At 42.8% G+C, this 144,179-nt stretch overlaps 1 protein-coding gene across 4 annotated transcripts; it reads right to left on the bottom strand.

Moving 5' to 3' along the window:
* Positions 1-49,557: 49,557 nt before the first annotated feature.
* Positions 49,558-143,748, bottom strand: txndc16 (thioredoxin domain containing 16). 4 transcript variants are annotated; one of them, XM_033027286.1, is made up of 21 exons: positions 143,688-143,748; positions 132,968-133,062; positions 132,265-132,510; positions 129,110-129,192; positions 127,463-127,536; positions 124,521-124,595; positions 116,477-116,598; positions 112,126-112,216; positions 108,498-108,654; positions 108,082-108,248; positions 104,265-104,325; positions 101,032-101,161; positions 98,808-98,954; positions 88,273-88,332; positions 82,737-82,905; positions 70,387-70,523; positions 62,642-62,726; positions 60,984-61,119; positions 59,924-60,087; positions 56,455-56,645; positions 49,558-51,163 (listed from the first exon to the last, which is right to left on the bottom strand). In XM_033027286.1, exons 3-21 carry the CDS (start codon positions 132,419-132,421, stop codon positions 50,877-50,879), a joined length of 2,493 nt encoding a protein of 830 aa, XP_032883177.1. In that variant the 5' UTR covers positions 132,422-132,510; positions 132,968-133,062; positions 143,688-143,748; the 3' UTR covers positions 49,558-50,876. The 4 variants fall into 4 exon arrangements, with proteins under 4 accessions (XP_032883177.1, XP_032883175.1, XP_032883178.1 ...); XM_033027284.1 differs by having other exon boundaries at positions 132,972-133,062; XM_033027287.1 differs by having other exon boundaries at positions 132,976-133,062.
* Positions 143,749-144,179: the final 431 nt, after the last annotated feature.

The raw sequence follows: 144,179 nt of genomic DNA, 5'->3' as shown, positions 1-144,179 counted from the left end.
ATCGCGGATTTGAAGATATCTAAAAAGATTGCTTGCTTTCAAATGATATTTCTCCTGTAGTTCTTGAAAAGAGAGGAAAGTCCCCCTTCTTATAGAGGTCTCCCACATTTTTAATTCCTAGGTTTTTCCATTGCGCAAACGCCTTATCTAAAGTAGACGGTTTAAATGAGGGATTGTTAGCAATAGGCAGAAGGAGAGACAAATTTCTCAGTTTAAGACTTAATTTCAACTGTTTCCAGATATGTAGGGTACTCATACGTTGATTTATTCAGATGTATTGGAGATAGAAGAATCGAGCATATGTTAAAAGGCAAACAATCTTCCCTCTCCATTTTTAACCAATTTACCTGTTGACATTTATCGTCCATCCAGAAAATTATATTTTTGATGTTAGTCGCCCAGTAGTAGAAAAGAAAGTTAGGAAGAGCTAATCCTCCATTTTCTTTCGATTTACACTAATGTCTTTTGTGCATTCTGTGGGTTTTGTAGTCCCAAATGAAGTTTGTAATAATAGTCAAATTTTTTTAAACTTTTGTGGAGATATATCAGTATTGATTGAAATAAATATATGAGTTGTGGAAGGAAGATCATCTTTATGGCATTTACTCTACCTATAAGGGAAATAGGGAGTGTTTTCCAGAATTGAATGTAGGCATTTAGTTTAGTAATTAGTGGTGGGAAATTTGTTTTAAATAGAGAGGTGTATTTTCTAGTCACGTAAACTCCGAAACATCAAAAAATTTCGGAAACAATTCTGAAGGGAAATTTTTGAAGTTGATAAGGATCTTGAGCTTTTATTGGCGTAATTTCACTTTTATTTCAATTTATTCTACAACCTGAAAAGGCACCAAATTGTTCTATAACGTTTAATACATTTGGGATACTAACTTGGGAGTTAGTAATGTATAAAAGTCATCGTCTGCATATAACGAAATCTTATTGCTGGTATATTTAGTGTTATATCCATGAATGCCCGAATGTAATCTAATACTCTCTGCTATGGGTTCTATGGGTAAAGCAAATAACATTGGTGAAAGGAATTGTCTGTTACCCCTGGATGAGTGAAATTTAGGTGAAAGAATTAGGTTTGTCAGTATTCTGGCTGTCGGATTATTATATAACAGCTTCACCCATGAAATGAAGTTCTCTACTAATTGGAATTTTTCCAACTGTGAAAAGATAAGCCCATTCCACTTGGTCGAAAGCTTTTTCTGCATCTAGAGAGATAATTGTTAAATCTTCGTTTGTCGTTCTGTGCGAGTATATTATATTAAACAAACGTCTCAAATTATAAAACGAATGTCGATTAGGTATAAACCCAGTTTGATCTGGATGTATTAATTTACTAATAAACAGGCTTAATCTGAGAGCCAAAGTCTTGGCTAATATCTTCTGGTCTGTATTTAAAAGAGCTATTGCCCTATATGATCCAGGCTCTTCAAGGTTTTTAATCTTTCTTTGGGATCAGTGTAACAGTTGATTCGGCAAGGGTTTGTGGTGGTCTGTTCTTTAAAAGCTTGAATATAAAGGGCTCGTATGCCTGGGTAAATTGATTTTTTTTTTGTAAAATTCATTACTAAACCCGTCCGGACCTGGCGTTTTTCCACTTTTCAGTGATTTAATAGTCTCTACGATGTATTTTGTTGTTATCTCAGCACCTAATTCATCCCGTTCCTCCTCATTAAGGGATGGGAGGTTGCAATTTTCAAGAAAACTTTTCATCTTTGCAGGGTCGGCTGTTGTTTTTCCACAGCTAAAATTCATCCCAATGTCAATAGATATTGAAGATTAGATCAGCAAATGATATTTACTTTACTCCCTGAACTATTTGTGTGTCATATGCTTGGTTCGATGCCTCCGTTGTTTGTACATGGAGCGATTTAACTTTAGTGAACTTTCATGGAAGAGACATCTCTCTGATAATTTCTAAATATAGCATGCCAGAAACTCCTACTGTTGCTAAGCTGCCCATGCCCACTACTGATCTAAAGAAAAGCTACAGACTTAGTTTTGGAGATACCTTCGTAATGATTCACAGGTGGTGTAAAATTATGCAATGAGCAGGCCAGAACAAACTCTGCCCACAGGCAGGTTGACAAGATGTTGCAGTTGGCAAAGTCAGCTTTGAATTCCTAGCATTTAAAACTATTGAAAAGCAATTTAGAAAAATAAACCCTTAAAAATACTTCTAATTGAGCAAACAATTCAAAAAGATAAATTATCTTAATATTTCCCAAAAAACATCTAGTATGTAGCTTGGTGACGCCTGTTTATCTGTTTATGTCAACAACTCTCCATATGTCAAGCTTGAGCAATACAATTAGTGCTGGAGAAACTCAACGGGTCAGGCAGTGTCATGATGCTGTGGAGTCGCTGAGTTCCTCCACGATTCGTTTTGTGCCCAAGATTCCAGCATCTACAATTTCTTGTGTCCCTAGTGAAAAGGCTTAGTCATTCCCAGAACATGCTGAGTTGCAGTCTCCCCAGTGTAACTGCTGGGGAATTCATAAATCTGCTGAATTGCACTTAGTCCCATTTTGTAGTACAGAAAGGCCTGAATCCTCAGGGAAGCCCAAGCAATCACTTCCCTGTGATTCCAGCACTGCACTGTACTGACTATACAATGGTGACAGGTGACGGGACATTATCACCTTGTTCAAGTATATTACATGGAAACAGGTCTCTGTGTGGAAAAAGAAAACAGCATTTTTCCATTGAATCTGCTTATATTGTGTTACCCAATGTCTCTCCTTGTCCATCTCCCTATCCCCCTTCTCCACCTGGGTTTCCCAGCCAAGTTAATTTCCAGCATCATGTTCCTTGCATTCCCTCACTCCCTGCATTTGCATTTGTGGTCCATTAAAAGAAGCACTAATCAATTTAGTTTTGGTTTAAACGCAGAGCAAAATACAAAGTGCAGGGGTAATGGCCAGGTCGCACGGTGCGACCTGAAGCAAGATGTCACCCGAGTGAAGTGATCGTGGTCCAGCACGAGTTCCGCACGATAAAGAGTTCCCACGATAAAGAGTTCCCACGGTACTCGGCATTTCTGTTATTTGTGCGAGTGACGTCTGTCTCCCGATCTTTCCTGTTAATCTTGAATGAACATCGTGGACTGTAGTGTTGTTAATCACGTGGCACAAATGATGTTACTTTTTTTCACACACTATATTGGTTTTTTTCACCCGAGCTCTTTAATGAGCTGAAGAATAATCTGTTTTTTTTTAGACAAATGTTGTTTGGTGTGATGCATCTTCTCTCAATATGTGCAAGAAGTCGTCTTTGTATTTTGTCAAATAGGAATAAAGACTGTGTCTCACATTGACCGTGATGATTGTCTTATTTTATTATCTACTGAGACGTGAAACTTTCAGTCTGAAGAAGGCTCTCGACCCGAAACGCCACCCGTTCCTTCTCTCCAGAGATGCTGCCTGTCCCGCTGAGTTGCTCCAAGCAACTGGTGTCTATCTTCAAAGGACTGACCACCGGGCTGGATGTCGGGGCTGGCGTGTTGCGTTTCACAGATCGAACTGTCCAATTAATAGTAACAGATGGGCACTCCCTCTCAACCACATTCTCTTGCCTTCTCCCCATAATCTCCTGACAGCCGCACTAATCAGGAATGTATCTATCTCTGCCCCTATTCTTCACCCTTTTGACAGTAGTTTTGTTTTATTGGAGACGCGGGAGACAGCGAATGCTGGAATACTGAGCAAAACACGAAGTGCTGGAGGAACTCGGTGCATTTGTGTTTAAGAAGGAACTGCAGATGCTGGAAAATCGAAGGTACACAATAATGCTGGAGAAACTCAGCGGGTGCAGCAGCATCTATGGAACGAAGGAAATAGGCAACGTTCCTAGTTAGCCGGCGCCTGAGACTGAGCCAAGCAATGTCCAGACCTGACTTCAACACAAAGTGATGGAGGAACTCAAAGGGTCAGGCTCGTCCAACGCTCTGTGTTTTGCTCGTGATTCCTCCATCTGCAGTTCCTCGTGTCTACAGACCAGAGTTGCCACTTGACTCCGAGATGACCATCACAGAGCATACGGAAGATAGACACGAAATGCTGGAGTAACACAGCGGGACGGGCAGCATCTGGATAAAAGGAATGGGTGACGTTTCGGTTCGAGACCCTTCTTCAGAGTCTCGTCCCGAAACGTCACCCATTCCTTTTATCCAGATGCTGCCCGTCCATGATGTTATGTCTGTCTCCAGTATTACTGTGTCTATCATCGGCGCAAACCAACATCTACAGTTCTTTCCGACACATTATGATTAGAGGATACCGTCTCGCCATCACTCGGATCACCCGCTTCATTTCCAAAACGTTGCCACCTCTCTTTACTTTGCTTACTGAAGCCTGATCCTTGTCAGACCCAGTGCTCTATCGCCCAGCCTCTCATCTTTCAATCGGGTTCGGCCAGGAAGGAACTGCAGATGCTGGATTAAAACGAAGATAGACACAACATGTAGATCAGCGGGACAAGCAGCATTTCAGAAGGGTCTCGACCCGAAATGTCACCCATTCCTTCTCCCCAGAGATGCTACCTGCCGTCGAGTTACTCCAGCATTCTCTTTAAACCGGCATCAGCTGTTCCTTCCGACACATGCACAAGAAATAGGCAACTTTTAGGGCCGAAACGTTGCCTATTTCTTTCGTTCCATAGATGCTGCTGCACCCGCTGAGTTTCTCCAGCATTTGTGTGTGGGGGTGGGAGTTGGGGGGAGGAGGGGGGGGGGAGAGATAAGGCAGCCTGAAGAAAGGGTCGCATGTCCATTTCCCTCCGTAGATGCTGCCTGGCCCGCGGAGTTCCTCCAGTCTTAGAAACTGCTTTAGACAAAAAGAGACACAAACTGCTGGAGTAAAATAGCTCAGCAAGTGAGGTACCTGAACACTCAAAAATGAAAAAGAATGAAAATGTGATTATTTCACCTCCCTTCAACTATTTTGTGTTTCAGCATGAGAGGGATTATAACATTAGAGACATTCATCTTGTAGTGATGTGTTAATGAAGAATTGCAGACATCAATCTGATAGTAAAAAATATATTTATTTAACAATGAGGTAAAACAAGCACTGACAATCAAACTGCTCAGTTACTCACCGTTCGCAGGAGTTCCCACGGTACCCGCAAGAGTTATTACGGATATCGCACGGGCCACTGCGTTCATACAATGTTGCAACGCTCACCAAAAAGTGCTCAAGGCACTCTTGGAGAAATTCAAAAATGTTTGAATTTTCTCCCGACCTTACCAAGTCACACGACTACCTGCGTTAGCGCCACGGAGGTCCTCGGTGGTCCACGAATGCCGTACTGCTATCGCAGAAGGTTCCCACGATGTTAAATCTTGTTAAGTCTTGCTTCAGGTCGTACAGTGAGAAAGCCCTTTAAGGCAGCATCTGTGGAGGGAATGAATAGGTGATGTTTTGGGCCAGGACCCTTCTTCAGACTGATTGTGTCTCCTTTCCACCACCCCACTCCGTCACCTTAAGGGGGATGAAATGTGGGGAGGGTGGGGGGGGGGGGGGGAGAGCTGGAAAACAGGTGGGAGCGGGACAAAGCCTCACAAGTGACAGATGGATACAGGTGAGGGGGGAGACACAAGATGCTGAAATTTTGAGCAACACAGTGGGTCAGGCAGTGACTATAGAGAGAGTGGATAGGCAAGTACCCAACCTGAGGAGGAGGTAAATAATTTGAAAATAGCAGCTAGACAACTGGGTTCAGTGTAAGAGTGGTGAAGGATAGCAATTAGTCAAGATACAATATGAGTAATGGAGTTTGGCGGCGCGACTCACCCGTTGCAGCGGCCCCTACAGCCTGTCTGTCTTTTTTAATTTTTTGTCTAGTTAAATGTAGTGTTGGTGTTTTTTAATACTGGTTTTAAATGTGTATATGTGGGGGGCGGGCGGGGGGGAGGAGGAAACTGTTTAAAATCTCTTCCCTGTCCGGGATACCCGACCTTTTCCCTGTCGGGTCTCCGTTGTCGTTGGGGCCTAGCACCGTGGAGCGGCCTCCAACCTAAACGACCTGGGGGCTCGGGAGACTGCGGAGCTGCGGACTACTCACCATCGTGGGGCTGGCCGGCCTCGGAGCGTGGGGAGGGGTGGTGACTCGCTGCTGCGACTCGACTCCTGGGGCTCGGAGGCTCCAGCAACGCAGCCGCAGGTCCGGTGGACTGGGACATCGGGAGCTCGCGGGTCCGGGTGGAGAGAGAGACCGCTTCCCGGAGCTCCCGCAACGCGACTTCTCCAGCCCATGTTGCGGGGTTGGAACGACCCAGCCCGAGGCCGTACATCGCCCGGCGCGGCTTCATGGCCGTGGGACATTACAGCGCCCGCCGGGGGCTCCAACAGTGTAACTTTTAGACCTTAAATCGCCCGGCACGGCCTAAAATGGCCGTGGGACTTATCATCGCCCGCCTGGGGCTTGGACATCGAGAGAGAAATGGAGAACAGGGGAGAGAAAAGACTTTGCCTTCCATCACAGTGGGTTCACTGTGATGGATTTTTGTGTGAATTAAATTGTGTGTATGTCTGTAGAAAATTGTCTTTGTTTGTATGGCTGTGGAAACGGAATTTCGTTTGAGCCTCACTGAGGCTCAAATGACAATAAATATTGTATTGTATTGTATTGTATTGTATTGTATTGTATTGTATAAAAGAAAAATTCAGTGAGACATCTAGCTCCAACTATCTGTGTGTAAATGTCAATAATTATGTAAAAGTACCAATAGGAATGTCCTGCCACAAAGCAAAGATGAAATAAAATGAACACATTACAAATGAAATTGTAATGGGTGCATCAGATAACAGGGTTTTCTATAAATATATTAAGAGCAAAGGAAATAAGACGAAGGCATTACTTTTCCCACAAAATATATTTGGAGACATTCTTACTTCTAACTTGTTTTTGTAAAGCAATATATAGAATCAGAAATTGTGGAGCAATTGACTCTGAGTCAATATAAACTGGACGCTATTGGCTACGAAGAGAAGTAAGATATTTCAGGATTATGTCCACTAGGTACAGGAAAGTCCATGTCTTCTCGTCAAAAATCAGGAGTCATCACTTTACAGCTGTATCAAGGTGAAAAGTGAAGTGTGATTTATGGTGCAATGAGCAAAGGTCGGCACAGAAACGACAGACACTAATGCCGCATGTTTCAGGAGAAAATTATCACAGAGGAACAAAATGTGGAAGGAAAGCTTGGGAAAGAATTTAGGATTATATTTAGAAATCATTGACAGCACAAAAGCAGCAGAAGCTTCAGCCATTCCATTGGCTGAAAATACATAAATTGTGTAGTTTAGAGATTCAGCATGGAAACAGGCCCTTCATCCCATCGTATCCACGGCTAATATTGATCACCTTTCACACTAGCTCTTAGTTAACATAGAAACATAGAAAATAGGTGCAGGAGTAGGCCATTCAGCCCTTCGAGCCTACACCGCCATTCAATATGATCATGGCTGATCATCCAACTCAGTATCCTGTACCTGCCTTCTCTCCATACCCCCTGATCATAGAAACATAGAAACATAGAAATTAGGTGCAGGAGTAGGCCATTCGGCCCTTCGAGCCTGCACCGCCATTCAATATGATCATGGCTGATCATCCAACTCAGTATCCCGTACCTGCCTTCTCTCCATACCCTCTGATCCCCTTAGCCACAAGGGCCACATCTAACTCCCTCTTAAATATAGCCAATGAACTGGCCTCGACTACCCTCTGTGGCAGGGAGTTCCAGAGATTCACCACTCTCTGTGTGAAAAAAGTTCTTCTCATCTCGGTTCTAAAGGACTTCCCCCTTATCCTCAAGCTGTGACCCCTTGTCCTGGACTTCCCCAACATCGGGAGCAATCTTCCTGCATCTAGCCTGTCCAACCCCTTAAGAATTTTGTAAGTTTCTATAAGATCCCCTCTCAATCTCCTAAATTCTAGAGAGTATAAACCAAGTCTATCCAGTCTTTCTTCATAAGACAGTCCTGACATCCCAGGAATCAGTCTGGTGAACCTTCTCTGCACTCCCTCTATGGCAATAATGTCCTTCCTCAGATTTGGAGACCAAAACTGTACGCAATACTCCAGGTGTGGTCTCACCAAGACCCTGTACAACTGCAGTAGAACCTCCCTGCTCCTATACTCAAATCCTTTTGCTATGAAAGCTAACATACCATTCGCTTTCTTCACTGCCTGCTGCACCTGCATGCCCACTTTCAATGACTGGTGTACCATGACACCCAGGTCTCGCTGCATCTCCCCTTTTCCTAGTCGGCCACCATTTAGATAATAGTCTGCTTTCCTGTTTTTGCCACCAAAATGGATAACCTCACATTTATCCACATTATACTGCATCTGCCAAACATTTGCCCACTCACCCAGCCTATCCAAGTCACCTTGCAGTCTCCTAGCATCCTCCTCACAGCTAACACTGCCCCCCAGCTTAGTGTCATCCGCAAACTTGGAGATATTGCCTTCAATTCCCTCATCCAGATCATTAATATATATTGTAAATAGCTGGGGTCCCAGCACTGAGCCTTGCGGTACCCCACTAGTCACTGCCTGCCATTGTGAAAAGGACCCGTTTTCTCCTACTCTTTGCTTCCTGTTTGCCAGCCAGTTCTCTATCCACATCAATACTGAACCCCCAATGCCGTGTGCTTTAAGTTTGTAAACTAATCTCTTATGTGGGACCTTGTCGAAAGCCTTCTGGAAGTCCAGATACACAACATCCACTGGTTCTCCCCTATCCACGCTACTAGTTACATCCTCGAAAAATTCTATAAGATTCGTCAGACATGATTTACCTTTTGTAAATCCATGCTGACTTTGTCCAATGATTTCACCACTTTCCAAATGTGCTGCTATCCCATCTTTAATAACTGACTCTAGCAGTTTCCCCACTACCAATGTTAGACTAACTGGTCTGTAATTCCCCGTTTTCTCTCTCCCTCCCTTCTTAAAAAGTGGGGTTACGTTTGCTACCCGCCAATCCTCAGGAACTACATCCTTTTAGCCACAAGGGCTACATCTAATTCCCTCTTAAATATAGCCAATTAACTGGCCTCAACTATCTTCTGCGGCAGAGAGTTCCAGAGATTCACCACTCTCTGTGTGAAAAATGTTTTTCTCATCTCGGTCCTAAAGGATTTCCCCTTTATCCTAAACTGTGACCCCTTGTCCTGGACTTCCCCAACATCGGGAACAATCTTCCTGCATCTAGCCTGTCCAACCCCTTAAGAATTTTGTAAGTTTCTATAAGATCCCCCCTCAATCTCCTAAATTCTAGCGAGTACAAGCCGAGTCTATCCAGTCTTTCTTCATATGAAAGTCCTGACATCCCAGGAATCAGTCTGGTTAACCTTCTCTGTACTCCCTCTATGGCAAGAATGTCTTTCCTCAGATTTGGAGACCAAAACTGTACGCAATGCTCCAGGTGTGGTCTCACCAAGACCCTGTACAACTGAAGTAGAACCTCCCTGCTCTTATACTCAAATCCTAGGAGCTAGCATTCTTTCACATCCCTACACACTGCACACTAGGGGCAAATTACGCAGGAGATTAACCCACAAACCCGCATGTCTTTCGGATGCGGGAGGAAACTGGAGGAAACCCATGCGGTCACAGGGAGAACATGCGAACTCTACAAGACATCATCCGATCGAACCTGGGCCTCTCGCACTGTGAGGCAGCAGCTCTAACAGCTGCACCACTGATTGGTATCTTTATAATCATCTGAGCGTTGCTTTGTACACAGTTTGCAAGCTGTTACGGTCTGACAGTGGATTCATTGCAAAACTACAGTATAAGCTACCAGAAGCTTAACTTCAAAACAAATAAGGCTTTAACCTTTCAACACATTTGCCTTTAGACCACATAGCAAAGATAAAAGATTTGTTGGCACGCCGGAAACTCCAGTGGAAACACAAATAATCACTGATCAGCCAACGACGGGCATGTCAACGCATTCAAGTTTATATTGAAGTTAATTAAACCTGTCAAGTATATTAAGGTTTCAAGAAGCAATCAAGCTTGAAGGATTATGCAATGCCAGTGATATATGCTATGCACATGGATTTTCCATTGTAATGTTCCAAGGAGCATGAGGTCCATGGCACAATGTGCAATAGAATGGTCCTGCATAACTATATGCACACAGAAGCCTTTCCTCCACTTAAGATAGACACAAAATGCTGGAGTAACTCAGGGGGACCGGCAGCATCTCTGGAGAAAAGGAATGGGTGACGTTTCGGGTCGAGATCCTTCTGCTGTGTCACTGGAAGCCTTAGTAGTACAAAGGAGAGAGGAAGGAGAACAGAGTCAAGGCATCAGTGATAAGCGACCCAAAATAAGCTGTCAGAGGCAGAAGGGTTGGTGACAGGAGAGATAATTAAATACTAAATAGAACAAGTACATGAGTCAAACTCCATGGTGAATGATTGATTAAGCCAGCCCTCTATGCTAACCGAGTAATGAAATGTGGAGAGGATGTTTGCACTAGTGGGAGAGTCTAGGACTAAAGGGCACATCCTATCGAAAAGACAGACAGGTGGGCAGAGGGGGTGGGGTAACTCTGTTGGTGGGGAATGAAATTCAGTCCCTTGCAAGGGGTGACATTGAAACAGGAGATGTGTAGTCAGTATGGATAGAACTAAGGAATTGTAAGGGTAAAAATACCCTAATGGGACTTATCTACAGGCCCCCAAACAGTAACCTGGACATAGGGTGCAAGTTGCATCAGGAGATAAGCTTAGCATGTAGCAAAATTAATGCTGTGGTTGTTATGGGTGATTTCAACATGCAGGTAGACTGGGAAAATCAGGTTGGTACGGAAACCCAAGAAAGGGACTTTGTAGAGTTCCTTTGTGATGGATTCTTAGAGCAGCTTGTATTGGAGCCTACCAGGGAGAAGGCAATTCTGGATTTAATGTTATGTAATGAACTGGATTTGATAAAGGAACTTGAGGTTAATGAGCCATTAGCAGGTAGTGACCATAATATGGTCAGGTTTAATCTACAATTGGAGAGGGAGAAGGGTAGATCGGAGGTATTCAGTGTTGCAGTTGAATAAAGGGGACTATGGGGCCATGAGGGAGGAGCTGGCCAAAGTTGACTGGAAAGATACCCTAGCAGGGATGACAGTGGAACAACAATGGCAGGTATTTCTAGGAATAATACAGAAGGTGCAGGGTCAGTTCATTCCTAGGTGGAAGAAAGATTCAAAGGGGAGTAAGGGGCGATCGTGGCTGACAAGGGACGTCAGGGACAGTATAAAAATAAAAGAGAAGTACAACGTAGAAAAGATGAGCGGGAAGCAAGAGGATTAGGTAATGTTTAAAGAGCAACAGAAGATAACTAAAAAGACAATACGGGGAGAACAGATGAGGTACGAAGGTAAGCTAGCCAAGAATATAAAGGAGGATAGTAAAAGCTTCTTTAGGTATGTGAAGAGGAAAAAAATAGTTAAGACCAAATTTGGACACTTGAAGACCGAAAAAGGTGAATTTATTATGGGGAACAAGGAAATGGCAAATGAGTTGAACAGATACTTTGCATCCATCTTCACTAAGGAGGACACAAACAATCTTCCTGAAGTAGCAGTGGCCAGAGGATCTGGGGTGACAGAGGAACTGAAGTAAATCCACATTAGGTAGGAAATGGTGTTGGGTAGACTGATAGGATTGAAGGCTGATAAATCCCCAGGGCCTGATGATCTGCATCCCAGGGTACTTAAGGAAGTGACTCTACATAGATACATAGATACATAGAAAATAGGTGCAGGAGTAGGCCATTCGGCCGTTCGAGCCTGCACCGCCATTCAATATGATCATGGCTGATCATCCAACTCAGTATCCCGTACCTGCCTTCTCTCCATACCCCCTGATCCCTTTCTCCCTGATCCCTTTCTCTCCATACCCCCTGATCCCTTTAGCCACCCTCTAGAAATTGTGGATGCATTGGTGATAATTTTCCAATGTTCTATAGACTCGGGATCAGTTCCTGTGGATTGGAGGGTAGCTAATGTTATCCCACCTTTTAAGAAAGGCGGGAGAGAGAAAACAGGGAATTATAGACCAGTTGGCCTGACATCGGTAGTGGGAAAGATCATCATCATCATCCTTTATTGTCATCTTGCAAAGCAACAGTTGTACAGTGCAAAATGAGAAGACGTTTCCCAGGGAATACCGGAGCATTGCACATAAAACTTAAACATTTCACGCATAAAAATAAAAAACAATAAAAAAACAATCCAGTTCCTGATAAAACAGTACGAATAGTTTAAAAAAGTGCAGGTAAAAACAGCAACATTAAAATACAAGTAAAAACAGTCATAAAATGTCCAGGGCATCTGATTTAAATGGCCAGTGCCAGAGTTATTACTCGGTGCCAGTTATTAAATTGTCAGTGCAAAGCAGCAGAATCAGGTGGAGCGACTGTTTAGCAGCCTCACAGCCCGTGGAAGGAAGTTGTTTAGCTGTCTGGTTGCCTGGACTTTGATGCTGCAGTATCTCTTTCCTGATGGCAGGAGATCTAGATGTGCGAGGAGGGGGTGCAGCCTTTCCTTTGCTATGCTCAGTGCTTTTTTCAGGCAGCGGCTCTGGAACAGTTCTTGTACTGAGGGTAGGGAGACGCCAATGATCCTCTCTGCTCCCCTCTGCAGAGACTTCCTGTCTGAGCAGTTACAGTTGGAGTACCACGTGTTCATGCAGTATGTGTGTACAGACTCCACCGTGCTGGAGTCAATTATAAAAGATCAAATAGCCGTACATTTGGATAGCAGTAACAGTATCGGCCCGAGTCAGCATGGATTTAAAAGGGGAAATCATACTTGACTAATCTTCTGGAATTTTTTGAGGATGTAACTAGGAAAATGGACAAGGGAGAGCCAGTGGATGTAGTGTACCTGGACTTTCAGAAAGCATTTGATAAGTAAGTAAGTAAGTTTATTGACCAAGTATTCACATACAAGGAATTTGCCTTGGTGCTCCGCCCACAAGCAACAACATGACATACAGTGACAGTAACGAATGACTCAGAAAACACTAAACATTAATAATAATAAAACATTAATGATAAAACACCATTGATCAAGCATGTGAACCAACAAAATACCAGATAAAAGGGAGGCTACAGATTTTTGGCTGTTGAGTAGAGCAACTATTCGTGGATAAAAACTGTTTTTATGTCTGGCTGTGGCAGCTTTGACAGTCCAGAGCCGCCTTCCAGAGGGTCCCACAAAGGAGATTAGTGGGCAAACTTAGGGCACATAGTATTGGGGGTAGAGTGCTGACATATATAGAAAATTGGTTGGCTGGCAGGAAACAAAGAGTAGGGATTAACGGGTCCCTTTCAGAATAGCAGGCAGTGACTAGTGGGGTACTGCAAGGCTCGGTGCTGGGACCGCAGCTATTTACAATATACATCAATGATTTGGATGAAGGGATTCAAAGTAACATTAGCAAATTTGAAAATGGCACAAAGCTGGGTGGCAGTGTGAACTGTGACGAGGATGCTATGAGAATACAGGGTGACTTGGACTGGTTGGGGGAGTGGGCAGATGCATGGCAGATGAAGTTTAATGTGGATAAATGTGAGGTTATCCGCTTTGGTATCATAAACAGGAAGGCAGATTACTATCTAAATGGCGTTGTTGGGAAAAGGGGAAGTACAACGGGATCTAGGGGTTCTTGTTCATCAGTCTATGAAAGTAAGCATGCAGGTACAGCAGGCAGTGAAGAAAGCAAATGGCATGTTGGCCTTCATAACAAGAGGAGTCGAGTATAGGAGCAAAGAGGTCCTTCTGCAGTTGTACAGGGCCCTAGTGAGACCACACCTGGAGTATTGTGTGCAGTTTTGGTCCCCTAATTTGAGGAAGGACATTCTTGCTATCGAGGGAGTGCAGTGTAGGTTTACAAGGTTAATACCCGGGTTGGCGGGACTGTCATATGCTGAGAGAATGGAGCGGCTGGGCTTGTACACTCTGGAGTTTAGAAGGATGAGAGGAGATCTTATTGAAACATATAAGATTGTTAAGGGTTTGGACACGCTAGAGGCAGGAAACATGTTCCCAATGTTGGGGGAGTCCAGAACCAGGGGCTACAGTTTAAGAATAAGGGGTAAGCCATTTAGAACGGAGACGAGGAAACACTTTTTCTCACAGAGAGTTGTGAGTCTGTGGAATTCTCTGCCTCAGAGGGCGGTGTTAGCGGGTTCTCTGGATACTTTCAAGAGAGAGCTAGATAAGGCTCTTAAAGATAGCGTAGTCAGGGAATATGGGGAGAAGGCAGGAACGGGGTATTGATTGGGGATGATCAGCCATGATCACATTGAATGGCGGTGCTGGCTCGATGGACGAATGGCCTACTCCTGCACCTATTGTCTATTGTCTATTATCTATCCTTAGAATAAAATAACTTTACAAAGAAGATGAGGAGGAATTTATTTGATCAGAGGGTGGTGAATTTGTGGAATGTATTACAATAGACGGCTGTAGGTTCTTGATAAGTAAGGGTGTCAAAGGTCGAGGGAGAAGGCAGAAGAATTGGGTTGAAAGAAAAAGATCAATCAGCCATAATTAAAAGGCGTAGCAGGCTCAATGAGCCGACTGGACTAATTCTGCTGCTGTGTTGTGGAGTGTTAGTGAGACAATCATGTGGGAGAGCATTTTAAGGGAATATTATTTTTTATTTCCCCAGAGAAACATGGCAAGAAGAATGAATGCAGGCAATACTCCAGTGTAAAAATGTTACAGTGGGTTGAAGGGAGAAGAGTGGATAGTATTAGTAGAATTCCACCCTCCTCATGTGAAGGTCGTATCCCAGAGTCATAGTCGCAGAGCTGTAAAGCTCGGAAACAGGCCCTTCAGCCTAACTTGTTTCTGCCAAACATTAGCATACTGGGCTAGTCCCATATGCCTATATTTGGCCCTTAGCCCTCCAAACCTTTCCTATCCATATATGTGTCCAAATGTCTTTTAAAAGACATAATTGGACAAGGTAGCAAGCAGCAGAAGTAGATAGGGTGGTAAAGAAGGCAAATGGTATACTTGCCTTCATTGCTTGGGGAAATTCATTATGAGAGTCAGGAAGTCATGATATAGGACTTTGATTAGGTCGCATTCGCAGTATTGCTGGTTGCCCATTGCAGGAAAGATGTGCAAGCTTTGGAGAGCGTGCAGAGGAGGTTTAGCAGAATGCTGCCTGGGTTCGAGGGTTTCAGCTACAGGAAACGTCACCCATTCCTGCTCTCCAGAGATGCTACCTGTCCCGCTGAGTTACTCCAACATTTTGTGTCTACCTTGGAGAGACCTGAATTGTTTTCTCTGGAATGTCAGAGGTTGAGGGGAGACTTGATAGAAAGCATAGATAGGGTAGACAGTTAGAACCTTTTTCCCAGGGTGGAAATGTCACACATTAAAGGCCATAGCTTTAAGGTGAGGGGGGGGGGGAAGGTTTAATGGAGGCAAGTCTTTTATTCAGAGTGGTGGGGGCCTGGAATGCATTGCTTGTGGTAATAGAGGCAGATATGATGGTGGTGTTCAAGAGGCTTTTAGATAGAAGTGCAGGAAATAGAATGATATGAACATTGAAGTGCAGGAAATAAAATGATATGGATCATGTACAGGCAGATGAGACCAGTTTAGCTACGCATCATGTTCGGCAAAATCATTGGGCCCGTGTTGTACTGTTATATGTTCTATGATATATGTATCTGCTTTTACAGCTTCCTCTGGTATCCATTGTATATGCGCACGACCCTCTGTGTGAAAACATTGCCCCTGATGTCCCTTTTAAATCTCTCCCCTCTCATCTAAAGCCCATGGCCTTGAGTTTTACAATCCACTACTCTGGGAACCCTCTGCCCCACTCTACTCTGGGGAAAAGACTGCGAGCATTTATTTTCTCCATGCCCCTCAAGATCTTGTGCACCTCAATAAGGTCACCTCTCAGCCTCCTTCGCTCCAAAGAAAAAAAGTCCCAGCCCATCCAATCGCTCTCTATAAGTCGTCCACAAGCCCAGGTTACATTCTTCAGTGCTTTTTCCAACTTGCTGATGTATCTTCCTCATCAAGGTACAATTCTGTACGTGCCTTTGGCCAAGTCACTGGTAGTCATGTGCAAATCATGACAATGAGGTTAGAGTTTTCCTGAAAAAAGGTGCAGACCCAGTGCACACAGGTCTGGGGAAGATGGCCGACCCATGGATAAGGTCATGTTATAGGGTCATAAGTGATAGGAGTAGAATTAGGCCATTCGGCCCATCGGAGACCCAAGTTCAATCTGACCTAAGGTGTGGTCTGTATGTAGTTTGAACATATTTCCCGGTGACCATGTGGGATTTCTCCCGGTGCTCTGGTTTCCTCCCGCATTTCAAAGATGTGCAAGTTTGTTGGTTAATTGTCCCTCGTTGGGTGTGGGTGTGGGTAATATAGAACCTGTGCAAATACGTGATCGATAGCTGGCATGGACAGTGCGGGTTCACAGTGCCTGTTTCAGTGCTGTATCTCTAAAATAAATGGAACTAAGTAAAATGGAAACCTGTCCCACAAAATAGCCATATGCATGTCCTGGGCTTCTTTTGCCCATGATCCAGCACTTGAATGGTTTTCCCAACAGGAGGCCATCACTGCTGCCCAGACCCAAGTTGGGTGGCAGACACTCTGTCGCAGTGAGATAAGTCCAGTGACACGGTATTGTTGCATCAATCCCAGACCCAATGTTCTTTCTGAATGTTAGTCAGTGGAAAAACGAGCGGGAATAGTTTCCTAATGCTTCCCCCCCCCACCACCCTCCAAGGAATATCTGGGTGGATTTGCCTGCAATCTTACTGGCAATCGTACAACATTCCCTGCACTTTCAAATGTGTCTTATGCTCCTTGGCTTGTCTAATCGGACATTGGTTTGATTCATTCTGGCAGTGGCTTCGGTCCACGCGGAGGAGTTGGGGAATGATCATGTCTAGATGGAGGAGTCACACAGCCATTGGGCATGGATTTTTTATTTCCACTGCACCCAATGCAAAATAGAAAAATTCTAGTGACTACAAGGGGCAGCACAGTGGCACAATAGTAGAGTTGCTGCCCTACAGCGCCAGAGACCTGGTTCAATCCAGACTACCGGTCCTCGTCTGTACGGAGCTTGTACTTTCTTCCCGTGACCGCGTGGGTTTTCCCCGGGTGCTCCAGTTTCCTCTCACACTTCGAAGACGTACAGGTTTGTAGGTTAATTGGCATGGGTAAAGATTGTAAATTGTCCCTAGTGTGTAGATAGTGTTAGTATACCAGAATCGATGGTCGATGCGGACTCGGTGTGCCGACAGTCCTATTTCTGCGCTGTATCTCTAAAGTAAACTAAGGTAAATTTCCCCACACCTGTGAAATTACATTATTAAGGGGCTGTCCCACTTGGGCGACCAAATCTGCGAGTTAAGAAAAGTGTCTTCGACCTACAAGCTCGAGGGCACTCGCCTGGAAAGCCTCGAGCTGGATCGACCGTCCACGTTGAAACCGCGAGCTGGATTGATCGAACCGTGTGCTGGATCAACCGACCGCACACACACACAAGCACATCGCGAAGGCGGGGGCCAGGGAAAGCGGGGGAGCGCTGTCTGAAATTCACACCCGCGATGAAGAGGAAGGTAAAATGGCTGCACTGTAACGGTAAGTTCTTTAGATAGCGCAAAGTGGGGGAGGGAGAGAAGGGGAGAGGAGGGGAGAGAAGGGGAGAGAAGGGGAGAGAAGGGGAGAGAAGGGGAGAGAAGGGGAGAGAAGGGGAGAGAAGGGGAGAGAAGGGGGGAGAAGGGGGGAGGGAGAAGGGGGGAAAGGGGGGGGGAGAAGGAGTGGAGACACTTTTAAGATGTTTAATAAAGTTTAGCGGGCATTTTACCTACCGGTTTGTTTTCCTTGGTCCTGAATACTCCAATGAGCCAACCAAAATGCCCGGTCAGCAAAGGAGATTGCCTACGGCTGCCCCCGACTGCCTGTAACTAAATAGCGACCCCACCCCACTGCACTACGAGTTAAAAAGAGCCATGCCGAGCAAATTTTACTTGCGGAAAATTTTTCAACATGCTGAACATTTTTCCGCGACCTAGCTGAGGCCACGAGTATTCGGGAACTTCACTCGAGCATGAAGGAGAGTTCCAGCAAACTCATAGGACCTCCTAGGACCACGTGTCGACCATGCTGCGAGTTTGAAGGTCGAAGACACTCTTCTAAACTCACAGATTAGGTCGCCCAAGTGGGTCAGCCCCTTTACACTCTCTCTCATTTGAGACTACTTATAGGATGACAGACTAAGACAATTTTTAACAGAGACACTTCTGTGAGGAAGCAAGTAGCAAAAAAGTCTCAAAGAGATTGGACTAAAATATAAATTCAACCCAGGCTTGATGTTGGATCCTGTACAAATCTTGTTATATCCCCCTATGACCAACATGTATTATTTGTGGGAAAAAGTCCTGATGTTTTCTTGTGCTTTTATCATTTCACTGCCGATGCAGTCTCTCTTCCTCTCAACAGCCCCTCTTTTTCTCTCTCTTTTTCCCTCTTCTGCCAGAATATAGATGCTATTTTACATGTTTCCATCACCAGTCAATATTTTTTTAACCTATGCTGCAGCCTTTGATGAGAGATATTCTCGAGCGAGTGCTCAAGAGCATATTCAGCTCTTTACTTCTCCGAATAGCTTAATTATTCAGCTTAGTGGATACTTGGGAAAAGTTAACAGCGGAGGAGTAAACATGAGAAATTACATTTCAATCAAGCAGCCAGCAGGAAATAGAAACACAATTAGAATTGTGGTTCATTACACACACACCAGCTGGTAAATTATTGATATCTATTACAGAGGAAGCATGTTTTAATTTGATATGATGTACTGCTGATGGTATGTCTTAGTAAATACTACATTATGTGGCCAAAACTAAATGGAAAGGATCGTGGCTTAATACACACTTGAAACATTATATTCTATTAATATACTTATATTGAGTTTTAGTGATTAATATCATTCTCTTTGGTAATTTTAAATGAATCAACACAATCAGAAAAAAAAATACAGAACACACTTGGTCCCATCATGTCTGTTCTAGCTCTCAGAAAGGTTCATTCATTTGGTCAGAGTGCTACAGAACAGAAACATGCCCTTTGACCCAACATGTCCATGCCAAACAAGATGCCCCATCAAAGCTAGTCCCATTTGTCCATGTTTGCCCCATTTCCCTCAAAACCTTTCCTATGCATGTACCTCCCCATAATTATTTTAAATGGTGTTTTGTACCTGCCTCAGCTACTTTCTCTGGCAGCGTGCTCCATATGCCCATCACCCTCTGTGAAAATGTTGTCCCTCAGGTTTGCTATTAAATCTTTCCCCTCTCACCTAAAGCCTATGTCCTATGGTTCTAGATTCCCCTACTCTGGGTAAAATAGTCTATGCATTCACCCTGTTTAGTCCCCTCACGATTTAGTACATCTCTTTAACTACACCCCTCAGCCCCCTGTGCTCCGAGGAATAAAGTCCATTAATCTTTTTTCATACATTAAATATTCATTCATTTCCCTTTCAGGAAATTGCTAATTAACTAATGAAAAGTAACCTTCACATTCCAATCACAATATGGAGTCATGTGGTTATGCAGATGCATTTCCTTTCCTGAAGATTCCCTGAAGTTAAAAACTTAAGACACTCAGTAAAGGACAACTGATTCCAAGAACAGGTCTCTGAAACAACAGAATGATACTACACATAATGGGATTCAATTTTCAAACCTTCAGTCACAACTTCTAATTGAACTAATTGAATACATTTTATTAGCCAAGTGTGTATATATACAAGTGATATGCCTTGGTGCTTTGCTCGCAAGTAACAACACGAAATACAGTAGACAATTAACAATAAAACATTATAATTTAAACAAGTGAAGAAGTAAAATACCAGAGCACAAGGAGGCTACAGACTTTTGGTTATTGAGTAAAGCTACTGCTCATGGAAAAAAGCTGTTTTTATGTCTGGCTGTGGCGGCTTTGACAGTCCGGAGTCGCCTTCCAGAGGGAATTGATTCAAAGAGTTTGTGGCCAGGGTGAGAGGGGTCAGAGATTATCTTACCTGCTCGCCTCCAGGCCCTTGCAGTGTACAGTTCATCGATGGGGGGAAGGTTGCAGCCAATAACCTTCTCGGCTGATTGAATCCGAGTGCTCACTACATTATTCAACCTCTCCCTGGACAAGTCCGTGGTCCCTGCCTGCTTCAAAAAATCCATCATTTTACCGGTACCAAAAAATGCCTCCCCAGCCTGTCTGCATGACTACCGTCCGGTGGCCCTTACCTCGGTAGTAATGAAATGCTTTGAGAGGCTGGTGAAGAAACTCATCTGCGCCTTCCTCCCTCGGAACATGGACCCGTTGCAGTTCGCATACCGTCCGAACAGATCCACGGACGATGCGGTCTCCCAGGTCTTGCACACCGCTCTCTCCCATCTGGACAGCCAGAAGGGGGGCTACGTGAGGATGCTGTTCATAGACTACAGTTCAGCCTTCAACACGATAGTCACCACCAGACTGGCCGGGAAGCTAATGGAATTGGGACTCAACACCTCCCTGTGTGCCTGGGTCCTGGACTTTCTCACCGCCAGGCCCCAGGTAGTCAAGATGGGAGGGAATACATCGAAGTCCCTCACCCTGAGCACAGGATCGCCCCAGGGTTGCGTCCTCAGCCCCCTATTGTACTCCCTGTACACACATGACTGTGTGGCTAGGTTCAGCTCCAACTCAATAATTAAGTTTGCTGATGACACTGGTGGTGGTGGGCCTGATCTCAGACAACGACGAGAAGGTCTACCCGGAGGAGGTGGCTGATCTAGCACTCTGGTGCCAGGATAACAGCCTCCTCTTGAACATCAAAAAAACGAAAGAGCTGATCATGGACTTTAGGAGGGCACATCATCCGAGGACGTACACTCCATTGAGGATAAATGGGGATCCTGTGGATAGGGTGAACTGTTTTAAATATCTGGGAGTCCACATCTCCGAGGATATGACATGGGCATCACACGCCTCAGCACTCGTGAGTAAGGCAAGGCAGCGCCTTTACCACCTCAGGCAATTGAGGAAATTCAGAGTGTCTCCGAGGATCCTCCAGTGCTTCTACGCAGCGGCGGTGGAAAGCATCTTGTCCGGGAACATTACCATCTGGTTTGGGAATTGCTCTACCAAGGACAAGAAGGCTCTGCAGAGAGTAGTGCGTTCGGCCGAACGCACTATGGGAACTTCACTTGCCCCCCTGCAGGAACTATACATCAGGAGGTGCAACTCCAGAGCCAACAATATCATGAGAGACCCCTTCCACCCCTGCAACGGACTGTTCCAGCTGCTACGGTCAGGCAAACGTCTCTGTTGCCATGCGGTGAGAACAGAGAGGTTGAGAAGGAGTTTCTTCCCAGAGGCCATTCGGACTGTAAACGCCTATCTCACCAGGGACTAACTCTACTGAACGTTTTTCCTTCCATTATTTATTATGTAAAGGTATATGTGTGTTATGATTGTATTTATAGTTTGTTTGGTTGTTTGGTTGTTTGTCTTTTTGCGCAAAAGTCCGCGAGCATTGCCACTTTCATTTCACTGCACATCTCGTATGTGTATGCGGCAAATAAACTTGACTTGACTTGACTTAATAATAATAATAATAATAATAATTTTATTTATAGAGCACTTTAAAAACAAACATAGTTGCAACAAAGTGCTGTACATCACTAATCATTGACAACAAAGTTAATACACACCAATAATAACAGTTCAAAGATGGAGTAAGTAAAGATATTCAAAATAAAGAAATATTAAAAACACTACAAGCAGGAGCAAAGTCTCATGCATGGTCAAAAGCCAGGGAGTATAAATGTGTTTTAATACTGGATTTAAGACTTGACTTGAATGATGCACTGCAGCCTCCAGATGTCATGTTTGGTGGCTGAGCCAAACCAGACCATGATGAAGAAGGTAAGGACAGACTATGATGGCAGTATAAAACTGCACCATCATAGCCTGTGGTAGATTGTGCTTCCTCAGCTGCCACAGGAAGTACATCCTCTGTTGGGTCTTTTTGACTGGAGTCAATGGTGGCCCCAATTTAAAGTCCCTGGAGATGATGGTTCCAAGGAACTTAAATGACTCCATGGATGTAACTGTGGTGTTGTTGATGGTGAGTGGGGGGAGGGGAGGGGGAGCGGGAGCCCATGAAACTGCCCATGACCGTACTACTTCTTTTTCGTCGAGTGATCTATCTTGCTTGCTATAGGATCTTTGGTCTTAAGAGCATTGAGCTCCAGGTTGTTGCAATGGCACCAGGACGCCAGCTGTGTCACTTCCTGTCTGTAGGCAGATTCCTCCCCATCCTGGATCAGTCCAATCAGGGTTGTGTCATCCACAAACTTGAGAAGCTTAACAGAGGAGTCTGTGGAGGTGCAGTCATTGGTGTAGAGAGAGTAAAGGAGAGGGGAGAGTATGCAGCCTTGCGGTGCTCCTATGCTGAGGGTCTGTGGTTCCGAGATGTGCTTTCCCAGCCAAACATGCTGCTTCCTGTCTGTCAGGAAGTTGATGATCCACTGACAGAGAGGTTCAGGCACAGTCAACTGGGAGAGTTTGGAGTGTAGTAGCTCTGGCACAATGGTGTTGAATGCAGAGCTAAAATCCACAAACAAAATCCTTGCATAGGTCCGTTGGCGGTCTAGGTGCTGGAGGATGAAGTGCAGACCTGGGGAAACTGCGTCATCCACTGATCTATTTGCCTGGTATGCAAACTGCAGGAGGTTCAGCAGGGGGTTTGTGATGTAAGGCTGTAAGTGGGTGTGAAGTGGTGATTGGGGAGGAGTGGGTGGGGGAGGGAGGGAGGGAGGGTTGTGTTTCTGTCTATCGAACCTGCAGTAGAACTCCTTCAGATCGTTGATCTCCTGACGATTGTCCAAGGAGCGGGGAGGTTTCCTCTTGTAGCTGGTGATTTCTTGCAAGCCCTTCCACACTAAAGAAGAATCATTAGCTGAGAACTTGCTCCTCAACTTCTCAGAGTACCTTTCCTTGGCAGCTCTGATTCCTCTTCTCGGCTTGTACTTGGGCTGCCTGTAGAGGTCTGCATCCCTGCTCCTGTAGGCCTCATCTTTAGACTGTCAGAGCTGTCTGAGTTCTGCTGTAAACCAGGGCTTGGCATTTGAACCTGTGGGAATGCAACTATCCTCCCCAAAGCTGACATTTGATGTCACAGTGTCTGTGTATTCATTGAGGCTTGTGGCTGCTTCTAATGGTCTGAATTTGTTACGGGTGTTGAATTGTCATAGGTACTGACAACAGAACAATGAAATTCTTACCTGCTGTAGCTTAACAGACCCGTAAACAATATATACACAGATGATATATAATAAACAAAAAAATGTGGTGTTATTAACCACAATAATCATGCAACAAAAAAATCGTAGTCCTTAGGGAGACCAAAAACCATCTATAGAAGTTCATAGTTGATCCTTCAGAAATTTACCCTATTCCACTTTGAATAGTACAGTTGCCCCAGTCCAACTACCCGTAAGAGTACTCCAGGACCAATCTACTTGCTATATAAAAATGATTCCCCTATCATTAATTCTGATTCTTTCTTGAATCATCTTTGTTTTATCCCAAAGATAGGCACAAAATGCTGGAGCAGCTCAGCGGGTCAGGCAGCATCTCTGGAGAAAAGGAATCTGTTCTATCCCTCCAATTCTTGAACCTTCCACCAATGGTAACAGTTTCACTCTATCTACCTTGTACAGGCACTTCATGATGTTAAATATTTCTTCCAGGTGCCCTGTTCCAACCCCAGCTTCCCCGCATGTTCAGGCACCTCGTATTCCGCGTGGGTACATTGAATATTGAATTCTTTGATTTCAAATAAAACATCCTACCCTCTGCCTCTTTTCCTCGTCACCTCCCCCCACCTGCGCTTTTTTAAAACCACTTTCCCAACCACTTTCAATAAAACAAGCACAGAAACCTCTAGATCTCTAAACGTTGGCTGTGCTGCAGCCTCACAGCACCAGAGACACAGTTTCAATCCTGATCTCAGGTGCAGTCTGTATGGAGTTTGTACATTCCTCCGGGTGCTCCGGTTTCATTCCACAACCCAAAGACATGCGGGATTGTAGGTTAATTGGCCTCTGCAAACTGCCCTGAGTGTGCAGGGAGTGGATGAGAAAGTGGGATAACATTAGAAGTTGTGTGTACAGGTGATCGATGGTCAGTGTGGACTTGGTGAGTGGAACGGCCTGTTTCCATGTGTGTTGGTTGTTAATCAATCCATCAATGTTACAAGACTGTAAATGTTTAAAGAATTGTTCAGAGGTTATTTTCTAAATCCCATAGAGCAACCAAAGAGAGTCCATAGAAGTTCATAGTTGATCCTTCAGAAATTTACCCTACATTCCCCTTTGAATACCACATTTGCCCCAGCCCAACAACTTGTGAGAGTACTCCAGAGACAACCAACTTGCTATGTAAAAATTATTCTCCCCCAGTCACATCTGGTTCTGAACCAGAGAGGGGGGAAAAGAGTTGAAATCAGGCAAGAATACAGCGTCAGTGTTTTTGTTGCCTTACCTCCAGAGCCAAATGACCTCCAGTAAAATATGTATGAATTGCACTGGCTCTCTTCCATGTCATGGTTGCCAAGATGAAAAGATAAACAAATGATCAACATAACTCATATTAACTGTGCTCCCTAATGATCCCTAATCAGATTTACATTGCCTCAGCACTCGTACTCCATTGGGACCGACCCCACCCCCGATTAAAAATCGTATTTAATCTAAAAGTGCAGGCTGTGCAGATTCAGATAATTAGTTCAATTTATACCCGGGCTATGTTGAACAAATGAAAGTTAGATTAAATTAAAATGTCAGCACGTCATATTCCCAACAAGGTGATTGAGCTGGAATCTGCAGTGGAGATATATAAAGTTTGGATTAACTGAAAAGAGTTGGTGATGTTGCTTTGTAGAGTCTCCTTGCAGGATCTAACTTATCCGATACCGTTTATTATTTAGAGACACGAGGAACTGCGGATGCTGTTATACAAAAAAAGCCACAAAGTGCTGGAGTAACTCAGTGGATCACAAGCAGCATCTCTGGAGAACACTGATGTGATGTATCAGGTTGAGACCGTTCTTCAGTCTGATTGTGGTTGGGGGGTGGGAAGGATAAAGCACGGCAAGTGATAGGTGGATACAGGTGAGGGCAGATGATTGGACAAAGGCAAGAGATAAAAGGACAAAGAGTGCGAGATAATGACAGAACAGTGTGAATTGTGAATCCAGAGGAAAGATCCTCGGTGGAAGGTGACAGGGGAAAGGGAGAAATCGGTACCAATCTAGACATATAAATTCCAGCAGAAATAATCATCTGTATCATTATGAGTTACATATCACGTTCTTTTTAAAAAAATTATGCAGTATGTGGAATGACCTAACAATGACTTGTACAAAGGCAGAGAAAATTCATTTTCCAGCTGGATCTAAGAGCAATGGTTCAGTCATTCAGCATGCACTGATTAATGGGTCAGGGTGTAGGGCGGATATTACTGTTTAACAGGCCATTTTCTCACGTTTCATTATCCAGCAATGATAACATTGCATCAAATATTTAAACTCCAAGAATTGTTGGAGCTCAAAGAATTTACATCTGTTTTTTTTGATAAGTAAATATTTTAATATTCAGAAAATTCTGTTGCAATGCAAGGTTGAAATTTTCATTATATTCGCTGACTAAATTCAACATCTTGACGGACTTAACTACATTGCTGGTATTTTATTTAATGGTATATTCTACACAGGTCTAAATAAAGATCAAACCTGAAAACCATCTCATCAGTCATAAGATCATGTGATAGGAGCAGAATTAGGCCATTCTTCCCTTCAAGTCAACTCTGCCATTCAATCATGGCTGATCTATCTCTCCCTCCTAACCTCATTCTCTTGCCTTCTCCCCATAATCACTCACACCCATACTAATCAAGAATCTATTTATCTCTGCTGATTTGGCCTCCAGAGCCTTCTGTGGCAAAGAATTCCACAGATTCACCACCCTCTGACTGAAGAAATTACTCGGCATCTCCTTCCTAAAGGAACGCCCTATAATTCTGAGGCTGACCTCCAGAGAGTCCTAGACTCTCCCACTAATGGAAACATTCTCTCCACATCTCTGTTTTCGTTCATTCCTGTTGACATCTCCTCCAGAATAATAATAATAATAATAATATCTTTTATTGTCATTGCACATAAGCGCAACGAGATTTGGTATGCAGCTTCCATCCGACATCATAACTTAAGTAACTACTAAAATTTAGGTTTAGATACCCCGAGAACATGGATTGTAAAAAGAACAGTAAAACAGTCAAAACAGTTCAACAGACTAAAGTGCAGATGTGTCTGTGCGACGTGACCATCCGAGGGAGACAGTCCAGGGGGGATGGGGGGCACTCAGCAGGGCCGGTTCAGATCCGCTATAGCTCTGGGAATGAAGCTGTTCCTGAGTCTGGAGGTTTGGGCGTAGAAGGCCTTGTAACGTCTGCCGGAGGGAAGTAGTTTGAACAGTCCATTACAAGGGTGTGAGGAGTCTTTATGGATGCTGACGGCCTTCCTGAGGCACCGTGTGTGGTAGATGCCCTCCAAGGCTGGTAGCTGTGTCCCAATAATCCTCTGCGCTCTGTGGACGACGCGCTGAAGAGCTCTCCTCTCCGCCTCTGTGCAGCTGAGATGCCATACATTAATATGCTCTCTGTGGTGCAGCGGTAGAAGGTTGTCAGCAGCTGTTGGGGCAGACCAGTTTTTTATACACTGCAGATAAGAAGCCTTCATCAGTCCCAGTTGGGACTACGACTTGGCCCCCCACCTATCACGGAAAGCCCCTTGTCCTCTCCAGCTCCTCCTTCTTTGCAACTAAAAGCCCATTTCCAGCTCAGGTGAACAGTCTTTGACTTGAAACTTTAACTCTGCATTTCTCTCTATCCATGAATGTTGCCTGGACTGTTGAATGTTTCTGCATTTTCCACTTTCTTGCTGTAAAGTAGATCAGATGACACCAGGAAGATTTGGCACCATGGCACACTGGTACTGCTGGCTCATTGTGCCAGAGACATGGGTTCGATCCTGACCTCAGGTGCTGTCTGTGTGAAGTTTGCACATTTTCCCGGTAACCACGTTGGTTTGTAGTGTCCTCCCCATCCCAAAGACGTGCGGGTTTGTAGGTTAACTGCCTTCTGTAAATTGCCCCCAGTGTGCAAGGAGTGGATGTGAAAGTGGGATAAAACAGAACTAGTGTGAACTAATGATCGGCTTGGATTCGGTGGGCCGATGTGCCTGTTTCGGTCTTTCAATCAAACGTTAGTACTTCATTGCTATTTCATAAGCTCGTCAATTACCTTCCATGTCCGTTAATTGGCCCAAAACATCACCTATCCATTCCCTCCACAGATGTTGCTTGACCCACTGAGTTACTCCAGCACATTGTGTTTCTAGTTGTGAATCAGCCTCTGCAGTTCCTTGTCTCTCCATGGAAATTCTTATTGTTCAGTACTGCAAACCCATGCCACTAAAAGTTGTTCCAAGGTGTTCCCTGTTCTAACGCAGTTACTGTACCTCACACAAGCCATCTCTCACAGAAGGTAGAAAAAAAATGCTGGAGAAACTCAGTGGCTGAGGCGGCCTCTATGGCGAGAAGGAATTGGCGACATTTCGGGTCGAGACCCTTCTTCAGACTGATGTCAGGGGGGTGGGAAAAAGAAAGGAAGTGGGCGGAGACAGTGGGATGCGGGAGAACAGGGAAAGGGGATGAGAAGGAGGGAGAAAGCAAGGGCTATCTAAAATTAGAGGTCAATGTTCATACCGCTGGGGTGTAAACTACCCAAGCGGAATATGAAGTGCTGTTCCTCCAATTTGCGCTGGGTCTCACTCTGGCAATGGAGGAGCCTAGGACAGAAAGGTCAGATTGGGAATGGGATGGGGAATTAAAGTGCTGAGCCACCGGGTGATCAGGTTGGTTAAGACGGACTGAGCGGAGGTGTTCAGCGAAGCGATCGCCGAGCCTACGTTTATTCCCGCCAAGCTCTCACTGAGTCAGCTTCATTTGACTTAATAGTGGTGACTAATGTTATTTCCCCTCCTACGTGTCCACAAGAACCTGCTTTCACCTTCTCCAGATCAGCATAACTCCTGCCTGACCTCTGGACTCTGTGCCATCTCAAAAGCCACAGCATCAATTTCAGAACTGACCGCCACAAGTGTACAGAGGAACCTGCCTATGTCCAGGAAACACAGAATTAGAAGAAACTGAAAGATAAACTCCACAATATGTTGCGACCGCTGAAAACGGCTTTCTGGAGTACTGCTGATAGTAGCTTTCAAACAGCAATTGGATAAACATAGAGTAGAAGATAGAACACTACAGCACAGGGACAGGCCCTTTGATCCACAATGTCTGTGACGAACATGATGCTAAATTATACTTCTGTCTGCATGTGATCATTATCCCTCCATTCCCTTTACAATCATGTCCCAAACTAAAAGCCTCTTAAATGCCACGATCATATCTACTTCCACTACCACCTCTGCCAGCACGATCCCAGCATTTACCACTCCTGTGTGAGGGAAAACTTGCCATAAACATCTTCTTTAAACTTTCCCCTTCTGCCCTTAAAGGTAAGCCTCTTGGTATTTCCACCCTGGAAAAAAAAGGTTCTGACTGTCTACCCTATCTATAATATCAATTAATACTAAAATTACAAGTCAGTGGAAAGAAAGCAAAGTGAGGGACTAACTTTCAGTGAGCCAGCATGTAGGACCAAATGGCCTCATTCTGTGCTGTGCAGTTTTACGATTTTTATTAACAACTAAAAAAAACGAAAGGATTTCACACAGAGTGGTGAATCTCTGGAATTCTCTGCCACAGAAGGTAGTTGAGGCCAGTTCATTGGCTATATTTAAGAGGGAGTTAGATGTGGCCCTTGTGTCTAAAGGTATCAGGGGATATGGAGAGAAGGCAGGTACAGGATACTGAGTTGGATGATCAGCCATGATCATATTGAATGATTTTCCCTGTCTACTGCAGGGAAAATCATCCCAAGGACTATCCTCAGCTGAGTAACCCTTGTAGCTAAAGAGTTCCTCCCACAACTGCACTGTGGGTGTCTCCCATGAAGAGATACAACAGACATGGTACTCATCACAAACCAAATCTGGGAAAATGCAGAGAGCAGGCTTGTCACTGAGCATGAGCTTTCGCAAACTCACAGACATCTGACTCCAGTAATCAAGAGGGATTATGGAAAACTCTTCACATATTTGGCACTGCTCAGAAATTCATTACTGTAGTATGTTTACCACAGGCTGACATGCATGGCAGGATCATAATGAATGGGTCCACCGCAAGGGCAATCAGTGTGCACACTGTGATTGAGCAGAACAATGCCATCACTCCAGACAGCTTCTCAATGATTCTCACTTGAACATTGCACCTCACCTCCCACAAGCTTTATGTTGAAGTGGAGTTCGTCTGCACATGAAACAGCAAACTCCTTCAGTCTGAAGCATCACTCTAAAGAAGGATCCCTGACACAAAATGCTGCCTGACCTGCTGAGTTCCTCCAGCGCCTTGTGTTGAGCAGCAACCTTTATCGTTTACACTCCAGTACTAAGACCATCCTAATCTCAGTCACTAAGTTCTTTGCCACAGAAGGCTGTGGAGGTGAGGTCAATGGAGCACATGATGGAGGGAGTTAGATGTGGCCCTTGTGGCTAAAGGGATCAGGGGGTATGGAGAGAAGGCAGGGATGGGATACTGAGTTGGATGATCAGCCATGATCATATTGAATGGCGGTGCAGGCTTGAAGGGCTGAATGGCCTACTCCTGCACCTATTGTCTATGTTTCTATGATCATCATCAACTCGTTCACTGGAGTATGTCAGAGTAAAGGTTTTAATTCAAACACCTGGAAAGCTGAGGCTATCTCCAAACTATACCTGGCAATTAAAATTGATAATGAGGCGCTCCGTTTGTTGAAAGCAATTTCTCAGGGCAGATCATTCTTGGAACTTTATAGCATTATTTGAATTGAATTGAATTGAATTGAATACCTTTATTGTCATTCAGACCTTACGGGTTTATAACTGGGTCAATTTCTGTGTAAATTTAGAGGCAAATGAGAATCAATCAGAACATGTGAATCTTATGTTGCCTGGAGGCTAGAACAATTAGTGGTGGCGGTTTCATTCCTTGAAGGACATTTGTAAACAATTGGGTGTTTCGGATTTTTCATGGTGCGTTTTGGGATATCAGCCTGTAAATTTGGCATGCTCGCCTTCATCGGGAGGGTATTGTGTATATTATTTGCCATTGTTGTAGTTCAACATGATCTCGGGTTTGTAGTCCAGTATCCAGTGACAAGGCCACAGGCATAAACTCTGCATCATACTTCCCAATGGAAAGACTTGGTATTCTGGTGAATGAACAGGGAATGGAAGGGGGCCAAGGTAATGTATTCAGTAAACATCGATTAGTGAGCATTGACAGCGACCTCCTGCTGTATATCACCCAGTAAAGTGGGCCATTGTATACGTGGATCCTTTCAATAGTGTTTCCCATTACTCTATTAATTTTACCACTCGTGTGAATTTTATTTCCATGCTCTGATTGGCAGCAGTTCTGTCAGTAAAGTAAATTCCCTCGAGTTAAATAAACTAAGTAATATCAGAAACAGCCTTAAGTTAGACTTTTCCAAAGAGCTTGACTATCCTTGTCAAAACATTATAAATGAAAAACAGAAGGACATCATTTTCACATTTAATTTCAAAAGAATATCAAAGAATCAATTAAGTTCTGCAAGATCTCAGCAAAGAATGCGCAATGGGGAATTTGGTTTTGCTATCTGAAGGCTAAATCAAGTTTATAAACGTATTTTATAAACAAAGGGTATAGGTTATCTTCAAATGATTAATTGGTAAAGAAACACAAACTGGACTCCAGCAGCTTGTAAACCAATGCCATTTTGGTGTTGGATCAGTTTTCATCAACTTCATTGTGATAACTCAGTTAAGCACTTCTTCCAATCTGGTCAGGAGTCAAGAGTAGAAACAAGGAACTGCAGTTTCTGGTTTACAAATAAAAGACACAAAGTGCTGGAGTAACTCAGCCGGTCAGGCAGCATCCCTGGAAAACGTGGACAGGTGACATTTTGAGTCGGTACCCTTCTTTGGACTGATCCTTCATCAGTCTGAAGAAGGGCCCCGACCCGAAACGTTACCTTTCCATCATGTCTGTGGATGGTGCTTGATCAGCTGAGTTACTCCAGCAATTTGCTTCCTTTTTTCAAAAGTCAAGAGTGTTTAATCGTCACATGTATCGACAACGGAACGAAGACATTCTTATTGCAGCAGCAGAGTAACCTTGTAAACACAATGCACATTGATAATATACAATAAACAAAAAATCAATAAATTAATCATCTCAACAGTGGTGTACTGCCCTCATATATTCATAATATGGCCGCCTCTCCATTAGATAAACCAAACACAGATTGGGTGATTGCTCTGTTCAGTCCACAGGAGACTGAACTTTTTGTTGCCTGCCACTTTAATTCATTACCCTCATCCCATTCTGATCCTTCTGTCTGTGGAGGGAAATGGATAGGCAACATTTTGGATTAGGACCCCTTCATCAGTCTCCATCTGTTCCATTCCCTCTACAAATGCTGCCTGACCCGCTGAGTTCCTCCAGCATTTTGTGTGTTGCTCTGGATTCCACCATCTGGTCTCCTGCACTGTTACAATGACGTTTAACACAAACTTGAGGAACAACACCTCATCTTCCGCCTGGGCACATTGCAGCCTCCACCACTCAAATACAAGTTTTCCAGTGCTAGATAACCCTTTCTTTCCATCAGAACTGGCCATTTTTTTCTGCCATCATTCATTTCTTTCTTTTGTTTTCTTGCTGGGCATGCCTTGCAGCCTAGCCATTAGCAACACATCGTGCAGATAACAAAATGCTTAATCTGACTTTAGATAGACACGAAAATGCTGGAGTAACTCAGTGGATCAAACAGCGTCTCTGAAGAAAAAAAATAGGTGATGTTTTGGGTCGGATCCCTCCTTCAGACTGAAAGTAGAAGTTGGTGGGGGGGAAATAAACTGGAGGGTGAGGAGGCCAGAACAAATCAGGGCCGGCAACAAATAACCTCAGTAAGGGTGGAGTCCATTATGGCCCATTAACTCAGAGCTTCCGTGGATTCTGAAGAAACAGCAGCAAAGAGAAGCAAGAAAAAGCACTGATTGGCTTTAGCCCGAGTGGGAGGAGAGTTAGAAGAGAGTTAGAAGGAGGCTGAGGAGAGGAGGCTACGCATAAAGCTCGAGAGGACAGAACGAGGTGAACACATGTCGGGGCAGATGAGATAGTGTGAGGCTTGCAGAATGTAGGAGCCCAGGGACCCGGATGGAGCCTCTGGCTGCTACAACTGTGGCAAGTACATCCAGCTTCAGCTCCTAAAGGACCGTGTTGGGGCACTGGAGAAGCAGCTGGATGACCTCAGGGCCATCCGGGAAAACGAGAGTTTCCTGGATAGGACCTACAGTGAGGTAGTCACGCCGAGGATACGGGAAGAACCAAGGTGTGTGACGGAGAGAAAGAGTGGAAATCGTGGAATGCAGAAGACCCAAGTGGCTGTGCCTAATGAAAACAGGTACGCCCTCTTGGGAACTGTCTGGGGAGACGATGTTTCCAGTCCAAGCGGCGAACAGGTCAGTGGCTCCAATCCTAGAGATGGGACTCGACCGGCGAGACCGACGTTGGACAGAGCCCTAGTGGTGGGTGACTCCATTGTCCGAGGAGCGGACAGGAGATTCTGTGGCGGCAGACGAGACGCGAGGATGGTCTATTGCCTCCCTGGTGCCAGGGTTCAGGATGTCACGAGCCGACTTCTGAACATCCTCGAGAGAGAGAGAAGGTGAACAGCCGGCAGTAGTTGTGCGCGTAGGGACAAACGAGATCGGGAAGAAGAGGAAGGAGGTTCTGCAACATGAGTTCAGAGAGTTGGGAAGAAGACTGAAATGCCAGACTTCTAGGGTGGTTATCTCTGGATTGCTTCCAGTGCCTCATGCTAGTGAGGACAGATTCAGATTCAGATTCAGATTCAGATTCAACTTTAATTGTCATTGTCCGTGTACAGTACAGAGACAACGAAATGCATTTAGCATCTCCCTGGAAGAGCGACATAGCATATGATTTGAATAAATATTTACATTAGCATATATACAGACATAGTGTTTTTCCTGTGGGAGGAGTGTCCGGGGGGGGGGGGTGATTGGCAGTCACCGAGGTACGTTGTTGAGTAGAGTGACAGCCGCCGGGAAGAAGCTGTTCCTGGACCTGCTGGTCCGGCAACGGAGAGACCTGTAGCGTCTCCCGGATGGTAGGAGGGTAAACAGTCCATGGTTGGGGTGAGAGCAGTCCTTGGCGATGCTGAGCGCCCTCCGCAGACAACGTTTGCTTTGGACAGACTCAATGAAGGAGAGCGAGGAACTGGTGATGCGTTGGGCAATTTTCACCACCCTCTGCAATGCCTTCCGGTCGGAGACAGAGCAGTTGCCATACCATACTGTGATACAGTTGGTAAGGATGCTCTCGATGGTGCAGCGGTAGAAGTTCACCAGGATCTGAGGAGACAGATGGAACAGGGAGATAGGGGATCTGAATGTGTGGCTGGGGGGCTGGAGCAGGGAGCAAGGATTTAGATTTATAAACCACTGGGATCTCTTCTGGGGTAGGGGTGACCTGTATAAAAAAGGGACGGGTTACACCTTAACCAGAGGGGGACCGACATTCTGGCAGGCAGGTTTGCTAGGGCTACACGTGTGGGCTTAAACTAAATAGTGGGGGGGAGGGATTGACAAATTCGGAGTATAAAGAAGGAGTTGAAGGGGAAATGGCTACAGGAAAAATTACAAAAGATTCTCGAATTAATGGAAAGGAAAGCTCGAGAACGGACAACAGAGTACGGTCTGTGGGACTTATCTACAGGCCCCAAACAGTAACCTGGACATAGGGCGCAAGTTGCATCAGAAGTTAAAATTGGCATGTAGCAAAAGTAATGCTGTGGTTGTTATGGGGGATTTCAACAGGTAGACAGAGAAAATCAGGTTGGTACTGGACCCCAAGAAAGGGACTTTGTAGAGTGCCTTTGTGATGGATTCTTAGAGCAGCTTGTATTGGAGCCTACCAGGGAGAAGGCAATTCTGGATTTAGTGTTATGTAATGAACCGGATTTGATAAAGGACCTCGAGGTTAATGAGCCATTAGGAGGCAGTGACCATAACATGGTCAGGTTTAATCTACAATTGGAGAGGGAGAAGAGTAGATCGGAGGTGTCAGTGTTGCAGTTGAATAAAGGGGACTATGGGGCCATGAGGGAGGAGCTGGCCAAAGTTGACTGGAAAGATACACTAGCAGGGATGACAGTGGAACAAAAATGGCAGGTATTTCTAGGAATAATACAGAAGGTGCAGGATCAGTTTATTCCTAGGAGGAAGAAAGATTCCAAGGGGAGAAAGGGGCGACCATGGCTGACATGTAATTTGGACATCAGGGACAGTATAAAAATTAAAGCGAAGAAGTACAACATAGCAAAGATGAGCGGGAAGCAAGAGGATTGGGTAATGTTTAAAGAACAACAGAAGATAACCAAAAAGACAATACGGGAAGAAAAGATGAGGTACGACGGTAAGCTAGCCAAGAATATAAAGCAGGATAGTAAAAGCTTCTTTAGGTATGTGAAGAGGAGAAAATTAGTTAAGACCAAAGTTGGACCCTTGAAAACCGAAAAATGTGAAATTATTATGGGGAACAAGGAAATGGCAGATGAGTTGAACAGATACTTTGGATCTGTCTTCACTAAGGAGGGCACAAACAATCTTCCTGATATAGTAGTGGCCAGAGGATCTGGGGTGACGGAGGAAGTGAAGGAAATCCACATCAGGCAGGAAATGGGGTTGGATAGACTGATGGAACTGAAGGCTGATAAATCCCCAGGGCCTGATGATCTGCATCCCAGGGTACTTAAGGAAGTGGCTCTAGAAATCGTGGACGCATTGATGATAATTTTCCAATGTTCTATAGACTCAGGATCAGTTCCTGTGGATTGGAGGGTAGCTAATGTTATGCCACTTTTTAAGAAAGGCGGGAGAGAGAAAACAGGGAATTATAGACCAGTTAGCCTGACATCAGTGGTGGGGAAGATGCTGGAGTCAATTATAAAAGATGAAATAGCCGCACATTAGGATAGCAGTAACGGGATCGGTATGAGTCAGCATGGATTTACAAAGGGGAAATCATGCTTGACTAATCTTCTGGAATTTTTAGAAGATGTAACTAGGAAAATGAAAAGGGAGAGCCAGTGGATGTAGTGTACCTGGACTTTCAGAAAGCATTTGATAAGGTCCCACATTGGACATTAATGGGCAAAATTAGGGCACATGGTATTGGGGGTAGAGTGCTGACATGGATAAAGAAGTGGTTGGCAGACAGTAAACAAAGAGTAGGGATTAACGGGTCCATTTCAAAATGGCAGGCAGTGACTAGTGGGGTATCGCAAGGCTCAGTGCTGGGACAGCAGCTATTTACAATATACATCAATGATTTGGATGAAGGGATTCAAAGTAACATTAGCAAATTTGCAGATGACACAAAGCTGGGTGGCAGTGTGAACTGTGAGGATGCTGCTATGAGAATGCAGGGCGACTTGGACAGGTTGGGGGAGTGGGCAGATGCATGGCAGATGAGGTTTAATGCGGATAAATGTGAGGTTATGCACTTTGGTAGCAAAAACAGGAAGGCAGATTACTATCTAAGTGGCGTCAAGTTGGGAAAAGGGAAAGTACAATGGGATCTGGGGGTCCTTGTTCATCAGTCTATGAAAGTAAGCATGCAGGTACAGCAGGCAGTGAAGAAAGCAAATGGCATGTTGGCCTTTATAACAAGAGGAATTGAATATATGAGCAAAGAGGTCCTCTGCAGTTGTACAGAGCCCCAGTGAGACCACACCTGGAGTATTGTGTGCAGTTTTGGTCCCTTAATTTGAGGAAGGACATTCATGCTATTGAGGAAGTGCAGCGTAGGTTTAGAAGGTTAATTCCCGGGATGGCGGGACTGTCATTTTAATTTTATTTTTATTAGAAGTACAGTAAATTACAGTAATACACATCACATATATCTTATTACATTTTGTTGTACCACTTCGTTTTTCGAGCTTTAAAAAAGGTAGAAATAAAAGAAGTAAGGAAAGTGAGCAAGAATCGTGAAGGTGCAGGAAAGTGTTGGGAGAAGAAAGTCCCTTAGGGAAGAAGTTAGAGAAGGAAGTAAAGAAAGGAAATAAGACCCTAGAAAGAAAAGAAAAAAAAAGGTAAAACAATCGCTCTATTGTAACACAAAACTCCGCAAAAAAGGATATACCAACCGTGTTTTTAATTTTTTTTTTATTTTATACCTCCCGTTACCAGATCCTGGTACCATTTATATTTTAAATTACTATTGCACCTTATGCTTGTAATAGTTCCGTAAATGCAGACCACGTCTTTTGGAAGTGGTCTGCTTTGCCTGCTAGGAGGAGTCTCATCTCTTCCAAGTGTAGTGTTTCGAACATGTTTGAAATCCACATTTTCATTGTTGGTATTGGAGTATTTTTCCAAAATTTGAGTATAAGCTTTTTTCCCATTATTAGCCCGTAATTAAGTAAGTTCTTTTGAAACACGTTTAATTCGGGGTTACCTTCCGATATTCCAAAAATGATCCATTCTGCTTTTGGTACAAGTTTTATTTTAAATAATTTTGTGAAGATTTCAAATATTTAGTTCCAGAATTTTTGAATTTTTATACAGAAAACAAAAGAGTGCGCTATGGTAGCTTCTTGTGACTGACATTTATCACAAATGGGTGAGACATTGGGGAAAAGTTTATTTATTTTAGTTTTTGAATAATATAGTCTATGTAATGTTTTATATTGAATTAGAGTATGTCGTACGTTGATCGAGCATTTATGTACATATAGTAAGTGTTTATCCCAGCTCTCTTTTGAAACTTTTATAGCTAGTTCTTGTTCCCAGTCTCTTCTAATACCATCGGTTGTAGGTATTTCTATATTTAAAATAATGTTGTATAAGTATGATATCAGATTTGCTGATTCAGCCTTTGTCTTCATGGCTTCATCCAATAAGTCTGGGGGCATGTTATGATAGTCTTTTGTTTTGTTTTTTCAGATAGTCACGAATTTGAAGATATTTAAAATATTGATTATTTTTCAAATTATATTTCAGTTGTAATTGTTGAAATGATAATAATTTTGCTAATTCATACAAGTCTCCGAGCGTTTTGATTCCCATTCTTTCCCATTGTGTAAATGATTTATCTATAATTGAGGGTTTAAACGACGGGTTATTGACTATTGGCATTAAAAGAGATAGATTTCTTAATTTTAGATTCTGTTTTATTTGTTTCCAAGTTCTAATTGTGCTATGTATCATTGGATTTTTATTATAATTTTTGTTATTCAGATTCATTGGTGAGAGGAGGGTCGCTCCTGTATTACACGGAGAGCAGTCCTCTCTCTCCATTACAATCTAGTCCACCTGCTGGGACATATAAGATTGTTAAGGGTTTGGACACGCTAGAGGCAGGAAACATGTGCCCGATGTTGGGGGAGTCCAGAACCAGGGGCCACAGTTTAAGAATAAGGAGTAAGCCATTTAGAATGGAGACGAGGAAACACTTTTTCTCACAGAGAGTGGTGAGTGTGGAATTCTGTGCCTCAGAGGGCGGTGGAGGCAGGTTCTCTGGATGCTTTCAAGAGAGAGCTAGATAGGGCTATTAAAAATAGCGGTCAGGGCATATGGGGAGAAGGCATATTGGGGTACTGATTGGGGATGATCAGCCATGATCACATTGAATGGCGGTGCTGGCTCAAAGGGGCAAATGGCCTACTCCTGCACCTATTGCCTATTGTCTATTGTCTATTGTCTATTATTATATTAATATAAGATGCTGTTCCTCCAAATTACACGTGGCCTCACTCTGACAGTGGAGCAGGCCCGGAATACAAAGGTCAGTCTGGGAATGGGAAGAGGAGTTAAAACATTTGTCATCCGAGAGATCGCCTAGGCCAAGGCAGACTGAGCGTACGTGTTCAGCGAAACAAACACTGACTCTAATCTGACTTTAACTATCATCCTCTCTAGACTCATCATACATTCTCCTTGTTCCATCCTTTTCCCTCCTCCACCCTCTCTGCTGCTTAGAACACCAGGTTTCTCTCTTGTTCAGTTCCGATAAAGGGTTTAGGAAATCACATACCGGCAGACACTCAATGAAACAAAATACATTTTAAATCAAACAGAAAATACATAGTGCACATTGAAAACACTGTATCATCATTTCACATATTTGTATGACTTTTATGCCATTTACAAAGCTATGGTTAATATTTCCTCTCAAACTCCATCTTTATCATCATATAGCTGACCCAATGAATGACAACTGATTAATAAATGCCTTGTGCTGTCAATATGAGTCACTCCAGACTATCACTGCACACAGCAACCATAGAATAAGGAATTAGCACCCTGGAAGGAGCATCTGCTGTAAGTAGAAAAGAGGAAGTAGCATTTCTGGAGATGAACCATGTCCTGCACATTTCACCTACTAAGCAAATTATATCATAATTAAATATTGTACGCGCTAATTGTAGGATGTCACTTTACTCAACAGATTAAATCTGAGAGGATCAGACATTCACAGACCAGCAATCTCCCTGAGTTTGGCATTGTTGATGACTTTTAGCCAACGGGCCTTTAAGAATCAAAGACAGATTAGCCTGTGTGGAGCTTGTTATGACATGCATTGTAGGTTTTATTCAGAAGGGCATGGCAACTTCCATCCGTAACATTGATTTGACGGCAACACCTCCAAAGTGGAACTCAATACTTCCGGAGGAACTGCAGCTGGACTCTCAACAGTAATTTATCAATAACCTACGCACTTCAATTCTTGCTCCATGAAGTAACAGTGATGGTGGTGATAGGGTGCTAGCTAATCAACTAGATGTGAGAAAAGAGATGGATGGGACGGTGGGAGATTGCAACCTTCACATGGTCCGCCCTGTTTCGACGAATGTAATCAACCTAGCGTGCACAATCAAATAAGATCAAATAAGATCAAATAGAATAAGTTTTCCTACAACTTTAGGCTGTGCACGCCATACACAAGAAGAAGAAGAAGAAGAAAAAGAAGGTGGATGGGCTGGGATGGTTGTGGAAGTTGGCGGCAGTACAACCTTTTTATAACATTGTCCATAGAGGATGGCACAGTGAGCTTTCTTCATTGTAGATGGCTTTGTAGCAAGACTATCTTGGGCAATCCTGCTGGGCTTCAGGAAGCTAATGGCATGGTGGCCATCTTCTCAGGGAATTTTTAGCCCCGTGTCAAAGTGCCCGGATCCCTTAGCCAAGTCTTCCACTGTGATATTTTCTTGGAGGAGCTTGGGAGAGTCATCAACTTGGGGCTCCTCAGCAAACTCTTGTCACACATACCAACCACAACAGACTATCACACAGAATCTAACTGCGCGGGTACATGCAGTTCCCACGTATGTGTAGGTTTCCGATCAACATTGTTTTACATAAGATCTAATTTACAGATAAAATGTGATTGTTATCTGAGGAGTAATTGTATGGGGCCTTGTTTACTTGTATGGGGTTATTCAATTTAAGAAAAAATCAGTTTAAAGAATTTGTTTAAGAGGGAACTACAGATGCTGGAAAATCGAAGGTAGACAAAAATGCTGGAGAAACTCAGCGGGCGAGGCAGCATCTATGGAGCGAAGGAAATAGGCAATGTTTCAGGTCGAGACCCTTCTCAACCCAAAACGTTACCTATTTCCTTCGCTCCATAGTTTAAAGAATATGTTCGGTTAGGCTTTTATTCATTTCACAGTATGTTTAAGCTTTTAATTAACTGCATGTTGTTAAATATCTATTTTTTAAACTTTTCCAATGCTTAAGTTATTGTGCTCAGATTCACTTCCCATTTAATGTCTCTAATTATAGGATGAGATGTCAGGGTCTGTTCAAGGTGCTGCCCGGAGTGGATATGTGCAGTGATTTGGTTTGGATTTCAGCTGAGTAAGTTCATACTGGAGATTAGCATCAGAAATCTTTCACTGGGAGCTTTCACTCTGGTGCTAAATGATTTTAACCACCAAAACCCATTCCAGAAATTATCTCATTAAACTAACACAGGCCTAAGTGAAGAAAAACAGAGCCAGCTGGCAATGCTCAACAATCTGTATGCAGGGGAAACTGGATTTGTGTTGCAGGTCAATAACCTTTTATCAGATAGCCTCTGAGATTAACGCTGCACTATACCAGTAGAATTCTTTTTTAAATGTTTACATAAGCAAGCACAAACCATTGCTGAATAAAATTGATGTGGGATCAAAAGCTTACCCAGCAGAAATGAAACACAAGTTTGATGTTAGTTTGGTTTAGTTTAGATATACAGCACGGAAACAGGTCCTTTGGCCTGCTGAGTCCACACTGACCAGCAATCACCCTGTACACTTGCACTATCAATGACTCTATCCTACACACTAGAGACAATTTACAATCTTTACCAAAGCCAATTAACCTACAAACCTTAGTTAATTAGTACATTTCCTCTGTGTGGGCAGATATTGGCTCCAGACATGGCCACTGAGTTTAGTCTGAAGAAGGGTCTCGACCCGAAACGTTGCCTAGTTCCTTCGCTCCATAGATGCTGCCTCACCCGCTGAGATTCTCCAGCATTTTTGACTACCTTCGATTTTCCAGCATCTGCAGTTCCTTCTTAAACACTGAGTTTATTGTTTGTTTTTGTGTGTATGTATGTGTGCATGTCCCTCCTCTGGTGCACAATGCATGATAGAATATAGAACAGTACAACACAGAAACAGGCCACTTCGGCCCACAATGATCGTGCAATATATGAAGCCAGGATAAACTAATCTAATTTGTCTACACGTGATCCATATCCCTCCATCCCCTGCAAAAGCCTCTTAAATGTGTCTACCGGATGGCGACGCAATGGCTGCCTCGCCAAGTTTGTCTCGTCCTTTTCTATCTTTGTAGTATTTTAGTATGTGTTAAATGTATGTTTTAGTGTTATTTAGCTGTTCTATGTGGGGGGTGGGGGAAACTTTTTTAATCCTCGACGGAGATGCAATTTTTTCCATATCGTATCACCGTCCGCTCTGCGGCCTAACATCGAGGAGCTGGCGGCCTCTTGCTGTGGATCGACTTTGGGAGCTCCAACCGAGGGAGCCTGCAGGACTGAACATCGTGGAGCTGGCGGAGATCGACCTCAGAGCTCCAACCACGGGAGCCAGCGGACTTTAACATCATGGAGCTCGCGGTCCCTTGGTTCGGGATCGACTTCAGGAGCTCCAGGCCACAGGAGCTTCGACCGCCCCGATCGTGGGAGCTTCGATCGCACCGACTGCGGATAGTTCGACTGCCCCGACCGCAGGAGAATAAAGAGTGAATAAGATTAGACTTCCATCACAGTGAGGAATGTGGACAATCCGCTGTGGTGGATGTTTATGTTAACTTCGATGTAGTTATGTGTCTTGTTGCTTTTTCTAGTATGACTGTATGGTAAATCGAGTTTCACTGTACCATAATTGGTACACATGACAATAAATACCTTTGAACCTTTGAATGCCACTATCATATCTAGCTTCACCTCCACTTCAGACAGCGTGTTCAGGAACCCATACCCCTCTGTGTAAAAAAAACTTGCCTCATACATCTCTTTTAAACTTTGCAATTAACATAATATGCTACATCAGTATTATGTCAGATTTTTAATGCTGCATCTCATGCAAAGAGCCATTGTCAATAGCACTTTGGAGGAAAGGATGTATGTGTGGGATCGTGGAGGGTGAGAAATCATATAGTTCTCAAGCTGATTGAGTTTGGAGTGTATCCATGGTTCCCTGAGCAAGACTGCAGGGTCTTGTTTGTGGGTCATAAGGGGAGCTTATGAAGGAACAGTTTCCCAGATCTATTTTTGAGCAAAGCCCAGAGCTCCTTTTATACACGAATGATTTAGCCAGGGGATGATTGGCACAGGCCACATTTTCCAGGCTTGTTTTGATTGTCTTATGACCCATGCTGGTAGGTGCAGATATTAACAGGGAAAGTTTTTTAAAAAAACATATGAATTCTTTTAGAAAAAAATTTAACTCCAACAAATGGAATTTAACTGTGACAAGTGTGAGGTGCTGTACTACGGTATGTCAAACCAAGGCAAGGCTTAATTGGAGAGTGTTGCAGAACAGAGCGATCTAGGAGTACAGGTACATGGTTGGTGGCAGTTCAACCTTCATTATGACATTGTTCAGAGAGGACTGCACAGTGAGCTTTCTTCATTGTAGATAGATTTGTAACAAGAAAGCCTATCTTAGGCAATCCTGCTGGTCTTCGGGAAGCCAGTGGCATGGTGCCAATCTTCTCTGGGAATTGCAGCCAACATCAAAATGCCTGAATTTCTTAGCCTAGTCTTCCACTGTGATACTTTGTGCAGATTCAAGCTTAGAAAGAGTCATTTGCTTGGGGCTCTTCAACAAATTCTTGCCACACATAGGAACCGCAACAGACTATCACACAGAATCTAGTTGCGAGGTCACAAGTTATTCCCACATATGTGTATGTTTCTGCCACGAGCCATTGTCTTAACACTTTGGAGGAAAGGATGTTATCCCACTTTTCAAGAAAGGAGCGAGAGAGAAAACAGGGAATTACAGACCAGTTAGCCTGACTTCGGTGGTGGGAAAGATGCCGGAGTCAATTTTTAAAGAGGTAATAATGGGGCATTTGGATAGCAGTAAAAGGATTAGTCCAAGTCAGCATGGATTTATGAAAGGAAAATCATGCTTGACTAATCTTCTGGAATTTTTTGAGGATGTGACAAATAAAATGGAGCCAGTGGATGAAGTGTATCTAGACTTTCAGAAAGCCTTTGATAAGGTCCCGCACGGGAGACTGGTGACTAAAATTAGAGTACATGGTATTGGTAGGGTGTTGACATGGTAGGGTGTTGACATGGATAGAAAATTGGTTGGCAGTCAGGAAGCAAAGAGTAGGAGTGAACGGGTCCTTTTCAGAATGGCAGTGGCGAGTGGAGTGACGCAAGGCTCGGTGTTGGGGCCGCTATTGTTTACCATATATATTAATGATTTGGAAGAGGGAATTAGGAACAACACTAGCAAGTTTGCGGACGACACAAAGCTGGGTGGCAGTGTGAGCTGTGAAGAGGATGTTAGGAGGCTGCAGGGTGACCTGGGCAGGTTGAGTGAGTGGGCAGATGCTTGGCAGATGCAGTATAATATAGATAAATGTGAGGTTATCCACTTTGGTGGCAAAAACAAGGGGGCAGATTATTATCTCAATTGGGTTAGGTTAGGTAAGGGGGAGGTACAGCGAGACCTGGGTGTCCTTGTACACCGGTCACTGAAAGTTGGCATGCAGGTACAGCAGGTAGTGAAGAAAGCTAATGGAATGTTGGCCTTCATAACAGGGAGATTTCAGTATAGGAGTAGAGAGGTTCTTCTGCAGTTGTTCAGGGCTCTGGTAAGACCACATCTGGAGTATTGTGTACAGTTTTGGTCTCCTAATTTGAGGAAGGACATCCTTGTGATTGAGGCAGTACAGCATAGGTTCACGAGATTGATCCCTGGGACGGCGGGACTGTCATATGAGGAAAGATTTAAAAGACTAGGCTTGTATTCACTGGAGTTTAGAAGGATGAGGGGGGTCTTTTAGAAACATATAAAATTATAAAAGGACTGGACAGGCCAGATGCAGGAAAAATGTTCCCAATGTTGGGCGAGTCCAGAACCAGGGGCCACAGTCTAAGAATAAAGGGGAGGCCATTTAGGGCTGAGGTGAGAAAAAACTTTTTCACCTAGAGAGTTGTTCGAAGGGCCGAATGAGAAGATGGTTCAGTTGCCTGATGACAGCTGGGAAGATTTGAGTATAGGAGCAGGGAGGTTCCACTGCAGTTGTACAGGTGTGGTCTCACCAAGTGAGACCACACCTGGAGTATTGCGTACAGTTTTGGTCTCCTAATCTGAGGAAAGACATTCTTGCCATAGAGGGAGTACAGAGAAGGTTCACCAGACTGATTCCTGGGATGGCAGGACTTTCATATGAAGAAAGACTGGATAGACTCGGCTTGTACTCGCTAGAATTTAGAAGACTGAGGGGGGATCTTATAGAAACAAAATTACAAAATTCTTAAGGGGTTGGACAGGCTAGATGCAGGAAGATTATTCCCGATGTTGGGGAAGTCCAGAACAAGGGGTCACAGTTTAAGGATAAGGGGGAAGTCTTTTAGGACCGAGATGAGAAAATCATTTTTTACACAGTGAGTGGTGAATCTGTGGAATTCTCTGCCACAGAAGGTAGTTGAGGCCAGTTCATTGGCTATATTTAAGAGGGAGTTAGATGTGGCCCTTGTGGCTAAAGGGACCAGGACCTACTCCTGCACCTATTTTCTATGTTTCTATGTTTCTAAGAAACTGTTCCTGAATCTGGAGGTATGTATTTATAAACTTCTGTATGTCTACCAGGCTGAGGCCAGGCACCAACTCTCAGATACCGCCCCTTACTTATCCTTGGACCATGATCCCGCAGATGAGTACCACACCTTAATCTCAAATACTATCACTTATTTAATCATTTCTTGCTGTCTGCCTTCCACAGCCTCCAACCTTATCGTTTCCCAGCTACACACAGCCCATTTTTACCTTCTCCCCAAGAATCCACAAAAACAACTACCCTGGCAGACCCATTGTTTCTGCCTGCTCCTGTCCCACGGAAATGATTTCCACGTACCTCGACCATCCTTTCTCCACTGGTCCAATCTCTCCCGGCCTATATCCAAGATACCTCACATGCCATTCGTCTCTTTAATGACTTCCGCTTTCCGAGCCCTCTCTCCCTCATCTTTACTATGGATGTTCAGTCATTCTACACCTTCATCCCCCACCAGGAAGGCCTTAAAGACCTCCGTTTCTTCCTCGACCGCAGAATTTCCCTCTACTCTCCTCTACCTTGTGAAGCTGGTCCTCACCCTCAACAACTTCTGCTTTGACTCCTCCCACTTCCTCCAAACCCAAGGCGTAACTATGGGCACCCGCATGGGATCAGCTATGCCTGCCTCTATGTAGGGTACGTTGAACAATCCCTGTTCCAGGCGTACACTGGCCCTATCCCTGAACTCTATCTCCGTTACATTGATGACTGAATCGGTGCTGCCTTCTGGACCCATGCAGAACTCATGGACTTCATCACCCTTCTATCCTGACCCATGTGATTTTGTACCTATTACTTTTATGTAGAAAACTGATAAGGAAAGAAACCATGATTTGTCCCACAAAAGTGCCATTCTGCAATATACTATTCTTTTACACAAATTAAATTTACATGCAAGGAATTGCATTATTCTTGCAAAAAAATAATCATCATCTTCACTGGGCTGAAGTAATCAACTATTGGATTAGCATTGGACTCATAGAGTCATACAGAGTGGAAACAGGCTCTTTGGCCCAAGTTGCCTACACCAACCAACAAGTCCCATCTGCACGAGCCCCACCTGCCTGCGTTTGGCTCATATCCTTCGAAACCTGTCATCCATGTACCAGTCTAAATGTTTCTTAAACGTTCCAATAGTACCTGCCTCAACTACCTCCTCCGGCAGCGCTTTCCATATATCCACCACCCTTTGTGTAAAAAGGTTACCCGATCTTAAGACAGGATCTTATCTTTGTCTCACCTTAAACCTATGTCCTCTGGTTCTCAATTCCCCTCCTCTGGGCAAGATACTCTGTGCATCTACCTGATCTATTCCTCTCATGATTTCGTAAAATTATTATTTATCTGGGCCTCAAATAATTGCTTGTGTTCATATCTGTTTATAAAATTGCATGTTTAAACATCCACACATTTCTATTTTCTACAGTGTGTTATTATGAAACATTGGCAACTCTCTTTAAATTAAATTTCTTGTCACCTGGTATGACATCAGATGATATGTCATTTACATAGAAAATAGAAACATAGAAAATAGGTGCATGAGTAGGCCATTCGGCCCTTCGAGCCTGCACCGCCATTCAATATGATCATGGCTGATCATCCAACTCAGTATCCTGTACCTGCCTTCTCTCCATACCCCCTGATCCCTTTAGCCACAAGGGCCACATCTAACTCCCTCTTAAATATAGCCAATGAACTGGCCTCAACTACCTTCTGTGGCAGAGAATTCCACAGATTCACCACTCTCTGTGTAATGACATCAATGAAATCCATTAATTTTACATGGAGCCATTTGGTTATGCTTTTATTCATTTTGAAGACTGTATTCGCAATACATCCAAAAAAGATATGATTAAAATAAACATCAATAACCATATGTCAATGATCACACTATCAAATTTCTACAGGTGTACAGTACAGAGAATACTGACTGGTTGCATCACAGCCTGGTTCAGCAATTCAAACACCCATGAACAGAGATGGCAGAGTAATGTAGATACTGCCCAGTGTGTCACGGGTACTGACTTCCTCACCTTCAAAGGGATCTATAAGAGGAGCTGTCTTAAAAAGACAGCCAATGTCATCAAAGACCCACACCACCCTGGCTATGCTCTCATTTTACTACTTACTTTGGGAAGAAGGTACAGGACCCTGAAAACATTGACCTTCAGGTGCAAGAATAGCTTCTTTCCAACAACCATCAGGTTCTTGCACACTACACAGCACTAACCTTAGCAAGCTAGACAAGAAGGGCTGGAGTAACTCAGTCGGTCAGGCAGCATCTATGGAGAAAAAGAATGGGTGACATTTCGGGTCAGGACCTTCCTAAAAGAGAAAGGTCACCCATGCTGCTTGACCTGCTGAGTTACTCCAACACTTTGTGTTTATCTTCGGTATAATCAGCATCTGCAGTTCCTTTCTACACTAACATCAGCAACTCTGATAGTCCATGGACACTTTCTTTGGTTGCACTACAGACTTTGGGTTTTTTTTGCACTATTATGTTTATCTAGTATGGTTATAAATTTATTGCATTATTGATTATTATATATTTATCAGTGTGTTATTGCGTTAATGGGCTTGTTAAGCTGCAATAAGCAAGAATTTCATTATTCCGTTGTCAGTACATATGACAATTAAACACTCTTAAGTCATGATAATATGTTATATCAGGCATGATACTTTTAAAAGTAATGCAAATCCTTGGTTTCAATATAACTTCTAACTGGATCTTATCATCAGTGTCATATTCAGTCATTCATAGCCTTGCAACCAATTGTTGAATTTATTTTGAATCCAAGAGCATATGAATTATTCTTGTACACGTTTCATTGTTTTATTCCTCGGTTTTATGAATTGTTTAAAAAAAATGTGATTTTGTGTTAGAACACATGACAAGCAGAAAAAAAACTGCAGATGTATGGAACCCGAGACAAAAACAGCAGATGCTGGAAATACTCAGCAGACCATGCAATGAGAAACAGAGTTAATGCCATCGACTGTTCATCCAAAAAATGTGACCCAACCTGCTGAGTGTTTCCACCATTTTGTTTCTATGTTCTCTTTACAGTGGAGTTGGAGTATTGTGTTCAGTTTTGGTCACACTGCTAAAGGAAATGTGCCAGTAAGCTCGAAAGAGTGCAGAGAGGATTTACCAAGATGTTGCTAGGACTCAAGAACCTGAGCTACATGAAGAGTTTGGGCAGTTTAGGACTTTATTCCTTAGAGTGCAGGAGGATGATGAAGGATGATAGAGTAAATGCAGAGTCTTTTACTCAGAATAGGGAAATCAAGGATTAAGGGACATAGGTTAAGGTGAGAGGGAAAGATTTAATAGGAAGTAGTTGAGGTAGGTACAATAACAACATTTAAAAGACATTTGGACAGGTGCATGGATAGGAAAGGTTTAGAGGGATATGGGCCAAACATGGGCAAACGGGACTAACTTTGACGGGGCACTTTGGTCAGCATATATGTGGTGGGTCAAAGGGGTGTTTCAATGCTGTATGGCTCTATGGTGCCTTTGTAGCCTATAATTATTATTATGAAACAGAAATGAAGATATCGTTACGATCATTTTTTACTTCAGCATTTAACAAATAATTATCAACACAAAAGTACTATTAGTCAATTGCATGCATAAAAATTTTAATTATAAATAAATATGACTGGTGTACTAAAGGGTAAAATTGCAACGTTCTGTAAATGGTTCAATGTGATTTCATTTGTCGTGACAGAGTTGGTGAGATTGTCATTAATCCCATTTTGCCAACATGTACTGCACATTTGAACTGAGCTCCAAGTTTTCATTCACAGCTGAACTCTAATTCGACTGAAATTTTATATTAGGTTTCACAATACATGGTAAACAAACTTGAGCACAGCTACTGGGAATTGAGGGGGTGAAATACTAAGCATAGCCTATTAAAAACCAATCAGGAGATGAGAGCAATAAAGTTTTTACTTTAATTAAATCTCTGCCAACTTGGAAGTGCAAGGTTTATTTTGAATGTTATTTTATCTCTCTCTTGTATACTAATTTTGCGCATTATTTCCTAATGTTAAATCAGCAAACAACGTACATAAACCGAAAAATGCTGGAGAACAAAAAGCAGCAAGATGAGCAAAATATGTAGAAAGTAAAAAAACAAACATTTCGGGTCAGCAACCCTTCCTCACATCTGGTAGTGGGAAGAGAGTGCAGAGTTCACCCTTTGAAAACACATGGGGGGGGGGGGGGGGGTGAGATGGATTGATATTAGTTTATTAATGTCATGTTTACCCAGATACAAAGAATAAAGCTTTGTTTGTGTGTTATTCTGTTAAATCATACTGTACATGAGTACAATTAAGCCATACACAAGTACAACAGGTAATGCAAGGAGGAAAATACCAAAGGGCAGAACATAATGTTACAATGTAATAGCATTACAGTTGTAGTGAAAGTGCAGATTTAAAAAGTGCAAGGCCCACAATGAGGTAAGTAGGAAGATTGGGACAACACCCTGGTGTATGGAACGACAGTGCAGGAGTTTGATAACAGCATGGTGGAAGCTATTCCTAAATCTGTTTGTATGGGTTTTCAATCATTTGTAAACTTTTGCCCAAGAGCTTTTAACAAACTTCAACAGATGCACCATAGAGCTTGGTTTTCAAACTGCTGAGCACAAGACAGCGAGAAATTGCAGAGTTGTGAATGTACCCCAGTCCATCACACGGACACAGCTTCCCACACCCCACCCCTGCCATTGATTTTATTTACACTTATGTTGCCTCAGGAAAGCAGTCAACATAATCAAGGATCTTCTTCACCCTGGTCAATCCCTCTTCTCACATTCCGTGTGGAACTTCCTTATTCTTCTGAGGAAGTAGAGGCGTTCATGTACTTCTTGGCCACGGCTTCAGTGTGGTTGGTCCAGAATGAATTGTTGGAGATATTTATGCCGAGGAACTGATCCTGTTAACCAGCTCCAGTTTGGCATCATTGATATTGACTGGTGCATGTACACACAAAGACTATATGGAAATGGATGAGGACAGATCAGGTAATGGCAAGACATTTTTAAGTATCGTCAGAGTGTCAGGAGCCTGAGAACCGTGAACTCTAACTTCTTCCCAAAGCTCTTGAGCATTGCACAACGCTAAGGCACAGCCCTACCTCTGCAACAATCTACCATGGGCTTGTTTTGTTTGCACTATGGATTTTGTTTTTTGCACGACTATGGTCTGATTACTTGAAGAGGTATTTCCTTTCATGTCTCAGTTTAGTTTGGATACAGCAGGGAAATAGGCCCAACGGCCCCTCGAATCCACACTGACCAGCGATCACCCATTCCCACTAGTTCTGTTATCCCACTTTTGCAACCAGTCCCTGCACACTCAGGGAATTTTACAGAGGGCAATTAGCCTGCAATTCTGCACTTTTTAGGCATGTGGGAGGAGACAGGAGCACCCAGAGGAAATTCATGAGGTCACAGGGAGAACTTGCAAACTCCACACAAAGACAGCACCCGAGGTCAGGATCGAATCCAGGTCTCTCCGCTGTGAGGCAGTACTTGGATTACTGATTATTAATTTATTGTAATATTAATTCTTGTACATTTATCTGTGTGTTTTTGCTTCAAAATGGGCCTGTAAAATTGAAAGAGTTAATAATTGCATTATTCTGTAACCCAGTGCATATAACAATGAAACACTTGCGTCAATACTGTTGCTTCTTATCACCTGATCTGCTTTAACCTGCCACCATATGGTCTTTTGTCTTGCACCTTGCTCTGACTTTAAACTGTACGCTCTCCACCTCCCCTTCCAGTTCACGAAGGTCACTGACCCAAAATGTTGACTCGTTTCTCTTTCTGCAGATGCTGCTTAACTGCCTAAGTTCTTCCAGCATTTCTGTTTCTGTCTGTTTCAGATTCCAACACCAACAGTATTATTTGTCTTCCTATACACGCACATATGTTGCAAAAGGAAATCTGAATTGTTTAATTAAGGAAATAACATTATCCTGAATGGAAATGACCGGAGTTTCTTTGCATGGTTTAGACTGAAGCGTTTTGCAGGTTTAAATCAAGTTTATCATCCAATGTCTTCTTGTAGTGATTTATTGCTTTGCCATGTTGTATTATCTGTCAGACAGGAAGAACAATGATGCTGGATAATGCCCTGAGAACAGAGGTAAAGTCTGCTTTCATATCAGAGTTCACTGTGAACCTTCTGCTGCATCTTGTTGTCCTGAACTGTAGGTCTGTTCAGTGTCTCAGGCAAGGTCTCTCTTTCAGGCTCAGCAGCAGATTCTATGCGATCCTTCGCCTCATCGACACCGCTTGTCACCTCTGCCTCGCCTTCCCCCTCATTGGCATCATCCCGCTTTGCAGAGTCGGGTGTCCTCTGCTTTGCAAATCCAGGACGTACAGCATCCATCATGGCCAGGAAGTCATAAGCAGCTTGTGGGGGTGTCCACTTCTTATCCTCGAGCACATCTGCAAAGGCAAATTCATAAAAACACCTTCAAACTGGTTCCTGATAATAATCACATAGCTCAGCTTGGACTTTCCTGGTCATAGTTCTTTACTTTTTTTACTGACCCTGCAGAAGTGAACTTTCAACGGAAAAGGGAAAGATACTCCTCCTTCCAGGCCAGGACTGTGCTGCTCGGACAAGCCCAAGATCGCCAGGTCCACCACACGTGCACCCTGAGGATGAGGGACAGTGCCCCCATGCAGCACTGGACTTTTTTGTCTCTTGTAAATAAAGCACATCATGTGCAAGTTTTGGTGTGTCACTGCCAAACCTGGCGTCATCCTCGACACCACGACGGAAAATATTCCCAGGATTACATGTACATTGAAACACCCTATTCACTGTGATAATTACCAAGGGCTCCTCCATTGCTCCTTAATAACTTAAACATTACATCCCACTCACTTAAGCATTTCCAGGGTTAGAGATGCCACAAGTCTGGCTAATCATCATTTATTAGCATTAACATTTGACAAAAATATCCATTGTGAAATGAATTACACAACAGCTGTTTATTGCAAGTGAATGTTTTTGAGACCTGCCAAACACAATTAGTGATGAGAAATGCTGTAGCAGGCATTAAAAATAGGCATTCATCAGCCTATTGTGCAATAAGCAGCAGTCAGGCACATTAACCACCAATGACAAGTGCAAAATGGTCTTATCTTCTGGTTTTGTTTTATCTGCAAACTCATTTATAAAATTGGTTTCTGTGACATTCAAGTCTTCCTTGTTTTGGATGCATTAAATCAGAAGATTTAAGGGCCTGTCCCACTTTCACGAGTTATTCACGAATTCTCCCGAGTTTTCTCCTTGATTCAAACTCGCAGAATGTTCGTAACAGGTCTGTAGGAGGTCGTAGATATATCGTAGCGGCCCGTTATACTGGCCGTAGGTACTCGTGGCATCAGGTAAGTCGGGACGTTTTTTCCAGCCCGGTAAAAAATGTCTACAAGTAAAAAATGGTCGGGATGAAAGAAATTGCAACTTTTTACTCGTAAGGAGGGCATCGAAATAGTCGTGGGAATTCGTAGACATACTCGTAGGAGTTCATAGGAGTTTGTGAACATAGTCGTGGAAGGTTGTAGGAGTTCATAGATTACCACGATCTTGATTTTTTTTTAGGTCCTTTAAACTCGACAGAGGTCGTGAAAGTGGGACAGGCCCTTTAAGAGTCTTGCAGCATGAAACTAGCCCTTCGGCTCAACTCTCCCATGCCAACCAGGATGCCCCATCCAAGCTAGTCCCATTTGCCCTTGTCTGGCCCATAGAAAGATTTATACAAACCTGAGGTGCAATTTTTTTTTCACACACACAAGGGTATATGGAACAAGCCGCCAGAGGAAGTAAAGTATTGTACAGTAGCAACATTTAAAAGACGTTTGGACAGGTAAACGGATAGGAAACGTTCAGTAAGATGTGGGCCAAACGGGGGTAAATGGGACATGCCTGGATGAGGCATCTTGGTCGGCATGGACGAGTTGTGCCAAGGGGCTGTTTCTGTGCTGAGACTATGGCAGGATTTAGCAGATATACATCATTGTGAGTCATGGAAGTACAATGAGAATGAAATGAAATGTGATGCTAATCTTAAATGGCAGCAAGGTTTGTTTGGTGGATTTATTCAAACCTGTTGAAATTATAAATTAAACAGATCACAAGAATTAACCAATAAACGCAAGATATTAAAACGTCTTGCAGCTCCTTGCATCATCTCATGGCCTTGAATTACATTAAATTGTTGCAGAGACACAAAATCAAAACAATTTGCACTCACATAAACTCAGCGGTATAACTATTCCAGTATTTGACTGTGGTTTAAATAGCATACAAACGAGTGTGGGAAAGTTGCCTCAAGTATAAGTATGCCTCAGTTGTCAATGTGAAATTCCAGTTATTTTATGGAATCGGTAAATCCCCACCTCCAGCCTGCTGTTAATATTTTAGTTCCAGCCTTCTTTGTTTGTCTGGCCAATCCATTCCTTGGAGTTACAATGTATTTCTAACATAAATTTTGCAGCCAAACCCATCTGACAGTTGGCTCAGTGTGTAGAAAGAAACTGCAGATGGTGGTTTAAACCGAAGGTAGACACAAAATGCTGGAGTAACTCAGCGGGACAGGCAGCATCTCTGGAGAGAAGGAATGGGTGACACTTCGAGTCGAGACCCTTCTTCAGACTGCTATATCTTCATTCAGCAGTCTGAAGAAGGGTCTCCACCCGAAACGTCATCCATTCCTTCTCTCCAGAGATGCTGCCTGTCCCGCTGAGTTACTCCAACATTTTGTGTCTATTGACAGTTGGCTCAGTTGCTTGGACAATTGTTCAGGAGTCAGTGGCTAAGGTTGCAGGTTCCATTATATCTTGGAGCATCCTTGAGGAAGCCTGGCATTGTCTGACGTACCATCTATCCAATGAGACATTAAAACAACATTGGTCTATTGTAGTGAAGTGAACAACATTGGTCTATTGTAGACTCTTTAATGTTATTTGGAAGAAAGCAAGGAATTTTACAAGACCCTGGACTAAATTCCTCCTCCAATGAATGCCACAAAAGTAAACAGACAGAGTAGTTATTTCCTTTCTGTAGAAAGTACACATTCACTTGGACGTTTGGAAAAAATATTTTACAGCTTGTTAGGCATTTTGGGAAGTGAAGCAAATCTAAGCTGTTCTTGCTCAGTTTTTCTTCAACTATCAGCAAATGTTTACCATTCAATTGCAAAACCTATGACGCAATTTCAAAACTGTGCTTTGGGACTTTCCATGGTTTGCACATTAGAAAAGGCTCGAAATAAAGTTTGGCATCAGAAGTGTAATAGGAGACAGAGACAAACATCAATGCAACACCACAAAACAATGCCTTCAGCGTGACAATTGCACATCACATAAGTGGTATTAAACAGCATTTAACACCAAGCTATTTAAGGATATGTAATGACAGATAATCAAAAGGTAGGGTAAAGAGAGAGGGTTTTAATACATTTCTGAAAAGAGGAACAAGCTTATGGCATTGGCATCTAGAGACACCTGCTCTAGGTGGCTTGATTAAAAGTGAGGTTCATCAAGAGGTCATAGGAAGAGTGCCGATATTTCAGTAGACGGTCAGGGTGGAAGACGTTTCAGAGATCGGGAGGGGCAAGGTCAAAATGGGATTTGAAATAAGGATCAGAATATTAAAGTTGCTGCTTAACTGGAAGTTAATGCAGCACTTGGGTCAAGAATGAATATAATTTAATTAAATATGGGAGGCGGTAAGGAGATCTCCGGAGAACCTTAAAAAAATATTTTGTGAGGTAATGAGTAGGAGAAGTCAACCAGGAGTGCGTGGGATCAGTCATAAGTAGAGATTAAAAAAAGGTCAAGCAAAGTGTGATATTCTTGGGAAAAGGGACTTCCCAGTAATGTGCTCTAAAGGGTGTGGGGGGGGGAGGGGTGGCGTGGAGGGAGGGGGTGGTGTGGGTGGGGAGGGGGGGAAATGGGGGAGGGGTAAAGGTGGGGTGTGGGGGGTGCGTGGGGAGGAGGAGATGGGGGAAGAGGGGAAGGGGGAAGGGGGAATGTGTGGGGAGGAGGGGGAGTGGGAAAGTGGGCTGTGTGTGAGGGAGGGGGGTGTGTGGGGGGGGAGGGACTTCACTCAGCAGCCGATCGTTTCAGGTCGAGACCATTCTTCAGACTTGAATGGTCTCAGCCGATGAAATAAGACAACTGTTACACCAAAGATAGACACAAAATGCTGAGTAACTCAGCGGGACAGGCAGCAACTCTGGAGAGAAGGAATGGGTGGAGTTTCGGATCGAGACCCTTCAGACTCAGTCTTCGGGTCTGAAGAATGGTCTCGACCTGAAATGTCACCCATTCCTTCTCTCCAGAGATGCTACCTGTTGCGCTGAGTTACTGCAGCTTTTTGGGTCCATCTTCGGTTAAATCAGATTACAGATTATCTGGAGTTTTGAGTGTGGGAGCTTGTGTGCGTTACGCAGGCAACCAGCCGGTATTACTGTGTTTAAACAAACAATAAAACTTGCTTTATTGGGGGGGGGGGGGGGTGGGAGGGGGAGGAGATAAAATTGTTCGTTGTCATGCCCACTTGTCATCGGCCCGCCAGGGAATTTGTGTGCCCCCCCCCCCCGCCATGTTTTAAAAGCGATTTACTATGGCTTCCAATGCCCCGAGCCGTCTGTCCCCGCAGCCGGGGGGGTGAATCATCCGGTGTGTGGGTCGGGGTGCGGGGATCGGGGGGTGAATCACCATGGTGTGGGGGTTGGGGTCCGATGGCGTCAATCGCGGTCAGTGACTCTGGGTGGGTGGAGGGACCAGCCTGCCCAACACCTCTGTTCCACCTGGCCCCGTGTGTGGGCGTGCGCTGCCGACTCACAGCCCGTCACAGTGCGGCCGCACGGGGGAGATGAGGGGAGGGCGGCCGTGGGAGAGTGGGGGCTGTCCCGAGGGATGTGATTTCTTCGGCTGCTTACAAATTGGTGCTCGGGTTCAGATTGCCCAGTCACCTATGGCTTGTGTGGGAAAATGACCCCCATCCTCCCGTCTCCACCAGCCAGTGATGTGATGGACGCGGGACTCTGGACCAATCGCTGATAAGTCCCGCCCCCCCCCCCCCCCCCCCATCCTCCCGGCGACGTCATGTCCGTTATTTGACTTTTCGGCAGAGCGGCCTTTCGGTGAGTTGGCTTTTAGGCAACGCGGCCTTTCGGCATAGCGGTCTTTCGGTGAGATTGCTTTTAGGCGTCCCGTCCTTTCGGTTAGTTGGCTTTTTGGCTTTGTTTCCGTTCAGTTATTTAGCGTCCACTTCTTTGCTTCAGCTTCTCAACCTTCGACGCCACGTCCGGGTATCCTCCATCCTTCACCAGCCATATAACCTCTCCAATTATGCTATTTTTGATTAGTACAGGAGTCAGAGGTTATGGGCAGAAGGCAGGAGAATGGGGTTGGGAGAGAGAGACAGATCAGCCAAGATTAAGTGGCGGAGTAGATGATGGGCCGAATGGCCTAATTCTACTATCACATGATCTTATTCCATGTACATTGAACCATAACAGAAGGAGGGAAAAAATGGCAACATCCAGAATGTCGTTGTCTTGGCCGTGTGTCTGGCCTCTCACCTCCCTGTGAGAGTTACACATGGAACAAACAGGAGAGCTGAGAATATGCATCCACATGGTCCTATTATGCATTGTAAAGGAAGACAAAGACACTGCTGTTAACTTAAATCCTTTGACAATCTCCATTTTACTTACTGTTGGGTTGCTCCAGTCCCAGCTGCACCTTCTTTAACCAGGAAAGCACATTCACTCTTGAAATAACCTGATCTTCTGGAAATGCAAACACAGGGCTTCCAGAGCTCAGTTTCACTAAGATAAGTGCTGGTAGCTGCGGGAGGTAGTTCAAGTATATTTGAAGGATCTCTTTTCCAACTTGCGTCTTTCGCCTTGTTGGTATAAAAATATGGAAAATTTGTTATAAAAATTGTTATTAAAAAATTGTTATAAATATAAAAATATTGTGGATAAAATTACTGGACCACAACACAATGAAATACACTATAGTGAAACATAACTACTAGAGTGAAATGTATTCAACTACAATCAAATGTACTATCAAATACTAGAAGGCATAGCTTTAAAGTGAAAGGGACAAAGTTTAGAGGAAATGTGCGGGGCAATTTTTTTTTGCACAGAAGATTGTGAATGCCTGCCCCTCTTTGTCAGGGTGGTGGTGGAGGCACATATGATAGTGGCATATAAGAGAATTTTGTATAGGTATTTGGATATGCAGGGAACAAAGGAATGTGGATTATGTGCAGGCAGATAAAAGAGATGGTCTTGGCATCATGTTTAGCACAGACATTGTTGGCCGATGGACCAGTTCCTGTACTGCGCTATTCTATGTTCGATGAAAATATTGGATTTAATTTATGTTATTAATGAGGAACGATACAGGTTATATACTTAGAAACAACACAGATTAAATGATTTTTGAAATTATTATTTATGAAATTAGAGGAAGTGTTACAATGAGATCTACCTGACAAGTCACACAACATTTAAATTAAATCCACCACTTCAAACATTTGATAAACAAATAATAAAACTGAATGACCAGAGCAGTTCAAACAATATTTATATTTTACGTGACACTGTTATTATCATTTGTGGTAGCAAAGGCTGCCAAATACCCTCTTTTCACTCTGAATGATTTAATTATCGAACATAAATCAAAATTTAATTTGACAATTTAAATAACATACTTAATGGATGAATTGTCTGTTTAAAAACAATTATCGTACAATATGGCAATTCAATAATATAAAACATTAAACGTCAATGGGAACACAGCGATTCATTGTTGATTCATGATCACAATCTGGCATTGATTGCATTTCCATTTGTGGATATTTGTGCTTCAATTGATTGAAGAAAATAACAAATGAATTGGTGAAGGTAGCCTTATTGAAGATAAAATAAATATATGAGCTCTGCCTAAACTAAATTAAGAAGCTGATATCCTTCTGGCTTTACTCATTGAATTAATGAACAATCAAGTGAATATAAATATGAAATACAAGATTTTCATTGTTCACTCTGTGGCATGGTTCCCCTTTGCTCATTTTCACAACTATCATTTAGAACAATAATCATTCTATTCCAAGTCCATATATGGCTGGAGATGGATAAAGACTTGCTCCAAGAAGGCTTATAAAATAGTTTTGACTGTTTATAAATAATTATATACTTTTATGGTTGAATGCATCAACTCCTAAAAATGGTAACATCAGAGCACAAATAAGTAATCCATTGAAATGCAAACATTTATTAACCATACAACAGATTAGATTTCAGTTCCCTCTGCTCCCTGGAACATGATAATAACAGTGGATAGGGTTGGGAGTTGCCCAATCTTCATCCATAGAATAAACAAAGCATTGGAAGATCGGGTTTTGTGATGGTGTTGTGTTGGTTCATCAAATAAGGTAAGGCCCTGTCCCACTTACGTGTCCTTGGCACGCAAATTACACGACCTTGTCGTCGCGTTGAGGCACACGGCCATCGTGTGGGGCTGGTCCCACTGAGAAGCGTGGATGGGTATGGAGTTGTGCGTTGTATCGCGCGGCGCTCCGGGATTTTGTACCGAACAAAATCTTCGCGCGCCACCGGCCTGTCGAGTAACTGACGGCCAAAGTGGGACAGGCCTAAGACCCTGGCGCGACGCAACATCTCACCTCCAACAGCAGCAGCAGAAGCAGGCAAACGGTCATCGAACTCAGCCTGGGGCTCACGGCCATTGCGGATCCGGATCCGCCCCCACTTCTACTCCCAGAGCGGGGCCAAGAAAATTGAAAATAGACACAAAATGCAGGAGTAACTCAGCGGGACCGGCAGCATCTCTGGAGAGAAGGAATGGCTGGCGTTTCGGGTCAAGACCCTTCTTTCAGTCTGAAGAAGAGTCTCAACCCGAAAAGTCATGCATTGCTTCTCTCCAGAGATGCTGCCGGTTCCGCTGAGTTACTCCTGCATTTTGTGTCCATCTTCAAATGACGTCACGCGCTCCAGACGGCTGTGCGGGCGCATGAAGACGCGCGCGACTCTAGCAGGACTGTCGCGCCTCAAGTTGACGACGAGGTCGCGTAATTAGCGTGCCAAGGACACGCAAGTGGGACAGGGGCTGTACGCTGTAATGACCTGAAATCAAGATTGAAAGCACTGGAAAGGAAACCAGGTCAGAGGGTGACTAAAGTTGTAAAAGAACCTGGAAATTCAGTGCTTGCATCCATACCCTGCCTGAATAAGCCACATTTTGGAAGCTCACAGTGGCATGGAGGTGGCACAGTGGCGTGGCTAGTAGAGCTGCTGCATCTCAGCGCCAGAGATCCAGGTTCAATCTTGACTTGGGTGCTGTCGGTGTGGAGTTTGCATGTTCTCCCTGTGACCACGTGGAGTTCCCCTGGGTGATTAGTTTCCTCCTTCATCCCAAAGGCAAGCGGGTTTGTAGGTTAATTAGTTGCTGTAAATTGCCCCTTATGTGCAGGTTTAGTTGAGTTTATTATTGTCATGTGTAGCGTGGTGCAGTGAAAATCTTTTGTAGATGTGATAATAATAAACTAACTTAAACCTGCACACAAGGGGCAATTTACAGCGGTGATTTAAACCCGCATGTCTTTGGGATGAAGGAGGAAACCGGAGCAGTCAAGGAAAGTTCATGTAGTCATAGGGGGAAATATGTAAACTCCACACAGACAGCACCCTGGGATCAAACCTGGCACTCTAGCATTGAGATGAGTAGTAGAATCTAGGGGAAGTTGATGAGAATATGGTGAGAATAAAGTTATATTAGATCAGTATAAATGGGTGCTTGATGGTCAGCGTTGACTCGGGAGGCCCTAAGGCCTCTTTCCATTCGTTGTCTTACCATATTAGAACAAAATAACCTAACGTGAAATTTGTCTTTTATGAATCTATCCTTGCTGTTCGAGCACAACAGAATTAAACCTTTGTCTTACAGGCAAAATTACAACAATTACAACTGCTAATACATTTTGCACATATAAAGAAAAAACATTTCAGTAACTAAACAAAAACAGGTCTTATATTCTAGTATCACTGACAAAAAAACAAGCCATGCCTATATTGATTTTTCTCTCAATTTATTATAAAACTTAGCAGGAATCGATGCCAGTGGTAATTTACTACAAAAGAAATAATAACTCACAGATCAATCCAGCACGTGATATAAATCTGCATACTTAATTTGGTAAACTCCGCAAGTTCTTCCTTGGTTTTCATGGTTATGCCGTCATCATTATCGATAAATAGAATGAGCAATGGTTTCAGTGGTTGGAAGTAGAAGGGGAGATTTTCCACTGTGAGTTCAGGCTAATGTTAAAAGAATAGCAACCTTTAGATTATCAAGTTCCAAAGAATCAGTATCGATAAAAACAGTCATAAAATAAAGCATCATTGCAGATATCTACACCATTACTTTTCCGTTTCCCAATGTCGATGACTAATATGCTTTCTACACTTAAATATAATTCATCAGAGCACAAATAAGACTGCTCCCAGTTTCCTCCTTCATCCCAAACACATTGAACTGGATATGTTTATTGATCATTCAACAGATTAGAATAAACCCTCATTATAATGGACCATGGGTGGGGATGGGGACAAATGGTATCCATTATTGTCAATCATCTGCCATAACCAAGTAAGAGATTATCGAGTAATAGAGTATCATTGTATAAGTAGTAGAAATAAACAATTGCAGATGCTGGTTAATACACAAAAGGACACAAAGTGCTGCAATAACTCAGCAGGTCAGGCAGCATCTCTGCTGAACATGGATAAGTGACGTTTTGGGTCGAGACCCTTCTTCAGACTCCCGGTCTGGAACGGGGCCTGGAATCCAGGTGAGTTTACGGCCCCCATCTACTGGTGGTCAGAGGAGAGGCGAGGATTAGTAGAGTCATTAAGTAGTCATTGAGTGGTGGTGTGGGCGGGGATGGCATCAGCAGCCTGGCCTGGTGCTGAAGTCGGTCCGGTCGTCCACTACAACTGAAATCCATTACAAACAGGTCCATAATAACTAGGGCTTAGTGTAGATTTCAATTCCCTCCGCTCAATGATGGATAGGAAAGGTTTAGAGGGAATAGGACCAAATATGTGCAGGTGGGACTAGCATAGATGGGGCATCTTGGTCGGCTTGGTCAGAATAAGGAAAATACCGGAATATGTATTAACCTGTTCAAATGTTAACTTTCACCAATACTTACAAACGTTTCCAACATGGAACTTCTGATTGCAGATACAATAACGTCAGTGTTAGATTCCTCAAGCTGAACACCTAGGTGAGACTTTTCTTGCCTCGCAAACACAAGAGCTGGTGGTGCCACACCAAACTGCTGGGAGCTGGATGAAAATCCAACAATTAAAGTCAAGAATTAAGATAATGTACCATTTACTGAACAATTGTAGCTTTTGGGAGGACTATTTTAAACTAAAACCAACATTTTTTTTCTGGAAGATTTCATGGTTCATTTTATATTTGCAATAAAGGTGCATATATGTAATAATCTGCCTATAGATTTATTAATATATAATTTGTACATTTCATCCCATTTTGATAACTATATTTTACAAACATCATTCAGGCGCACAACACAAATAATTGTTATCTAATGAATATAAATATGTTATTTGACTTAATCTTTAAAATCATTCTTTGTGAAATATGCCATATTCTACAGGCAAATTATTGGCCACAATTTCAAGAGTTAAGAGCGTTTAATTGCAATCTGTATCAGCAATGGAACAATGTGAATTCTTACTTACTGCAACTTTACAGGCCAATAAACGCAATAACACAAAGATAAATATATAATAATGCAACATTAATAACCATGATATTAGGTAGCCATAATAGAGCAAAACTGAAGAGCACAATGCAACCAAAGACACAGTCCATAGACGATGTGTCTTGGCTGCACTGCGTTTCAGATAGGTGTTAGTAAAAACACATAGCCTTGTATAATGATTTTAGAAATATTGATTTTAATACATGCAAGGCATACAATAATGTACAGGCTATAGCACAATTTAACAAGGCTCTGATCGGCTCGGCCAGGGAGCAAAAGCAACATGGGTTCACTGTAAGCAGAGCTAGATTGCATTCCAACATCCCATTACTGCCCGGCAAAAATAACACAGAGCTCAAACCCTGAATCTCTACAGCCAACTACACTGTGCTTTCCTTGGTCACATCCTGCCCCGAATGTTGCCGCATCACTTTCTCTGTCTGCCACAAATACCAGCTGTGGAATAATACCCGATTCCAGATAGATTTTGACACTATCCAATCCCCTAAGTGCTGCCTCCCAGGACCTCTGGGCAAAGGTAAGACTAAGACCAGGGATTAGTCAAGGCAAGATATGTGATAGTAATAAAATGAAATAAATACAAAATATTACTTCAAAGTTATACAATCTAGTTTGATTTGTCTCTGGAATTCTCTGCCACAGAAGGTAGTTGAGGCCAGTTCATTGGCTATATTTAAGAGGGAGTTAGATGTGGCCCTTGTGGCTAAAGGGATCAGGGGGTATGGAGTGAAGGCAGGTGCAGGATACTGAGTTGGATGATCAGCCATGATCATATTGAATGGCAGTGCAGGCTCGAAGGGCCGAATGGCCTTCTCCTGCACCTATTTTCTATGTTTCTATAAGCCAGGCACCTTAGTGTATGCACATAGGAATATCTGACATTTAAAATGGTTATAAAATATTAGCGCATTTCTCAGAACACAATTGATTACGAAATTTGAACACAGATTAAAATGTTAGGTATGGCTGATCAGAGATACATCTTAAATTAGAAAATCTAGGCATTGCCACAAGCCTCATTTATCTGGAATGAAGAATGTCACATAACAACTTACAGATATGGATTATCATTTCCGACATAACTTCCGGGGATCACAGAGCCCCTCAGGGTATTAGCTGCTTTAGTGAAGGCATCAATCTCTGAAAAAATAAAGGCGTAAAGGAATTTATAGCAATTACCCTGGTAGATAAGAGGTTGTAAAATAAAATGTTTTACTGAAAGACAGAGCAGTTATGTCTTTAGATATTGCTGATATTGTCTCACATGCTGTGTGAACATAATTGACCCGCCCTTCAAGCTTTCCTGTGACCAATTTTTTTTTTCATTTGAATTTTGGGTTTGGCGGTGAAATTATTCCAGTGAACAACCAAAGATTTCAGATTTAGTCATAACGATTTATGCTGAGACTGCCAACCCATCTTCTTCTTCTTCTTCTTTGGAGTTTTACGGCAGCCGGCATCCACAATGTTGCATTGCTGCCACCTTCTGGCTTCATTCCACAGTACTCATGTCTTTATATTTGATCCTTTTTATAAGCCCAGAGGACCTCAAGAAATCAAACAACAACTTTATTCCTTTTCCTTTCCCTCCACACTCTAGAATGTTCTTTACTGATATTTCTGTCAATCCAATTTTCCTCATTTCAATGATCATAAATCCTCTTTCTGTCTCATATCTCGTACATGCAATTAGGGCATGCTGAACTGTTTCTGGTTGATGGCATTCCTCACACAGCCCAGTAGGGTGTTTTCCCAATATTTTTAATGTGCTGTTCAGGTGAGTGTGTCCTATCCTCAATCTTGTTAATACTACCTGTTCCCCCCTCTTCTTGCTGTAATGCCCACTCTGTTTTGTAGCGAATAGAGGTGTGACTGCCAACCCATCTTCTTCTTCTTCTTTGGAGTTTTACGGCAGCCGGCATCCACAATGTTGCATTGCTGCCACCTTCTGGCTTCACTCCACAGTCCTCATGTCTTTACATTATATCCTTTTTATAAGGCCAGAGGCCCTCAAGAAATTAAACAACACCTTTAGTCCTTTTCCTTCCCCTCCATACTCTAGAATGTTCTTTTCTGATATATCTGTCATTCCAATTTTCTTCATTTCACTGATCAAAACTCTTCTTTCTGTTTCATATCTTCTACATGCAACTAGAGCATGCTGAACTGTTTCCGGCTGATGGCATTCCTCACACAGCCCAGTAGGGTGTTTTCCCAATATTTTTAATGAGCTGTTCAGGTGAGTGTGTCCTATCCTCAATCTTGCTAATACTACCTGTTCTCTCCTGTTCCCCCCTCTTCTTGCTGTAATGCCCACTCTGTTTTGTAGCGAATAGAGGTGTCTCCCCTTTGTCTCCTGTTCCCAGTATTGTTGCCATTCCTGATTTATTTTCTTCCACACAATGTGTCTTCCTTCAGATTTGGATAATTGTAGGTTTACCTCTATGTTCTCTTTTTTAACGGCCTCTTTTGCTAATTTATCCACTTTTTCATTTCCTAGCACACCAATGTGTGCTGGGACCCACAACAAAGTCACGTCACTGCCCTTCCTTGTTACTTGGCTTAATAGTAGTAGAATTTCATACTCTAGGTCAGGCCGCCTATGGGATGCACCAGACCCAATACTCTGGATTGCAGACAATGAGTCGCTACATATTAATACTTTGCATGGTTGCACCTGTTCTATCCACCGAACTGCCATCAAAATAGCGTACAGTTCCACTGTATATACTGCCAAATAGTTATTTGTTCTTTTGCAAATCTCAACATTCATCCCTTGCACTACCACAGCCGCCCCTGTTGTTTCAGCTACTGGGTCCTTTGATCCATCTGTGAAAATTAAGAGGTGTTCCCTGTATCTATTATATATATGGTTATGGTATTCTGTTTTTAGGTCCGAATTTTTTCCCCTCCTTTTTGCCTCCCATATCTCCAGATCAACTTTTGGGATGTTTAGTAACCATATTGGGACAGATGGCCACAATACTGCAGGGCAGAACTCTTTGTCCTCTACTTCCATGTCCCTTGCCACACCTCCTCCAACCCAGCCGAAGCTTCCAGACTGAGCCACCCCTCTCTCCCAGCACTCCTGTACTACCTGTTTTGTTGGGTGGTTCTCTCCATAACCCTTAAGGCTTAGCCAGTAATTAGCCATTAGTTGTCTGCGGTGCAGTCTCAACGGCATCTCCCCAGTTTCCACCTGTAGTGCACATACAGGTGACGTCCGCACACCTCCTATACAGACCCTTAGAGCTTCCGCTTGGACTTTGTCCAACTCGGACAACACTGACTTAGATGCTGATCCATAAGCTATACTGCCATACTCTAGTCTGGATCTGATCAGTGATACATAGATATGTTTAAGAGATAATATATCTGCTCCCCACTCTAAACCTGCTAAGCATCTCATTACATTGATGGCTTTTTTGCATTTTCCAATTATTTTTGTAATGTGGATCCTCCATGTTAATCTGGAGTCAAAATGGACTCCCAGGAAACGGAAATCTTTTACTCTTTCCAAATTGTTGCCGTTTAGTTTTAACTGGACATCCTCTTTAATTTTCTTCCTTGTGGAAACCATTGTCTTTGTCTTCTCTATAGAGAATTTAAAACCCCATTTCATTCCCCACTCTTCCACCTGGGCTATCCCTTGCTGCATTTTTTCCACGATAAAATCTATATTCTTCCCCTTTCTCCATAGGCTGCCATCATCTGCAAAGAGCGATCGCCCCATCTCTGGTTGAATGTTTGCAAATATATCATTGATCATGATTGAGAATAGGATCGGGCTTATCGCACTTCCCTGGAGAGTTCCATTCTCGACTACACATTTACTAGAGATGTCTGACCCTATTTTAACTTGGATACTTCTACCGTTAAGAAAATCCATTATCCAGTTAAAAATATTTCCTCCTACTCCCATTGAATGCAGCTTTATTAGAAGATCTTCTCTCCACAACATATCATAAGCCTTCTCTACATCAAAAAATACGGTAACTACAGATTCTTTATTAACTTGTGCTTTCCTTATATCATCTTCCAAGCACAGAACTGGATCATTAGTACCTCTCCCTTTTCTAAAGCCACTCTGATAATTAGCCACTATACCATTTTCTTCCATTAGATGCCTTAATCTTTCATTTACCATTCTTTCCATCAGTTTACACATGTGTGCTGTTAAAGCTATAGGTCTATAATTTACTGGATTACTTGCATCTTTCCCTGGTTTCCTAATAGGCACAATGATTGCTTCCTTCCACCTCTCCGGTATTCGCCCTTCTTCCCACACCTTGTTATATAGTGCAAGTATCTTTTGGAGTCCCTCCTCACTTAGATGCTTTATCATTATGTAACAAATATCATCCTTCCCTGGGGCTGAGTTCTTACACTTGGCCAGAGCTCTCTTTAGCTCCCCCAAATTAAATGGAATATTGTACTTGTCCTCTGTGATACCTTTCCTTTGTAAGGCCTCAACATTTTCCTCTCTTGTTCTTTCCCTACCTCTTCTTCCTTCATCTGATAAGTTGTGGGAGCTGTGAACCCTACTAAAAGTGTTAACCATTAGTTCTGCTTTGTCTTTATTTGAGACTACAGTTTGATCTCCATTTGTTAAGATAAGATAACTCCACTCCCTTTTATCACCTTCCATTTTTTTAATCATCCCCCATATCTCCCCTACCTGTGTTGTGTTTCCAATTGAATCACAATACTTCCTCCAATATGCTCTTTTTGTTTGTCTTATAGTCCTCCTTACAATTGCCTGAGCCTGTTTGTAATTAATCATGTGTGGGTAGTTATGAGTTCTTTTTAATAATCCGAATGCTCTGTTTCTATTCACCACCGCCTCTTTACATTTATTGTCCCACCATGGCACAGCTTTCCTTTTTGATCTTCCTTTACTTTTAGGTATGGAAATTAATGCTGCTCTTTTGATACCTTCTGACAATTTATTCTCAAAGTTTTCTATATCTGTCTCTTCTTGTATCGATTTTACATATCTATCACTTTCCTCCTTAAATTTCTCCCAATTAGCCTTTCCAAACACCCATCGTCCACTTCTGTTTTCTTTACTCATAGTTAAAGTAATATTTATTTTGCATAGCACAGGATGATGATCACTTCCTATGGTACCCTTTTCATATACTTCCCAGTTACATTTAGCAGCAATCCTATTAGAAACAAGTGTAAGGTCCAACACAGACTCCTTCCCTGTCCTAACATCTACCCTGGTCTTCTTTCCATCATTTAGACATACTAGATTACCATCATTTAATAATTCATCAATTACCTGTCCATTATTATCTGACTTTCCACTGCCCCATAATGTATTATGTGCGTTAAAGTCCCCACACCAAATAACATTAGATTTGCTCTGGCCTTCTACTTCCTGTAACTTATTGACCTCTAATCGCTTACATGGATTATAGTAATTTATTACCACTATTTTCCTCCTCTCAGACCACACTTCTATTACCACATATTCCTGTTCCTGCCCAATTCCTAATACCTTGTATGGTATCCCTTTTTTTAATGAAAGTGGCACAACCCCCTCCTCCTCCCCCATTTCCCCTATCACATCTCACTGCAACATAATCATATAGAACAAAATCTAAACTTGGTTTCAACCAGGTTTCCTGGATACATACGACATCTGGTTTTTCCTTCCTACTGTCTATGAATTGCTTAAAGTCTTGCCCATTGGCTAACAAGCTTCTTGCATTCCATTGTAGAATTAACATTAATATTATTAACCCACACATGTTGACTCTTGGCTCGCCTGGATACTGAGACCATCATGTATTTCCTCCCACTTCAATCCTGCCATGCCCAAGTGGTGGACTGCAGCCTTTACAATGATTTGGATCCTTTCTGTTTTGGATTTTACTTCTGCTGTTGCATTTATTACTCCTGCTATAAATATAACCAGGTTTTTCTTTTCTTTCCATATACTCTTTTCTTTTTCTTTTATTGTTTCCATTATGCCCATATCTTGCTCCCTCCTGATCCTTCTTTCATTCATCTGTTTTGTAGGGTCAGCCCTTTTTGCTGCCTCTGCATAGGAGACCTTTTCCTTCACTCTTATGTTTTGTACTTCAGCTTCACGTTTCATCACCTCACAGCCCCAGTAAGCCACACTATGCTCTCCTGCACAATTACAGCACTTTGGTTTGACCCCCTCTCCACACTGACCATATTCATGGTCCCCACTACACCTTGCGCATTTCCTCGCCCCCTTGCACATTTTAGCTATATGCCCAAATTTCTGACATTTGAAGCACCTCATTGGTTTGGGTATGTACTCTCTTACACTATATCGCATGAATCCAAAATGGACCACTTTTGGAAGGGATTCTGTCTCTAATTCAAGCAGGACTGACTCAGTTTCCTCTTTCTTTGCTCCTTTGGTCATTCTTTTGGCATTCATAATTAATTCACATCTCTTTCTGAGTTCCTGAACCAGTTCACTCATATTGACTTTGAGAGGGATTCCATAGATAACCCCTTTACACCCTGCCCTCCTCCGTTCTCCCACTCTCACTACTTTGATTATTTTGATTTTGTCAATCTTGTTCATTTTCATTGCCTTTTCAACTTGAGCCTCACTGTTGCACCCTATTAGCATGTTTCCATCTTCCAGCACTCTTGCATACTTTACTTCCCCAACCTGGGCTCTGATTATTTTTGTCAGCTTCATTGGCTCTATCTTCTTTACTCCTCCTTCTCCTTCAAACCTCAGCACTACATTTAACGAAATTTCCTTTTCTGGTTCCTTGTCTTCACTCTCCGATCCACCAATATTGCTTTTCCTTCTTTTACGGCTGCTCTTCCTGGGGCTACCCCGTGTTCCCATGGTTTCCCACTCCTTCTCAACATTTCCTTCATTATCCTCTCCTCCACTGGCCTCCATACCACTAGACCCACTCTCGCCTGTCATTTTGTAACAGCAGGGAATATTCTGCTCCGGCCTGCGAGTTGCGTGTGTACCGCCGCTCCTCCACCCACTCCTTCTCGCGCCTGCCGACTGCCAACCCAGACTGGGAATTCAACCTAAATAGACCTCTGCAACCCAATTCAATAAATTGGCTCTGTCAATCTATGTCAGGTGAAAGGAATAATCTGTCTGGCCACTTTGATAAGGTCCCATCTGGTCTCTTGATCAATGTCAAAAGTTGGCTGTCAATGCTATCTGAATTCCCACCAGTAACTAGATATGGACTTCCTTGATGGCAGCAGTGGAAGCTGAAATGGAAAGTCGGCAGCTGAGAACGGTCCACCATCGCACCTCCAGTTTGAGGTAGGAAGGGAATGGGAAATACTGCAGAGTCAGAGCTGGTAATCATTTCAGAATAGGTGTGGATTTTTAAACCTTGCTCAGATTCAAACGAAACACAATGTTTTCATACCTTTTCCACCAACGCCTCAACTTCCTAAGAAAGCTTAGGATGTTCAGCATGTCCCCAGCAGCCCTCAACAACCTCTACAGATGTGCCGCAGAACACATTTTAACGGGATGCATCACAGCTTGGTTTGGGAACAGCTCCATCCAAGACCGTAAGAAATTGCAGCGAATTGTGGACGCAGCCCAGACCACTACACAAACCAACCTCCATTCCATTGACTCCATTTATATCTCACGCAAGGCCAGCAGCATAATCAAGGATGGGCTGCACCCTGGCCACTCCCTCGTCTACCCTCTCCCATCGGGCAAAAGGTATAGCAGTGTGGAAATGCACACCTCCAGATTCTGGGACTATTATTAGGCATTTGAACCATTCTACCGCAACCTGAGAGTAATCCTGAACTACTATTCCTTTAGCATGCATCTGTACACTGTGAATGGCTTGACTGTAATCATGTATTGTCTTTCTACTGGCTGGTTAGCACGCAATAAAAGCTTTCACTGTATCTCGGTACACGTGACAATAAACTAAACTGTAATCCTCACACACTATAATCGGTCTGAAGAAGGGTCCCAACCCGAAACATCATCTGTCCATTCCCTCCACAGATGCTGCCTGACTCGCTGAGTTACTTCAGCACTTTGAGTCTTTTTTTACATACTATTGGGTTCAAATAGTAATACAAGGTTGGATTCCTAATCAATAATGCAGCATCTGGGTTGAACAAAATCACTGAATTTTGGCTGACAGCAAAGCGAGTGCAATGTAATTATAGTGGGTGATCAGTAACAAAGTTAATGTCATTGAAATACATATGGGATATGATCCTAAACTGGTCATAGAGAATTTGGACCATTCATTACATGGAAGTTGTAGGTTGAATCTTTAGCTTGTCGTTAAAGTTGACATGGACAGGGAGAAACCTTTTCCCAGGGTGACAATGTGAAAATATCAAAGACTCGAAGGCATAGCTTAAAGGTGAAAGGGGCAAAGTTTAAAGAAGCCACACAGCCAGGGGTGGTGATTGAAGCAGATATTACAGTGGCATTTAAGAGGCCTTTAGACATGCACTTAGATATGCGGGGAATGGAGGTATATGGATTATGTGCATGCAGAAGAGATCAGTTTAACTTAGCATTATGTTCAGCACCGACATAGTGGGCTGAAGGGTCTGTTCCTGTGCTTTACTGTTTTACAAAATAAAGCAGAATTCACTTCCTGCATCTTGGTCTTGGTCTTGGTTTCTTGGTCCTCCAAAATATTCCAAATGGAATTTAAACTGGAGGTGGTGGAGGGAGGACTTAAGCCAGAAAGGGTTATTGGGAAGAAAGAGCCACTTTAATCATCCTTGCATCATCCTTGAATTGATTCCAGATTCTGAATTTTTAAAACTTTTTTACCTTTTTCCATTTCTGGATTGAACAATCCTACAACGGAAAGGTGCTGATAGGGTTTGAGATCATCTTGCGATTCTCCATTTAGAAAGGCTTCAACATCTTCTGTTGTTGTTAACTGGACAGGATTAACTATTCTGCTCCTGAAATAAAAAGCAAATGATGAGCATCAAACAACAAATCCCAGTGCACACAAAACTTTGTATATTACTAATAAATGTATTCTCAAAATTTCATTCCAGTAAAGGCACATAGGTGCCAGAATAATTACAAACTATATGGACACTCAACACTAAATAATGACACTCAACCACTAGTTCAACTTATTCAACAAAGAAACTAGCCATGTTTAACTTGACAAAAACATGCTTCATTGTGAATACAAGACCATGATTAACTGAATCCGGCTACATTCTGGTGGAATATGGTTGAGAAATACCTTCTGATTCGGTTTAGAGATACAGCATGGAAGCAGGCCCTTCGGCCCACTGAGTCCGCAGCGACCAGCGTTCCCTGCCTATTAACACTATCTTACACACACTAGGGACAATTTACATTTATATAATGCCAATCAACCTACAAACCTGTAGACCTTTGGATTGTGGGAGGAAACCGAAGAATTCGGAGAAAACCCACGCTCTCACGGGGAGAACGTACAAACTCCATATAGACAGCACCTGTAGTCGGGATCGAACCCGGGTCCCTGCAGCTGAAAGCGCTGAAAGGCAGCAACTCTACTGCTGTGCCTCTGTACCCCCATAATAAAATAATGAGTGTCATAATAAAAGGCATTCCCCCAAATTCACCAGTTTTTCATAATTTAAACAACTAAACTTAGTTTTAGGTTTATTATTATCATGTGTACCAAGGTAGAATGAAATATTTTGTTGTGAGCTATCCAATCAAGTCAGTTAATACTACGCATAAACACAATCAAGCAAAGATAAAGTTACCAAAGTGCAGAATATAGTTCTCAGTATTGTAGCATAACAGATCCAGAGAAAATGTCCCATGTCTGCAATGAGGGAGGTTGGGGAATCAGACGATACCTAGCTTCTGGGAGGACCATCCAGAAAGTTGATAACAGAGGGAAAGAAGCTGTTCCTGAGTCTGATGGCATAGTGAAAGAATGACCAGAGTGGGATTGGTATAACTGTTGGGTTGCATTGGATTTTGATGGATATTGACCAAATGCAGGCAAGCGAGATTAATCCGGTATGCCAACTTGATTGGCCTAGATAAGGAGAGCAGGCCTGTTTCCTAGCTGTGCAGTTCTATGACTCTATGATTCAAAACTCTCAGTACTATCCCTGAAGTTCCTTCACCATGTTGAGAAACCTCTCCATGGGTCAGGACTCCCTAAAGTTGGTGAGTATGTTGCTTAGTTTTCTCAAGGATACTTGGACTACCCCAATATGTCAATATAGTTGGAATGGACAAGGTGGGCAGAAGAGCCTATTTCTGGACCATACAGCTCTATGACTCCAGAACTAGTTTTGTTCCTAGCATTTGTCAACTTTAGCTTACAAATTGATGTAGATGCAAAAAAATGGGCAGTACTCAAAGAACAGTTGTTTGATTGAATTACATTTGACCTGGAACATGAAACTTTCAAACAACTACAAATGTTCTTGAAATTATCTCAAATGTACAAAGCAAAGCTGCAATTTTTCTGCTGTGATTACATCCCCAAGAGGGTGCTTAAATGGTTGGGATAATTTAAATACATCAGCATTTTAGCAGCTGGATATGAGGATCATGCTCCCGCCTCAAGGCTGTGGGCTCCTCAAGGCTGTGTGTTCAGCAATCTGCTCTTCTCACGCTATCCCCCTGACTGTGTATTCGGACACAGTTCCAACTCCATCTTTACATTTGCCGCCGACACCAGTGTTGTTGGATGAATTACGGATAATGATGAGTCAGAGTATAGGAGGGAGATTGATCGTCTGATTGAAAGGAGCCAGAACAACAACCTTGCTCTCAACATCAGTAAAACCAAGAAGTGATTGTTGACTTTAAGAGAGGAAGGCCAAGGATCCACAAAACTGACTTCATTGACGGGTCAGTGGTGGAGAGAGTCAACAACTTTAAGTTCCTGGGCGTGCATATCTATAAAGATGTGTCGTGGACCCAGCACATTGATGCAATCATAAAGAAAGCATCTACTTTTTTAGAAGGTTGAGAAGATTCGGTATGTTGATGCATACTCTCTTGAACCTCAACAGAGAGCACATTGACTGGATGCACCACGGTCTGGTTCAGCAACTCAAACGCACAGGAATGAAGGAGATTACAAAAAGTGGTGAACACTGCCTAGTCCATCATGGGTACTTACCTCCCCACCATGGAAGGGATTAATAGAAGACACTACCTTAGAAAAAGTAGGGAGTAACATCAATGACCCACACCACACTGCCCACACTCTTATTTCCCTCCTGCCATTGAGAAGAAAGGATAGGATTCTAAAAACTGTGACATCCAGGTTCAGGAACAGGAATTCTTCGTCATGTTGTAGTAAGTGCCCTGGGACATTTTAATACAATACTGCTGCTTCAGCTCTGGAATTCCCTCCATAATCCCGTTCGTCTTTCTTTCTTCACGGCCTTCTTAATGAACCATCAGGCTCTTGAAACCTACACAACACGAATGTCAGCAACCCATGTACGATAAAAGAGCTAAATTCCAACAGAGAATGCTGGGGAAGCAAAATGTAATTCCAAGAAATGCCGCCAAATTCTTTTAAATTCTTTTAAATTCTTTTAAAATACCTAATTATTTTTTACTGATAAGTGTACATATGTGTTAATGGTTGTCGTGTTTGTATTTTTTTTAACCGGAGGAGATGTAATGGAATTTCGTTGCACAGTATTGTGCAATGACAATAAACTTATTCATTCATTCATATGATCGTCTATGGATTTGCCTCTGGCTGTTCTACAGACTTCAGTTTTAAACCAAGACTCAAGAGTCAAGTTTTTTATTGTTCTACGTCTTGAAATGGAACAATGAAATGGTTACTTGCAGCAGTACAACATATATGTAAATATATTACTCTGCAAAAACCCATAATAAACAACAAACCATTATGCTTCTCTGATATTATTGCTATTAATTTATTGTATTATTGATTATTACATTTATAACTGTTATTGCATTCATGGGCCGATTAAGCTGCAGCAAGTAAGAATTTCATGGTTCGTGTGACCATTTAACATTCTTGATTGCTGATTAAGATTAACCTTATTATAAACCAAGCTTTAACTAAGATTAACCTTCTTGGTCAAGCTTTAAATCGAATATGTGGCTTAGTATCAAATTTAATTTGATAATAACCATATAACCATATAACAATTACAGCACGGAAACAGGCCATCTCGGCCCTACAAGTCCGTGCCGAACAATTTTTTTCCCTTAGTCCCACCTGCCTGCACTCATACCATAACCCTCCATTCCCCTCTCATCCATATGCCTATCCAATTTATTCTTAATTGATACCAACGAACCTGCCGCCACCACTTCCACTGGAAGCTCATTCCACACCGCTACCACTCTCTGAGTAAAGAAGTTCCCCCTCATGTTACCCCTAAACTTCTGTCCCTTAATACTCTTATAGAGGATCATGGAATGGTTTAATTCATTAAAGATGCCTTTAAATATAAATTGATGTCATTAAATTATTCATTAAGGCATGAAAAGGCACATCAAAATACATCACATTCAATAATTATTTAATATAAATCAGTGACCGTTAAGTGCTTCACAAACGATAAGCACTCAGTTCATTGTCTTTTTTGAATTGATGAGTGGCTTTACAATTCCAAAGATGAGTTTCTGAAAGATTGTCTTCCGAGCAGATAGTTCTGCAGCTAAAGTACGAAGCACGATCCACGTTAATGCATTGTCTTTTCTAGTTACCTCCTTAGAAATATCCAGCTCCACCATTCAAAAAATAATAATTTCAGTTACCTCAGAAATGAAGTGTGTTCCAGCAGAAGCTATAAAATGCTTTTAATCAGTGTGGGACAGTTAAAAGTATTTCCTGAAGAAAGAGAAATCAACACAATATATGGATTGAAACATTGAGAGGGTTATGGGCCAAATGAAACTAGCCTAGATGAGGTATCTTAGTTGGCATGGACATGTTGGACCAAAGGGCCCGTTTCTGTGCTATCTGACTCTCTGAAAGCATTTATGCAATTGTTATTGGGTACTGTTAAATTTGCCTCTATTCTCAGTGGTAGATCCATACAAAAAAAGGGTCTACAGTATGATTTAGCCTTGAAAACAAATGTGATGAAAATGTACACTGCCAATCTTTTAGAATGCAAAAGAAAAACAACACATTCGAGCGTGGTCAGCAGTGAGGGTCAAGTAGTCAACTGCCACACTGGGTTTGGAAATGCAACCTAACTTGCTGCCTCTAATTGGGATCCAACAACCTCTGCTGGAACATTAATATCAGATGAGAATATTAATATCAGATGAGAATAAGATCGGTCCTTTCCCCACCATTACTTATGATGCAGTCAGGTATAAGAGAATGATGGGACAACAGGAAAGCCATACCAAGCAAGGACAAAGGGATACCAGGAGGGGAGAAAGATTAGAAAACTTAATGAGAGATAAATAAGCCAAACCCTCACTCTTTTTCTCCAGTACTGAAACATTTGGATATTAAATCTTTCAGACATTATATCAATTCAAGATGATTCTCATGAAGCACATGGATAGAGTTATAGAGTAAAACGGTAACCTCCCCACCATGGAGGGATCTATAAGAAACACAGCCTCAAATAGGCAGGTAATATCATCAATGACCTACACCACCCTAGCCAGGCTCTCATATCGCTACTACCACTGGGAAGAAGGTGCGGGAATCTGAAAACCCTAACCACCAGGTTCAAGAACAGCTCTTTAGCAACCATCAGGCTCTTGAACACTGCACAACACCTACCTCAGCAACTATGATCTTATACGGATTGTGTCATTAGGTTGCACTATGGACTCAGTTTTTTTTTTGCACTATTAATAGTTAATTTTTTTATTGTATTTTTGATTATTATATATTATCCATGTGTTATTGCGTTTAAAGGCCTGTTACGCTACAGCAAGTAATAATTTCATTGTTTCGTTGTCAGTAAATATGACAATTAAACACTCCTTGCATTTATTTATTTGCATTCGATGTATTTGGGGAGTGGTGCACAGGCAGCTCCAGTCTCACGTAACCATCAGTACCACTGATCTAGATTAAGGAGGTAATCTGATTAACAATAAGGAGTAAGCCATTTAGAACAGTGACGAGGAAACACTTTTTCTCACAGGGAGTGGTGAGTGTGTGGAATCCTCTGCCTCAGAGGGCGGTGGAGGCAGATTCTCTGGATGCTTTCAAGAGAGTGCTAGATAGGGCTCTTAAAAATAGCGGTAACAGAGGATATGGGGAGAAGGCAGGAACGCGGTACTGATTGGGGATAATCAGCCATGATCACATCGAATGGCAGTGCTGGCTCGAAGGAGCAAATGGCCTACTCCTGCACCTATTGTCTATTGTCTAGCACGTAGATTTCAGTACAACTGATCTAGGATGCAGATGATAGTGGCAACAATATGTTGATTGAGAAACTGGAGTTAGAACGTTTATTTTTGGTAACAGCATAGAAATGTAACCAAGACAATAACCATATAATATAACCATATAACAATTACAGCACGGAAACAGGCCATCTCGGCCCTTCTAGTCCGTGCCGAACACTTACTCTCACCTAGTCCCATCTACCTGCACTCAGACCATAACCCTCCATTCCTTTCCCGTCCATATACCTATCCAATTTATTTTTAAATGATAAAATCGAACCTGCCTCCACCACCTCCACTGGAAGCTCATTCCACACAGCTACCACTCTCTGAGTAAAGAAGTTCCCCCTCATGTTACCCCTAAACTTCTGTCCCTTAATTCTCAAGTCATGTCCTCTTGTTTGAATCTTCCCTACTCTCAGTGGGAAATGCTTATCCACGTCAACTCTGTCTATCCCTCTCATCATTTTAAAGACCTCTATCAAGTCCCCCCTTAACCTTCTGCGCTCCAAAGAATAAAGACCTAACTTGTTCAACCTTTCTCTGTAACTTAGTTGCTGAAACCCAGGCAACATTCTAGTAAATCTCCTCTGTACTCTCTCTATTTTGTTGACATCCTTCCTATAATTAGGCGACCAAAATTGTACATCATACTCCAGAATTGGCCTCACCAATGCCTTGTACAATTTTAACATTACATCCCAACTTCTATACTCAATGCTCTGATTTATAAAGGCCAGCACACCAAAAGCTTTCTTTGATGTAAGAGACAAACAGGATATTCCAGGTAAGAACCGTCCTGTAGTTCACATCCTTGCTAGCTGCACCCAATGTAAGTCTTACTTAATAGTAGCAAAGATCCAGATGGAATGAGGAGCTCAAAGAAAGTAGCATTAACAAATCAGCATTGGAGAAACGAATGAGGCTAAAAAGCAATTCATTCAGGAACTGAGAGTTTGGAAGTAGGTGACTATGCTGATTGGTTGGCATCATTCAAAAATTCCCTGGATCCCAGAACAAATCCCACAGTTTGGAAAAAAATGCCTTGGTATCCCCATTGTTTATGAGAGGATTAATTGGGAAAACAAGAACAGTAAACCTGGTAACCCGAAATCTGTATTGGGGAAATTGCTGGAATCTATTCTTGAAGGACAGGATCAAAAGAAAATAACAATAGGCTAGAGTTATTATTGTCACATATACCATGGTACAAAAAGCTTGTGTTTGCATACTATCTATTCTAATCAGATAATACTACACATGAATACAATCAAGCTAAACACAAGTACAGCACAGCGTCATGACAGGACAAGAGACTCTGGTAAGAGCAGAGGTGGAGGGCTCTGTGTGTACGTGAACAACACCTGGTGTACAAACACAGTGATTGTGGACAGTCACTGCTCCCCGAACCTGGAGTATGTGACTGTTAAATGCAGGCCCATTTATCTCCCTAGAGAGTTTACTGTTGTCATGATAACTGCTGTGTACATACCACCGGATGCTAATGCTAACTCAGCTATCGGACATTTGTATGGTAGCACTAGCAGTCAACAGAGCATATATCCTGACGGTGTTCACATCATAGCAGGGGACTTTAATCATGCGGACTTGAAGAAAATGCTCCCCAAATTCTACCAGCATGTTAAATGTGCTACAAGAGGAGCTAACACACTGGACAAGGTCTACTCCAACATCAAGCTGGGCTACAGGGCTAGACCACTACCACACCTGGGTCAGTCAGACCATATGTCCCTGCTTTTAATTCCTGCATATGCCCCCCTCAGGAAAACCGCTCCTACCATCACAAAGACCATCACAACCTGGCCTGATGGTGCATCTCAGCAGCTGCAGGACTGCTTCGACAGGACCAACTGGGATGTGTTTGAACACCGGGACCTGGAGGTGTTCACAGACAGTGTACTATGTTACATTAAAAACTGCATGGACACGGTCACAGTGGACAAACGCATCCGGGTCTACCCCAACCAGAAGCCGTGGATGACCCGGGAGGTCCAGCGGCTGTTAAAAGAGAGGAACACCGCTTTTAGGTCTGGCGATAGGGCTTTATACAGCACGGCCCGAGCTAACCTGAAGAGAGGCATCAGAGAGGCCAAATCAGACTACAGGAGGAAGATAGAGGACCACCTGGACAGTAACAACAGCAGGCAGGTGTGGCAGGGGATCCAGTATCTCACCAACTACAAGACCAACCTTGGAGCTGCTGAAGGTGACGCCTCGTTGGCAGAGGAGCTGAACCTCTTCTTTGCTCGCTTTGAAGTGGAGCCACCCGAGACAGCCACATCACACACATGGTCCACAGCGGCCTAACCCTCAAGATAGAGGAGCATGAGGTGAGGCAATCCAAGGAAGGCTACTGGACCCGACGGCGTCTCTGGACGCGTGCTGAAGGACTGCGCAGACCAGCTGGCTGGAGTCTGTACGAGGATTTTCAACCAGTCTCTGGCCCAGTCCACTGTTCCACCCTGTCTGAAGTCTGCAACCATAGTCCTCTTGCCCAAACAAACCCACATTTCCAGCCTCAACGACTACCGGCCAGTCGTACTCACACCAGTGGTGATGAAGTGTTTTGAAAAACTGGTCCGGGGTCATATCACATCACTCCTGCCCCGAAGCTTTGACCCCCACCAGTTTGCGTACAGAGCGAATAGATCTACAGAGAACGCTGTAGCCACAGCTCTCCATGCTGCACTGTCCCACCTGGAGCAGCGGGGGAGCTACGTGCGGATGCTCTTTGTGGACTACAGCTCTGCTTTTAATACCATCCTTCCCCACAAACTGGTGGACAAACTGGGGGACTTGGGACTTCCACACCACCTGCATGTGGATAAATAGCTTCCTGTCGGGTCGCAGACAGAGAGTCAGAGTGGGCCATCACACATCCACGGCCCTCAGCCTCAGTACCGGCTCTCCACAGGGCTGCGTGCTGAGCCCCCTGCTCTACACCATCTACACACATGACTGCACCCCCGCCCACCACAGCAACACCATTGTCAAATTTGCGGATGACACTACGGTGGTGGGACTCATCTCCGGGGGGGACGAGTACGCCTACCGGGATGAGGCGGAGCAGCTGACAGTGTGGTGTGGAGAAAATAACCTGCTCCTCAACACCTTAAAGACAAAGGAAATAATAATAGACTTCAGGAAGAATAAACGGACATGGTACCATTAATTATCAGAGGGGACTGTGTGGAGAGGGTGGCGGATTTCCGCTTCCTGGGAATCCATATTGAGGAGGACCTGACGTGGAGCGTGAACACCTCTGCGCTGCTGAAAAAGGTCCAGCAGAGACTGCACTTCCTGAGCACCCTCAGGAAGAATAACATCACTGAGACTGCTGCTGTCCTTTTATCGGTGCTCCATTGAGAGCATCCTAACATACTGTGTATGCGTGTGGTACACCAGCTGCACAGCGGCTCAGAGGAAAGCACTCCAGAGGGCCATTGGCAACGCAAGGATTGTCGGCTGCCCTCTCCTTGCCTTGGAGGACTTACACAGTTCCAGCTGCATCAAAAAATCCCAGAGTATTATAAAGGACATTTCCCACCCCGGACACTCCCTGTTTGAACTGTTGCCGTCAGGCAGATGGTACAGATCTACAAGGACAAGGACAAACAGACTTAAAAACAGTTTTTACCCCACTGCTATAAAGGCACTAAATGTAGGTGCCAAGGAACGCAGGGGCGATACATACTAAGGGACTGTGGTACACTGTGAAATCGACAGAAGGATGTAGGGTTGGGTGTTTATGCGTGCTATTTTCATGATATTTATTTTAGTTGTTTATCTTTTTTTAATATTTTACCTTGTATGTATCGTTAGCTTTTAGAAATGTTTGAATGGTGCACTGACTGGCTGACATCTTTAAATGTTGTTGTACATGGTTCATGTTACAATGACAATAAAGAAACTATTCTATATTCTACTATTCTAAGTACAACAGGTAGAGCAAAGAGAAAATACCAGAATACAGAATATATTTATCAACATCGTAGCATAACAGTTCCAGAGAAATACAATTAAGTTGCCAACAAGTATAAAATAAGTCATTCAATTCCTTGGTTGTAATTAGCATAGTTAGTAAGGGTGAAAAAGTGGATGTGAGGCATTCACATTTTCACAAGGCCTACCACAGGCATTTATTGAACTAAATTGGAGCTACAATATTGGGGTAACTTATTGATTAATGGACAGAAGACAGAAAATAGGAATAAATTAGTCATTTTTAGGTTGTGAAGCTATGACTGGTGATGTGTTGCAAGCATCCGTGTTGGGGCTGTAACTATTTACAATCAATATCAAATAAATATTGATGATTGTGCTGATAATGGAAAGATAAGTAGCAGTGTTGCATATGCAGGGGTATAGAGTGCTTTAGCTTTGTGACAGGTTAAGTGAATTGGCAGATGGAAGATTGTCGGTCACCCACTTTGTTAAAAAGGAAATCATTTCTAAATAGTAAGAGTGGAAGGTGTTTTGTGATCAGGGAGACTTGGGTATCATGTAAACAAGTGAGTACAGATTTAGCAAGCAGCTAAATAAATTAGTATGTTGGACTTCATTGCAAAAGGATTCGAGTAGAAACATCTTGCTCCAATTATAGAATTGGTGAAATTGATTTCGGAATAATGTGCAGAGCTCTGGCCTTTCAGTCGAAGGAAGAGGGAGTACAATAAAGGTTCAACAGATTGATTCCTGGGATGGGAGTATTCATTTATGGGGAAGAGATTAAAGAGATTTGTTAAACTTGTCTTGAGTTTAGAAGAATGAAAGATGATCTCACTGAAACGCGGAAAATTTCCTCGGGGCTTGACAGGATATATGCAGAGTTAACGTTGCCCTTGCTAGCGCCACAGTCTCAAAACAAAGGATTGGCCATTTAAGACAGAGAAGAGAATCTTTTGAATTCTCTACAAGAAGATGATGGAGGTTCAGTCATTCAGTCAATTTGAGGTAGGAATCAACAGCATTTGAAATATTTTGATTTGGGAACAGCTCTGCCCAAGACGTTAAGAAATTGGAGGAGTTGTAGATGTAGCTCAGTCCATCACAGACCAGACTCCCAACCATTGACTCCATTTACACTTCACGCAGCCTCAGGAAAGCAGCCAACGTAATCAAAATACTTTGTCACCCCAACCATTCCTTCTTCTCCCCATTCTCATCAGGCAGAAGATAGAGAAGCTTGAAAGTCCGCACCGCCAGACTCAGGAACGGCTTCTTCCCCTCTGTTATCAGGCTTCTGCATGGTTCGTCTATTAGCTAGTTCTGACGCTTATTGGACTTTGTCTATGGAACAATTGTGCTACAATACTGAGAACTATAGTCTGCATACTCTATCTTTCCTGTATGTATAGTATTATCTGAGGTAGACACAAAATGTTGGAGTAACTCAGCTGGACAGGGCATAATCTCTGGAGAGAAGGAATGGGTGACGTTTCGGGTCGAGACCCTTCTTCAGACCCGAAACGCCACCCATTCCTTCTCTCCAGAGATGCTGCTTGTCCCGCTGAGTTATCCAGCATTTTGTGTCTAGCTTCGATTTAAACCAGCGTCTGCAGTTCTTTCCTACACGTATTATCTGTGGTGATTGGTAGCATGCAAAATAAAGCTTGTCACTGTACCTCAATTGACGTAACAATAATAAACCTAAACCAATGGATAGTAATAGTGAAGGGAAGTGGGGCTGAGATAAGAGGAATTACTTAATGATAGAGCAGATGTGAAAGCATGAATTGCTTACTGAAATGAAAGCTTCTATTGTTTATGCTATCATTTAACCCAGTATGAGTATGTTGAAGTGAAGTATTCATTTAGTGGTTTAAATATTAAATTACCCAGGTGGAGGTAGCAAATTCAAATCCAACCATGACTAATTTTGTGATAATACAAAGGTTGGTAACTGGCAAGTGCTTATCGTAATCATAAAACCACAACTGAGTCACAATTGCCCCTCGGGATGCAACCTCCTTCCCTTTATAGTTGGCAAGCAAGCCCAGCAAAACATTATAACTTTCAAGATGCGGTGGCAGACTGAGGGAAGGTCAGTGCGTCAGAGACCTGCGATCTCACCTCCCGCACCCTCAGAAATGTTTTGAGGTCAATTGGTTTTGAGGTCAGCTGCGGGAACCACCTCGGCAAACAGAAGTGGAGCGGTGGCTGCTGGAGGCAAGAAGACCCCACTTTTGCAGTGCTTGCAGGTCAAGTACTGGTGGAGTGGACTGCTAGCTTTCCTGCAGCAGCCTGGGGATAACGTGGATCGGTCGTCACTGGTAGCCTTGCAGAGGTTGGACGAGTGTACAAATGGGACACAGCTTACACTGGCACATAGCAGCGGTGAAGGATTCTAACAGCACCACCAAGCCAGGCCAACCCCAACATTACCGAACCAGTGTTGTTTCCAGGACAACAGATAAGCCTCAATATTTTAATGAACCTGATACTTAAAAAGTACAAGATGGCGTCAGAAACATGGTGACATTTTGTGCACTGCCTCAGAAGAAATCTATTTATTACACTCCCAATGTTGCACTGTTTTACTTATGTATGATCGTGCTTATGTCCAGTATGACTTTACTGGATTGTATGCAAAACAAGCATCTCACTGTATCTAGGTACAGTACATGTGATAATAAAGTAACTATTGCACTGTTGAACCTTTACTAACTTGGCAGAAATTAATGCTTTCTTAGTGTCACTCACACGTGGAGAACAAGTAGAAAACTACATGAAAACAAGCAGCTTTAGCACAGTTTACTCACAGCATAATGAATTCTAGCAGACTTTGTGCTCCCAACATTCCAGTGTAGAATAAAGGGTATTTGCCCAGACTATACAGTTTTACAGCAGGCAACTGTGTGGCATTCTCAGTTGAGCAGACCTCTGGCCAATCTCCACAATTAACACGAGCCATCAAAAGGTCCTTGAGATCTGTGCAACAACATTGTCACAACCATTTGAATAATCAATAATCAATTTAAAAGGACATCCCTTCATAAATGGGCATTTGGACTCTGAAGTTATTATCCTGGAAGTACCCACATGCTTGTAACTCTAATTTCCCATTAACTCTAAATTCCCATTACTGTGGTAACTTCCAAATTTATTACATTTAAACATAGGTTCATAATCTGAGGGCCTTCAATTTTGAACTGCAGTATAAGCATGTATGTAGCTTGCAGCAATATAACTGACCCTGCAGCACTGATACAAATAATGTGTAATCAAGATATCTATTGTGCTGCCAACTTGATGTAACAAGTTTACATGGGAGAAATCTCTTTGGGTAACAGCAATTTATAACCATGTGATTAAACAGCAGGTTTTGTAGACAGAGTGTCCCGACTTTTGTTTTGTTTTAGTTATAGATCTAAATAGGAGATGAAAAAGGAAGTTATTTAGAACTTCAGTTTTCAACAGCACAAGATGATTAGATAAGGAGTGCAAAACTAAAGCACTAAAACCGGTATCACTTTGGTAAGTATGATGATCCCTCGAGAATTAAACGTTTTAATTACCATGTGCCAGCAATGGAACAAATAGATTCTTATTTGCTGCAGCTTAACAGGCTTATTGATGCAATAACACACAAATAAATATATAATAATCAATAATACAATAAATTAATAATCTGTAATAACCACAATTGTGCAAAACCAAAGTCTGTGTACAACCAAAATCAAAGTCCATAGTAGATCATAGTTGTTGCGAAAGTAGTTAGAGTTTTTATAGTGTTCAAAAGCCAAGGATAGGTTCTACTAAAAGGTAAAATAAGAACAAGTTGGCATCTATGCAATTTAAATGCCAAATGGAATGAAAGTTAATTGGTCAAAAGCATACATAAATATAACAAGATTTATAAAACAGCACTTTCTTTTGGAATGTTCCCCCAATCAAATTGACTAATGCAGCCATTTATCCTGACGTTTTATTTTTGAAAGGTCCAGGAAGATAACACGGAGTGGCTAAAGAGAGAATACACTTTAAAGAAAAGCATGGGATCTGCAGCTGTTTGATTCTACATGAGTCCACCTTGGCAATCACAAAGAGACGTGACAGCATGATTTTCTTAAGGAGGCAATTCTCACAGATTTTACAGAGCTGCCAACAACATTCTCAGCCATTCGCTTGAGCATCAATTATCTGTGCAGCTGTAAGGGATTTCATGAGTTATCACAATTTCTGAATTGGCTGTACTTTTTCTAGGGCAGTTAACATTGCCAATGTGTGTATTGGGGCATAGTTTTTCTGCAATGAGACATTAAGAAAGTCCCCTGTATCTTTAGATGCATCTTACCATCTTGGAATGGTTTCCAAGTTTGAATCTTCTTAAATGAAGACCACATTAGTCACTAATTTTGTTTTGGACCCTCGGTCAGCTGGTTACACATTTACTTGATGAATTAAAATTTTAATCAATATCTCACAAAAACAGCTGGATAAATATAATTGCATTTGTTTACTAGACCCACTATAATGACAAATTAATGTGTCTAATGTCTCAGAGGAGATATTATGTCACTTATTATATAGGCTAAAAATGGTGTAACGGAGATTCATCAGGTTGTTATTTGAGTTTGTGCCTAGAGTTACAGGGAGAGGTTGGATTGGCTGGGATATTTTTCTTTGGCGCGTAGGAGGCTGATGTGTGACATTATTGATATGTGCAAAATCATAAAGGGCATGGATGAAGTGAATGAGTCTTTTTCCCCCAGCGTAAAGGATTATAAGACTAGAGGACATAGGCTTAAGGTAAGAAGGGAAAGATTTAAGAGGGACTTCACGGACATTTTATTTCACTCAGAGGGTTGCACGTACTGTATCTGAAATGAGCTGCCTGAGGGAGATATACGTAGAAGCAAAAGCAATTATGACATAAAAGACACTTATGGGTCAAATGCAGACAAATGGGACTTGCCCAGTGTGCCAACTTGGTCAGGATGGACGAGGTGGGCTGAAAAGCCTGTTTCCGTAATGTATTCTATCTCCCAGTGACGTTAAATAATGATGTCTTATTTGGATTTTTCATCACTTTCTCCATACTTTTTTGAAACCTAGAGTTTAATTTTGTCTTCAGAATGCACTGCAGCACCATCTGCTGGTGTAGCATCTTTACTGGACCGCACTCCTGTTTTTTATCAACTAACAACGACATAGGGAATTTAGGCCAAGAGAAATGCAGAAATCAATCTATAAGAAGGTACATACTTGAAATGACAGCTGACAGGAAGTGAACAAACTAGTTTTTTTTATTACTGTTATATCCATAAAAATATTTGCAGTGCATGTCACTAAATGTTCACTATTTGCAATCGGAAAAATACAGACGATTCGTTGGTAATTGGTCCGGCATTAAATATTTCCCAAATATGAGGCAGATGTGTCCATTTGTCTTATTTGGAATGTAAGCAACTCACTGAGATGTTGATAACAGTAAATCAGTGAGACTTCCCAATGAGGCTCGTAAATCTCACTGCTGTCATTGGCCAAATTTAAAAGGAAGCTGCTTAAGACCTAAGTGAAATGTTCAGGAATTTGTACACTGATTATGGAGTTAACTTTCAGAACTATTTGCTAGTAGAGAACCAGTCACTTAATATTTTATTATGTGGGTAGCACTAGGTGTTATGTGTCAAAAAGATGGAATATTTTGATAAACATGGACATTATTCCTCTATATTTCCTGACTCATTCGAAAGCTTTTAATAAACAATTTTTTTTAAGGATTTGTGGAGGATCAAAAGTTGGCTTATAAGGATGTGGTAATGTGATTTTTGGTAGAAATTCAAACGGTTCTAAATATTGATTGACTACTCTGAACCATCACTAACCTTTGCAACTAGTTCACTGTTATACTCAGTAAAATAATTTAAATAATCCATTGCAATCTTTGGAAAAGTTAGCATAGATTTTACAATTATCAAAATTACCACACTAAACCTATAGTCAATTCTTAGAGTTGAAATGCTTTATCACCATAGGTTAGGTTACAGTCCGATTTACCTCTACCATTGTGGACATTGGACTTTGTCTATTGAACTGGTGCGCTACCACACTGAGAACTATATTGGCACTCTGTTTCTTGCACTTTGCTCTATGTTTTGTACTTAAGTTTGACTTGATTTCTTTTCTGTATAGTATTATCTGAACTGATTGAATAGCATGCAAAACAGCTTTTCACTGTACCTCAGTACATGAAACAATAATAAACTTAAACCTAAACACCTTGTCAATTTTTTTAAAATCCTAATAGAGGCCACAAAGATTGAGCATATGTAAAAGTTGACAGCACACGTGTAGCTCTAAAATATTTGTCAGGTCAGCTTTGTTTAAATAAGGTCATCTGGCTTTGGTTGAATTGTGTAGTGTGGTCCATATCCCTTTAAACCTTGTGCATCCATATACCCGGCTGAAAGTCTTTTAAATGTTGTTATTGCCACTGCCTCAACTCCTTCCTCTGGCAGCTCATTCCAAATTCCAACCACTTTTAGTGTGGAAAAGTTGCCCCTCAGTTACTATTAATTATTTCCCCTCTCACCGTAAAACTGCACTCTAGCTCTTGATTCCCCTACCCTGAGAAAAAGACTCTTCACATTCACCTTGCTTCCTCTGCAGAGATGAACCTGCCTTCTTTTCTGTTGTTTCAAATGCAGGCTATTCCTTCTGTGACATTTCACTCATTACGTGGTCTCTGTCCCCTAACTAACTGACCTGCTGCCAAAAACCTTGAAAACCTGTGAAAATAAGTTCTGTGACAGAAAATAAACCTGTGATAATAATCAGGGTTTGGAAATTGATGAGCAATGCACATTCCCTGCCACAGAGGGCAGTGGAGGCCAAGTCACTGGATGGATTTAAGAGAGAGTTAGATAGAGCTCTAGGGGCTAGTGGAGTCAAGGGATATGGGGACAAGGCAGGCACGGGTTATTGATAGGGGACGATCAGCCATGATCACAATAAATGCCGGTGCTGGCTCAAAGGGCCGAATGGCCTCCTCCTGCACCTATTTTCTATGTTTCTATGTTAATCTGTCTGCCGCTGCCAGCAGAATTACGTGTTGTGCTTCTCTGACTTTACCCACTTCTTTGGCAACATTGCAAAAAGCTACCACTAGTGTCTGCAAAGAATGCAAAGGGACTTCTGACCCTGTAGGCTTTAAAAGTCCTGTTGTCAGGAATACCCACGTCAGAGCCATTCACTAGATGGGATGTTTCTCATGCATTCTTCTCATTGGATCAAAGCACAGAGAGTCTGAAACCAGGGCTTCAGCTGAGAAAGTAGACACAGACCGACTCCTATCTGCTCCAACAACCACCCAGTCCCGCACCCTCACCCAGAATACGGATAGGGTTCCATTGAACCCACTTTCCCCCTCAATAGGCTCCATACTCAGTGCATCATCCTGCATAATCTCCAGATGCAACTACCAGGCACAACTTGCCTCTCTGCCCCTTCCAACAGTCCCAAGGGACCATTACACCTGATGCTCAGGTCCACTCTTCCAACTGCACCAATGTCCAGGTGACCCTTTCCCACAGGAGATGGACTATCTGCCACTTTACATCTTTGTCCACTGTCCAGCACCACAAACCCTCCAACTGGAAGAAGTGGCAAGGAAATGGTGGGCCAAAGTGGCTGGTCCTGTGCTGTACTGTTCTATAGTCTATCTGTTCTATGTACATGAGACACTGCCTCATGAAGGCAACATCTTCCATCAATGATTCCCACCATAAAGGCTATGCCCTCTTACTGCTACCATCAGGCATGAGGTACAAAAGTCTGAAGTCCAACACCATTAGGTTCAGCAAATAGTCAATTTCCTAGAACTGACAGTCATTGAAACACCTTGTAGAACCCTAATCTATCTTAGCAATGGAATTATATGGCCCACTTCGTGCACTACTATGGACTTGCTTTCTAATTGTGTGTTTGTTCTAATATCTTGTTTTTTTTTTACATAGACTGTTTCTTTTCACAGTCTTGTAGAATTAATGTGTAATTTATGTTTTGTGTCGTGTCCAAGTCTACTGGCCTGTGATGCTGCTACAAGCAAAGTTTTCATTGTAATTGTGCCTCGCTGTACTTGACTTGACGAGCTACAACGCACCACATTGGCACAGAAGAGCACAAAGAAATAGGTGTATTATTGATGACCAAATCAACAAAGCCAAACCTTGGTACTCTCAACACTGTACAATTTAGTGGCACTGACACACAGTAATGATTGCAAGAGAGAACGCAGCAGACTGCTTACAGGAAACAAAATTAATTATACTAAAATGAATTTTAACTGGTTACCTGCAAGTCTGGTAGAAACCTCCAGATAGGATTTCAAAAATACCATCGATACAGCATCCCCTACAATAACAATATACATTGACAATATAAATGCAAAATGCACTGTATGTTAGAATATCATCCATAGTCAAGTTTTGGTTTGGACTCTCATTCAGTGTTGGGGTAATTGTATGAGCAAATGTTTGTCACTCTCACAGTGACTCATGTACTGATTGCTTTGCCAGCCCGAGAGGAAACACCGGTGTTCACACCCATCTCCTTCTCTCACTCTGCCAACACACAGCTTCCCCACCCTTCCCACACACAACTCTGACATCAGCCTCCCTCAGCCCTTCCACAACAGCAATGGCAATGTTGTGCAGTCTGAGATTACTCCACACCTCCAGCAACAAGACCAAGTGGAAGTGGAAGCGTGGATAGGGGAGAACCAGTGGATGTGGTGTATCTGGACTTCCAGAAGACTTTCGACAAGGTCCCACATAAGAGATTAGTATACAAACTTAAAGCACACGGCATTGGGGGTTCAGTATTGATGTGGATAGAGAACTGGCTGGCAAACAGGAAGCAAAGAGTAGGAGTAAACGGGTCCTTTTCACAATGGCAGGCAGTGACTAGTGGGGTACCGCAAGGCTCAGTGCTGGGACCCCAGCTATTTACAATATATATTAATGATCTGGATGAGGGAATTGAAGGCAATATCTCCAAGTTTGTGGATGACACTAAGCTGGGGGGCAGTGTTAGCTGTGAGGAGGATGCTAGGAGACTGCAAGGTGACTTGGATAGGCTGGGTGAGTGGGCAAATGTTTGGCAGATGCAGTATAATGTGGATAAATGTGAGGTTATCCATTTTGGTGGCAAAAACAGGAAAGCAGACTATTATCTAAATGGTGGCCGACTAGGAAAAGGGGAGATGCAGCGAGACCTGGGTGTCATGGTACACCAGTCATTGGCCCGGCCCGGGACCGTTGGAGACAGTGGAGGAGGGTCAGGGCGGTGAGTACTTAAATCGGGCACGGGGCTTGTTTTCACAGAGGCCCGGGACCATTGGAGACAGTGGAGGAGGGTCAGGGCTTACCAAATCCCGTAACGTTCCACACTCCATAGGGAGGGTTTCTGGTGGAAGCCGCTGATTGGTGGAAGCAGACTAGAGGAAGCAGCTGATTGGGTGCAACCTCAGGTGCAGTTTAAAGGGCAAGAGGGAGCAGCTGTTTGTGTCAGATACCTGCTGATTTCTCCCAGCAGTTTCTATTGGATTATACTGGTATCGGATCCAGGGTAAGGCGAGAGAATGACAGTCAGAGCAGTGTACTGTTCTGGATGTCAGATGTGGGAGGTCATGGTGGTGGATGGCCCTCCAAACGTCTACATCTGCACCAGGTGCAGAGAGATGGGGCTCCTAAGGGACCGTATTAGGTTCCTGGAGCAGCAGCTCGATGACCTCTGTCTGGTCAGGGAGAGTGACGAGGTCATAGAGGGGAGTTATAGGGAGGTGGTCACTCCAAAACCACAGGAGAGAGACATGTGGGTCACGCTAAGGAAGGGCAAGGGGCAGAGGCAGGAACGAGGGAGTACTCCAATGTCGGTACACCTTGCAAATAAATACTCCTGTTTGAGTACGGATGAGGATGACAGCCTACCCGGGGGTAGCAACAGCGGACGGGCCTCCAGCACAGAGACCGGCCCTGTTGCTCCGAAAGGTAGGGAAAAAAAGAAGAGGGCAATAGTAATTGGGGACTCTATTGTTAGGGGGTCGGATAGGCGTTTCTGTGGACGCAGTCAGGAGACCAGGATGGTGGTCTGCCTCCCTGGTGCCAAGGTCTCGGACGTGTCTCAACGCATCCAAGATATCCTGAAATCAGAGGGAGAGGAGCCTGAGGTCGTGGTACATATTGGTACAAATGACATAGGTAAAAAAAGTGAAGAGGTCGAAGGGAGGATTTAGGGTGTTGGGAGGAGAGTTAAGGAAAAGGACCAAAAAGGTAACAATCTCAGGATTACTGCCTGTACCACGCGACAGTGAGAGTAGGAATGGAGCGAGGTGGAGGATAAATGCGTGGCTGAAAGACTGGTGCAGAGGGCAGGGATTCAAGTTTCTGGATCATTGGGACTTCTTTTGGGGAAGGTGGGACCTGTACAGAAAGGATGGGTTGCACTTGAACCCGAGGGGGACCAATATCCTGGCGGGGAAATTTGCAAAGGTCACTGGGGAGACTTTAAACTAGAATGGTTGGGGCGAGGGACTCAAATAGAGAAAGCTAGTAGACAGAATGGGAGACAGGAAGCAGAAAAGGGAAGCACTCGGACACAAGAGGAGAAAGAAAAAAAAGGAAATAAACAGAGAAGAAGAGACGGGGGGTTTCTTAAATGTGCATATTTTAATGCTAGGAGCATTGTAAGAAAGGTGGATGAGCTTAGATTCTGGATAGACACCTGGAAGTATGATGTTGTGGCGATCAGTGAAACATGGTTGCAGGAGGGCTGTGATTGGAAACTAAATATTCCAGGATTTGGTTGCTTCAGGTGTGATAGAATTGGAGGGGCAAGAGGTGGAGGTGTTGCATTGCTAGTCAGGGAAGATATTACAGCAGTGCTTTGGCAGGATAGATTGGAGGGCTCATCTAGGGAGGCTATTTGGGTGGAACTGAGATGTGGGAAAGGTGTAGCAACACTTATAGGGATGTATTATAGACCGCCAAATGGGGAACGAGAATTGGAAGAGCAAATATGTAAGGAGATAGCAGATATTAGTAGTAAGCACAAGGTAGTGATTGTAGGAGATTTCAACTTTCCACACATAGACTGGGAAACACATTCTGTAAATGGGCTGGATGGTTTGGAGTTTGTAAAATGTGTGCAGGATAGTTTTTTGCAGCAATACATAGAGGTACCTACTAGAGGAGGGGCAGTGCTGGACCTCCTGTTAGGAAATGAGACGGGACAGGTGGCGGAGGTATGCGTTGGGGAGCACTTCGGGTCCAGTGATCACAATACCATTAGTTTCAATATAATTATGGAGAAGGTCAGAACTGGACCTAGGGTTGAGATTTTTGATTGGAGAAAGGCTAACTTTGATGAGATGCGAGATGATGGAGTGGACTGGGACATTTTGTTTTATGGGAAAGATGTAGAAGAGAAATGGTGGACATTTAAAGGGGAAATTTTAAGAGTACAGAATCTTTATGTTCCTGTTCGGTTGAAAGGAAACAGTAAAAATTGGAAAGAGCCCTGGTTTTCAAGGGAAATTGGACATCTTGTTCGGAAAAAGAGGGAGATCTACAATAATTATAGGCAGCATGAAGTAAATGAGGTGCTTGTGGAGTATAAGGAATGTAAAAAGAATCTTAAGAAAGAAATTAGAAAAGCTAAAAGAAGATATGAGGTTGCTTTGGCAAGTAAGGTGAAAGTAAATCCAAAGGGTTTCTACAGCTATATTAATAGCAAAAGGATAACGAGGGATAAAATTGGTCCATTGGAGAAACAGAGTGGGCAGCTATCTGCAGAGCCAAAAGAGATGGGGGAGATATTGAACAATTTCTTTTCTTCGGTATTCACCAAGGAGAAGGATATTGAATTATGTGAGGTAAGGGAAACGAGTAGAGTAGTTATGGATACTATGAGTTTCAAAGTAAAAGAAGTACTGACACTTTTGAAAAATATAAAAGTGGATAAGTCTCCAGGTCCTGACAGGATATTCCCTAGGACATTGAGGGAAGTTAGTGTAGAAATAGCCGGGGCTATGACAGAAATATTTCAAATGTCATTAGAAACGGGAATAGTCCCCGAGGATTGGCGTACTGCGCATGTTGTTCCATTGTTTAAAAAGGGTTCTAAGAGTAAACCTAGCAATTATAGACCTGTTAGTTTGACCTCAGTGGTGGGCAAATTAATGGAAAAGATACTTAGAGGTAATGTATATAAGCATCTGGATAAACAGGGTCTGATTAGGAACAGTCAACATGGATTTGTGCCTGGAAGGTCATGTTTGACTAATCTTCTTGAATTTTTTGAAGAGGTTACTAGGGAAATTGACGAAGGTAAAGCAGTGGATGTTGTCTATATGGACTTTAGTAAGGCCTTTGACAAGGTTCCTCATGGAAGGTTGGTTAAGAAGGTTAAACTGCTGGGTAAAAATGCAGGAATAGCAAGATGGATTCAGCAGTGGCTGAATGGGAGAAGCCAGAGGGTAATGGTGGATGGCTGTTTGTCGGGTTGGAGGCAGGTGACTAGTGGGGTGCCTCAGGGATCTGTGTTGGGTCCTTTGTTGTTTGTCATGTACATCAATGATCTGGATGAAGGGGTGGTAAATTGGATTAGTAAGTATGCAGATGATACCAAGATAGGGGGTGTTGTGGATAATGAAGAGGATTTCCAAAGTCTACAGAGTGATTTAGGCCATTTGGAAAAATGGGCTGAAAGATGGCAGATGGAGTTTAATGCTGATAAATGTGAGGTGTTACACCTTGGCAGGACAAATCAAAATAGGACGCACATGATAAATGGTAGGGAATTGAAGAATACAGTTGAACAGAGGGATCTGGGAATAACCGTGCATAGTTCCTTGAAGGTGGAATCTCATATAGATAGGGTGGTAAAGAAAGCTTTTGGTATGCTAGCCTTTATAAATCAGGGCATTGAGTATAGAAGCTGGGATGTAATGTTAAAATTGTACAAGGCATTGGTGAGACCAAATCTGGAGTATGGTGTACAATTTTGGTCGCCCAATTATAGGAAGGATGTCAACAAAATAGAGAGAGTACAGAGGAGATTTACTAGAATGTTGCCTGGGTTTCAACAACTAAGTTACAGAGATAGGTTGAATAAGTTAGGTCTTTATTCTCTGGAGCGCAGAAGGTTAAGGGGGGACTTGATAGAGGTCTTTAAAATGATGAGAGGGATAGACAGAGTTGATGTGATCAAGCTTTTCCCTTTGAGAATAGGGAAGATTCAAACAAGAGGACATGACTTCAGAATTAAGGGACAGAAGTTTAGGGGTAACATGAGGGGGAACTTCTTTACTCAGAGAGTGGTAGCGGTGTGGAATGAGCTTCCAGTGGAAGTGGTGGCGGCAGGTTCGTTGGTATCATTTAAGAATAAATTGGATAGGCATATGGATGAGAAGGGAATGGAGGGTTATGGTATGAGTGCAGGCAGGTGGGACTAAGGGAAAAAAATTGTTCGGCGCGGACTTGTAGGGCCGAGATGGCCTGTTTCCGTGCTGTAATTGTTATATGGTTATATGTTATATGGTTATTGAAAGTAGGCATGCAGGTGCAGCAGGCAGTGAAGAAAGCGAATGGTATGTTAGCTTTCATAGCAAAAGGATTTGAGTATAGGAGCAGGGAGGTTCTACTGCAGTTGTACAGGGTCTTGGTGAGACCACACCTGGAGTATTGCGTACAGTTTTGGTCTCCAAATCTGAGGAAGGACATTATTGCCATAGAGGGAGTGCAGAGAAGGTTCACCAGACTGATTCCTGGGATGTCAGGACTGTCTTATGAAGAAAGACTGGATAGACTTGGTTTATACTCTCTAGAATTTAGGAGATTGAGAGGGGATCTTATAGAAACTTACAAAATTCTTAAGGGGTTGGACAGGCTAGATGCAGGAAGATTGCTCCCGATGTTGGGGAAGTCCAGGACAAGGGCACAGCTTAAGGATAAGGGGGAAATCCTTTAAAACCGAGATGAGAAGAACTTTTTTCACACAGAGAGTGGTGAATCTCTGGAACTCTCTGCCACAGAGGGTAGTCGAGGCCAGTTCATTGGCTATATTTAAGAGGGAGTTAGATGTGGCCCTTGTGGCTAAGGGGATCAGAGGGTATGGAGAGAAGGCAGGTACTGGATACTGAGTTGGATGATCAGCCATGATCATATTGAATGGCGGTGCAGGCTAGAATTTGAATTGAAGGGTCGAATGGCCTACTCCTGTACCTAATTTCTATGTTTCTATGTTTCTATGCATGCAGCAAAAAAATGTAAGGTAAACCACAAGCTGTGGGTCCAGCAGCATCTGTGAAAGGATAGCCTATGTTTAGATTTTGGACACTTCTCCAGACTAGTCAGAAATATCACCTATCCACAGCTGCTGCCTGACCCACTGTGTCACTTCAGTATTTTGTATTTTTCTCAAGATTCAAGCATCTGCTGTTCATTGTGTCTCTATAAAATTTGAGGCATTGAGATCATTCAAGCCAGGGGTGGGGAACCTGTGGCCTTCTAGGCCATGAAGTGAGGCCTTTTGAATGAATCCAAATTTTGTAGAACAAATCCTTTTATTTTTATTTTATTAATATGTTTTTGTTCGTCTTTTATTATTTTTATTTTAATCTTAAAATGAACGCATTTAAAATACCAAAGTGTAAAAGAAGATTCAACGAAATAATCCTCCCCGACTGATGGCCAAAATTAAAACATTAGTAAGTCATGAGGGCTATTTTAACACCTGTTATGTTCATGATTTTGTTCTAATGCGACTCTGCGATTAGCATCAAGTCTGCAATTTATCCCATCAGATAAAGCATAAAATGAAATTTAATTTGACACCTAATTCACTTTCATATCTTCAGTATTAAAAATGTTTTGGCCATTTTCATACTCGGAAATTAGCATCTTGTTCCCTATTGCTTTTCCATTGACTTAACACAAAAGCTGTGATCGAGGACAATCAAAAGTCCAAAATTAAGGGAACTGAAATAAATTTTGTTATTATAGATTGAAGCATTCTGAAACAAATATTAAACAATCTTACTTGGATGACCTGAAATGAAAGCATATAATTAGTTAGTTACTTAATTGTAGCCAATTACAAAATTCAATTACTAGATCTAAACATCTATCCATTTCTTAAGAAAAGATTAACATTTTTAAATAGCCCAAGTGTCCATATAACATTCACACAAGAATTCACAATATAACATGATTTTTAAATCTCAGTCATGAATTTATAGGCCAAATGGAAGGAATTTAATGTTTAATTCCCGTAAATTAATGGCCATTTTAATCATCTTGCGAGTGAGATTTTGTGGAACGCGATCGAGTGGAACGTTGCGGTTGCAGTGAATTTGAACCCCATATCGGCAGGAAAAACACTGCCGGTTCGTATGGGGCCATAATCACATTTTCGACAATGAAATTTGGATTAAAGTCATCCTAAGAAGCAAGTTTATATGTAAAATAGACGACTTGCCTTATGTTTTGGCCCCTACGTGAGTCCGTCCCGTCGTCAGCTTTGACGGCATTAGAAGTAGCTTTTTTATTTTACTCCAGCAATTAAATTGTCCCGCGATTTTTGTTTAAAACTTCTGAGAACGGCAGTCGGAACGATTTTTCAGCATCAGGTAGTAGCCCGAGAAAATATATCTCGGACACGCAGGAGAAAACGGCATATTAATCCCGCCCCACTCAAGGGCGCCAAAGTCGCACACACGGCCAGTGGCAGAACTGCAGCGCCGCTGAAGGTAGGTTTTGTAACGTACCTATAGAATGTACGTTAATCTCCCACAGAAACCAGTCACAACAAAGTCATTAAAAGGTTAGTTAACTTTAGAGTTAACCAAACTCTTTCATTTTCTTGAAGTTAGTACATAGTAAGATTTTTACAAAATAATGCACATTTTGAAGTATATCTAATTGAAGTTTCTTGGAATGCGGCCTTATTAAATTACAGCTAACTTAATGCGCATTCGAACATGAAAAGGTTCCCCACCCCTGATTCAAGCTATTAGCAACCCATGGGTCCTCTGGCCCATTTGAGAAGAATGCCCTAAATCTGGGAATATCTACGACTAAAATACTATGCCAGGAAGAGAACTAATTGCATTGCAAGTTAAAGGATGCCTGGCACGAAAGGTCAAGTTGACTTTGACCACAAATCTGCTCAATTTAAACTAGAATCTGGTCAGTTCTCATGGACGACCAGTCTACAAACAAATCTTATAATTGGTTTTAAAGAATGCAATTATGTGCCAGCATGGCATTCTCTCCCCAAAAAATAAATAATAAAAAACAAAAAAAGAAGAATCCCGATTTCCAACTTTTAAGGCAAGACAGATTCATGGAAAATTCCTCCGAAGTTCAGTGGACGCTTGTGAATGTTGTTAAGTATGTTTCTCACCAGATCCTACAAACCCAGGCAATAGTGAACTGAAGTACTGTCAGGCAACATTTCCAGGAGTGTATTAGCTTGGCCCCCACTGCAAGCTTAATAATCAGAGTAATCATGTGAATATTTGTAATACAGCACCTGACTCAAAGGAGAAGAAGGGGAACAGCTTCATCCCGCCAGTTATCAGGCTTCTGAATGGTCCTTCCATAAGCTAGGGTACTGTCCGATTCACATCTATCCCATTGCAGACATTGGTCTTTATTTCTGGAACTGTTGCGCTATAATGTTGAGAATTATATTCTGCACTCGGTATAATTACCTTCACTCTACCTGTTGTACTTGAGTTTGGCTTGATTGTATTTATGTATAGTATCATCTAACTTAAATGGATAGCATGCAAAACAAAGCTTTTCATTGTACCTCAGTACATATGACAATAATAAAGCTAAACCTAAACAGCAGTTAGACTTTGTTAACTAACCCCACAGGGTCAACTGATGCAAAAACGAGAATCAAGTCCAAAATGGATACAGAAATGAAAAATAATTCAATCTTTGCTTTAATAGCTTACTAACATGAAACCATAAAGGTCAAGTACAGTTCCCCAATTCGTGGTTCAACTGACCACAGTAGAGGCATTCGCATGCATCTGGTGTATCTAATGTACTTTCACTATGGTTTGCAAATTTTGCAAGACTTACTAGGTTTCTATTTCCAATGTTGGGCCTTATTGCAAAATTCTATAAATAGCAGATCCCCACCAGATGTACATGAGTATATAAATGGCAATAGACATACAAAACAGATGGCCTCTTGCTTCAGTGGTTTAATACAGTGGTCTTAGATACAATATCAAGGAGGAAAATGCTTCTTGTTGTGAGATACTTAAATGTATTTGTGATGCTTTCCTCGTGGTTATAAGGGGTAAAGGTAGAGATCTGCAAATCAGAGGGCAGCTATATTACAGGTAGCACTACAATCTGATGCACTGCCCTGGACTGAGATGAAAATCACTGTGGGGAAGTAGGAATGATGTTATTCCTCTTTTAATTGGTACCCAGTATTGGCACTAGAACTCTAAATTCCTAGGAGTATTAACAGCACAGGTTCCAAGGAGTAAATATCACCAGCAACTTGTCCTGGCCTAGCCATATCAAAGCAATAGCCGAGAAAGCACACCAATGCCACTTCCTGAGAACACTTAGGAAGTTCGACATGTCCCCAACAACTATCACCAACTTCTACAGATGCGTCGTAGAAGGCATTTTATCGGGATGGATCACAGCATGGTTTGGGAATAACTCCATCAAAGACCGCCAGTAATCGCGCTCTCTCTCTTTCCCTCTCTTTATCTCTGCCCCTGCTCCTCCCCCTCCTTCTTAATCTACCAGTTAAATGACTTTATTAACTACTGATCACACTGCAATCCTTGGTAGACAAATATGATGGAAAAAATCAGCAGGTGAGGCTGATTGAGCGAAGGAAGCTTTTTTGTCTACCTTCAATTTTCCAGCATCTGCAGTTCCTTCTTTAACCCATTGTAATCCTTGCTCCCCCATCTGAGAAATATTCATCCCTTCATATTAAAATTCTGTTTCCCAACATCCGTATAGCTATAAAACTCTGATCTTGGATGTGTGTGTGTGGTGTGTGTGTGTGTGTGTGTGTGTGTGTGTGTGTGTGTGTGTGTGTGTGTGTGTGTGTGTGTGTGTGTGTGTGTGTGTGTCTCTGTGTGTGTGTCTCTGTGTGTCTCTGTGTCTGTGTCTGTGTGTGTGTCTGTGTGTGTGTGTCTGTGTGTGTGTGTGTGTGTGTGTGTGTAGTTATTTGTTTGTGTGTTGTCACATCTTCTCAAAAAAACAACGCGGTAATAGTAACATTTTTACATAGTCCGGTAGAGATTTACCCCCTGGAGTCCTAAATCGGCTTATTTGAAAAATTTGTGCTTTATTCTCGAGTTATTTATGAAAATGTTCACAAATCCGATAAAACTTTGAAAATAAACGAGATGGTCTCGCTGATGATGTCACAATGGGTCTGCTGCGGGCAGCCTGTGCTGTGTTTCGCGCACTGCGAGTGACGTCACCCCCCTCCGCCGAACTCGCAGTTCTTTGGTTGACCCCCGCTGCTCTCCCCCTCTCCTCCCCCCCTCTCTCTTCCCCCCCTGTCACTTCCACCCCCCCTCTCTCCCCCCCTCTCTCTCTTCCCCCTCTAATATAATATCAAGGGGGGTGGTTAGTGTGTGTGGGGGGTAGTTAGTGTGTGTGCGTGTGTGGGGGGTGGTTTGTGTGTGTGCGTGTGTGGGGGGTGGTTTGTGTGTGTGTGCCGCAAGCTACCCCTCTTCCCCACTCCCCCCCAGCAACCGTGCGTTGAGGGGATGGGACCCAACGGGTCCCACTTGGTCTAGTATATCTATAAAAGTTCCCACTACTTACAAGCAGTATAGAAGAGCACCACAACATGGGAAGTTTCCAGCAAAATTCGAGGAAAACTTTTGTCTGTTAGCGCTAGAATTAAGTCCACATCAAGCTCTCTCCATGTGTTTTGGAAGATAGTCTCTGCTACTTCATCATCCTGAACACCTGACGAGCGGAAAAATAATCATCAGATTCAGTTGAGACAAACATTTTCCCTAAATATGCATCTCCATGATATCCCAGAAGCATCGTACATCCATTGTTAAATCTTAATATTCTTAGATGCCTCCAGCAGCAAAACCGTCATACACAGTCCATCGTGAGTCCTCAATTTATAAAAACAACAGTGACATCGGTTCTCTTTGCTGACCCTACAGTAAAAATTCATAAATGATTTCCTTTCCCCTTATCCCCCTTATCCCCCTCCAAACATTATTATTCCAGAAGAATATGATGATTAAGATGGAAATGGTGCAGAAGATATTCACCAGGATGTCACCAGGGCTTGCAGGCTTGAGTTATAGGGAGAGCCTGGGATCACTGGCACTTTTTTCTTTGGAGTTTCAGAGGCTGGAGGAGTGACCTTATGTACAAGATCACGAGGGGTATGAATAAGGTGAATAGTATTTCTCCTGGGGTAGAGGATTCTAAAATTAGGTGAGTGGGGAGAGATTTAAGAGGGACCTCGGGGATAACTTTTTCACTCGGAGAGTAGTCCATATCTGGAAAGGGCTGCCAGATGAAGCTATCGAAGTGGATACAATTAGGACTTTTAAAGGACAACTGGACAGATGCATGGGTGCAACAAGAGGGTTATGCGTCTAATGCAGGCATATGGGACTAGCGCAGCATGTCAACGTGTTGGCATGGAGAAAGTGGGCCAAAGGAACCGTATGTGTGATGTACTGTACATCTCTATGACTCTATCAGTCTTGATATCAAGAATACCCACAATAAATGTTCCACCATTACCATCACAATCATGGGTATATTACAACTTAAAACAGTACAAACTTGTGTGCACAAAAGTTTCTTCATTAAGAGGAACTTCCACCATCCTACTGTGATCTGTTTAATCACTGGAAATTTGTGCAGCCTCCTTAAATTGTGACATTATATATTTCATCTTTTGCAATTAAAAGCAAATTAGTGTTATTATTAACATTTCATGATTTTGCTCTTCAAATGCCGAATAAAACATCAGTAAAAGATTTAAAAAAACAGCCTCAGGCCATCAAACCTGTTCCTCTCATAAATATAGGTGCACGTTAATCTTTTATAGTATTCGCCAACTAAATTAATGATGATACAAGACATTTATATCTCTTTTTCCCCAAAAGAGATATTCTGTGCTTTTGTATTGTATCTAACATTAGAATGTTCAACTATGATCAATTGCCAAACATGGAATAACACATCCATTCTCCAAGTTAGGAGCCACCATGTTCCACAAGGTACTTGTTCATATCTAGTCCCGACAACTATCAATCTTAACCCTAACTCTATGATTTCCACAATTTTTTCCAATCTTGGTTTGAACAATATAAAACTCTCCGAAAAGTTACAAGCTGGCCAGGAGATGTTCCTCAGACTTTTTACTCAAGCGAAAATAAGAAACTTACAGTATTCAGTACCAAAGAAAACTACATACACAATCTTATTCTAATGTTAAATAGAGAATTAAATGCAGTATTGGACTAACAGACAGCCACTGAAGTCATAGCTGGAAATGTTTCACCGTTTGTAATGTATTAAGGCAGGAAATTAGTCTCCTTTAGAAATAGTCATATAGCATGGAAGCAGGCCCTTCAATCTATCTCACCCATGCCGACAACCAAGGTGCCCCATCCAAGTTGGTTCCATTTGCCCATGTTTGGCCCATACCTTTCCAAACCTTTCCTATCCATGAACATATTCAAATGTATTTTAAATGTTGTTGTACCTGCCTTTGGCAGTTCATTCCATATACCCAGCATTCCATGTGAAAAACTTGCCCCTCAGATTCCTATTCAATCGTTTCCCATCCCACTTTAAACTTATGCACTTTAGTTCTTGATTCCGCTTCCCTGATAGGAATCATATTGATGAGTCATACTGCACGGAAACAGGCCCTTCGGCCCAACTGAATGTTTAAACAATGTTTTAAAACTGGAGGTACAAATTATGACAATTTGTCATCTCATCGTGAATGATTTTGTCATTGGATTTAACTAATTTGTGAACCGATTCTAGTGCACAATACCTCGGAAATCCAGTTCTTCACTTTCCTCTTCATTATCGTTTTGTGTGGTTGGTACATCTTTTCCTTCACTTTTGATGAGATCAATAATTTCTTCAACAGATGTTATAACTAAATAGCTGATGGTTGAATCCTGAATAACAATCAAAAAACACAAACATATTTAAAACAATTTAATTTTTAGCTTTCATAAATAATTTTTTGGGGAATTAATTTGTGCAGTTTCATTAGTCGGGAAAATGAAAAATAAGTACATGATTTAGGAGGTTTCATATTTTATATCCATAATTTTTATTTTTGATATGAGAGTGCAATTTTATAAAGATAATTCCTTTAATGTTTGCAATCTGCTTCTCCAGCACAAGACCATACCCTGAAGTCAAAATTAAGCTGCTAACTGCAGAAGCCCTGATTGTTACCACACCCATCTAAAAAATAACCACAACATGGAAGAGTAAGCGGGTCAGGTCGAGAAAGAGTACCGACCCGAAATGTAATCAAACCATATCTTCTAGAGATGCTGTCGGTCTCGCTGACAAAACCTTGTGTTTTTTTTACATTGCAACTGACCCTGCTGCGCCAGGTAAGGTTAGACTGCAAATTCAATCAATCAATCAATCAATCAGTTTTATTCGTCACATTGCACATAAAGTGCAAGTGAAATGAATTTGTCAGCAGCGGTACAATGATAAAGAACACACAAACACAATAAAAATTTAACACAAACATCCACCACAGCATTCATCACTGTGGTGGAAGGCACAGAAATTGGCCAGTCCTCCTCCATTTTCCCCCTATGGGAAAGGGATGAATCAGATAGACTATGTCAATCATAGATTACAGATACACCATCTAACTACTATTCTTGAAGGCATCAAAAGATACAAGGAGAAGGCAGGAGAATGGGGTTGAGGGAAAAATAGATCAGCCATGATTGAATGGTGGAGTGGACTCGGTGGGCTAAATGGCCTAATTCTAGTCCCATGTCTAATGGTTACTGTACTCAATTACTGCCTGCCTGCTGAAGTGGCATACTGCCTGTTCGGCTGGTTCAGGTAGGCTAGTCAGTTCTTCAGCCCTCTTTTCCTTTGCTGGTTCTGAGCAGATCCTCCAGCTCTGAGTTGCCTTTCCTGGTGCAGCTCTCTCTCCTCACTTCACAGCCTCGAAGATAAACTGGCTTCAAGATTGAGATTGTTAATTTATATTGAGCAGGGATATCATGTTATGTAAATCAGACAATGTACCATTGAGCTGAAATGATTGAAACAGTGCAGTTGATCTCTGTGTGAGACCTTGGCAGGGGTTGTAAGAAACATGTCAGCTTGCTGTTTAACACATCCAGCAGTCAGGAGCCAGCAGCATTTTTTTTGCAAAGCAACATTAATTAATTGTTTCCGACGAAGGGTTCCAAACAGCAGGAAAAATGTGTGGGGACTTGCACATATTCACAGGTGCAGTAAACACTGAAACACAAAACTAGCTTAGTGCGTTTCTTGTTACTGATTCGAAAAATTAGCAAGATCAGTATGAAGGACCCATTTCTCCCCTTCTCTCTCCCCGTCTCCTTCCGCCAATATCCTTCCTCTGGTTTCACAATTTGCACGTATTCTATCCTTGTCTCAAACTTATTGTCTTTCCATCTCTGGCTATTGTCCAACCATCTTCCTTTCAAACCACCCCACCCACCCCTCACCTGTATCCACCTATTACTTGCCAGCTTTTGTCCAATCCCCACTTCTCTTCCAGCTCCTCTCAACCAAACCCCCACCACAAGCAGTCAAAAGAAGATTGTGACCTGAAGCATCACCTCTCCATATTCTCCAGAGATGCTGCCTGACCCGCTGCGTTACCCCAGCAATTTATGTCATTTTTTGTAAACTAGCATCTGGAGGTCCTTGTGTCTCAATAATCATTTAATAGTACGCAGGCCATTTGGCCCAACATGTCCATGCCAAGTCCCAGCAGAGCAATCTCATCAGACCCGTTCACTCTCTTCTTATCTTCTAGTAGTCCTGCAATTCATTTTCTTTCACCTGCCATCAATTCCCCTAAGCATCTTACCTACATTCACGGGCAATGTTAACACCAATTAACTTACTACCAGAATAAGATTGGGATGCGGGAGAAAACCAGAACGCATGGTAGAAAAGCATGGGAAGAATATACAAACTCCACAAAGATGTCACTTAAGGTATGGTTAAAACTCAAGTCCCTGTAGCAGTAAGGCAACAACTCTAACTGTTGGACCACCCTGTTGCCTATTAAAATGGCTACACATTTAGGTCTGTGTCCAGTTTCCAGAAAAAAATTAAAATATTTTTGTTCTTTGTCAATACATAGCACTTCCATTCGGATTATCAGTCCAGAGATTTGCTGCTCAGGGAATTGATAACCTCATTCTCTAAGTTCCTTTGACCCGCTGAATTCTTCCAGCACTTTGTTTTTTTGCTCATTCTCTGTTATCGTGAACAGACTGTCGTTTGGGCTTCTCCCAAAAAATACTACCAGCCTCATGGGGCTTCCTTACAACAATGCCACTGCTCATTGCAACACTGCACTGCAGTCTGCAACTCAGCAGATTTATTCCTCATTCTTCACAATGAAGAATTAAAAAATAAATTTGATTTCTGAATGTGTTGAATTAACCAAAATAATATCAATACCAACTTCTTTCAATGAGGATTTTGACTGATGCATGTTAGTAATTAACTGTGGATCAAATGGCAGCACAGTAGCATCATTAAAGCGGAAAGACATGAAACAATGTGTACAGTTTCCAACTGAGAGATCCAAAGAATAAGATCCAGGTGGTGGAAAGCTGTACCACTGATTGATCAGGGTACTACAGGGACACATGGAACTGCAGATGCCAGAATTGTGAGAAAAAACAAAGTGCTGGGTGAGCTCGGTAGGTCAGACAGCATCTCTGGGAGGCAGGAACAGACTGCCGATTGAAAGAACCGGATGTGTAGGGTTCTAGAGTCATTGGCAAAATGTGCCAACTACCCACCTAGTTCTGAAAACAGCCTCTGGATATCAGAGGTATCGCAGACAGATTGCAGCCAGGCCAAAGGAAACATAAGTAATGAAAATATAGTTTGGGAAAAGGGGAGAAACATGTGGATGGTCAGCAGCAGATGATGAAGATTAGCAAACAAGTGGAAGGTGATGCATGAACAATGTGCAACGCAGCTTGCAAACAACCAAGTTTAAAATGATTACTACAAATGTCATACTCCTCCAGCAGGTCTGAGGCCTACAGTAACATCGTCGGCCACACGAGACTGCAGCTGGGCCCTGTGGGAGGTAAAACAAACAATATATCACTTTTAAAAGAACAGTAACATTATTTACATAAAATTTGCATCAATAGAGTTTAACACTTTCATTTAAAATCTTTATTCTGATGGATTGAGTAAAGATTTAAAAGTTAAATAAAAGGGAAAGCTAGCAGTCAGTGTGTGAGGCAGGAGGCAGAGAATGGTAGCACTCTGACCCAAAATGTAGGGGAGAGAGAAGAAAAAGACAATAAACAGAGAATAAGAGAGGGTGGGTTTCTTAAATGTGTATATTTTAATGCTAGGAGCATTGTAAGAAAGGTGGATGAACTTAGAGCCTGGATTGACACCTGGAAGTATGATGTTGTGGCGATCAGTGAAACATGGTTGCAAGAGGGCTGTGATTGGAAACTAAATATTCCAGGATTTCGTTGCTTCAGGTGTGATAGAATAGGAGGGACAAGAGTTGGAGGTGTTGCATTGCTTATCAGGGAAGATATTACAGCAGTGCTTTGGCAGGATAGATTAGAGGGCTCGTCTAGGGAGGCTATTTGGGTGGAACTGAGAAATGGGAAAGGGGTAGCAACACTTATAGGGGTGTATTATAGACTGCCAAATGGGGAGCGAGAATTGGAAGAGCAAATATGTAAGGAGATTGCAGATATTAGTAGTAAGCACAAGGTAGTGATTGTGGGAGATTTCAATTTTCCACACATAGTCTGGGAAACACATTCTGTAAATGGGCTGGATGGGTTGGAGTTTGTAAAATGAGTGCAGGATAGTTTTTTGCAGCAATACATAGAAGTACCTACTAGAGAAGGGTCAGGTGGCAGAGGTATGCGTTGGGGAACAGTTCGGGACCAGTGATCACAATGCCATTAGTTTCAATATAATTATGGAGAGGGTCAGAACTGGACCTAGGGTTGAGATTTTTGAATGGAGAAAGGCTAACTTTGAGGAGATGCGAAAGGATTTAAAAGGACAGTTTGTTTTATGGGAAAGATGTGGAAGAGAAATGGAGGACATATAAAGGTGAAATTTTAAGAGTACAGAATCTTTATGTCCCTGTTCGGTTGAAAGGAAATAGTAAAAATTGGAAAGAGCCATGGTTTTCGAGGGAAATAGGACACTTGGTTCGGAAAAAGAGAGAGATCTACAATAATTATAGGCAGCATGGAGTAAATGAGGTCCTTGAGGAGTATAAAAAATGTAAAAAGAATCTTAAGAAAGAAATTAGAAAAGCTAAAAGAAGATATGAGGTTGCTTTGGCAAGTAAGGTGAAAGTAAATCCAAAGGGTTTCTACAGATATATTAATAGCAAAAGGATAACAAGGGATAAAATTGGTCCATTAGAGAGTCAGAGTGGACAGCTATCAGCAGAGCCAAAAGAGATGGGGGAGATATTGAACAATTTATTTTCTTCGGTATTCACCAAGGAGAAGGATATTGAATTATGTGATGTAAGGGAAACTATGGAAACTATGAGATTCAAAGAAGAGGAAATACTGACACTTTTGAGAAATATAAAAGTGGATAAGTCTCCAGGTCCGGACAGGATATTCCCTAGGACGTTGAGGGAAGTTAGTGTAGAAATAGCAGGAGCTATGACAGAAATATTTCAAATGTCATTAGAAACGGGAATAGAGCCGGAGGATTGGCGTACTGCGCATGTTGTTCCATTGTTTAAAAAGGGGTCTAAGAGTAAACCTAGCAATTATAGACCTGTTAGTTTGACGTCAGTGGTGGGCAAATTAATGGAAAGGATACTTAGAGATAATATATATAAGCATCTGGATAAACAGGGTCTGATTAGGAACAGTCAACATGGATTTGTGCCTGGAAGGTCATGTTTGATTAATCTTCTTGAATTTTTTGAAGAGGTTACTCGGGAAATTGATGAGGGTAAAGCAGTGGATGTTGTATATATGGACTTCAGTAAGGCCTTTGACAAGGTTCCTCACGGAAGGTTGGTTAAGAAGGTTCAATTGTTGGGTATTAATGGTGGAGTAACAAGATGGATTCAACAGTGGCTGAATGGGAGATGCCAGAGAATAATGGTGGATGGTTGTTTGTCAGGTTGGAGGCCAGTGACTAGTGGGGTGCCACAGGGATCTGTGTTGGGTCCACTGTTGTTTGTCATGTACATCAATGATCTGGATGATGTTGTGGTAAATTGGATTAGTAAGTATGCAGATGATACTAAGATAGGTGGGGTTGTGGATAATGAAGTAGTTTTCAAAGTCTACAGAGAGATTTATGCCAGTTGGAAGAGTGGACTGAAAGATGGCAGATGGAGTTTAATGCTGATAAGTGTGAGGTGCTACATCTTGGCAGGACAAATCAAAATAGGACGTACATGGTAAATGGTAGGGAATTGAAGAATGCAGGTGAACAGAGGGATCTGGGAATAACTGTGCACAGTTCCCTGAAAGTGGAATCTCATGTAGATAGGGTGGTAAAGAAAGCTTTTGGTGTGCTGGCCTTTATAAATCAGAGCATTGAGTATAGAAGTTGGGATGTAATGTTAAAATTGTACAAGGCATTGGTGAGGCCAATTCTGGAGTATGGTGTACAATTTTGGTCGCCTAATTATAGGAAGGATGTCAACAAAATAGAGAGAGTACAGAGGAGATTTACTAGAATGTTGCCTGGGTTTCAGCAACTAAGTTACCGAGAAAGGTTGAACAAGTTAGGGCTTTATTCTTTGGAGCGCAGAAGGTTAAGGGGGGACTTGATAGAGGTCTTTAAAATGATGAGAGGGATAGACAGGGTTGACGTGGATAAGCTTTTCCCACTGAGAGTAGGGAAGATTCAAACAAGGGGACATGACTTGAGAATTAAGGGACAGAAGTTTAGGGGTAACATGAGGGGGAACTTCTTTACTCAGAGAGTGGTGGCTGTGTGGAATGAGCTTCCAGTGAAGGTGGTGGAGGCAGGTTCGTTTTTATAATTTAAAAATAAATTGGTTAGTTATATGGACGGGAAAGGAATGGAGGGTTATGGTGTGAGCGCAGGTATATGGGACTAGGGGAGAATACGTGTTCAGCACGGACTAGAAGGGTCATTTCACTGCACATCTCGTATGTGTATGTGACAAATAAACTTGACTTGACTTGAGATGGCCTGTTTCCGTGCTGTAATTGTTATATGGTTATATGGTTATAGATACTGTACTAAGGTAATATTTTTTTAAATGGTGCCATAAAAGTCAAAGTGATGCAGAGAAACAGGGATGAATTCAATTCCACAGCTTTGGCACATCCAGTTGTGCAGCAGTCCTTCTGAACATGTAAGATGTGAAATGCATTGGAACTGAGAATAGTACACTTCAGAGGTCAAATCAACCAAGGTCAAATATGTAGACACAATGAACTGTAGATGCTGCAATCTTGAGCAAAACACAAAGTGCTGGTGGAACTCAGCATGTCAGGCAGCATCTGTGGAGAGAATGGACGGATGACGTTTCAGATCGGGACCCTTTTTCAGTCTGTTGATCCTGACCACAAACGTCCTACCATTGAGTCTGAAGAAGGTCCCGACCTGAAACGTCGCCTGTCCTCTCCTTCCACAGATGTTGCCTGACCTGCTGAGTTCCTCTGGCATTTGTATTTTGCTCAAGGCAAAATATGGATTGAATTAGTGAGATTTCTAAATTTAAGGTACAAAATATGGTTAACGTTCTGAATTACTTAAGGGAATGCAGATATACTTTCCACTTCCTTTCGTACAATGATTTGTTTTATTTTAAACTCGATGCATTTTCAAGCAAACTTACCTTGGTACTAAAACCACTCCTGCTTTTCCGAGTAGCTGCCAGGCTACAGATTCCGCAGTTTGCCGGTCTTGTTCATATGTCTCTCTTTGTGTAAACAGAAATACAACTGGCATTTTTAACTGCATATGAACTGTAGAAACTTCTTCTGGTCCCACAGATAATTCCATCTGCAGAATTAGAGACAGGTAGCACTATCAGAGATGTAGGATACATTTATTACGTACAAACACTGTTTCCTATTGAAATCTGTGTGCTTCTGATTCAGAAATCTGCACGACACTTTCCTTTACTAGTTTTCTTTCAATCGAAATTAGTAAAGTTAATCAAACAAATTGTTGGTCTTAAATGTATCCATACAAGGTTTAAAAGTTATCAGAATTCCCTGTTATTGAGCGTAGGTTCAATATATAGCTCACCACAAGCGGAGCCTCCAGCACTTTCAGGTAGGAATGTATATTAACTGCAGTTAGCGGCTGTTCAAACAAGGACCTCTTGCAGGGCTGAGTTCTGCCTAAGACCATCTTGCAATGACAGAACCAAAGTCTTGCTGAAAGTTTATCTGAATCCTCCAACCTGCATATATAAAATCATAAATGAATCATCGGAATTCTGGCATAAGAATATCATAAGACATGCGTAATTTCAGCAATTCATAGACAGAATTTTACAGAAACACAAGAATGAACACAAGTTCATGTCCTTCCATTACTTGTGCAAGAGAACATGAATGGCAAAAGAGCTGTAAAGTTGGAGTGTACCTGACACACTACTTACTTTCCTTGGAGCAGGGAGGTTGTGGAGGGACCTGATAGAAGTTAACAAAACCATATGCATATATATCTTATCCTTCACAATGCTCTCAAGTAACTTGATTTACCACAGATGTTTAGCACACTGGTCTATAGGATGAACAAAGGAGGAGGACTGACAAAGTTGTTCCCTTCCACCACAGTGAAGAATGGTGATTCCACTGTGGTGGATGTTCATGTTATATTCTATTGTGTATTGTGCTCCTTTGTATGGCTGCATGGCAAGTCAAATTCCACTGTACCTTAACTGGTGCATGTGACAATAAATGTGAACTTGAACATGAACTATAGTTGCCATGATTTTCCTTGCAGCCTTTCTTAGATAGAAAGCACAACATTAGTCTTCTAGGGTAGACAAAAATGTTGGAGAAACTCAGCGGGTGCAGCGAAGGAAATAGGGTACATTTCGGGCCGAAACCCTTCTGATGTAGGGTGGGAGGGGGGGGGGGGGAGAGAGAAGAAAGGGGAAAGGAAGAGTAGGAGCCCGAGGGCTAGGGAGAGCTGAGAAGCGGAGGAGGCAGCAAGGGCTAATGGAAATTGGAGAAGTCAATGTTTATGCCGCTAGGGTGCAAACTGCCCAAGCGGAATATGGGGTGCTGTCCCTCCAATTTCCAGTGGTGCTCACTCTGGCCATGGAGGAGGCCCAGGACAGAAAGGTTGGATTCGGAATGGAAGGGGGAGTTGAAGTGCTGAGCCACCAGCAGATCAGGTTGGTTAATGCGGACCGAGCGGAGGTGTTCGACGAAACGATCACCAAGCCTACGCTTGGTCTCACCGATGTAGATCAGCTGACATCTAGAGCAGCGGATGCAATAGATGAGGTTGGAGGAGATGCAGGTGAACCTCTGTCGCACCTGGAACGACTGCTTGGGTCCTTGAATGGAGTCGAGGGGGGAGGTAAAGCGACAAGTGTAGCATCTCTTGCAAGGGAAAGTGCCCAGGAAGGGGGTGGTGCAGGAGGGAAGGGAAGAATTGACCGGGGAGTTACCGAGGGAGCGGTCTTTACGGTAAGCAGACAGTGGGGGAGATGGGAAGATCTCTCTAGTCTTCTGGCACCTCACGCATGTCTAATGATGATTCACATATCTCAGCCAAGGGTCCAGCAATTTCTTCTCTGGCTCCCTCTGGTGTCCTCGGATATATCTGATCGGGCTCAAGAGATTTATCCACATTGGGACATCAAGCACCACCTTGATGGTAATACAGACTGTCCTCAGAGCATCTTCATTAACTGTCCCAGGTTCTCCAGCCTTCATATCTTTCTTCATGGTGAAAACAGGAGAAATACTCCTTGAGGACCTTGCCCATCTTGTGCGGCCCAACACAAATATGACCACTTTTGTTTCTGAGAGGCCCTATTTTCTCTCTAGTTACTCTCTTTCCTTTGATGTACTTATATAATTTCTTCGGATTAGGATATTCTATTATGAAAGATAGAATGCATTGCAGAGCATTTCATTAGCCAAGAAGGAGTACAAAGATCGCTCTACTGTAAACATTCCCAACTCCTTTAAAAATAGAGAACAATCGTCATTGGAAACATCCATATTTTAAAGAAAAACGCACATTGTATCAACAACAAAGCTAAGGCACTTTGAACCAGAGTGTTTCACGACCTAATTCACGACCTCTGCCGAGTTTGCCCTTAACTCATACTCGCAGCATGGTCGCCACGAGGTCGTAGGACATCGTAGTAGGTCGTGATGCTAGTCGTACGTACTCGTCGCATCGTTTTTTCTAACCTGATAAAAAATATCCACGAGTAAAAAAAAGGTCGGCATAGAAAAAATCGATACTTTTCAATCGTAGGTAGGTCATAGGTAGGTCGTAGTAGGTCATGATGCCAGTCGTAGGTAGTCGTAGGTGGTCGGAGGCAGTCGAAGGTATTAGCTCCGGGGTGAAAAAAAGGTCAGTAGAAAAGAAAGGTTATTTAAACAGCAGAACGGCACCACTGTCACTCCAAGGCATGTTCATTCATAGCTGGAGAGTTTTTTAGAGAGGAGACTTGTGTTTTAGAGATGGCACCAAAAAAGCAGCAGTGCAGAGGGAGGGCACAACCCTAAAACAACCGGCCATGCAGGTGTTGCCCACCCTAGAGGAGGAGTGGCAGGGGTTGATGTCACAGGAGGTGATAGTGCAGGAGGAGGTAGCCCTGCATGAGAGACCCCTGGAGGAGGAGACCAGGGTGGTTGTATATGTCCCCACCACCACCCCATCCTTCACTGCCTCATTTGAAGGAAGCAAAGCAGCTCTTTCTCCTGTGTCTGATGCCCCATTGGTGGTGAGGGAGGGCTTGAGGAAGGTTATGCCCTACACCTTCACCAGGCAGCAGGAGGGGGACCTTGAGGAATGGTTCAAGCAGAATGGCATCCTTTGCCAAGGAAAATGAGGGGGACAGGGGACAGGGACAACAATGGCATGCTTGCCATCCACTGCCCCACATGTGTGCTTAAAGTTCCATCCTTTGTCAAAGCCCAGCGCCACTCTCTTCCAGTCATCTGGTGTACTGGGACAGTCCATCACATCATCTCCATTCACCCATTGAGACCTCTTCTTGTGCTTCCTCTTCACCCTTTCTCTTCCCCTTCTGCCTTTCTTAAAAGGCTGCTGAAGCAAAAGGGCTACTGCAAACAGCAGTAAAACGTACATGGTCGAAGCCAGTCTTCAACATAGTCGAAGGACGTCGAAGGAGGTCTCCTTCATAGTTGTGGGAGGTCTTCAACATAGTCGTAGGAGTTCGTAGGTTACCGGGACCGTGATTTTATTTTAGGTCGTTTAAGGTCGTTAGAGGTCGCGAATTAGGTCGTGAAAGTGGGGCAGGCCCTTAACAGTGACTTCAGGGACAATGCTTTCACTCAGACGATAGTTCTTATCTGGAAAGAGCTCCCAGCTGAAGCTACAGATGAAGATACAATTATGGCATTTAAAGGACATTTTGACAAATATATGAATAGGAAGGGTTTAGAGGTCCACAGGCCAAATGCAAGCAAATGGGACTTGCCCAGTATGCCAACTTAGTCAGCATGAACAAAGTGGGCCAACGGGCTAGTTTTCATACTGAACAGCTCTATGACTCTAGTTAAATAATAATAGGGGGTTTTTTCTGCCAATAGTTTTTTCTAGCCTATATCTCAACAGAACTGTTATTATTTTAATTGATTCACACTAAATTGGAATGTAAAATTCAGAATAATAAGTTGAAATTCATTACTTTTCCAATTAAGTCCATACTTACTCTAGGTCCTCCAAAACACTTTGTTCTGTGGTTAGTACGAACTGATACTTGGCACCGTAAACAAAAGCCGTTTCCATTATGGCTCTATGCTCTATGATGAAGCATAAACAACACACTACTAATGACGCTTACAATGTGAGGTACAGCAACAAACAACCAAATATAGTCTGTGAAAAAGCAAGATATATTTAATTATTTTGGCTCAGTAAGGGCTACTGATGCATCTTGAACATTTTTGGATGTTGCCAGCACCGGAAATTCATAACCAATTTCACTCTAGAATTGTCTCTGGGAAATTCAGTAAGCCTCAAGATATTAGGCACTTCTAAGACCTTTCTTTATGTACTGTACCAGTGCAGAGTCTAGAAAGAAAATTATTTGTGTCCAGGGCCAGGGGCCTGGTGGAGGATTGTGGATAGAAGCCACCAGCGATAAGTGATGGTTATCAGTGAAGATTATGGGGATGTGGTGTGTTCTGTGCTCTGGGTCAGTGCATCAGAGGGTGACGTGCCTTATTGGGGGCAGGGCGGAGAGATATGAATGTCAAATGTCAAACTGTCTGCATGGCTGCAGGAAAACAAGATTAAATAACAAAAAGGAACCAGCTGAGCTGGTTTCTCGACACCAGACAGGCTGGGATAGGATTGATGGAAAGGTACAACATGGAAACAGGCCCTTCGGCTCACCTAATCCACAATGATCACCCATTCACTCTAGTTCTATGTAATCCCACTTTCGTATCCACTCCCTCTGCACCAAGGACAATTTACAGAGGCCAATTAACCTCCAAACCCGCACATCTTTGGGATGTTGGAGGAACCCCGAGGAAACCCACGCAATCACAGAGAGAACATGCAAATTTTAAAGGGACCGTTCCCAAGGTCAGGATTGAATCAGGTCTCTGGTACTGTAAAGCCACTGTGCCACGTATTCATGCTTAGGTAGGACCCCTTTAAATCTCACTGACATTGTGAAAGACTTCCTCTGCATATATGCCACTCCAAGCTGAATCATGGAAGTCTCAGATAGACATGCACTGTATTGTTAAGGGATGCCACTGCACATATCCACATATTCGCAATTGTCCATGCATTAGCAGGCAAATTTAAAAAGGAATTAAAAATTGCTATCATTGTCTTTGCAGCCTGAGTTACAAGTTCCAGGCATTAATTCTCTTTTTTTTTTCATTACAATTGGAAGGCATGTCATAAAAAAAACATGGCATTAAGCAATTTAATTTCGATATATATTTAATTATCTTCTGGCTGAAGTTAACTGGGTCGATGCTCAGTTAAAGATATCCATGACCATTCATTTGGAGTTGACCAGAACTTTCCAGTGTAATCCTTATATCATGCACCAAGATATAAGAACACAATTCAATAGAAAGATTGTCAGCAATTTATTGTGCACTACCGGAACTTAATTTTCTTTGAAACTGCAGGAAAATTTCCATTTAATAAAATGGAATCAAAGTTTTAAGTGATTTGTAGGAAGGCGTTACAGCGCCACTTGGTGGTTTGCATCAAAATTAATTCAGGTTAGCATTGCTATTTTACACGGAATCTAGGAGTACACGTATATACATTAGTTCTCTGAACATGAACATTGCACGTGCATAGGGTGGCAAAGAAAGCTTTTGGCATGATGGCCTTCATCAGTCAAGGAATTGAGTACAGTGATTGGGGTGTTATGGTACAGTTGTACTGTAAAATTGTACAATACATTGATGCCATTTTTGGTCACCGTGTACATAAAGGATGCAGTTAAGCTGAAAAGTGCGGAAGATTTCCAATGATATTGCTGGGACTTGAGGGGCTGAGCTAAGGGAGAGGTTGGGCAAGCTAGGACTTTATTTCTTTGAGTGCAGAAGGCTGAGGAGTGATCTTAAAGAGGTGCATAAAATCACAAGGGGAATAGATCTTCACTCATAGGTAAATCATAGTATTTTTCCAAGAGTAGGAAAATCAAGAACCAGAGGGCATAAGTTTAAGATGAGAGGGGAACGATTTATTAGAAGTTGATAGGGCAACTTGTTCTTAGAGAGGTGGGTATATGGAATGAACTGTCAGAAGAAGTAGTTGAGGCAGGCACAATAACTACATTTTAAAGACATTTGGACAGGTACAGGGATAGGAAGGGTTTAGAAGGATATGGGCTAAATGGGGGCAAATGGGACTAACAGGTGGGGCATCTTGCTCAGCATGGACAAGTTGGGGTGAAAGGTCTGTTTCCTTGACTCTTTGACTATGATAATCCGTATTAGTGCACCATCTGGTGGCTATCATGGTTCCTCAGTGAAACTTTCACATTGCAAAGGAAGTAACTGTACTTAATGAATGATTGATGTTGGCGAGGTCAGGAGGAGGATAGACGAATAGGTAAATGTAAATGTAACAGAGATAGCTGGAGGTTACATGCATTTTGTACAGTTGAGATTTCATCTCTTGCATTTCGCTTTCATGATTAAATCGGGTGTTACCCATTTCTCATATGGCCATTTAATAATAATGAAAAGATTCTCACGCAACAGATATATTACAGAAATATTCATTTTTAATTTCAATTGCTTTTTATTAGGTCTTAAAACTTCTGCGATAATATTGATTCATATAAATTGATTCATTTAAATTGATGTATGGACCACCAGATTCCAGCCGTTTAAATGCACTATATTATTCCATCTTCCACAGCTGTGTAATAAAACTGTTGTTGCATTCATGGGTAACACTAAATTGCTGAGCAACCTTTGTTTAGTGCTAAAAACAAAGTGCTGGAGGAACACGGTAGGTCAGGCAGCATCTGTGGAGGGATTGAACAGATGACATTTCAGGCCGTGACTAATCTGAAGATGGATCTGGACCCGAAACATCATCCGTCCGTTGCCTCTACGGACGCTGCCTGACCTGCTGAATTTGGTGTTTTTCTCAAAGGTCCAACATCTGCAGTCTCTTGTATTAGTACTACTGTTGCCCAGCTCAAATAATCCAAGTTCAGTCCCGACTTTGCATGTTGTGTGTGTGCAGTCTGCCTGTACTCCCCAAAGCCATATTGCCTGGGTGCTCCAGCCTTTTCCATTATTCCAAAGACCCTACCGGTAGGTTAATTACCCCGTGTAGGTGCATGGCTGGGTGGAGTTGATGAGCATATGGAAGGAATATATTGCATGGAGTAAATTGGGAAAATTTACTCATTTCCATTTCCATCACACAAACGACTTATATCAATACATGTTTCGTCTCACTGACTTAATAGCGTGCAACAAAAAGCTTTTCACTGTACCTCAGTGCACTTGACAATAATAATAATGAACTAAACTCATTGTTTTAAATCTGTCACATAATACGACTCAATCACACACACACACGCTTTACTCAATTTCATTTTTCCATACTCTGCCTCTAGCATTCTACCAGAACACACTCCTTCCCCTCCCTCACTCACACTGCCAGTGCTTCTCTTTCTGCCGGTATACTTTATCTATCTGAATCTTACCACCAGTACACAAAACTCATCCTTCCCACACTTGCCTGATTGAAAGGTTCACAAGAAGAGGTCACAATGCAATGGTCAAACTGCAATTACACTGCGCTGATTGCATCACTGAGGTTTTGACAACCTGATCAAATGAAAGAATCGGCAAACAGAGCAGTTTATTTTTGGTGAGCACTCTGTTAACAATTGTAAATTAGGCAGGGAATTGCAAGTACACTAATTGCATTCCCAAACATGATCAATGTCCAATTTATAATGAAACAAAGCATTAAAAATGGGGTAAGATAATCAGTTCATAAATTCCAGCTGCATAATGAAGATTGTGGTGGCAAGGTCAAACAAAGTACGCATCATCAATATGCATCAAAAAACAAGCAGTGTCAAAAATTAATGTTCCTAGGATGCAGCATGCAAACAAATAAGAGGAAAATACACAGGGGATACCAGTAAAATACTTCAGCAGGCTGCCGTTAGGGTAGATGACAACTCATTCCTTTATAATACTGATTCTACTGGATATACAGGTTAGAACCAGATACAGCTTTCCTGCAGTAAATAAATGAAGAAGGAGGTGGCTGATTATATTGAACATCACAGAGAAATATAAGATGGAAAATAGGTCACAGTCACAGAAAGCATTGTTGGTGACAAAGATAGTGACTATGTTGGGACAGTGTGGAAAGCAAGCCGAATCAGTGGCGTGTGAACAGCGCAATTTTCCCAAAGTAAATTTGGTTTACAATGAAAAATTACAAACTACTGTCATGGTCAATATTAACAATGGCTTTGCAGCTATGTTGCAAAGTTCTAAGAACCCAGTTAACTAAAATTCAATATAAAATGATTTTAACAGTACCTGGAACGCCTATTGCTCGTACAAATGTAATAATGACATCGCCTCGTCCTTTCATTTCATTTTCAATGTCATGGAGCTCCACCGATGAGGATACATACTTTATTTCATTGAACAGCAAGACACTGTAACAAATCAGTAAATGTTTGGAATCATCCAAGGAGCTCGCCATAAAATAAAAGGCTTGAACTTAATGAAGATCTGTTCCGATTGAAACTGAAGATAAACTACTATGGCTTTAAGAGTCAAATAATATCAGGAATTTGATCCAATTGTTACTATAAGCCCTATTCTATTTATTACCCTGCAGGATTTCTGACACATAAACTGCTTTGGTAAATTAGAAATGTGTAAATCAAATAAATTGTTTCAAATATTACCGCCTATTAATACATTCATTTAAATTAAAGTTACAAAGCACCAGGTTCAGTTTCATGACAGGGCTGTGCTACTTACTCAAGGGGATAAAATAGGCGATTAAATTGATTAGACACAAACTAGAAGAAGGGAAAGCTTTCCCAGCCTTAATTGTCAAGTATGTGGAGGAAAAGAGTCTTCACTGCTATGTTCGCACAGCCAAACACTGGCACTCACTACATACACATGGAAAGGTCAGGCCAGTATTATGCAGGGGTGGCTGGAACTCACTGAACTATAATCCAGAAAAAAGATTATTCGAACACATTCTAATTGGGAATAAGCATTTAACGACACTATTTTGACCTTATATTTTAAAATATTTTAATCAGCCACATTGGATGCCGCCAACCCCGTGGCCAAACAAAGTACACATCATCAATATGCAACAGAAACCAAGCAGTGTCAAAAATTAATGTTCCTAGGTTGCAGCATGCAAACAAATAAGAGGGAGGTACTCAGGGGATAGCAGTAAAATACTCCAGCAGGCTGCCATTAGGGTAGATGAGAACTAATTCCTTCGGAATACTGATTCTACGGTTAAATGGAGATTTCAATCCCCTACATCACATCCGTCACTGTCCGCATGATAATGTTTACAAAGTAGAAATGGTGATCAATCGTGGAGAAGTCTGAGAGAAAATTGCTGTTAAGAAATTACATATAACAATAAAAACACAGGCAGAGGTGGAACAGGATGACAGAGTTAAACCATATAACCATATAACAATTACAGCACGGAAACCGGCCATCTCAGCCTTTCTAGTCCGTGCCGAACACTTACTCTCACCTAGTCCCATCTACCTGCACTCAGACCATAACCCTCAATTCCTTTCCCGTCCATATACCGCTCCAATTTATTTTTAAATTATAAAATCGAATCTGCCTCCACAACTTCCACTGGAAGCTCATTCCACACAGCCACCACTCTCTGAGTAAAGACGTTCCCCCTCATGTCACCCCTAAACTTTTGTCCCTAAATTCTCAAATCATGTCCTCTTGTTTGAATCTTCCCTACTCTCAATGGAAAAAGCTTATCCACGTCAACTCTGTCTATCCCTCTCATAATTTTAAAGACCTCTATCAAGTCCCCCCTTAACCTTCTGCGCTCCAAAGAATAAAGACCTATCTTGTTCAATCTTTCTCTGTAACTTAGGTGCTGAAACCCAGGCAACATTCTAGTAAATCTCCTCTGTACTCTCTCTATTTTGTTGAAATCTTTCCTATAATTTGGCGACCAAAATTGTACACCATACTCCAGAATTGGCCTCACCAATGCCTTGTACAGTTTTAACATTACATCCCAACTTCTATACTCAATGCTCTGATTTCTAAAGGCTAGCACACCAAAAGCTTTCTCTACCACCCTATCTACATGAGATTCCACCTTCAGGGAACTATGCACAGTTATTCCTAGATCCCTCTGTTCAACTGCATTCCTCAATTTGCTACCATTTACCATATACGTCCTATTTTGATTTGTCCTGCCAAGATGTAGCACCTCACACTTATCAGCATTAAACTCCATCTGCCATCTTTCAGCCCACTCTTCCAAATGGCCTAAATCTCTCTGTAGACTTTGAAAATCTACTTCATTATCCACAACACCACCTATCTTAGTATCATCTGCATACTTACTAATCCAATTTACCACACCATCATCCAGATTATTGATGTATATAACAAACAACAGTGGACCCAACACAGATCCCTGAGGCACCCCACTAGTCACCGGCCTCCAACCTAACAAACAGTTATCCACCATTACTCTCTGGTATCTCCCATTCAGCCACTGTTGAATCCATCTTGCTACCCCACTATTAAAACCCAACAATTGAACTTCTTAACCAACCTTCCATGTGGAACCTTGTCAAAGGCCTTACTGAAGTCCATATAGGCACCATCCACCGCTTTACCCTCACAAATTTCCCTAGTAACCTCTTCAAAAAATTCAAGAAGATTAGTCAAACATGACCTTCCAGGTACAAATCCATGTTGACTGTTCCTAATCAGACCCTGTTTATCCAGATGATTATATATTATCTCTAAGTATCCTTTCCATTAATTTGCCCACCACTGACGTCAAACTAACAGGCCTATAATTGCTAGGTTTACTCTTAGAACCCTTTTTAAACAATGGAACAACATGCGCAGTATGCCAATCCTCCGGCACCATTCCCATTTCTAATGACATTTGAAATATTTCAGTCATCGCCCCTGCTATTTCTACACTAACTTCCCTCAATGTCCTAGGGAATATCCTGTCTGGACCTGGAGACTTATCCACTTTTATTTTTTTCAAAAGTGTCAGTATTTCCTCTTCTTTGATCCTCATAGTTTCCATAGCCAGCCTACTTGTTTCCCTTACCTCACATAATTCAATATCCTTCTCCTTGGTGAATACCGAAGAAAATAAATTGTTCAATATCTCCCCCATCTCTTTTGGCTCTGCAGATAGCTATCCACTCTGACTCTCTAATGGACCAATTTTATCCCTCGTTATCCTTTTGCTATTAATATAGCTGTAGAAACCCTTTGGATTTACTTTCACCTTACTTGTCAAAGCAACCTCATATCTTCTTTTAGCTTTTCTAATTTCTTTCTTAAGATTTCTTTTACATTCTTTATACTCCTCAAGCACCTTATTTACTCCTTGCTGCCTATAATTATTGTAGATCTCTCACTTTTTACGAACCAAGTGTCCAATTTCCCTTGAAAACCATGGCTCTTTCCAATTATTACTCTTTCCTTTCAACCAAACAGGGACATAAAGATTCTGTACTCTTAAAATTTCACCTTTAAATGTCCTTCATTTCTCTACTACATTCTTCCCATAAAATAAAATGTCCCAATTCACTCCTTTTAAATCCTCATAGTTAGCCTTTCTCCAATCAAAAATCTCAACCCTTGGTCCAGTTCTGACCTTCTCCATAATTATATTGAAACTAATGGTATTGTGATCACTGGATCCCCAACACATACCTCCGCCACCTGACCTGTCTCATTTCCTAACAGGAGGTCCAGCACTGCCCCTTCTCTAGTAGGTACCTCTATATATTGCTGAAAAAACTATCCTGCACACATTTAAAAAACTCCAAACCATCCAGCCCTTTTGCAGAATATGTTTCCCAGTCTATGTGTGGAAAATTGAAATCTCCCACAATCACCACCTTGTGCTTACTACTAATATCTGCGATCTCCTTACGTTTGCTCTTCCAATTCTCGCTCCCCATTAGGCAGTCTATAATACACCCCTATAAGTGTTGCTACACCTTTCCCATTTCTCAGTTCCACCCAAATAGCCTCCCTAGACGAGCCCTCTAATCTATCCTGCCAAAGCACTGCTGTAATATCTTCCCTGACAAGCAATGCAACACCTCCAACTCTTGCCCCTCCAATTCTATCACACCTGAAGCAACGAAATCCTGGAATATTTAGTTTCCAATCACAGCCATCCTGCAACCATCTTTCACTAATCGCCACAACATCATACTTCCAGGTGTCAATCCAGGCTCTAAACTCATCCACCTTTCTTACAATGCTCCTAGCATTAAAATATACACATTTAAGAAACCCACCACCTCTTATTCTCTGTTTATTATCTTTTTCTTCTTTCTCCCCTACATGTTGGGTCTGAGTGCTTCCCTTCTCTGCCTCCTGCCTCACACACTGTCTACTAGCTTTCTCTATTTGAGTCCCTCCACCCAACTGTTCTAGTTTAAAGTCTCCCCAGTAGCCTTTTCAAATCTCCCCGCCAGGATATTGGTTCCCCTCGGGTTCAAGTGCAACCCGTCCTTTTTGTACAGGTCACACCTTCCCCAAAAGAGGTCCCAATGATCCAGAAACTTGAATCCCTGCCCTCTGCACCAGTCCCTCAGGCACACATTTATCCTCCATCTCACTCCATTTTCTACTCTCACTGTTGCGTGGCACAGGCAGTAATCCTGAGATTGTTACTTTTGCGGTCCTTCTCCTTAACTCTCTTCCTAACTCCCTAAATTCTCATTTCAGGACCTCTTCTCTTTTTCTACCTATGTCATTGGTACCTATATGTACTCTCCCTCCCATTTCAGGATATCTTGGACACGTTCAGACACATCCCAGACCCTGGCACCAGGGAAGCAAACTACCATCCGGGTCTCCTGACTGCGTCCACAGAATCGCCTATCTGACCCCCTAACTATAGAGTCCCCTATTACTATTGCCCTCCTCTTCTTTTCCCTACCCTTCTGAGCAACAGGCCCGGTCTCTGTGCCGGAGGCCCGGCCGCTGTCGCTACCCCCAGGTAGGCTGCCCCCCCCCCCCCCAACAGTACTCAAACAGAGTACTTATTGTCATGGTGTACAGCCACCGGGGTACTCTCTAGTCCCTGCCTCTGCCCCTTGCCCCTCATAACTGTGATCCACTTGTCTGCCTCCCGTAGTCTTGGAGTGACCACCTCTCTATAACTCCTCTCTATGACCTCCTCACTCTCCCTGACCAGACAGAGGTCACCGAGCTGCTGATCCAGGTTCCTAATACGGTCCCTTAGGAGCCCCATCTCGACGCACCTGGCGCAGATGTAGACGTCTGGAAGGCTATCAGACTCCATGACTTCCCACATCTGACATCCAGAACAGTAAACTGCCCTGGCACTCATACTCCCCCCTTACCTTAATTAAGGAGGAAGTAAGGGGAATGCAAAAAGGAACTGCAGATTGCTGAACCCCGGAAAAAAATACAAAGTGCTGGAAGAAATCAGCAGGGCCGGGAGTATCTGGGGTTACTCCCAATTAGCTGCTTCCTCTAGTCCGCTTCCACCAATCAGCGGCTTCCTCTAGACCACTTGTTTTGAAGTGTGATGGAACGTTGCAGATCTATAAATATCATTAAATGGGTCTTACATTCATTGCCCAAGAATGGAAAACAAATACACAAAGAAGCCATAGAAACATGGACCAGTTGAGAATAAGAAATCACAGAGACACAAGATTGTGGGATCTTGAGAAAAACATAAAGTGCTTGAGGAACTCTGATGGTCAGCCAGCATCTCCGGGAGGAATGGAAATACAACATTTTAGGTTGATACCCTTTTCACACAACAAATCAGTCTTGTTTTACTTTGAATTGGATTTAGCATGATGCATTATGTGGCATTTAAACTACAGTTTTAAGCAAAGATGAGCATTGAAAATATACTCACGAGGTACAATAATTTTTTTACTGCATTGTGTGATTTAATGGAATAGTACATTAACTAACTTCCATCATATCGCTATGGTTGGTTGAGTGTGATGCTATAGAATTTGTACAGAATTGCTGCAGACATTGTAAATAAATGGTACTATCTTGTCCGAAAATGGATATTCATCACTTTCACGCCCTCGGGTAAACCTAATGAATGGCTTATATTGGTGTTGTCTGTGCAGTTCGTCATTATTAATTAGTTTTTATTAATTTGTTAGATTTTTCATATATTTTTTATTATAGATTTAGGATGAGAGATGGAGAAATTGAACTGTGAACAGCACAACACGGGAACAGGCCCTTCAGCCCACAGTGTCCATGCAGAACATGATGCCAAACTAATCCCCTCTGCCTCCATGTGATCCATATCCCTCGATTTCCTGGAATGGATGCTGCAGTGTTAGAGGATATCAGTTAACCACAAAAAGCTAAGGTGAGTGAACAGTAAGCTGTGATGAAGATGAAGGGTGATCTTATTGAGGTGTATAAAATCATGAGAAGAATAGATCGGGTAGATGCACAGAGTCACTTGCCCAGAGTAGGTGACTCGAGGACCAGAGGACATAGGTTCAAGGTGAAGGGGAAAAGATTTAATAGGAAGCTGAGAGGTACCCCCTTTTCACACAAAGGGAGGTGGGTGTATGGAACAAGCTGCCAGAGGAGTAGTGGTTCATGGATAGGACAGGTTTGGAGGGGTATGGACCAGACGCAGGCAGATGGGACTAGTGTAGCTGGGATATGTTGGCCGGTGTGGGCAAGTTGGGCCGAAGGGCTAGTTTCCACACTGTATCACTATGACTCTAAGATCAAAATAATAATCTTCCCCAGAGCAACTGCTCCTAATGAAAGGGAAATTACTACTGACTCTCTCCACTCAGTTAACCAATTGATGTATTACTTACAACAATTCAGTAATTGGTAAGTTCTTAGGGTGCCACAGTGATAGAGCTGCTACCTCACAGTGCCCAAAACATGGGTTCAACCCCGAACTTGGTTGCTGTCTGTGTGTGGTTTGCACGTTCTCCCTGTGACCGTGTGGGTTTCCTCTGGGTACTCTGGTTCCAACCACGTACCAAAGACATGCAGGTTTGTAGGTTAATTGGCCTCTGTAAATTGCCCCTGGTATGTGTAGGGGGTGGATGCGAAAGTAGGATAACATAGAACCAGTGTGAACAGATGATGAATGGTCAGCGTGGACTCAATGGGCTAGTTCCATGCTGCATCTTTCAATCAAAAAAGAGAAAGTGATTGAACACAATAAATTTTGAGGGTGATAAGAAAACAAATGTTGTCTAGGATATAATGTTTAAGAAGGAACTGCAGATGTTGGAAAATCGAAGGTAGACAAAAATGCTGGAGAAACTCAGCGGGTGAGGCAGCATCTATGGAGCGAAGGAAATAGGCAAAATTTCGGCTCGAAACGTTGCCTATTTCGACACTGTATCACTATGACTGTAAGATCAAAATAATAATCTTCCCCAGAGCAACTGCTCCTAATGTAAGGGAAATTACTACTAACTCTCTCCACTCATTCCTTCGCTCCATAGATGCTGCTTCACCCGCTGAGTTTGTCTAGGATATAACGCAGTTTCATAGCAAATAAATTATTGGTCTAGATTCCACCCTTTCACTTACTAAGATACCGGAAAGAAACATACTGGAATAGAACAATTGGATGTAAGGCTAGTGGAAACCAAGTGTTTGAATCAAAGTAATAAATATAGTTTTTAAATCCTTTCTGGTTTCCTATTACAGAAAGGATGTGGAGGCTTTTGAGAGGATTCAGAAGAGGTTTACAAGAATGCTGCTTGGGTATTAGCTGTAGGAGAGGTTGAATGACTTGGAATATCGGAGGCTGAAGAGAGACCTGATGGAAGTATGTAAAATTACGAGAGGCACAGATAGGAAAGTTAGTCGGAACCTTTTTTCCCCAGGGTGGAAATGTCAAGGATTAAAGGATATAGTTTTACAGTGAGAGGAACACAATTTAAAGGAGATGCACGGGGCGCGATTTTTTTTATTTACAGAGTGGCTGGAACGCACTGCCAGCATTGGTGGTGAAGGCAAATACAAGAGCATTATTTAAGAGTCTGTCGGATATGCACATGGATATGCAGAAAATGGTGGGATATGGATCACGTGCAGGCAGAGAAGATTAGTTTAACTTGGCATCATGTTTGGCATGGACATTGTGTGCCAAAGGGCCTGGTTCTGTGCTGCATTGTTCTCTGCACTGTTTTTAAGTTTATAAAATATTCTTGCATGCAGACGTTTGATGAAGTAACATTGGACATTAATTTTCTATTGAAAAACATAGACATTTTGTTTAAAATTTGTAACTATTTGCTCTTGTTCGTTTCACTGTAACCAAGTTCAATATAGAAAAAATATTTGACATACTTACAATAGAATGTTTGCAACAATTGCATCCACATCAAATAATGTATCAACTGCAAAGCTCCTAAGCAATATATTACCCCTAGTAAAAATAAAACATAATTTTAAGCATCAGTTAACAGTTTTCATTACATACAGCTTTCCAGTATTGGCCACAAGTTTAAATATACTCCATTAGTGACAGTTTAAAGATATCAGTGAGATATTTTCAACAAACTGAACGTAATCAATTTTAGAACTTAATTCTTGTTAAACGTGAAGCACAGTGGAAACTTGAAAAACAAAAACACGTTATCCCTAATTTAGGCTCTTTATAGCCTTCGAATTACCATTACGTTCCATAAATTCAAACTGCAAACTGGGCTCATGCTTTCAAACTGAAAATATTGGTAAAAATGGTGCTAAATATTGTTTTTGCCACCAACAAACTCATCCTTTGTTTCATTACAACCTTGGTTTGTATTTCTGGTTTGGTCTTTCACTATCATTCCCATTTATCACTCAATATTTTCTACAGTACTGCAAGACGTTGGTGCAAGACCTGGATCTGTAACTTAAGGGCCTGTCCCACTTGGGCGACATTTTCAGCGACAGCCTGAAAAGAGGTTGTCGCATCGTGGTCGGGTCCAAGGCGTGATGCGTGGTGACGCATATAGTGACGCGCGGTGACGGGCGGTGTCTCCCTGTCGCCCCTGGATTTTGGAATGTTCAAAATCCAGGGGCAACATTTGGGTGTCTCTGGGTGTCTCATCATGTCATGCACCCTGTCACACGCTGACGTATGCTGTCCTGCGGGTGACACCCGGTTAGGGTTAGGGTTGGGGTTGGGGTTAGGGACCACAGATGGGCTGTAAAATATTCTTCCTTCAATGCATGGATTTTAAACATTAATATATTAAAATGAATACAATAAAATCATTTGTGCAAATGAAAAGATGTCTGAGTCGTTCAGTTTTATTTACAGATGTATTGGCCCGCTTCCAGATCCAATCACTGTCTCTAACTTTTCACAGGGATGGATTCAGTGAGTGTAGACTGAACTCCCCTCTACCTATAGATAGAGACATTTGGAGTTCTCTTTCTCAGTCATTCTTAATTTTATCAAATGTATCTATTTGTAATTTCAAAATCAACTCATAAATAGCCTTTCTGATAAGGGTTCAAATGTAAATTTTTTTCCAAGATTTCGATTTGATGTGGTAACGGAAAAAAGGGTAGCCTTCAAAAAATGTCTAATTTGTAAATATCTAAAAAAGTGTGAGTTAGGTAAATTATATTTATTGGAGAGTTGTTCAAAAGACATAAAACAACCATCCAAAAACAAATCACGAAAAGCTACTAATCCCTTCCTCTTCCATAACAGGAAGGCTTAATCAGTACTAGAAGGTTAGAAGAAAAAATTAGATACGATAGGACTCGATAAGATAAAATCATTCAATCCTAAAAACTTACGAAATTGAAACCATATTCGGAATGTATGTCTTATTATTGGATTAGTCGTATATTTATTCAATCTCATAATTGTAAAAGGTAACGAGGCCCCTAGAATAGAAGCCAATGATAGATCTTGCATAGAATCACGTTCAAGGTTTATCCATCCTGGGCATTGGGTATCTTCTAAATCTTTTGTCCAAAATGTTAAATAACGAGCAATAGTAGAATCTAAGGTTCGCCAGTGCCAAACCACCGTCTTTTTTTGATTTCTGTAAGTATTTTTTACTTAGTCTGGAATGTTTATTCTGCCATATATATGAAGAAATTTTGGAGTCAATAATATCAAAGAAAGATTTAGCAATAAAAATTGGTATCATCTGAAATAAATACAAACATTTAGATAAGATAAACATTTTAATTGCATTGATTAAAGATAAGGACATTGGTGACCATTTAGTAAACTGTTGTTTGATATGGTCAATTAGAGGTGTAAAATTAGCTTTAAATAAATCCTTGTGTTTCTTGGTAATCTTAATACCTAAATAAGTAAAACATCACCTATTCCTTCGCTCCATAGAAGCTGCCTCACCCACTGAGTTTCTCAAGCATTTTTGTCTACCTATTTTCAGGCTGCCGCCGAAAATGTCACCCGAGTGGGACAGGCCCTTCAGGAAGAAGGTACAAGAGCCTAAAACCATAACCAGCAGGTTCAAGACAACTTTACCCAGCAGCATCATGCTCTTGAACACTGCCCAATACTAACACAGGAGGTTGAGGGCTGAGGCTTTATAAGTCGCTGGTCACGCCACATTCAGAATATTGAGAGCAGTTTTGGCCCCAAATCTGAGGAAGGATGTGCTGAGGTTTGAGAGGGTCCAGAAGAGGTTTACGAGCAGATCTCAGAGCTAATTGGATTAACGTATGAGGAGTGTTTAATAGCTCTGGGCCTCTAATCCCTGGATTTTAGAAGACTAATAGGGGATCCTATTGAAACCTATTGAATAATGAAAGGCCTAGATAGAATGGCCATGGAGAGGATGTTTCCAGTAGTGGGTGAGTCTAGGACCAGAGGCCACAGCCTCAGAATAAAAAGACATACGTTTAAAATGGCGATGAGGACAAATTTATTTAGCCAGTGGGTGGTAAAACTGTGGAATTAATTGCTACAGATGGCGGTAGAAGCCAAGTCATTGGGTATTTTAAAAACAGAAATTGATAGGTTCATGTCTATGAATGATCTTACAGGTGTTCCTTGGAGTGTAGTAGGATTGGTGGGGGAGGGGGGGGAGGAGAGGTGGTTTTATAGAGGAGTATGAGATCATGAGGGGAACAGAAAGAATTAATACACCGTATTTTACCCAGGGTAAGGGAATCAAGAACCAGAGTTGGGCCGAAAATCTAACGGCATAAATATATTGGCTGAGCAACCACATCTTTCGGAATTGAGAAGATTCACCTCAAATTGAAATTGTTTTAAACATTCCACAATGGTATTACAAATATATGTCAATTTACCGGAAAAGGTAGGCTTCCTTCAGGACAAGGTTATTTTCACAATATTTTGGCACGTTTTCTATGGTGCAGTCGACCTACAAATAGTTCCAGAATATTTTAATACGATAATGTATAAAAATGCTTATACATGCAACAATACCTAGCTTTCTAGTAATTAACATTCTTTTTTCCACCAAAACGTTCCACCAATCTTTTCCTCCATTCCTCAAGAAATACAAATGCTCCGAGAATGGTTTCTTTTATATTATTTACTGTCTCTCCTAGTTGTGCTTGGGGAGGTAGAAAAAAAACTTAATTCGTAAACGGTTGCAGTCCCTGTCATGGGTCTTTAAAGCCCTGTCCCACTGTACGAGTTCATTCAAGAGTTCTCCCGAGTTTGCCCTGATTCGAACTCGGAGATTTACGGTAATGGCCTCTCGTGGGTACTCGGGGCTCTCGTGGACATATTTCAACATGTTGGAAAATCTTCACGAGCTTATCGCATTTCCCAAGTACCTGCCGTTAGCGATACGAGCCGCTTAGAGACGTCCCCGAGCTCCGACGTTCCCGCTACGTTCATTCTACGTGCTTACCACGAGTTTGATTTTTTTTTTAACTCGGGAGAGCACTTGAATGAACTCGTACAGTGGGACAGGGCTTTTATTAGCAAAGTCGATAAGCTGGAAAGAATGTAGAGAAGATTCATGAGAATGCCACCAGGACCCGAGGGACCGAGCTATAGGGAGTGGTTAGGCAGGCGTGCACGTTATTCCTTGGATCGCAGAAGGCCAAACGGTGACCTTGTAGAGGTGTATAAAATCATTAGGGGAATTGACAGAGTGAATGCACAGTGTCCTTTTCCCAGAATAGGGGGATTAAGAACAACAGGGCAAAGGTTTAAACTGAGAGAGGAAAGAATGAATGGGAACCCAAGGGGCAACTTGTTCACTCAGAGGGCAATGGGTATATAGAGCGAGCTGCCAGAGGAGGTAGTTGTTGCACGTGATATAATAGTATTTAAAAGACCCCTGAACAAGTCCATGGATAGGAAAGGTTTAGAGGAATACAGTCCTAAAGCAAGCAAATGGGACCAGCTTAGACGGGGCATCGTGATCTGCATAGATGAATTGGGTCGACAGGCCCGTTTCCAAGCTGTATGACTCTATAACACCTGTAATAGCACTGTAATTATTTTCCCTTTCTGCAGACACCACCAACCAATAACTTCAAATATCAAGGCACAGATTTAGATGCTGGAATCTTGAGCATAACACAAAATGCCAGATGAACGCAGCAGGTCAGGTAGCAGTCTTTTAGAAGGAAACATTATCTGTCTATTCCCTCCATGGATGCTGCTGAGCTCCTCCAGCACTTATGTTTATTCCTCCAAATATTAAGATAGCCAAGGCTGACCTCAGGAGTGGACATGGTAAAACAACACTTTGCAAAACAACTATTGTTGTTACAATATGGTCACCACTGTGCTAGCTGGACAGTTAAACTTCCATTCACTTTGTTGAATTTAATAGTGAAACAGGTTTTTCTCATTAAAATCAAGAATACATTTTCTAGCCTCACATCGCACCCATATTTACAAATGTAGCATCCTATTCTTAATAATAAACAGCATTTAAAATAAATTGTTTTATCCCAGTAATTTTACTTCACCTGAGCCACTGTAATGCCATACTCCTCAAGTGATTCTGATGACTGTTCTAACTGTTGAAGGAAAAGGCTGACTGATGGGTTTGCTGAAACATAGAAGACAGTGATGTGTTAGTGCTTTAAACAATATTTCTTCCATAATAAATAGCAAGTGATACTGCGTTCAAATGCCAGCCTACATTATGTATATGTGAAGAAAGACACAAAATGTTGGAGTAACTCAGCGGGTCAGGTCTGGAGAACATAGATACATGATGTTTTGGGTCAGGGCCCTTTTTCAGACTCATTATTATATGTATATGTATGTGATCTGCCAACTATATAGCATGGACACAGGCCTTTCCGTCCAACTTGTCCATGTTGAACAAGATGCCGCACGTAAGCTAGTCTTGCTTGGCTGCACTTGGCCCGTACCTATACACGACTAGTACAACAATCTAATTATTATAATTGAATAAAGATGGAAAGGAGGAATGGATTTAATCAGAACAACTGATAATAACCAGTGTACAGTGTTCAATTATCATTCACATGAAATTCAAATTAATTTGACGAATTAGACAATTTCTGAAAGAAAACTCAAATATGAAATCTGCATTGATTCTTTTCAAGTGAATACCACAGACCAGTCAAAGATCGAAACATTTGTGTACAATTTTCCCCAGTAGTTGAAATTCAATTTAAATCCAATTATAATAATTTTGAGTTATTTTTGGAGCTGTGCTCTTCAAAGTTAATTGATCAGTTCTCTGCTATTTAACATTCGAGTGTCCTTGAATCCTATAGGGGCTGAGCTAGAGAGAGGTTGGGCAGGCTGGACTTTATTCCTTGGAGTGCAGGAGGCTGAGGGATCTTATAGAAATGTATGTAATCTTGAGGAGAATAGATAGGGTGAAAGCATCGTCTTTTTACTCAGGGTAGGAGAATCAAAACCAGAGAGCACAGGTTCACATTGAGAGTGGCCGTTGAGGGGCATTTTTTTCACTCAGAGGGTGGTGGGTAAATGGAAAAAGCTGCCAATGGAGGTAGTTGAGGCCAGTATTCTTAGGCTTTTAGAGGCACTTCGATAGGTGCATGGATAGAAAGATTTAGAAAGATAATGGGCCAAACACAAGCAAATGTCTCCATGCTCTATGACTCAATGACTCTTGTATTAAGCACTCAACATCGCAACTTAGCTGCAAAATGGCCCTCTTGTGCATGAATCACAGAAAGTTAGCAAGCAGATATGATGAAACGGTTAAGAGGACAAATGGCCTTTATTGCAAGACGGGTTATAGTTTATAAAAAGGGAAGATTTCAAAGTCAAAGTCAATTTTATTCGTCACATGCACATCACATGCAGTGAAATGAATTTGCCAGCAGCAATACACTTAAAAAGAACACACAATACACAATAAAAATTTAACACAAACATCCACCACAGCATTCTTCACTGTGGTGGAAGGCAACAAAGTTCAGCCAGTCCTCCTCCTTTGTTCACCCGTGGTCGGGGCCATAGACCCTCCGTAGTCACCACTACAGGCGGCCCGATGTACAGGCGGTGGAACACACTTGCAGGTCCCAAATCGGTGCTTTCCTACCGGAGTCCGTGGCTTCAGGATGTTATAGGCCGCGGGCCGGCGGTCGAAGCTCTTCTCCGGCGATCCCTGGCGAGGGATCCCAGGCTCCGGATGGTAAGCCCACACCCCGCCCGCGACTAGAAGCTTCGCAGGCCGTGGCTTCAGGATGTTATAGGCCGCGGGCCAGCATTCGGAGCTCTTCTCGGCGATCCCTGGCAAGGGATCCCAGGCTCTGGATGATAAGTCCACTCTACGCCTGCGGCTAGAAGCTCCGTGGGCCACAGTACCCACGGTGTCAAAGTCACCAGGCCAGCGATCGGAGCAATCCTCTCTGGCACACCACAATGGAAAGTCCTGTTGTGCTGGCAGCTTACTCACTCACGGCTGGTGGGCTGGCAGTTGACTCACGGCTATTCCTTGAAATTCCATTTCAAGCAGGGTGCAAGGCCACCAAATTCAAGTTCAGTTTCTTACCCTTTCAAGCAGGGTGCAAGGCCACCAAATTCAAGTGCAGTTTCATACCATTTCAAGCAGGGTGCAAGGCCACTAAAGACAGCGAGTCGTGACCTCTCCCTCCCCCATCTTGCAGAGACTGAGCCACGTCCACACTTCTGGGTTTTATAGTCCCTCCCCACCTCCCACCAGAAGGTGCGTGGCCTTCATGGTGTGATTGACAGGAGAGAGAATCTCAATATTTTTTAAACAATAACTCTTTTATTTTTCATCGATGGGAAAAATCCTCGGCACCTGATGAGCAGAGGGGGACTCTGAGTAAGATGGCCAAATATCACAGCCATACGTGGTAGCGTTTTTTCTAAAATTAATATAAAGCGCAAACAGGAAGTGGTAAAGATTAGACTTTTAATTATATAGAAGGCAAGGCAACTTTAATTAGGCAAGGCGACTTAATTAGGCAAGGCAACTTTAATTAGACATGGCAACTTTAATTAGGCACGGCAACTTTAATTAGGCACGGCAACTTTAATTAGGCAAGGCAACTTTAATTAGGCAACACAGCTTTAGCATTTCCAAACGAAGGCAACACAGCTTTATCATTTCCAAACCAAAGGCAACACAGCTGTAGTATTTCCAAACCAAAGGCAACACAGCTTTAGCATTTCCAAACTATATTTTCAAACCACATTAAGGGCACTGACAGGTCAGTAAAACCACTCACAGTTTAGTAGACATGTGTACAGTGTTATTCACAGCTCAGACTGAGAGATGTGACCCTCTCGCTTTCCCCATCTTGCAGAAACTGACTGAGGCACAACAATTCTGGGTTTTATAGTCCCTCCGGAAGGGGTGTGGCCTTCAGGAGAGAGAATCTCAACATTTTTTAAACACTAATAACTCTTTTATTTTTCATCGATGGGAAAAATCCTCTTGTCCTGCGCAGTGGAGGGGGACTCGAGTAAGATGGCCAAAAATCAAAGCCATGAGTGGCAGCGTTTTTTCTAAAATCAATATACAGAACAACAGGAAGTGGTCGAGATCAAACTTTTAGTAATATAGATATGATAAACAGAAATAACATGAGGTTTTTATTTTAATGCAGAACTCTGAAATATTTAATCCAATCAAGCTAATACTTACTTATTCTTTTGAAGTATATCAAAGAAGGTTTTCCAGACTGCAGAATATTTACAAAGTGTTGCTGATTTACACTGGGAAGTAGCTTTGTACCATCAACAACACTGAACTGACCAGTGCACAACAAAATTAAGTAAAGATAGTAATGCCTTTGAACCATTTTAGTAGATAGTTAAAGGCAACAATGATTTCAGGAATTGCTTAAATAATACGAATGAAATCCTCAACCATCTTGTTCTTCATTTCAATCTGGAAAAAAATAAATTAACAGTGAGACCTATTCCACAAACTATGTATAACTGATCATGAAGATGACTACCACATACAGTATCTTTAAATTTAGTGTTACACAAAGTATGAGGCGTAACATCGGGACGCATTCGTTAGGCGGTAAAAGAGTTTACTTATTGTAAAATATGACAAATTAAGAACCATCTCTAAGTAATCCCATTTAATGGAATAGATACATAAACAAGTGCATTGGAAGATTTTTATATTTAGAATATCAACTTTCTATTTCAAACCTGGCACAAGTATGCTGATCATAATGTTTTCAGATGAAAATTAAAATCAACATTTATATAATGAACAGTATCTTTAAAGTCTTTAACTGTTACTGGAATTTTTGCAGGCACACCACTTTCTACAGAAGAGCCAAGATCTGCCAGCTAAAGAAATGGTCAATAAGTATCAAAAGTGAATCCACCAACTCATTGGGCTTCTCTGCTGCCTGATAGACCTCCTATTCCTTATCCAATATCCATGTTGTCACCGTTAGGAGAAATGAAAAAGTCTTGAAGTCTGTAACAGAAGAAATATAAACATTTTGATTTGTGAACTTCAGAATTATAATCATTGAAAGATACAGCATGGAAACCAGCCCATTATCCCACCAAGTCCGTGCCAACTATCGATTACCCATTCACACTAGTTCTACGTTATCCCATTGTCTCATCCACTCTCAACATACCTGGGGCAATTTGCAATGTATCTACCAACCTTTACAGCTGTGATATATGGAGGAAACCGGAGCAACCGGAGGAAACCCACATGGAGAACGTGCAAACTCCACACAGACAGCACCCGGACATCAGGATCAACCCCAGGTTTGTGGTGCTGTGAGGCAGCATCTCTGCCAGCTATGCCATTGTGTGCAGCTGACAATCAACAGAGCTGAGCTCAGCTTCCATAAAGATTTGATAAACTGAAGATAATTTTCTTTGTGATAAAATAGCTAAACAAAAATTAAAACATCTAACAGATTTAAAGAAGGATCATAAAAAGGATAAAGGGAGAATTAGAAAAACCAACTGCCTTGTACAACTGAGCATGCAAAGGGAAAAGACGGAATGCTTAAGGTTTCAGAGTGTTTAATTCAGTATAACCAACTCAAGAGAGACAAAGCAAACTCAGATTTGCATCGAATACTCTATCCTTGGACACGAGTTCAATCACAGAGCCCAGGTCAGGAGATTTCCTCAGGATGTGGCCAGACAAAGGAAATTCAGAATAACTCATCTCTTCTTAAATGACCGATGACTTGTTACTTTAGTTTTCCACATTGTCCAACTTTGACATCCCCAGCTTCCCTGACTTACTGTACCTTTCCATTTAAGATCGACATTAGCTTAAGATACAGCACTCCATTTCTCAAATTTGAACTTTGTAGCCTCCAGACCTAACACACAGTTGGAATAAAATAAAAATGATGAAAATGCTCAGTTGCTCAGTGAGCATCTGGAGAGAAAGAAAAAGTGATAATGTTTATGGCTGATGATCTTCCCACTGGTTCAATCATCCATCTATCTATATTACTAAAAGTCTGATCTTGACCGCTTTTGGCACACTGTGCTGCGATTTCGGAGAGAATGCCGCCACCTATGGCCGTCATTTTTGGCCACCTCGCTCAGAGCCCCCCTCCGCCTTTCGGGACCGGAGGATTTTTCCCATCGATGGGAAAATCAAGAGATATTAATGGGTTTTTTTTAATTGCCATTCTCTCTGCTGCCCCTGCTGGTGGGAGGGGGGAGGGACTATAAAACCTGGAAGTGGTGTGCCTCACTCAGTCTCTGCAAGATGTTGAAAGCCTGAGGGTCATGTCTCTCTGAGCTGTGACTAACACTGAACACATGTATACTCAACTGTGAGTGCCCTTAATGTGGTTCTAAAATGCTTGCAAAAAGTGTCTATTGTTTCTAAAATGGTTGCAAAATGTGTCTCCATTGGTTCTGAAATGCTTGCAAAAAGTGTATTTTTTGGTTCTAAAATGGTTGCAAAAAGTGTATTGGTTCTAAAAGGCTTGCAAAAAGTGTCTATTGGTTCTAAAATGCTTACAGAAATTGTCTCTATTGGTTCTAAAATGCTTACAAAAAGTGTCTCTACTGGTTGTAAAATGCTTGCAAAAAGTGTCTCTATTGGTTTTAAAATGCTTGCAAAAAGTGTCTCTGTTGGTTTTAAAATGCTTGCAAAAAGTGTCTCTATTGGTTTTAAAATGCATGCAAAAAGTGTCTCTATTGGTTCTAAAATGCTTGCAAAAAGTGTCTATAGGTTCTAACATGCTTGCAAAAAGTGTCTCTATTGGTTCTAACATGCTTGCAAAAAAGTGTCTCTATTGGTTCTAACATGCTTGCAAAAAGTGTGTATTGGTTCTAACATGCTTGCAAAAAGTGTCTATTGGTTCTAAAATGCTTGCGAAAAGTGTGTCTAAACTGGTTCCATAAAGTATCACTATTGGTTCTAAAATGCTTGCAGAAATTGTCTTTTGGTTCTAAAATGCTTGCAGAAATTGTCTTTTGGTTCTAAAATGCTTGCAAAAAGTGTATTGGTTCTAAAAGGCTTGCAAAAAGTGTCTATTGGTTCTAAAATGCTTACAGAAAGTGTCTCTATTGGTTCTAAAATGCTTGCAGAAAGTGTCTATAGGTTCTAACATGCTTGCAAAAAGTGTCTCTATTGGTTCTAACATGCTTGCAAAAAGTGTCTCTATTGGTTCTAACATGCTTGCAAAAAGTGTGTCTCTATTGGTTCTAAACTGGTTCCATAAAGTATCACTATTGGTTCTAAAATGCTTGCAAAAATTGTCTTTTGGTTCTAAAATGCTTGCAGAAAGTGTCTCTATTGGTTCTAAAGCTTGCAAAAAGTGTCTATTGGTTCTAAAATGCTTGCAAAAAGTGTCTATTGGCTGTCGTTGTGGTGGTAACTGCTTTGAAAGGATGCACTGCAAAAAAAATGGCTGTTAATGGTGGTGGTAACTGCTTTTAAATGGCTGCACTGGGGAAAAAAATGGCTGTTGTTGGTGGTGGTATCTGCTTTGAAATGCTGCATTGCAAAAAAAATGGCTATTGTTGGAGGAGGTAACTGCTTTTAAAAGGCTGCACTGCAAAAAAAAATGGCTGTTGTTGGTGGTGGTATCTGTTTTGAAAGGCTGCACTGCAAAAAAAACAAAAAAAACGGCAGTTGGCTTGAAGTGGAATTTCAAAGAATGGCCATTAGTCAGCTGTTAGTCCACCAGCCGTTAGTGAGCTGCCAGCACATCAGGCTTGAGTGACTGAGCTGCCACCTCAAGAATCCATTTGGCCCACAATGTCCATACTAACCAGTCCCTTCAGCCCACAGTACCCATACTGCATCGGGGGACCAGCCCTCCCGTGTGAACATGGGACCCAACAGGTCCCACTTAGTCTAGTACATAACTAAAACTCTGATCCGGTTTGCGCGGTTTTTCTATTTGCACAAAAATGGTACGCGATAGCGCTGCATATTGTAAAAGTTAGCGAGGTTTAAAAATCTTAAAAAACGCGCTTGCACAGATCGATCTGTGAGGACAGTTAAAGTCTGGTCAGAGGAAGCGGACTCCACACTTCAGCAGTTTTTTGGAAACACTGACTGAAAGGCGTTTGCAGCCCAGGCCACCCTTGACTCCCACACGGACATTGATTCCTACACATCCTCTGTTCTGGACTTTATAAACTCCACCATCAATAGTGTCAACTACCTCAAACGGGTGACCATATTCCCGAATCAGAAGCCATGGATGAACAGCGAGGTCAGGCTACTGCTGAAAGCACGGGAAACAGCTTTCAGGTCAGGCGATGCTCGAGCCTACAGTTCATCCAGGGCTAACCTGAAGAGGTGCATCAAGAAGGCCAAGCACTGCCATAAGCTCAGGATTGAGGAGCACTTCAACAACAACTCCAACCCCCGACGCATGTGGCAAGGCATCCAGGCCATCATTAACTATAGACCCATCAACACCACCCCCACATCCAGCGATGCCTCCTTCCTTGAGGAGCTTAACCACTTCTATGGCCGCTTCGACTGGGACAATCTAGAGATAGCCATCAAGGCTGTGCTCCCTGCTGATCACCAACCCCTCACACTCACCCCCTACGACGTGTACGTGGCACTGAGCAGGACTAATGCACGTAAGGCTGCTGGCCTTGACGGCATCCCCGGGTGTGTCCTCAGGGCCTGTGCTGCGCAGCTGACAGACGTCTGGACTGACATCTTCAACCTGTCACTTGTCCAAGCATTGTCCCTACGTGCCTTAAATCCACCTCCATCGTACCGGTGCCAAAACACTCCACTGCGACGAGCCTCAATGACTTCCGCCCAGTTGCACTTACTCCCATCATCACCAAGTGTTTCGAGAGGCTGGTCCTGGCACATCTCAAAGGCTGCCTACCCCCCACATTGGATCCCTATCAGTTTGCCTACCGCAAGAACAGGAGTACGGAGGATGCCATCTCAACGGCACTTCACTCCGCCCTCTCCCACCTCGACAACAGAGACACTTACGTAAGAATGCTGTTCATCGATTACAGCTCAGTATTCAACATCATTATACCCTCTAAACTGATCACCAAACTCGGTAACCTGGGCATCGACCCCTCCCTCTGCAACTGGATACTGGACCCCAGTCTGTTAGGTTAGACAAGCACACCTCTTCAACCCTCACCCTGAACACCGGCGTTCCACAGGGCTGTGTGCTGAGCCCCCTCCTCTACTCCCTCTTCACCTACGACTGCACACCTGTACATGGTACTAACACCATCATCAAATATGCAGATGATACAACGGTGATTGGCCTCATCAGCAACCACGATGAGTCGGCCTATAGGGAGGAGGTCCAGCTCCTAGCAGCATGGTGCGCTGACAACAACCTGACCCTTAACTCCAGGAAGACCAAGGAGCTCATTGTAGACTTCAGGAAGTCTAGGGGCGGCACGCACACCCCCATCCACATCAACGGGACGGAGGTGGAACGTGTTTCCAGCTTCAGGTTCCTGGGGGTCAACATCTCCGATGACCTCTCTTGGACCCACAATACCTCAACTCTGGTCAAGAAGGCTCACCAGCGTCTCTTCTTCCTGAGGAGACTGAAGAAGGTCCATCTGTCCACTCAGATTCTGGTGAACTTCTACCGCTGCACCATCGAGAGCATCCTTACCAACTGTATCACAGTATGGTATGGCAACTGCTCTGTCTCCGACCGGAAAGCACTGCAGAGGGTGGTGAAAATTGCCCAACGCATCACCGGTTCCTCGCTCCCCTCCATTGAGTCTGTCCAAAGCAAGCATTGTCTGCGAAGGGCGCTCAGCATCGCCAAGGACTGCTCTCACCCCAACCATGGACTGTTTACCCTCCTACCATCCGGGAGGCGCTACAGGTCTCTCCGTTGCCGGACCAGCAGGTCCAGGAACAGCTTCTTCCCTGCAGGCTGTCACACTACTCAACAATGTACCTCGGTGACTGCCAATCACCCCCCCCCCCCCCCCCCCGGACACTCCTCCCACAGGAAAAACACTATGACTGTATGCATGTAAATAGCTTTATTTATTGAAATCATATTCTATGTCGCTCTTCCAGGGAGATGCTAACTGCATTTCGTTGTTTCTGTACTGTACACTGACAATGACAATTAAAGTTGAATCTGAATCTGAATCTGAATCTGAATCTCTTCTCCTGCCAGTCAGCACCGCGCAGATTAAACTCTTCTCCTGTCATTCCCTGGGACTCTCCGCCCCTTCCTGCGCCATCACGTCATTACTGGAGCTGAGGGATGCTCTGGATGGCCGGCGGAGGTCTCCAACCAGACACAATTTTCAGAGGGACCGGAAGCGGCCAGCCCAGCCCAGCCAAGCCCGGCCCAGCCCAGCACGGCGCAGAGTTGGAGATATTCGCCAAACAGAAAGCGGAGACTCTGATCCCGGCGGAGGGGAACCAGCGACCAGCGCCCACTATGAGTCCCCATCGCACCGCCAGCTGCAGCCCCTTCACCACTGGTCCCCCTCGCTGGCTCCTGCCTGCCTCCCCTATGGCTCTTCCCCCGACTTTTCTCCGAGCTCTCTCCCCCCTTTCCTCCCGCCCACACACACCCATACACCCCTCACCACCCTCCTGCACACACACCCCCTCCCCCCACAATCCCCCGCACACACACCCATTCCCCCAACAACCCCCCCGCCCACACACCCCCTCCCTCCACACACCCCCCCCTTTCCCTCATAACCCCTCCCCCCGCCCACACCCCCCCTCCCACAAAACCCCCCGCCCCACACCCCTCTCCCCCACACCCCCACACCCCCTGCCCATACCCCCCACAACCCCTCCTGCCCGTCCACACACCCCTCTCCCCCACAACCCCCCCTCCCACACACCCCCCTCCCCCCACAATCGCCCCCATCCACACACCCCCCTCCCCCCACGACTCCTCCCCCACAACTCCCCCACCCACAAAACCCCTACCCTGCTCACACACCCCCCTCCCACACACACCCCCCACCCACACAACCCCCCCTACCCACACCCCCCTCCCCCCCACAACCTCCCCTGCCCACACAACCCCCTCCCTGTTTTACTTGTTCCATTACTACTCCATTTTAACTTGCACTAACATCCATAACAACCTGTTTCCCTTTGTTGTGTCTTTCCTCCCTAATTTTACATGCCTCTACTTGTATAAAATCTGTTTTTGTTTTCATCTTGAATTTACCTTGAATGTTGAATTATCTCTCTCTCTCTCCATCAACACATCAGAGTAATAATTATTCCAGCATTTTCTGAATACTACATTGGTTTCAAAGTCATGGGAGTTTAGCACACGCTTATGTTGGAATAGCTGAGTCTGTTCTCCTTGGATAAAAAGAGAGCTGAGAGGAAATGTTATAGATGTTAAAAGATCATTTGGGTAGAAAAACGTTTCCCATTAGCAGATAGTTCAGTGGGACACACATATGATTATGGCAAATGATATAAGGAGGATGCAAAGATATTTGTGCAATTGTGATTTGGAATATGGTGCATGTAAGATTGTTGGAAGCAAAGACAGTGCCTTCAAAAAAGTGAATAGGCATTTAATAGTGAGTAGTTTAGAGGACAATTTAACAAGAGGGAAGAGTGGGAGGGAGATTAAATAGAGATGGTACTGATGAAACTGCACTGTTGGGAGTCAGCACAGACTTAGATTTATAGAAAGATAAAGCATGGAAACAGGCCATTTGGCCCAACTCATCTATGCTGACCAAGATGCCCCGTCCAAGCTGTTTAAGAAGTAACTGCAGATACTGGAAAATCGAAGGTAGACAAAAATGCTGGAGGAACTTAGCAGGTGAGGCAGCATAGATGCTCCATAGATGCTGCCCAGTCCATCACAGGTACTGATCTGCCCACCATCGAAGGGGTCTATTGGAGGCTCAAAATGGCAACTAAAATCATCAAAGACCCATGCTCTCATCTAGCTACTACCATTGGGAAGGTACAAGACTTCCGGCTTCAAGCATTAGGCTCTTGAACACTACACCTATCTCAGCTATGAACTATCTTTGGTTGCACTAAGGACATAGGTTTAGGTTTATTATTCTCATGTACACCGAGGTACAGTGAAAAGCTTTGCATTGCAAGCTATCCAATCAGATACTACTATACATCAATACAATCAAGTCAAACTCAATACGATATCATACGATATAATTTTATTTATCTCAGGAGGGAAATTGATCTGCCAACAGTCAAAAAAACACATAATACATGAAACATGAAATTAAAAATGAAATTAAAGTGATGAGTTGAAAGGATTGGGGAGGGGGGGGAGTGGGGAGGGGAGTCCGTCTCAGTCTACCCCATGTCAGAAGGGGGAGGAGTTGTACAGTTTGATAACCACAGGTAAGAAGGATCTCCTGTGGCATTCTGTCCTGCATCTTGGTGGAACCAGTCTGTTGCTGAACGCACTCCTCGGGTTGACCAGTGTGTCATGGAGGGGGTGGGCTGTATTGTCCAGGATGCTCTGCAGTTTGAGGAGCATCCTCCCCTCCAAGACCACCTCCCATGAATCCAACTCCGCCCCCAGGATGGAGCCAGCCTTCCTGATGAGTTTGTTAATCCTATTGGTGTCCAGGGCCTTCACCCTGCTGCCCCAGCACACGGCAGCGAAGAAGGTGGCTCTGGCAACCACCGATTGGTAGAACATCTGCAGCATCTTACTGCAGAGTTTGAGGGAGAAGAGCTTTCTCAAAATGTACAGCCGGCTCTGTCCCTTCAGTCCAGTTTACTGTCCAGGTACACTCCAAGGTATTTGTACTCCCTGGTAAACTGCAGATCCACACCATTGATGGAGACAGGGGACAGGGGTGTTCCTCTCCTCCTGAAGTCCGCCAGCAACTCCTTAGTCATGTCGGTGTTGAGCTGCAGGTAATTCAGCCCACATCACTCATCAAAATCGGTGACTATACCTCTGTATTTAGCTTCCCTCCCCTCACTGATGCCGCCCACAACTGCAGAGTCATCTGAAAACTTCTGCAGGTGGTGAGAGATTGAGTTATATCTGAAATCCGAGGTGTAGATGGTGAACAGGAAGGGAGAGAGGACCGTCCCCTGTGGGCCCCAGTGTTGCTCACTACCATGTCCGAGATTCAGTTCTGCAGCCTGACATATTGTGGTTATCCAGTCAGGTAGTTGGTGATCCAGGACACCAATGGAGCATCCATCCGCATCTTCGTCAGTTTGCTCCCTAGCAGTGTAGGCCGGATAGTGTTAAAAGCACTGGAGAAGTAAAAAAAAACATGGCATTCACAGTGCTTCCCGGATTATCCAGGTGAGCATAGGAACGATGGAGCAGGTGGGTCCTCAACCCCCATCTTTGTTTGGTAAGCGAACTGCAGGGGGTCCAGGTGGGGTTTAACCAGGTGAGTGAGCATCAGCCTCTCCAAGGACGTCATGATGTGTGAAGTCAGCGCCACTAGTCTGCAGTCATTGGAAGCGCTGAGGCGCATCCTCTTTAGTACAGGAACCATGCAGGACGTCTTCCACCTCTCCAAGCTCAGGTTGAAGATATGCTGGAGTACTCCGCACAACTGGCTGGCACGCACCTTGAGTACCCTAGGGCTGACACCATCAGGACCGTGGCTTTGCCTGGGTGGAGTCTGCTCGGCTCGTTCCTCACCTGCTCAGCCTTGATGGTCAGGTGCGACAAAGAAAGGGCAGAGGAAGTGGACCAGGGGGATTGAGGGGAGAGTTTGTCGGGGAGCAGGGTGGGCAGAGGCCCCACCATCAAATCTATTAAAAAAAACAGGTTTAGCACGTTGGGCCAGTACTGATTGCTTTCCCTCCCCAGGCCACTGGTCTTCTTGTAGCCGCTCCACACATCACTCATGTTGGTCTGCTGAAATTTCAGTTCAAGCTTCCCGCTGCTGCTGTAGTCGTCCTTGCCGTGTCTCAGTCATGCCCACAGGTCTTTCTACACCTGTTTCACCTCCTCCCTGTCACCATTCCTGAAGGCCCTTTTCTTCTGGTTGAGAAGGGCCTTTATGTCACAGGTAACCCAGGGCTTGTTGGTGGGTAAACAGTGTAGACATAGAAACATAGAAAATAGGTGCAGGAGTAGGCCTATCGGCCCTTCGAGCCTGCACCGCCATTCAATATGATCATGGCTGATCATCCAACTCAGTATCCTGTACCTGCTTTCTCTCCATACCCCCTGATCCCTTTAGCCACAAGGGCCACATCTAACTCCCTCTTAAATATAGCCAATGAACTGGCCTCAACTACATTCTGTGGCAGAGAATTCCAGAGATTCACCACTCTCATTGTAAAAAATGTTTTTCTCATCTCAGTCCTAAAAAATGTCCCCTTTATCCTTAAACTGTGACCTCTTGTTCTGGACTTCCCCAACATCAGGAACAATCTTCCTGCATCTAGCCTGTCCAACCCCTTAAGAATGTTGTAAGTTTCTATAAGATCCCCCCTCAATCTTGCATACAGTTTTGGTCTCCTAATCTGAGGAAAGACATTCTTGCCATAGAGGGAGTACAGAGAAGGTTCACCAGACTGATTCCTGGGATGGCAGGACTTTCATATGAAGAAAGACTGGATAGACTCGGCTTGTACACGCTGGAATTCAGAAGATTGAGGGGGGATCTTATAGAAACTTACAAAATTCTTAAGGGGTTGGACAGGCTAGATGCAGGAAGATTATTCCTGATGTTGGGGAAGTCCAGAACTAGGGGTCACAGTTTAAGGATAAGAGGGAAGTCTTTTACAGGAGGGCATATACAGTGCCCTCCATAATGTTTGGGACAAAGATCCATCATTTATTTATTTGCCTCTTTCTTCTTAATGGGGTTCCAAACAGTTGATTTTGAGATTTGACTCCACAATTTGAGATTTGTAATTATTAAAAAATCACATGTGGGTAAAGTGCACATTGTCAGATTTTATTAAAGGCCGTTTTTATGCGTTTTGATTTCACCATGTAGAAATTACAGTGGAGTACAGATAAATAAATAAATGATGGATCTTCGTCCCAAACATCATGGAGGGCACTGTAGCTCTCAGTATTGTAGTGCCACAGACGGACGGTACATAGATGGAAGGTACACAAAAAAGCTGGAGAAACTCAGCGGGTGCAGCAGCATCTATGGAGCGAAGGAAAAAGGCAACGTTTCGGGCCGAAACCCTTCTTCAGACATAGATGGAGTCTGAAGAAGGATCTCGACCGGAAACGTCACCCATTCCTTCTCTCCAGAGATGCTGCCCAAAGATCCTATAGCGAGCTATAGCATCTTTGATGCTGCCTGTCCCGCTGAGATACTCCATCATCTGTAGTTCCTTCCTACACAGTTCGATAGACGGGTTCTTCGAGTTATTTCTACATTGGTATTAGGAGTCATTAACTTAATGTTTTTTTTGTTTATTGTATATTTAAGTGCATTGTGTTTAAAGGGCCGTTAAGCTGCTGCAAATAAGGGTTTCATTGTTCAGTTATCGGTACATGCGACAAACACACTTGAGATTTCCAGCAACTACAGATTTGTTAAATTTCCATCCCAATAGCACAAAATGCCACTTATATTCCAACCCCACATGAATCATTCAGCACGCAAACACCCCGGTGACTGTGCGGGAAGGCGCGGCGCTGCGCTGCGCTGCCCTACCTGAGACCATAGCAGCACTTGGCATGCCCGCCCGCCGTGTGCCCGTCCGCCGAATGCCCGCCTCCGCTGCCCAATCATTGGTGGGTCTGACGTCCCCTGTCGGCATCCTAATCGCCGATTGGCTGCTCCCGCTGTCAATCCTCCCATTATTGGAGCCCCGCTGTGACCAGGGCGACAATCCCAAAGCCCCGCCCTCGTGTCTGATTGACCGCCGGGCCCACCAATCACAGGTCAGTGCGCGATAGGGGGCGGGGCAACGATCACTTTGGTTGCAACATTCCGCCTTGGCATTCGGATTGTCTGCGGATGCGCCAAACAGATGCTGTGTAACGCGCAGAGGGCTGGACGGACGGCTGATTGACTGCAAAATTCACCAATCGGAGGCCAATATAAGAAGGGTTTCGGACGAAACGTTGCCTATTCCCTTCGCTCCACAGATGATGCTGCACCCAAAGATTATAGAGGATCTTTGGCTGCACCCGCTGAGTTTCT

Source organism: Amblyraja radiata, chromosome 9 (assembly GCF_010909765.2).
Source record: "Amblyraja radiata isolate CabotCenter1 chromosome 9, sAmbRad1.1.pri, whole genome shotgun sequence".
NCBI classification, from domain to species: Eukaryota; Metazoa; Chordata; class Chondrichthyes; order Rajiformes; family Rajidae; genus Amblyraja; species Amblyraja radiata.
This window is presented reverse-complemented; position numbering and strand designations above follow the sequence as displayed.

Coding starts and splice junctions, on each gene's coding strand:
- txndc16 (XM_033027286.1), bottom strand. CDS start 132,421: ATGGTTCAAAGGCATTACTATCTTTACTTAATTTTGTTGTGCACTGGT. Junction 104,326..108,081: donor GGAGTGGTTTTAGTACCAAG/GTAAGTTTGCTT, acceptor TACCTCCCACAG/GGCCCAGCTGCAGTCTCGTG. Junction 70,524..82,736: donor CTGCTAGAATTCATTATGCT/GTGAGTAAACTG, acceptor TTTTTATTTCAG/GAGCAGAATAGTTAATCCTG.